The following is a 144179-nucleotide window of genomic DNA, read 5'->3' as shown; positions in this document are numbered from 1 at the left end:
TCTGTTGTGCAAAAATCTACCTAAATTAATAGGTAAATATTTGTACATTTTACCTGCAAGTGTACAAGGTCAACATAGTAGTTTATGGTGCAAGCACAGGATTATTCCCACGAGGATTGCTGAATTTCCGTTTAAAAATAATTTCCTTAAGTAAAATAGAGATTGAGTTGATAGTAATAAAAAGAGTAGAGCTTTGATATCCACCACTAATTATATTCAATTAATATGACAATATGCCAATGCTTTGATCATGTTATTTGCCAACCTAAGGGCATGGGTGTATACTCCTTAAGCTATGAATTTCCCTAAGCAACGAATTAGGCATGGGTATATACTCTAACTCTTTTCTTTCCAAAAGAATTTAGCATGGTATATACTAAGTTGTTCTTTAGAAAAGCATATGTTCTATGGAAATCGATAAACACACTAGGCCTAGGGCATGGGTGTATACTTCCAGTTCCCTATGTTGATTAACCCAAGAATCGCAGTGTGGATTCTTTTGTTACTTAAGATAAACCCAGGACTCGGTCATCCAAATTGTTCTAACTAACTAGTCCATACCACATGCACATGTTGATCAGGCACACACATATGAGGAATTCATGCAAGCAGGTATTAATCAAGTTAAATAGCACAACAAGATCATCACAAGGCGCCAATATTGAAATATTAATTTAACATAACTAGGGCTTCAATCTAGCCCTACTAAGTAAATTAGCTACACATAAAGTTAATGTTAAACATCTTTATAAAATAAAAGAAAAGAAAAGAGTAAACCCGAGACTTGAACTTGAAGAGCTCCTATTCTTCTCCTTCCTTCCTCTCTTAATTCTAGAGGCTTAAAGGTCTATTTATAGGCTTTAGAAGTCCTAGACAAAGTAGTAAACCTAGGGAATTCGTAGGGTTTTGAGGCCTATTACAAATTGGAATTGGAAAACCCTAATATGGAAATATTGTCAATCCAGCCGCCACTTGATAAGTCTCCTGCGCACGGGTGCGCTCGATCGCAGCCCGTGTGCGCTCGATCGCATGTCTGTGATCGTTCCTTCTTTTGGCATGCGCTCGATCGCTGTTGGCCTATTTGCTGCTATGCCCTCTCGGGTATTGCGCTCGATCGCAAGTACCCTGCGATTGATCGCAGTACCAGGGAGCTCCAATTGTCTTCATATCCTCTTTTAAGCTCAAATTACCTAGTTTTGCTTCTTTTTCTTCCAAAAGCCTGTAAAAATATGAAAAACACAAAAAGGAATTAAAATAGCCTAATTAAGTAAAACCAAAGGAATAAAACATACAAGTTGAGGGCTGAAAATATGAATATTTTAGCACTTATCAAGTTCATCTTTTTAAGTTTGCTTATGAATGAAAATCATAATCTTGAAGTGATGCTTTAATTTTTGAAATAACATGAACTATGCATGATGTTTGTGAGTAACATTTCTGGAAAACCCTCACGAGACTTCACTTGTCCACTAGGGAATTCCTAGGAGTTTAAAAGGCTTGTTGCATACGCTAAATGCAATCGTACATCCCACGAAAGATGAATTTATCTTTTGTTTTCTGTTTTTTCAATCTTGTTTTTAACTTTGTATTGCTAAAGGACTAGCAATATGTAAGTTTGGGGGTGTGATAAGTGCTAAAATATTCATATTTTTAGTCCTTAACTTGCATATTTTAATCCTTTGGTTTTGGTTAATTAGGTCATTTTAATTCCTTTTTATGTTTTTCAACTTTTGTAGGCTTTTGGAAGAAAATGAAGTAAATCTAGATGATTTGGGCTTAAAAGAGAGAAGATGGAAAATTGGGAGCTCTCTGACACTGCGATCGATCATAGGGTACCTGCGATCGAGCGCAGTACCCGAGAAGACAAAGCACAATCCAGGCTAGGAGCGATCGAGCACAAGACAGAAGAGGATCAATCGCAGACCTGCGATCGAGCGCAGTACCTGAGAAGACAAAGCACAATCCAGGCCAAGAGCGTTCGAGCGCACACGGGTTGCGATCGTTCACACCTGTGCGCAAGAGACATATCAAGTGGCAGCCAGATTGTCATTCTTTCCATATTAGGGTTTTCCAACTCCCAATTGTAATATGTTTTGAAACCCTACGAAATCCTTAGGTTTACTACTTTGTCAAGGACTTCTAAAGCCTATAAATAGACCCTTAAACCTCTAGAATAGATATAGTTTGGGAGGAGAAGAAGAGGAGCTCTTGAAGTTCAAGTCTCGGGTTTGTTCTTTTCCTTTCTTTTCTTTTCTTTATGAAGATGTTTAACATCAATTTTATGTGTAGCTAATTTAATTAGTAGGGCTAGATTGAAGCCCTAGTTATGTTTAGTTAATATTTCAATATTGGCGCCCTTGTGATGATCTTGTTTTGCTATTTAACTTGATTAATGCCTACTTACATGAATTTCTCATATGTGTGTGCCTGAACAACATATGCATGTGGTATGGACTAGTTAGTTAAATCAATTTCGATGGCCGAGTCCTGGATTTAACATAAGTAACAAAAGAACCCACACCGCGATTCTTGGGTTAAGCAGCATGGGGAACCGGGAGTATATGCCATGCCCTAGGCCTCATGTGGTTGTTTATTTCCATAGAACATATGCTTTCCTAAGGAACAACTTAGTATACATCATGCTAAATCCCTTAGAAAAGAAAAGAGTTAGAGTATACGCCATGCCTAACTCGTTGCTTAGGGAAATCTATAGCCTTAGGAGTATACGCCATGCCCTTAGGTTGACAAACATTAGATATGCATAACATGATCAAAGTATTGGCATATTGTTATATTAGCTAAATATAATCAGTGGTGGATATCAAAGCCCTACCTTTTATTATCATCACTTCAGCAATCCTCGTGATGATAATAAAAGGTAGGGCTTTGATATCCACCACTAATTATATTTAGCTAATACAACAATATGCCAATGCTTTGATCATGTTATGCATATCTAATGTTTGTCAACCTAAGGGCATGGCATATACTCCTAAGGCTATAGATTTCCCTAAGCAACGAGTTAGGCCTGGCGTATACTCTAACTCTTTTCTTTTCTAAGGGATTTAGCATGGTGTATACTAAGTTGTTCCTTAGGAAAACATATCTTCTATGGAAATCGACAAACACATGAGGCCTAGGGCATGGCATATACTCCCAGTTTCCCATGTTGATTAACCCATGAATCGCGGTGTGGATTCTTTTGTTACTTATGTTAAACCCAGGACTCGGCCATCCAAATTGATTTAACTAACTAGTCCATACCACATGCATAAGTTGATCAGGCACACACATATGAGGAATTCATGCAAGTAGGCGTTAATCAAGTTAAATAGCACAACAAGATCATTACAATGGCGCCAATATTGAAATATTAACTAAACATAATTAGGGCTTCAATCTATCCCTACTAATTAAATTAGCTACTCATAAAATTGATGTTAAACATCTTCATGAAATAAAAGAACAGAAAAGAAAAGAATAAACCCGAGACTTGAACTTCAAGAGCTCCTCTTCTTCTCCTTACAAAGTATATATATATTCTAGAGGCTTAAGGGTCTATTTATAGGTTTTAGAAGTCCTTGACAAAGTAGTAAACCTAGGGATTTTGTAGGGTTTTGAGACCTATTACAATTGGGAGTTGGAAAATGCTATTATGGAAAGAGGGACATTCTGGCCGCCACCTAATGTGTCTCCTGCACAAGGGTGCGATCAATCGCAGCCCATGTGCGCTCGATCGCAGGTCTGCGATCGATCCTTCTTTTGGCATGCGCTCGATCGCTCTTGGCCTGATTTGTGCTGTGTCCTCTCGGGTACTGCGCTCGATCGCAGTATCAGGGAGCTCCAATTTTCTTCACCTTCTCTCTTTGAGCCCAAATCATCTAGATTTACTTCATTTTCTTCCAAAAGCCTAGAAAAGTATGAAAAACACCAAAAGGAATTAAAATGACCTAATAAACCAAAACCAAAGGATTAAAACATGCAAGTGAAGGGCTGAAAATATGAATATTTTAGCACTTATCACACCCCCGAACTTACATATTGCTAGTCCCTTAGCAATACAAAACTAAAAACAAGAATGGAAAAACAGAAAACAAAAGATAAATCCGTCTTTCGTGGGATGTACGATTGCATTTAGCATATGCAATAAGCCTTTCAAACCTCTAGGAATTCCCTAGAGGACGAGTGAAGTCTCGTGAGGGTTTTCCAGAATTGTTACCTACAAATATCATGCAAGAGTTTATGTTATTCCAAAAATTAAAGCATCACCTCAAGATCATGGTTTTCATTCATAAGCAAACTTAAAAAGATGAACTCCATCTTCACAATGAATTGGAATCTCAAAGTGCAATTACTTACAGAGGACATGCTAAATCATCACAAGTTTGAAATTTGTGTACAGTGAACTAGTACAAAATTATGAGACTTCCAAATCTTTCCAATATGCAATGTCTCCTTATCTCATAATTCACTGAAATTCCTATTAGAATGACACATTGGCATATTTCTTTGTGTAGAGACACCCCTAAGGACCTACTAACTTGAGTCAAAAAGGCTACAAAACCAACTAACCATGACATTGATCAAATCCAAATTTTTCACCTTTTGACGTGAACACTCAATGCTTTGAGGCAAGAGGTCCAGTTACTTAGTGAAAAGCGATCAATGATCATTTATTTATTCTTCATCTCTATTCTAGAGGCTTAAGGGTCTATTTATAGGTTTTAGAAGTCCTTAACAAAGTAGTAAACCTAGGGATTTCATAGGGTTTTGAGACCTATTACAATTGGGAGTTGGAAAATCCTAATATGAAAAGAGGTACATTCTGGCCGCCACCTAATGTGTCTCCTGTGCATGGGTGCGATCGATCGCAGCCCGTGTGCGCTCGATCGCAGGTCTACGATAGATCCTTTTTCTGGCATGTGCTCGATCGCTCCTGGCTTGATTTGTGTTGTGTCCTCTCGGGTACTGCACTCGATCGTAGGTACCCTGCGATCTATCGCAGTATCAAGGAGCTCCAATTTTCTCCATCTTCTCTCTTTGAGCCCAAATCATCTAGATTTACTTCATTTTATTCCAAAAGCCTAGAAAAGTATGAAAAACACAAAAATGAATTAAAATGACCTAATTAACCAAAACCAAAGGATTAAAACATGCAAGTTAAGGGCTGAAAATATGAATATTTTAGCACTTATCAGTACTCAAAATAGACGTGCAGTCATGGAAAATAACAGCAACCATTATGTGAGTTAAAACTCACCTGGGTTGTATAAATTCTCCGAATACTCCTCCGAACGATCTGGGTTCCCCAAATCTGTGGAAAACCTTCTATTAGTCCTAATTCCACTAAAACAACTCTATAACAAGAACATTGGAGCTATCGGACGGCCGACCAAAATATCGTTTCCTGGAATGCTTCAGAGTGTACATCCGAGCTCAATGCTGTACGTCTGCTTCGAAGGATTTCAGGTAGAACCTTATTTTGTCCATTCGTCCTCCTATCCTCCCAAATCGATTTCTAAGGCTATCAAAAGGCTTTCTAAGACTACATATCTCAAAATAATGTCTCCATGCAAAACAAAACACGCTAAATCAAGATCAACTACTAAACCGCAAAGATTAAAGCATAGCCTAGCTAGAAACTTAAAACCAATAACTGAGCAAGCAATTAAACAGCATAACATTAAGAAACGAGTTGAGTTTCAGGATATTACCTCCTTAAAGCAAAACTTCAAGAACCTCCTTCCTTCTCCACCCAAAACACACTCTCATAGAGTTCTGGGGGCCTGTGGGCGTAAATGAGCATGTGAGAGTATGGGGACAAGGGGTATTTATAGCAGAGGGTGCTACCAACTTCTTTGAAAAGTAGCGGATGTTCGGTATAATTGGGGTGCACGTCCGGTACTATTTCCACAACGGTCCAAAGGTTGTAGCGTACGTCCCGGTATTATCCAATGGTTATCCAAAAAGCAGCGTACGTTCGGTGGTCCCCCATCGTACGTCTTTGTACTTTTTACAGGTGTATGTATGGTGGTCCCCCCGCGTACGTCCTCTACTACAGACAAGAGTGTACATTCGTCAACCCTAGCATATGTCCGGTTCGAAAGTCCAAATTCCCAAAATGCCCCTCTAGCGGTCCTTAGTGACCGAAAACCCAAATTAACCCTCTAACTAAGCTACCTAAGCTTAGTTAATTTATTTGGGTCACTACATTCTCCCCTCCTTAAAAAGTTTCGTCCTCGAAATTTTTAGATAAAATACCAAAAGAATGGCATTCAAAGAGAAGTAGAATGTTACCTTTTGTTCGTATTATCGTCGATATCGTGCTTAGTAGGTTCCTGGGCTATCTCTTCCCATCCATTAACTGGCACTTCATCATCCTCGAACATCTGCTGAAAATCGCCTCACAAGTCATCTAACGGGTCATACTCGATGTTACAAACACTATACCAATTGTCATCAAGCTCTACTCCTAAATCCATCAGCTCACAAAATGAGTTCCACATGCTGTCCGGGTCAATAAATATGGATACCACGATCCTATATAGAAAAGCAAACTCTTTCTTAATCAACTATTCCATTATCCAAAATATAAATAGGTACAATATCCAAGTATAATCTTAAAGAAAAGAGTCATACACAATCACTCAAACAAATGCGGATAACGACTCCGCATGTCTTGCTCTGCCTCCCATGATGCTTCCTCGACACCATGGTTACGCCATAGTACCTTAACGGTAGGAATCATTTTGGTAAGTAACACTTGCTCCTTCTTATCCACAATCTTCATTGGCTCCTCGACATAGGTCAATCCCTCCTGGATTCCTAACGGCTTGTATTCCACAACTACCTCGGTGTTAGCGATGTACTTCCTCAGCATTAAGACATGAAAAACATCATGTGTCCCGACCAAATCTAGGGGTAAGGCGACTCTATGCGCCAACTTCCCTACTCTCTGGGTGATCTCAAACGGTCCAATAAATCGAGGGCTGAGCTTCCCCTTCTTCCCAAATCGCATCAATCCCCCCATGGGTGATATCTTGAGGAATACACGATCCCCCACTTCGAATTCCTCTTTTGCCAATTTTGAGCTGCACTCATCCTTTCCCTAACGATGAGCACGTTGTCGTGAGTATCCTGAATCAACTCTGGCCCCAACGTCTACCTTTCACCGACGTTGTCCCAATACAAGGGTGACTGACACTTACATTCATAAAGTGCTTCATAAGGTGGCATCCCAATAGTCGCCTAGTGGCTGTTGTTGTAGGTAAACTCAATCAAAGGTAGGTACTAGACCCAACTACCCTTGAAATCCAACATGCAAGCTCGTAGCATGTCTTCTAGAATTTGGTTAGTCCATTTCGACTGACCATCTGTCTGGGGTGAAAAGTGATACTAAACTTCATTTCCATTCCCATCTCCTTCTGTAGACTTTGCCAAAACCTGGAAGTAAACCGAGAGTCTCTATCCGATACAATTGCCGATGGTACTCCGTGTAATCAGAATATATTCTGAACATGTAGTCTAGCCAACTTATCCATCGGATCCTTAACCTTCATGGGAATGAAGTGAGCACTCTTTGTGAGACGATCGACTACTACCCAAATAGAATCTTTTCCAGTGGGTGTCTTGGGTAACCCTAAAATAAAATTCATAGTGATCTCATCCCACTTCCACTTAGGTATAAGCAAGGGTTTGAGCGTCCTTGCCGGCCTCTGATGCTCTGCTTTAACCTGTTGGTAGGTTGAGCACTGCTCCACAAATCTTGCGATATCCCACTTCATATTGTTCTACCAATATGATCCTTCACGTCCCTATACATTTTAGTGCCACCAGGATGTACAGTGTCGGGGAATGATGAGCCTCGCTCATTATCTCCTTCCTTCATCCGTTGCCTTCTGGCACACATACTTGCTTGAAGGGTGATTAACCCATCGTCCATAAGACATAATTCCTTCGCCTTCCCTTCTTCAAGCAACTGATTGATCTTGGCACACTCAGGGTCCTCCAATTGAGCAGCTTTGATTCTTGCAAGTAGCTCTGAATGAACCACCAGATTTTCCAAGTGTGCAGGCACTCCTTCGCCTATTACTTCCAATCCCATCCTAGCGAATTCCTTGATCAACTGAGGTTGAGAAATTCCAAGAGCGGCAAGCTCCACCGTTGATTTCCTGCTCAACACGTCACTACTACGTTAGCCTTGCCAGGGTGATAATTGATTTTACAATCATAATCCTTGATTAGTTCCAACCACCTTCTCTACCTCATGTTAAGCTTCTTCTGGGTAAAGAAGTTCTTCAAGCTCTTATGCTCCGTGTAGATCTCACACTTCTCGCCATATAAGTAGTGCCTCCAGATCTTTAAAGCAAACACAGCTGCTGCCAACTCCAAGTCATGCGTAGGATAGTTCTGCTCGTAAGTCTTCAGTTGGCGTGAAGCGTAGGCAATAACATTGCCGTTCTACATAAGCACGCACCCTAATCCCTTCTTAGAGGCATCGCTATACACTACGAAATTACCAAATCCCGTAGGTAATGCCAACAGTGGAGCAGTTATCAAGCGCTCCTTCAGCTCTTAAAAAATCTTCTCACACTCGTATGTCCAAACATAGCGGGCATTCTTCTTAGTCAAAGCAGTAAGTGGTCCCGATAACTTCGAGAAACCCTCGATGAAGCGTCAGTAATAATGAGCAAGTCCTAAGAAACTTCGAATCTCGAATACGCTGGTTGGCCTAGTCCACTCCACCATTGCCATTACCTTCTCTGGTTCAACTACTACACCTCCTCCGGAAATCACATGTCCGAGGAAAGAACCCTTGTCCAACCAAAACTCGCACTTCTTGAGTTTAGCATAGAGCTGCTCCCTTCGAAGCCTCTCTAATGCCTTCTGTAAATGCTCATCGTGCTCCTTCGACGTCTTCGAGATAGATCAGGATGTCATCAATGAAGACCATGGTGAATTTGTCCAGATAGTCATGAAAGACTCTGTTTAAAGTGTTCATGAAGACAACTGGTGCGTTAGTTAGTCTGAAAGACATAACTAAAAACTTATAATGTCTGTAACAAGTCCTGAAGGCCATTTTAGGAATGTCCTCTTCCTTCACCCTCACTTGGTGATAGCCTGCGCGCAAACCAATCTTAGAAAACACGCGCACTCCCTATAGCTGATCCATCAAATCGTCAATCCTTGGCAAAGGATACTTGTTCTTGATCGTCACCTTGTTCATCTCACTGTAGTCGATGCACATCCGAACAACACCGGTGCTCCCCACGGTGATGTACTTGGGAAAATAAATCCTTTATCCAAAAGCTTTTGGAGCTGTTCCTTTAGCTCTTTCAACTCCAACGGTGCCATCCTATATGGTGCCTTTAATATAGGATTAGTACCTGGCATACACTCAATTCCAAATTCAACCTCTCTCTGTGGTGGCAAGCCAGAGTAGTTTATTGAAAAGACATCTGGATAGTTTCGCACCCCAGGGATGTCTTGCAGGTCCTTTTCTTCCTTCGCTGGGGTGATAATGAACGCCAAAAATGCCTGCCCTCCTCCAAGGATAAGCTTTCTAGCCCGAACGACAAAAATAGTTGGAGGTAAAGACCTCACTCACGATCCAATGTACATCACTTCTCCTTCTCCCCACGGAATAAGCGTAACTTGCTTTCGAGTGCAATCGATAATCGCTCGATGCTTTGCCAGCCAATCCATTTTGAGAATAACGTCGTAACTAATCATAGGAAGAACAAATAAGTTTGCGGGAAGTACTCTTCCGTAGATGCTAACAGGGCATCCACAAATTGCACGCTTACAGAGTACGGTTTTTCCTATGGGAGTAGTTACAGCAAGACCAGGTTCCAAGGTCCGTATTACAAGTCTAGACAGTCTTACAAACATAATAAATACGAAAGAGTGGGTAGCCCCTGAATCAAACAAAACAGCTTCAAATCCAAGTATAGGGACAATACATGTCACTACTTCCGATCCTCCATCTGATTCTCCTTAAACAAGCACGTAAACTCAGGCTGGCACCAAAGGCTTTTGGGCACCTCCTTTGCCCATGCAGTCCTTGCTCAAGTGACCAAACTGGCCGCACAGGTAGCAAGTCCTGGTTGCCATTCTATATGGTCCCCAATGAACCTTGTTACACTTCCCCCACAGCTCTAGTATCTGACTCTTCTATGGCGGAACTTGAGGGTTACTAGAGGTACGTCCTTGTGACCTCTGGGGTGGAAAGCTCCCCACTACCATCCTCTTTGCTTGCTCGGCTCCTCTTGCCGAAGTACCACGTCCTTGAGCCCTCCTCTTATGATCCACGTACTCAGTCGCATTCTCCTTTAGGCTTTTCTTATAGATCGAAGCCTGATTCGCCAACTAAGAGACATCACGGATGTCGAAGCAACTCATCATAATCCAAATACGAGAGTTCAAACCTCGTTCGAACTTCTTTGCCTTCTTCTCCTCATTCGGAATAAGGAACATGCTGAATCGCGACAATTCTAGAAACTTCGTGGCGTGCTCAATCACCATCATTCCTCCCTGAACCAAGTCCAAAAATTCTCACGCCTTTGCCTCTGTACGACTCTGGGAAAGAAGTGCCAATTAAACTCATGCTTGAAGATATCCCAAGTAATGGCATCCTCTGAACCCAAATCAGCGACAAGCACCACCTTCTAGTCTTGCCACCAGTGCTTAGCTTCCCCAGTCAGCTTATAAGTAGCATAAGCCACCTTCTGCTCATTGGTGCATCCAGTAGTGGCTAACAATTTACCCATATCGTTCAACCAATTCTCTGCACTGATGTGATCGTCTCTCCCATCGAAGCTCTCCAAGTGATGACTACAAAAGTCCTTCAAGGAACAACCAATCCCTTCAACTGGCTGCCTTCCGACCCTATCTCGATCTAAGGCCGACACTAGCTGGCCAATAGCATCCATCACCTGACTTCCCGGAGGTGCTGCTTCGTGCACCGAAATGTCCACAAGCTCGAGGTGAACATTGTCCACAGGGCTTCCAATTTCTAGCACATTAGGTCCGATCGCTAGGTTCCTTCGAGGCATCATTCTCTACAACGAAGAGCAAAGTTAGAACCGACTCGTCTAGAATCGAATGACCAACCTAGAGGTTAAGTCCTAACAGCTTATCTAGCCTAACTCTGGTGTGATCATAGCCTAAGTGCTCTCTTCCCTTTATCCAATAGACTTTTAGAGCATAAGGCTCTTATACCAACTGTAACGACCCCTATGGGAGAGTCCATTAAATAGTAATTGATTCCATGGTTCGTCTCCCAGCCCTATCCCTCGTGGGACAAGACTCGGGGATTTCAACCTTTCATAGACGCGAGACCTCAGCCGAAGACTTTCTAAACTACAGGAATAAAGAGCATTGTATACACAACCACACATTCATACCTTATAATATAAAGTCAATCATCAAATGTACCGGTCATCAGACCATCATCAAATAAGGTTACAACCCATAATATAATTGTCTTAACAAAAGATCAACAGATCAAATCCTAAGTTTAAGCAAAGCTAAAGAGATAACAATCTCGATCATGTCTGCTCAGGTGGTTCCTCCATCAGTCCACATAGAATGTAACCAAACTGGATCCATGTCCTCAACAATTACTAGAATCAGATCCTGTGCAATCACCCACATCTGCTTCGAAGGTATCTTCGTCTAAGCTAGCTAAACCGCACAATTATTTGTAATGGAGGGGGAAAAACATAAAATAATGAGTGAATGTTAGCGCATATAATGCCCACGCCAACTTTTGTAATCAACTCTAATTTTGATAAAATATGCAACAGTTTCATCATGATAGTTTTCCATAGGTGTGACATAGATATCTGATATATGCATATGATATAGAGTAACAATCATAGTTTAACAGCATGGTCTACTCGAGATATTACCCTTTCTCAACAGGGTTGGCACTATCCCGAGGAACCTATAATACAATGCTGGTGCCCTGACCATTGTACGCTATCATACATAACAGTAGCGGCACGACCGAGTCCGACCTCGGGTGGCTCACACCATTAATGATGTCCGTCCTATAGTGACCGCCCATTAAGGCTGGTCCGGCCATGAAACAACCATTGGATCCAAGGCTCATATAACACAAATATTTGACCATAAAGCTAACATGTATTGTAAGCTCATGGCCATTATACTGCACGTACCGGTATACCATGTTTGTAACACCACACCTCAATGACACACAATATTGTCCGCTTTTGGTTCCCTCAAACCAGACTTTCCAGGAGGTCACCCATCCTGGTACTACTCTAGCAGAAGCATGCTTAACTGCGGAGTTCTGATGGGATCATAACCATCACGGCTTTAAAACGCATTGTTGTCATTAAGGGTGTAGTATACATTTAAGTACATCCCCATCTCCATACCTAGGCAATGTGGGACGTCACAATCACCCCCTCTTAGGACCCAGCGTCCCCGCTAACAACCCTCATGGGATTAGCCTATTCTGGGCGTCTGTCCCAACGAGTGCCCACTAGCGACCTTCATGGGCTTGTGCATGCTCCCCCCTTCTCAGGTTAGGCAATGACTCTGATACCATTTGTAACACCCTACCTCAATGACACACAATATTGTCCGCTTTTGGCTCCCCCAAACTAGACTTCCTAGGAGGTCACCCATCCTGGTACTACTCCAGTAGAAGCACTGTTGTGCAAATGTCTACCTAAATTAATAGGTAAATAATTGTACGTTTTACCTGTAAGTGCACAAGGTCAACATAGTAGTATACGGTGCAAGTACAGGATCATTCCCACAAGGATTGTTGAATTTTGATTTAAAAATAAATTCCTTAAGTAAAACAAAGATTGATTGAGTTGATAATGATAAAAAGGTAGGGCTTTGATATCCACCACTAATTATATTCAGCTAATATAACAATATGCCAGTGCTTTAATCATGTTATGCATATCTAATGTTTGTCAACCTAAGGGCATGGGTATATACTCCTTAAGCTACAGATTTCCCTAAGCAACGAGTTAGGCATGGGTGTATACTCTAACTCTTTTCTTTCCTAAAGGATTTAGCATGGTATATACTAAGTTGTTCTTTAGAAAAGCATATGTTCTATGAAAATCGACAAACACACGAGGCCTAGGGCATGGGTGTATACTCCCAATTCCCCATGTTGATTAACCCAAGAATCGCGGTGTGGATTCTTTTGTTACTTAAACCCAGGACTCGGTCATCCAAATTGATTTAACTAACTAGTCCATACCACATGCATATGTTGATCAGGCACACATATATGAGGAATTCATGCAATCAGGTATTAATTAAGTTAAATAGCACAACAAGATCATCACAAAGGCATCAATATTGAAATTTTAATTAAACATAACTAGGGCTTCAATCTAGCCCTATTAAATAAATTAGCTACACATAGAGTTGCTGTTAAACATCTTCATAAAAGAAAAGAAAAGAGAAGAATAAACCCGAGACTTGAACTTCAAGAGCTCCTCTTCTCCTCCTTACAAATCATCTCTATTCTAGAGGCTTAAGGGTCTATTTATAGGTTTTAGAAGTCCTTGACAAAGTAGTAAACCTAGGGATTTCATAGGGTTTTGAGACTTATTACAATTGAGATTTGGAAAACCCTAATATGGTAAGAGGAACATTCTGGCCGCCACTTGATGTGTCTCCTGCACATGGGTGCGATCGATCGCAACCTGTGTGCGCTCGATCGCTCCTGGCCTTAATTGTATTTAATCCTCTCGGTTACTGCACTCGATCGCAAGTACCCTACGATCGATCGCAGTGTCAGGGAGCTCCAATTTTCTCCATCTTTTCTCTTTGAGCCCAAATCATCTAGATCTACTTCATTTTCTTCCAAAAGCCTGCAAAAGTATGAAAAACACAAAAAGGAATTAAAATGGCCTAATTAACTAAAACCAAAGGATTAAAACATGCAAGTTAAGGGCTGAAAATATGAATATTTTAGAACTTATCACACCCCCAAACTTACATATTCCTAGTCCGTTAACAATACAAAACTGAAAACAGGAATGGAAAAACAAAAAACAAAAGAGATAAATCCATCTGTCGCAACAAGCCTTTTAAACCCCTAGGAATTCCCTAGTGAACGAGTGAAGTCTCGTGAGGGTTTTCCAGAAATGTTACCCACAAACATCATACATAGTTCATGTTATTTCAAAAAATTAAAGCATCACTTCAAGATCGTGGTTGTCATTCATAAGCAAACTTAAAAAGATGAACTCCATCTTCACAATGAATTGGATTCTCAAAGTGCAATTACTTACAAAGGACTTGCTAAATCATCACAAGTTTGAAAATTGTGTACAGTGAACTAGTACAAAATTATGAGGTTTCCAATTCTTTCCAATATGCAATGTCTCCTATCTCAGAATTCACTGAAATTCCTATTAGAATGACACACTCGAGTCAAAAAGGCTACAAAACCAACTAACCATGACATTGATCAAATCCAAATTTTTCACCTATTGATGTGAACACTCAATGCTTTGAGACAAGAGGTCCAGTTACTCAGTGAAAAGCCATCAATTATCATTTATTTGTTCTTTTTTTTTTTTTTTTCATCACTATATATGCCATAGTGTTATCTAATAAGTCATCCAATTTCATCCAAGAGGCAGAAACACACATATCAGATCTCATGTCATACCTCACAAATTATGTGCTAATGTGCTTGTGTGATCAGATCAAACATGTGATTTTTCAACTTTCCTCAACAAGTAACCAAACTAACAGATTTACTCATCTGATCATGTGTTCAAAATTTTAAGTTAATTGATGAATTCAAGCCACAATTCTTTCTAGATCAACTTTAAAATTTTTGAGCAAACAAGAACATGCATAATTTTTTTTTTTTAAATAAAATAAAAATAGACAAACAACACACAAAACAAAAATCATGAAATTGGTACAAAGTGTGTGTGAACATGTGTGCCCATACCCCCAAACTTAAATGATACATTATCCCCAATGTGTCTAAATTAAGGAAAGAATGTACCCGGGATAGGGACGACATGATCTTGAAAAGCTTGGCTCATAGCACACCCCCAAACTTGAAGTGAAGCACACTTGTCCCTGCAAAATAAGAAAACACACAAACAAGTAAAAAGAAACAAAACTAAAGATAAATAAAAAGATTTTTAACTTAAAACACACTAAACAAAACAAAATAAAAAGATAACTATGGGATGCCGCCCAAGTGCGCTCGATCGCACACATGGTGCGTTCGATCACACTAACAGAATGCGTTGAACCCACAAATGGAGACCTACTCTCAATCGCATGCTGGTTACGATTGAACGCAGTAATAGAATGGAAAACAAGACAACACACTAAAAACACAAAAAACACCAAAATAAAATAAAAACAAAACATAGGTGAAACAAAACAAAACAAAAGGATATGCTATGGGGTGCCTCCCATGAGAACTAAGTTTTACGTCTTCAGCCAGACGATGTTCCCATCTCAGTGTTGTCCAGAAGTAGATGCTCCAGATGGTGGTGGCAAACGGCTTAGGATGGTTTGCATGAATTCTTCCAAGGCAGCTAAGCGTTGATCCATTAGTGCCTTATCTTCCCGAGCCTCCCTTCTTTGATCAGCCAGCTCTCTCCGAAGGCCCACCATTTCTTCACAAAGGGAGTGGTATTGGGTGGCGCAAAAGTCAAACAAGGCCTCCTCCTCATCTTCTGCTACCGGCTCAACTGCCGATTCATCTTCTGCCATTGGCTCGGCCTCATTCGCCTCTTCCCCAACTTCTGGAGGTGCCCGGGGCATATGGGAGCAGCTCTTCTTCCATAGGCGAATGCCATATATTGGAGTGGTGGTGACTGGCTCATCAGCTGCGGTGTCCTTAATGCCATTTTTCCGAAGAATGTATGTGATCAAGTAGGGGAAAGGCAACCCCCATGAGTGTGTGGACTCTGCTCCCCCAATGTGCACTTCATTCCAAAATTTATGGATTTGGTTCCAAATGATGTCGGGAATGGAGTACCAAGCATCCTTGTGGAAGGCGTAAAGAGTTTGGAGAAATTGATCACGCCTTTGAGTTTTGTGCCCCAAGGGGAAGGCATTTCGGTGCAAAACGGAGTCCACAAACCATAGCCTTTGAGGTAGCTTGGACCGGCTGCCGGCATTATGGTGGGCATCCGCATAGTGCCCTTAGTACATATCCTCAATGATTTCCGCCACATAGTATCGAGGTGGTTGCTCGGCAAGATGTGCAGTTTCTGGAGGATGCTCATCATTGCATTGCAGGGCTGCGGCTATGTCGGCCCTAGTCACATGAATAATTTGGCCTTGCACCTTTGAAGAGAGAGCAACCAAATTGTCGCAGTCATGGGAGAGGTTGGCATAAAATTTGATGACCAACTTCCGGCAGGCGGTGGAGGTGACTGCTTTGAAGAGCTTCTTGAGTCCCCTTCGCTTAAACTTGGCGACCGCCCATTGAGTCGCCTCATGGTTTTGGAAGTCTTCGTGAATGGCAAAGGTAGTCTCAAATAGCACCCGCTCCTCAAAAGTGGGTGGGGGAGAAATAGCTTGGGCCTCGGACCCCCAGGAGGAAGAAGCACTGGTTTTAGGCAAGTTGAGCTTGATTGGGGACTTTTGTCGAACAGGTGGTGTGCACGTCTGATGACCACAAAAACAAACTACGGCCAAAGATCCCCAAAACTCCCTGCAATTACAGGAAAATCCCAACATAGAGGCAATGTGGGTGGATGAACACCCACAGTTGCAAGAAAAATAAGAGAAAATCGGATGTTGGGTGAGTGTTCGGAGATAGTGTGTTAATGGGATGTATGAAAGGGTTGTGGTGGAAAAATGGTGGTATGGTGGCCGGAGAAGTGACTTATATGGTGGTGGTGTAATGGATTTGGTGAAAACTAGGAGAAAAATGGGAGGAGGACGAGTGCCGAAGGTGGGGTGTGTGGGAGAACCTGTACGGCCCCGGGAGAATAGCTGTGGGGTCAGGGGAAAAGTGACCTAAAATAGGTTGCAGGCCCTGCTGTCTGAGTGCGCTCGATCGCACACTGGTGCGCTCGATTGCATTCGGCCAGAAGTGTGCATGTGTGGGTCAGGTGCACTCGATTGCACCTAAGGTGCATTCGATCACACTGACAGAAAGTATCTTAGCCACCCTTCGGTTACTGAGCTCGATCGCATACATGTTGCGATCGATCGTAGTAACAAAATGTCAAAAATTATTATTATTTTTATTTATTTTTTTATTTCTTATTTTTTTCAAAACAATACAAAAGAAAAGTAAAGTAAAGGTTAATAATGAAAATGAAAGATAAAGGATAATTGAGACATATGTGAAGTAAAGAAAGTAAGACGAAGAAAACAAGAGGGAAAATGTTACCGCCTTCAGTGGCTTCAGTACCACTGTTTTGAGTAGATGCACTTGAGGTTCTTGACTGCTCAAACGCATCTACTTGTGACTATAATGTTCCTAGTGTGAAGAGCTGCACTTGAGCTCTTCAGAATTTGGCTCAAGTGCCCTTGTAGGAGTAGGACCTCTTAGAATTGTGGCTGCCTTCAGCTACTGGTGACTCCCTGGGTTAGGTATTGTTTGAGCTGGAAATTCTCCCTGCTTCCTCTCACTCAGCTCCTTTGCCATCTGACCCATTTGCACTTCCAGTTTTTGAATGGCTTGATCAGTCTTTATAGTGACTTGTTTTTGATCAGCCATGAATTGCTACTGTGAAGTCACCAGGTTGTGTATCATATTCTCCAGTTGGTTCATCTTTGACTCTTGAGTTGGTTGGCTTGCTTGTTGGGGCCCTTTCTGCTGTCCTTGATTATTGCTTCAAGAGAAATTTGGATGGTTGTGCCATCCTGGATTGCAAGTATTGGAGTATGGGTTGTTCTTGTGGGGATAATTGTTTTGTCCCACAAAATTCACATCTTCTTGCGCTGCAAAAGGACACGTCTCAGTGGTGTAATCTAAATGGGAACAGATAGCACATACCTGGATTGGTTTGTCCTGTTGCATAGATGAGATTTTCTAAACAGTCATGGCATTGACAATCATATCCAATTTCTTTTCTACCGCAGCCAACTGATTGGTTGATCCCCCACTGAGGTTTACTTCATACATGCCCTTGCTTTTGATTCCTCTTCTTCCCCTTGAACAGAATTGCTGTGAATGCTCACTTAATGTCTCAAAAAGTTCCACAGCTTCCTCACTACTCTTCTCCATAAGTGTTCCTCCACAAGCTGAATCAACCATCCCTTTGTTTGTATCATCTAATCCTTCATAGAAAATTTGTACCTGCTCATCTTGAGGGATGTTGTGACGTGGGCACTTTAGAAGCAAGGAATTGAAGTGATCTCAAGGCTCAAAGAACAAATCCCTGTCTCGTTGTTGGAACATTTGAAGTTCCCTTTTAAGTTGTTTTGTCTTCTGGGTCGGGAAAAACCTCTTCAGAAACTTTGTGGTCAATTCTTCCCAAGTATGAATGGAATCTGCAGGCAAGGAATTGTACCACAGTTTAGCGTTATCTTTCAAGGAAAAAGGAAAGAGAACTAACTTGAGTCTCTCTGGAGTTAGGCCTTGGACATGCTGCAACTTGCATAAATGAAAGAATTCTTTAAGATGCAAGTTGGGATCCTCAGTAGATGTGCCTCTGAAGTGAGTCAGTGCATTGAGGATTTGAGGAGAGATATAATAGCTGCCATCCACCTCTGGTTGATATGCTATGCATGAGGGTTGATGGAGGTTTGCTGGAACGTATGCCTGCTTCATTGGTCTCCTCACCCGTGGTAGATTTGCCTCTAATGGTCTTGGTCCAATTGGATTCTCTTGCAAGTCTTCCATATCAATTTCTTCTTCTTCTTCTTTGTCTCTAAGTCATTGTCGAATTGTCCGCTCAATTTCAGGATCAAGTGGAAGAACGGTTGAGGCTTAAGATCGACGACCTTGCATTACCTGAATTACTTCTTCAGTTAGGCAGCTTCAGTGCTGCTGGTCCGAACGCTCCCTGGAACTGCGCTCGATCGTAGGTTGGTGCGTTCGATCGCAGTGCGCTCGATCGCACTTGGCTAACGATTGATCGCAGTGCGCTCGATCGCACTCTCCAGTTGGTTCAACTTTGACTTTTGAGTTGGTTGGCTGGCTTGTTGGGGACCCTTCTGCTGTCCTTCATTGTTGCTCCATGAGAAATTGGGATGGTTGCACCACCTTGGATTGTAGGTGTTGGAGTATGGATTGTTCTTGTGGGGATAATTATTTTGTCCCACATAATTCACCTCTTCTTGCTCTGCAAATGGAGATAAAGGAGATGTCTTAGTAGTGTGATCCAAATGGGAACATATAGCACATACCTGGACTTGTGTGTCCTGTTGAAGGGGTGAGATTTTTTTAGCAGTCATGGCTTTGACAATCATATCTAACTTCTTTTCTATAGCAGCCATTTGATTTGGAGATCCCCCATTGAAATTCACTTCATACATGCCTTTTCTTTTTACTCCTCGCCTTCCTCTAGAGCAGAATTGTTGGGAATGCTCACTTAACGTTTCAAAAAGCTCCATGGCTTCCTCACTACTCTTTTCCATAAGTGCTGCTCCACAAGGTGAATCAACCATCCCTTTGTTAGTATCATCTAAACCTTCCTAGAAAAAAATTTGTACCTGATCATCTTGAGGGATGTTGTGATGTGGGCACTTGAGAAGCAGTGAATTGAAGTGATCCCATGCTTCAAAGAACAGATCTCCATCTCTTTGTTGGAACATTTGAAGTTCCCTCTTAAGCTGTCTTGTCTTTTGAGCTGGGAAAAACTTCTTCAGAAACTTGGTGGCTAATTCTTCCTGAGTATGGATGGAATCTTCAGGCAAAGAATTATACCACAGTTTAGCATTATCTTTCAAAGAGAAAGGAAAGAGGACTAACCTGAGTCTCTCTAGAGTTAGGCCTTGGATGTGCTGTAATTTGCATAGATCAAAGAACTCTTTAAGATGCAAGTTGGGATCCTCAGTAGCTGTGCCCCAAAAGTGAGTCAAGGCATTGAGGATTTGAGGAGAAATATAATAGTTGCCTTCCACCTCTGGTTGATATGCTATGCATGATGGTTGATTGAGGTTCGTTGGGACGAATGCCTGCTTCATTCGTCTCCGTACCAGTGGTGGATTTGCCTCTAGTGGTCTTGGCACTATTGGTGGAGCCTCTTGCAAATCTTCCATTGTGTTTTCAATCTCTTCCTCTTCTTCTTTGTCTCTAGGTCTTTGTCGAATAATTTCAGGATCGAGTGGAATGACGGTTGAAGCTTGAGATCGACGACCTTGCATCAATTGAATTGCTTCTTCAGTCAAAGCAGCTTCAGTGCTGCTTGTCCGGATGCTCCCTGGAACTGCGTGATAAGTGCCAAATATTACATATTTGGACCCATTTATATACATTAGTTAATCCTTTAGCTGTGTCGTTATTTAATATTTTGTGTTAGTTTCGTGTTTTAAGTGTTTTGTAGGTCATTAACGAAAAACTACAGCTTTAAAGGGAAAAATGCAAAGTTTGGAAGAAAGCATACTTTGAGAAGCCCTAGATGAGGTGGTTAAGTTTAAACAAATCCAAGAAAAGGTTAAATAGGATTAAAGATCAGATTGGATTAAAGTTCAGATTTGATAAAATTTTGGATGGGATTCAAATTCAGATTCTGCACACATCTGAGTATGTTGATCATAATTTTCTACTCAAATATCGGATTGAAGTGATTCAAATGGCATTAGAAAGCTAACTCAAAATACTACAATTCATTTTGAAATATGATTTTCCTAATTAGGACGGTTACTATGCCAAAATCACCCCTCAATTAAAGGACACAAATCTGGACGAATCCTATTCCGATTTCAGACTTCTATTTTGACTGGGAGACAGACCTCCGAATTATAGGACTTCTAAGACTTCCCTAAGCCTATAAATAGACTTCTTTGCGTTCAAGAAAAGATATATAGAATTTCAGAAAGCAAAATTCTACAGTTTTTCTCTTTTTAGTTTAGGTTTTCTTTAGATTTAGGTTTTATTTTTATGTGGAGTGATTCTTGGATATCTTTTGTGATTCAAAGATACACTTGATGATTGAAGATAATTTCACATAATTGATTGCTTGATTTTATTTGCCTAAATAATTGGATATCCCTTGTAATTTGTTCTACGGATACATTTGGTGTTTCAATTAAGATTTGATATCTTTTGTGATTTATGGATACATCTGATGATTTAATTGATATTGGATTCATTTTGTGATTTGTGCAATGAATGGATACTTGTGATGGTTTTGATTAATTGTTTGAAGCACAGTAAAAAATATCTAAGATTTTAATTGTGAGAACTTTAGATTAATATTAATAGACATAGAAGTATGTTGTTATGATTCGGTGAGTGTGAATTTCCAAACCTTGGTATTTTATCTCTTTGTTTATTTTAATTAGTTTATGTTTGTCTTTTAATTTTAAAATTCAAAATTCAAAACCTTTTTGGAACTAGGTTAGGATTTAATTAGTTTAGATTTAAATTGCTCTTTCAAAAATATAATTCTCAGTGGGTTCGACCTCGCACTTGCAATCTTTTAAACTACAATCGATTCGTGCACTTGCGAGTTAAATAAATTTGCACAACAAATTTTTGGCGCCGTTGCCGGAGAATTGTTTAATTTTTTAAACCAATTTATTTCTAAATTAATTTTATTCTTCTACTAGTTATAATTAGGATTTTATTTTTCTGCAATTTGTTTTGTTTTATTCGTGTTACTAAAAAAAAAAGAAAAGATTTTTCTTGTTTTTTTTTTTTTTTTTTGGAGTGTTTTACAGTTCTGCCGCAGCACCATCCGCACACCCCTGCTAGTGCGATCAATCGCAGCCCTACTACGATCAAGCGCACTCGAGGCCAAGACAGCAAGCTCAAGCGCACCTGTGCTCATTAACTGCCGCATCTTCACTCAAGTACAATTGAGCACACTTACAGCAAAGGCAGTAATTGCAGCAATTCCGTAGATCTTTGCCAAAAATTTATTTTTGGTCCTTTTTGTGAGTTTTTTAAATTTTAGTTTTATTTGTTTAGGTAGTTAGTCTTTTTTTTTTTTTTTTAGTTTTTTTTTTTTTTAAAAAAAAAAGTTAATGTTTTATGTGGGATATTTGCATGCTAAAAAGTGAGGGGGAAGCATGAATTTTCATTTTAATTATTTTAATGCCTCTCCTAGTTATAGGACACTAGCTCCTGCCTAGGAAATCTGAGTGTGATAGGCGGGAATACTTTTATTTGTTTTTGTTTCTAACAGCAATTAATCTTTTGATGTTTGTTTCTATGAAAATATTGTTGTTAGTTTTGTTGACAGTTGTTTTGTTGTTTAAGTTTGGGGGATGCCCTAGCCTTGTTCACACTCAGATTTCCTTACTTCCGGTAATGTATTTCTATACTACACATTGAGGGCAATGTGTAATTCAAGTTTGGGGGTATGGAAAAACACTTTGTCTGTTTATTTTTGTTCTTATTTGTTTATTTTTATTTGTCTTTTTGTGTTAAAAAATTTGAAAAAAATAAAAGAAAATTATGCTATGTTTTTATCAAGTTTGAGTTAAACTGTAACTGTGGATTGCATTTCATTAGCTTACTTAAAGGGTTGAACACATCATTATGTCATTTGGAGTCTGAGTTCTTTGACTTATTTTTTGGTAAAAGAGATTTCACTTGTTTTGAGATAAATTTTTATGAACACATTAGCATGTTTTCTGTGAGGTATGATGTGTGAGCTTAAGCTTGTTCTCTTTGAGATTTGTTGGACGACTTATTGATGAATAACCATTGGCTTGCAAGATATAAAAATAAATAAATAAAAAAGTGAAGGAAAAAGAAAAGTATTTTATCTCTTAGTTTATTTTAATTAGTTTATGTTTGTCTTTTAATTTCAAAAATCAAAATTCAAAACCTTTTTGGAACTAGGTTAGGATTTAATTAGTTTAAATTTAAGTTGCTCTTTCAAAAATACAATTCTCAGTGGGTTCAACCACGCACTTGCTATCCATTAAACTATAATCAATTCGTGCACTTGCGAGTTAAATAAATTTGCACAACACTGCACTCGATCGCAGTAACAGAATCACAAGTCTGCAAACCTGAAATAGAAAACAAAAAAAGTTAAGAAAAACAAAAAGATCTTTGATTTTTGATAAAAACAAAATTTAAAATTGAAAATTAAAATAACGCAATAAAAGGAAAATAATTCTAGACAAAATTTGCCGCAATCCCCAGCAATGGCGCCCAAAACTTGTTGTCACAATTACCTACCTAAATTAATAGGCAAATAATTGGATATTTTACCCGCAAGTGCATGAGGTCAACACAGTAGTATAGGGTGCAAGTACGGGGTCATTCCCACAAGGATTGCTGAATTTTATCTAAAATAAATCGCACAAGTAAAATGAAACAAAGATTGGATTTTCATTTGATGATAATAAAAAGGTAAGGCTTTGATATCCACCACTAATTATATTTAGATAAGATGTCAATATGTCAATGTTTTAAACATGTTATGTATATCTAATGTTTGTCAACCTAAGGGCATAGGTGTATACTCTTTAAGTTATTGATTTCCCTAAGCAACAAGTTAGGCATAGGCGTATACTCTAATTCTTTTCTTTCTTAAAGGGATTTAGCATGGGTGTATACTAAGTTGTTCTTTAAGAAAACATATTTTTTGTGGAAATCGACAAACACATGAGGCCTAGGGCATGAGTGTATACTCCTGGTTCCCCATGTTGATTAACCCAAGAATCCGGTGTAGATATCTTTTGTTACTTATGTTAAACCCAGGACTCGGTCATCCAAATTGATTTAACTAACTAGTCCATACCACATACATATGTTGATCAGGCACATACATATGAAGAATTGATGAAAGCAGGCATTAATCAAGTTAAATATCACAACATGATTCTCACGAAGGCGCCAATATTGAATATTAACTAAACATAACTAGGGCTTCAATCTAGTCTTACTAAATAAATTAGTTACGCATAAGTTTGATGTTAAACATCTTCATAAAATAAAATAAAATAAAATAATGAAAAGAATAAACCTGAAACTTGAACTTAAAGAGCTCCAATTCTTCTCCTTGGAAAATATGTCTATTCTAAAGACTTAAGGGTCTATTTATAGGCCTTTAGGAATACTCTAAAAACCCTAAAAAGTGTAGGGTTTGTGAGCCCTAGTTCGCATAAATTTACAAAACCCTAAAAGTTGCAATTTCCATATTAAGATTGGTGGCTGTCTTGGCCATCGCGCACGGGTGCGCTCGATCGCAGGTCCGCAATCGATCCTCCGTGTGCTGGCGCTCGATCGCAGTTGCCTTGAGTGTTGTGGTCCTCACCTGTAATGCACTCGATCACAGCTCGCCTGCGATAGATCGCACTACCAGAGCCTTTCAATTTCCAAAATAGCTCTTTTTAAGCCCAAAACTTCTGAGATTGCTTCTTTTTCTTCCAATGACCTACAAAATCAAGGAAAACACATAAAAGAGCTAAAATGACATAGTTAACTAAAACTACAGGATTGAAACATGTAAGTTAAGGGTTAAAAATATGAATATTTTAGCACTTAGTACTTTAAACATATTAGGCCAATAAAACCCAGATTGTAATACCTTAAGAGTTGTTCTCTTAGCCAGAAAGTGTCCTCCACAAGTGTTGTGCAAATTTATTTAACTCGCAAGTGCACGAATCGATTGTAGTTTAATGGATTGCAAGTGCGAGGTCGATCCCACAGAGAATTGTATTTTTGAAAGAACAATTTATATCTAAACTAATTAAATCCTAATCTAGTTCCAAAAGGGTTTTGACTTTTGAGTTTTGAAAATTAAAGGATAAACATAAACTAAATAAAATAAGTAAATCTAAGGATAAAGGTACTAAGGATTGGGAATTTACACTCACCAAATTATAACAACATACATTATATTCATCAATATTAATCTGAAGTTCTCACAAATTAAATCATATATATGTTTTACTATGCTTCAAAGAATTAATCAAAACCATCCCATGTATCCATTCATTGACCAAATCACAAAAGGAATCCAAATTCAATTGAAACACCAGATGTATCCGTAGAACAAATCACAAGGGATATCCAATTTTTATGAGTTAAAAGCTAAGCAATCAATCATATGAAATTATCTCAAATCATCACATGTATCCTTGAATCACAAGAGATATCCAAGAATTACTCCACACAATTGATTAGAAGTAAAACAATTGAAATATAAAACCCAATAAAATCAGAATAATAAAAACTTACATAAAAGTATTGATGTTCTTCATCGGTGAGGCTTTATCCCCAACCTTAGTTGGGAATTTAGCTCCACATAAAAATAAAATCTAAACCTAAACCTAAACCTAAAGAAAAAAACTAAACAAAAGAATTTTGCTCTCTGGGATTGTGTATCTTTTCTTGAATGCAAAGAAGTCTATTTATAAGCTTAGGGAAGTCCTAGAAGCCCAAGTAAACCTAGATAATTCGGAGGTCTGTCTCCCAGTTAAAATAGAAGTCTGAAATCGGAATAGGATTCGTCCAGATTTGTGTCTCTTAATTGCGGGGCGATTTTGACATAGAAACCGTCCGAATTATGAAAATTCTATTTCACAACAAATTGTAGTATTTTGAGTTATCTTTCCAACGCCACTTGAATCACCTCAATCGGATATGTGAACGAAAAGTTATGGTCAAAATACTGAGACGTGTAGAATCTGAATTTGAATCCAATTCGAAATTTTATCCAATCTTATCCTTAATCCGATTTACCCATTTTTTGGATTTGGTTAAACTTAACCACATCATCTAGGTCTTCTCAAAGTATGCTTTCTTCCAAACTTCGCATTTTTCCCTTTAAAGCTGTAGTTTTTCTTCAATGATCTACAAAATACTAAAAACACAAAACTAACACAAAATATTAAATAACGACACAGCTAAAGGATTAACTAATGTAAATAAAGGGGTCCAAATATGCAATATTTGGCACTTATCAGCAAACTAATGGCATTGCTGCAATATGCTCAAGTGCTCCTCCTCTGAGACACGCCTTCTGATGATTTGATTAGGGCAGAATTTGAACAGACAAGGGTCATCCCAATGGTAATGTCTAGATATGGCCATCAACCTCTTCCTTTCTTAACTAGACATACCTAGAGGAAAAACCTTGGCAGTTGTATAATTAATAATATCGGCATACCATGGAAATTGGACTTCAACTGCAAACAATTGTTCATTTTGGAAATTTTCATTCAATGGAAGCTCATCTCCTTCTTCATGAAATAGCCTGGATAGGTGATCTGCCACCACATTCTCACTGCCCTTCTTATCTCTAATCTCAAGGTCAAATTCTTGCAGTAATATTACCCATCTGATCAATCTAGGCTTTGCATCTTTGTTAGCAAACAAATATCTCAAAGCAGCATGGTCAATGAATACTATAACCTTAGAACCAATCAGGTATGATCTAAACTTCTCCAAAGCAAATATGACAGCTAATAATTCTTACTCAGTAGTAGAATAATTTAGCTGAGCATCATTCAATGTTCTAGAAGCATAACAAATAGCATAAGGTACCTTATTCATTCTCTGACCGAGAACAGCTCCCAAGGCAAAATCACTGGCATCACACATGAGCTCAAATGAAGGTTCCAATCAGGTGCCATCATTATTGGTGCAGATGTGAGCAACTCTTTCAATATGTTGAAAGCATTCGTGCATTCTTTAGTCCATTCAAACTTGGCATCCTTGGCTATCAATGAACAGAGGGGTCAAGAGATCTTGGAGAAATCTTTGATGAACCTTCTATAGAACCCGGCATGTCCAAGAAAACTTCTTACACCCTTCACTATCATAGGAGGAGGGAGTTTGGAGATGATGTCAATCTTGGCCTTATCCACCTCGATACCCTTGTTCGAAATGGAATGACCCAACACAATGCCTTGTTGAACCATGAAGTGGCATTTTTCCTAATGAAGCACTAAATTGCATTCTTCACATCTCTTGAGGACACTTTTCTGATGATTGAGGCTTTCATCAAAATTAGAACCAAAAACACTAAAATTATCCATAAATACCTCAATGAATTTCTCCACCATATTTGAGAAAATACTCATCATGCATCTTTGAAAGGTGGTTGGTGCATTGCATAATCTAAATGACATCCTTCTATAGGCGAATGTGCCAAAAGGACATGTGAAGGTGGTCTTCTCTTGGTCCTCTGGTGCTATTGCAATCTGGTTGTAGCCACTGTACCCATCCAAGAAGCAGTAGTATCTATGGCCAGCTAACCTCTCTAGCATCTGATCAATGAAGGGTAAAGGGAAGTGATCTTTTCCTGTCACCTTGTTCAGCCTTCTGTAGTCAATGCATACCCTCCAACTAGTGGTTATTCTTGTAGGTATCAACTCATTATCTTCATTCTTCACCACTGTGATCCCACTCTTCTTTGGAACTACTTGAACTAGACTTACCTATTTACTGTCTGAGATGGGGTAGATAATGCCAACATCCAACAGTTTCAATACCTCTGCCTTGACTACCTCCTTCATGTGTGGGTTGAGTCTTCGTTGTGCATCCATGGTTAGCTTTGCTTCGTCTTCAAGGAAGATTTGATGCATGCACTTGGCTGGACTTATTCCCTTGATGTCAGCAATGGTCCATCCTAAAGCAGTTTTATGCTCTCTAAGAACTCTCAATAGCTTCTCTTCTTCCCTAAAACTAAGATTGGCAGCAACTATCACAGGTAGTGTCTAGTTCTCTCCCAAGTAGGCATGCTCTAGAAGCTGCTTCAATTCCAAAGTTGGTGCCTGGACAATAGAAAGGACAAGAGTAGTATTAGTAGGCACAGGAGTCTCAAAGGGAGGGGTGTACTTACCTGGATGCTTTCAAGAGGCCTCAAGAAGGTGTACGGCTTCAATGATGTTATTAGTAACATCTTCAGATTCTGGCTCAATGTCCTGCCTTGTGAAACTATGGGTGAGGGTGGCCTCCAATGGATCACTATATTAGACCTGGAAAACTTGATCAACAACACTTTGGATCATACGAACATTAAAGCATTCTAAATCGTCTTGAGGTAATTTCAATGCATCAAATATTTTGAATTCTATCTTCTCACCATTCACCTTCATACTCACAATACCCTTTTTCACACAAATTTTTGTATCAATAGTTCTCATAAAGGGTCTTCCTAAGATGATAGGCAAACGCAATGGCATAGGTGATTCTTCCATATCTAATACAATGAAATCAGCAAGTAAAATAAATTTACCTACCTTTACCAAGACATCCTCAAGTATGCCTCTTGGTCTTTTGATGCTTCTGTCTGCCAATTGCAAGGTGATTGAAGTTGGTTGAAGCTCCCCCAAACCCAGTGTCTCATGTATGGTGTATGGCAGCAAATTAACCCCTGCTCCTAGATCCAGTAGTGCTCTTTCAAAAAGATGGTCTCCTATCCTGCAAAGAATGGTAAAACTACCTAGATCTTTTAGCTTTGGTGGTAGTTTTCTTAGTAACACCACACTTACCTCCTTTGTTAAAGCCACTGTCTCATGCTTCTGAAACTTCCTGTACCTCCAATGTATCGAGACACCGATTGATGTTTGACCTCCGCCACCTCCAAAGGCACTTCTTTTGTAGGAATTTTCTATTTTCTTTGTCACCATGAACTCTTCGGGTTGCAAGCAACCTTGGAATTCTGGTGTATCAAGTTTGAATCTACTCACCCACTTATTGGCATGAGCTTGCGCAAGGTGCTAACGTCTGTGCGTTACGCGCTCCGCAAACAGGTTTCTAGATCCATTTCCATTGTGACCACCCATGTTGGATATTCCAGTAGTGAGGTCTTCAATTTGATCCCTCATAGCCTTGAATTGATCCTCCACCTGTTGCCAACGTTTAGCGATAGATTTGCCTTTCGCCTCCATGAATCGTAGTATTAGTTGGCGACGACAATTGTTCGGCCCACCACCCATGTGCCGCAAAGGAATCGTCGGTTGCTCCTTACGTGCTGTCTCCGTGCGCACGTAGACCTCGTTCATGGCTACCACACGGTTGCTCCTCTCCATTCATGAAAAGTAACCTAGCTTTGATACCAAATAATGCAGCATAGGATAGTGGTGAACAAGAAAACAGCAAGTAAAAGGGATAAATATTCCTAAGATTGTGAGATTATCACAAGAATCAAAGAAATCTTCTCAAAACAATAGAGGATATCTATGATTTAAGGGAAAATAATGAAGAAATTCAACTCTGAGTATTCTTATTGAGAAAACCAAATAAATAATCAAAACTGCATTCTTAGGGCTCTAAGCATCTATTTATAGCCCCAAGACTCCTAGTCCTAAAATAACAATGAAATAAAGTCAATTTAGAAGTCTACGAAAAACAATTAAACCAAATAAAAGACTAACAAAGAAACCTAATTCAATTAAAGACTGAAAGATAAGATAGAATAAAAGACTAACAAAGAAACCTAATTCAATTAAAGACTGAAAGATAAGATAGAATAAAAGACTAACAAAGAAACCTAATAAAAGACTGAAAGATAAGATAAACCATCCTCATCTACATCTACGGAAAATTAACATAAGTGCCCTGTGTGCACTCGATCGCAGACACACAGGTGATCAATTGCAGTACCAGAGAAGGGTGTGCTCGATCATGCACTCGAACACAGTCGTAGGGGGATATCAATCACAGTAACAGGAATGAGCATCGCAATACCAGGGGCCGGACACTCGATCGCAATCAATGTGCGATCGATCATAGTCAATGTGCTATCGATCGCAGTTCCAGAGACCCGTATTGTAGCGCGAGTCTGGGATTGCGTCACCACCTTTCGGGGTGTCTTCACACTACCATTTGTTCGGGTCTTCTTCATATACTCCCAAGCATTCTGGTTTACATCAAATAGCCTTTATGAAAGGCATACAGTGCAGTGAGAAAGTGGTCCTGTCTTTGAGTCTGTTGGGACACACATTACAGTGCAGGATGAAATCCACTAACCAAAGTTGTGGAGGAAGCTTGGCCATAGTGGCTACATTGCGGTACTTATCTGCATACTGTCCCTCACATATGTCTTCAACAATATTGAAACAGTGAGTGTGGAGGGACAAAACGCACAATCCCAACCACAGAACAAAGCACAATCTGTATACACAGACTGTGCTTGTTAACACAGAGAAATGTAGGGGAAAAGTGGGGGAAAAATGGACTTACGAGTTTTTTAGGTCACAAATTGGACAAAGTGAGCTAAACAAAGAGTGTGTGCGTGGGGTCAGCGGAGGTGTGTACGGTGGTAGGTGGTTGAGCAAAGGTGGCCGGTGAACGTGCTGGGTGGAGCTGGTGGAGTGCCGTGAGTGTAGAGGTGTAGCAGAGGCTAGCTATAGCGCTTGGAAAGATTGAGGGTAGAGCTAGGAAAGTGACCTAAAAATAGGTCACATGAGCCTCTGGTCGAGTGTACTCGATCGCACTATAAGGTGTGCTCGATCGCACTCGTGCAGAGGGTATGTGCGTGCGTGGATGCGCTCATGCGCGCAGGGTCACACAGGCGAGAATCCGCTCGAGCACACAACAAGGTGCGCTCGATCGCACTCGTGCAAGTGTGTCTGTGTAAGTGATAGGCAGCTACGTTCGAGCCTACTTGGGGTAAGCTCAATCGCAGGCCTGTGTGAAGGTTAACATTACTAAAAACAACGAAAAGAAAGACTAAAAATAAACAAGAAACTAAAAAAAATAAAAATACAATAAAAACAGACAAAAAATAGATTTAAAATAACAACAAAGAATGAACATGGAACAACAATGCAAAAGGATAAAACCTGGATAGAGATCATGGACCCTGGCCTGATGAAGGACTCGAGTGCATAGGGTCTGCGCTCGAACCAATGAAGCTGACTCATTTAGTCAAAATATATGGGATCCGCCAAGCCAACAGAATCCTCATCCTTGATGCGCTTAGTGCTTTATGACCCTTGAGTTTAAACTTGAAGCACCAATCTTTTCTTCTCTTGGACCAAAGAGAATGAATTTTACCTACAAAAAGGTAATTCCAATTGTCTATAGGTCGGGGTGGACCACTTTGAGTCTTCTCAAACAGTTTCTCATCCGAAGGGAATCATGAATTGGAATAATAAAAGGAGAATACTCAGAGAGTTTTTCTATCTTGATGTCCTCAATTTGCTCATTTGATAGCTCTAACAGATTTCTCTTCTGGCCTTTTGGTATTTCAAGAATAGGAGCTGATGTTGAAGAAGTTTCAGTGCTCTCTTCTTTTTCCCAATGTGGTTCTTGTGGAACCTCAATTTGCTCCTCCTTCCTTTCTTCCACTTGATTTTCAACCATTTCTTCACTCCTCAATGTGGTGATAGCTTGCTCTTGATAGTAAGTGCACTCATCCTCTTCGTAGTGTCCATTGTAATTGGCCACCGATTGATCTTGGAGCGCTTCTTCTTTGAGGGTCTTTAATATTTGCTTGAAGTGAACCTCTATCTTGGCCATGGTGGGTTGCAGCTATTGATTATGGGCCTTACTGTGGCTAAGAAAAGCTGACATCTTTTTCTTAAAGTATTTAGCATGAGTGTCTACTAAGTTGTTCTTTAAGTTGTTCTGTGGAAATCGACAAACACATGAGGCCTAGGGCATGGGTGTCTACTCCTGGTGTTAAGTGCTAAAATATTCATATTTTTAGCCCTTAACTTACATGTTTTTATCCTTTCATTTTAGTTAATTAGGCATTTTAGTTCTTTTATGTGTTTTCTTTGGTTTTGTAGGTCATTGGAAGAAAAAGAAGCAATCTCAAAAGTTTTGGACTTAAAAAGAGCTATTTTGGATTTTGGAAGGCTCTGGTAGAGCGATCGATCACAGGAGAGCTTAAGGAGTAGACACCAATGCCCTTAAGTTGACAAACATTAGATATTCATAACATGATCAAAACATTGGCATATTGATATATTAGCTAAATATAATTAGTGGTGGATATCAAATCCCTACCTTTTTATTATTATGAACTCAAAACCAATATTTGTTTTATTTTACTTTTGGAATTGATTTTAAGCAAAATTTAGCAATCCTCGTGGGAATGACCCCGTACTTGCACCCTATACTACTGTGTTGACCTCGTGCACTTGCAGGTAAAACATCTAATTATTGCCTATTAATTTAGGTAAGTAATTGAGACAACAAGTTTTTGGCGCTGTTGCTGGGGATTGCGGCGAATTTTGTTTAAAATTATTTTCCTTTGGTTGTGTTATCTTAATTTTCAATTTTGTTTTTAACAAAAATATTTTCTGTTGATTCTTAACTTTTTCTGTTTTCTGTTTCAGGTTTGCAGACTAGCATTCTGTTATTGTGATCGAACGTCAGCCAAGTGCGATCGAGCGCATTGCGATCGAGCGCAATTCTAGGGAGCATTCGGACCAACGGCACTGAAGCTACTTTGACTGAAGAAGCAATGCAATTGATGCAAGGTCGTCAATCTCAAGATTCAACCGTCATTCCACTCAATCTTGAAATTGAGCGGACAATTCGACAAAGTCCTAGAGACAAAGAAGAAGAGGAAGAAATTGAGAACACATTGCAAGATTTGCAAGAAAATCCACCAATAGTGCCAAGACCACTAGAGGCAAATCCACCACCGGTGCAGAGACCGATGAAGCAGGTGTTCGTTCCAACGAACCTCCATCAACCCTCATGCATAGCATATCAACCGAAGGTGGAAGGCAGCTATTATATTTTTCCTCAAATCCTTAATGCACTGACTCACTTTAGGGGCACACCTACTGAGGATCCTAATTTGCATCTTAAGGAGTTCTTTGATCTATACAAGTTGCAGCACATCCAAGGCTTAAGTCTAGAGAGACTCAGGTTAGTCCTCTTTCCCTTCTCTTTGAAAGAATGCTAAACAGTGGTATAATTCTTTGCCTGTAGATTCTATCCATACTTGGGAAGAATTAGCCGCTAAGTTTCTGAAGAAGTTTTTCCCAGCCCAAAAGACAAGACAACTTAAAAGAAAACTTCAAATGTTCCAACAAAGAGATGGAGATCTTTTCTTTGAGGCATGGGATCACTTCAATTCACTGCTTCTCAAGTGCCCACATTACAACATCCCTCAAGATGATCAGGCACAAATTTTCTATAAAGCTTTAGATGATACTAACAAAGGGATGGTTGATTCAGCTTGTGGAGGAGCACTTATGGAAAGGAGTAGTGAGGAAGCAATGGTTTTGAAACATTAAGTGAGCATTCCCAACAATTCTGCTCTAGAGGAAGGCGAGGAGTAAAGAGCAAGGGTATATATGAAGTGAACTTCAATGGGGGATCTCCTAATCAGATGGCTGCTGTGTAAAAGAAGCTAGATATAATTGTCAAAGCCATGACTACTCAGAAAATCTCACCTCTTCAAAAGGACACACCAATCCAGGTATGTGCTATATGTTCTCATTTAGATCACATTACTGAAATGTGTCCTTTATCTCCATTTGCAGAGCAAGAAGAGGTGAATTATGTGGAATAAAACAATTACCCCCACAAGAACAATCCGTACTCCAACACCTACAATTCAAGATGGCGTAACCATCCCAATTTCTCTTGGAGTAACAATCAAGGACAGCAGAAGGGTCCCCAACAAGCAAGCCAACCAACTCAAGAGTCAAAGTTGAACCAACCGGAGAATATGATACACAAGCTGGTGACTTCATAACACCAATTTATGGCTGATCAAAAACAATTCAATACAAAGACTGATCAAGCCATCCAAAGACTGGAAGTGCAAATGGGGCAGATGGCAAAGGAGTTGAGTGAAAAGAAGCAGGGAGAATTTCCAGCCCAAACAATACCCAATCTAGGGAGTCATCAGCAGCTGCAAGCAATCATAGTTCGAATGGCAAGGTCATAGGAACTGAAGAGCCACCTCAAGCATCTCCAGATGAAGCATCAACGTCCAAGGTAAACAAAATGGAGAAGGTGAATGCACCACCCTTTTCTCAAAGGTTAGTCAAACCAAAGAAAGATAAGCAACTCATGGATATCTTTGAGACTTTGAGGAAAGTAGAAATCAATATTCTTTTGTTAGATGCAATCAAATAGATTCCTTCTTATGCTAAACTTTTAAAGGATTGTTGCACTAACAAAAGGAGGTTTCAGGAGCATGAGACAGTGGCCCTTACAGAAGAGGTAAGTGCAGTTTTGTTGAGAAAATTACCACCAAAGCTAACAGATCCGGGTAGTTTTACCATTCCTTGTAGGATAGGAGACCATCTTTTTGAGCATGCACTGCTGGATCTAGGAGCAGGGGTCAATTTGCTGCCTTACATGGTATATGAAAAGTTGGGTTTGGGGAAGCTTCAACCAACCTCTGTCACCTTGCAATTGGCAAATAGAAGCATCAAAAGACCAAGAGGTATACTTAAGGATGTGTTAGTAAAGGTAGGTACATTTATTTTACCTGCTGACTTCATTGTGTTAGATGTGGAAGAATCTTCTATGCCATCACCCTTGTCTATCATCTTAGGAAGACCCTTTATGAGAACTGCTGATACTACAATAGGTGTGAAAAAGGGTACTGTAAGTATGAAGGTCAATGGTGAGACAATAGAGTTCAAAATATTTGATGCAATGAAATTACCTCATGATGATTTAGAGTGCTTTGATGTTTGCATGATCCAAGGTGTTAGTGAGACAGTTTTACAGGATCCACAGAAAGATCCAGTAAAAACCCCCCTCACTCACAAGTTCACAAGGCGGAACATTGGGCTAGTCTATGCAGCTGTTACTAATGACATCAGTAGAGCAAGGCACCCTCTTCAAGCCAAGAGAAAGCAGCAGTTGCATATATGGGACGAATTGAGGTATGAAGCAAATGTGGACACCAAGCTCCACAAGAAAAGACCTAAGGACCATCATCACATAAAGCATGTCAAGAAGGCATCCTATGTGGAACTGAAATTGTTGACCTATAAAGAAAGTCTTATCCCTGCACCACCAAGGGCACTTGAGCCACATTCTGGAGAGCTCAAGTGCAGCTCTCCACACTAGTAGCATTGAAGCTACTAGTAGAAGCGTTTGAGCAGTCCAGGAGCTCAAGCGCATCTACTTAGAATAGTGGTACTGAGGCCACTGAAGGCGGTACATTTTTCCATCTTTATTTCCCATCATATCAATTTCTTTACTTTACATGTGTTCTCACTTATCCTTTGTGTTTCCTTTTTATTTCAGAACATTGTTGTACATTAAGCATTAAAAAAAAAAAAACACTTTTTACATTATGTTACTACAATCGATCGCAACCTGTATGCGATCGGGCGCAATAATCAATTTTTGGCATGGTACACTTTGTTAGTGCTATTGATCGCACCTTGTGTGCGTTCGAGCGCACATCACCCACACACGCACACCCTTGGCCGGGTGCAATCGAGCGCACTATGCGTGCGATCGAGCGCACTCGACAATGGCATATTTTTCTTTTCCTTTTTTTTTTTTTTTCTTTTTCTTTTTCTTGTTTGTCAGGTTGTGCAATGTTTGGTTCCCTTAAGCTTTCTAATTGACCCATGTAACAAGTGTTAAGTCAATGACTCCCAAACCAGATGGTTTTAAGGCATTAGGTGTAGAGACACCCCTAGGACTTACTAATTCGAGTCAAAAAGGCTACGAAACCAAACTAACCATGACATTAACCAAATCAAAATTCTTCACCTTTTGACATGAACACTCAATGCTTTGAGGCAAGAGGTCCAATTACTTAGTGAAAAGCTTATCAATGATTTTTTTTTTTTATCGCATATATATATGCCAAAGACATAGAAACACACACATTAGACTTCATGTCATACCCCACAAATTATATGCTAATGTGCTTATGTAAGATCAAATCAAACATGTGAATTCTCAACTGTCCTAAGCAAGTAACCAAACTGAAAAGCTCAATTATCAAATCATGTGTTCAAAATTTTAAGCTTACCAATGATATCAAATCACAATTCTTTCAGATCTACCAAAATCTTAAGGCAAACATGAACATATATATATATATTTCTTTTTCTTTTCAAAAAAATAAAATAAAACTGGGATAATTTTTTTTTTTCACAAACAACAAAAACTAAAAAAATAAAATATAACTGGGACAAAGTGTGTGTAAAGTGACAAAGTGTGTGTAAAGTGTCTCCCATACCCCCAAACTTAAATTACACATTGTCCCCAATGTGTCTATAACATGAAAAGAATTTACCCAGGATATGGACGAATTTGTCTGGAATAGCATGGCTCATAGCACACCCCCAAACTTGAACTGAAGCACACTTGTCCCTGCAAAATAAAACACTAAAACAAATAAAAGGGAACAAAAACAAAACTAAAGACAAACATAAAAATAAATTGAAAAACAAATAGAAAAATAATAGGATAAACTATGGGGTGCCTCCCATGAGCGCTAAATTTAACGTCTTCAGCCAGACTACGGCACTTTAAACTTGAAGCACCAGTCTTTTCTTCTCTTGCACCAAAGGGAATGAATTCTTCCTATTGCAAGATGCTTCCGAATGTCTATAGATCAGGGAGGACCACTTTGAGTTTTCTTAAATAGTTTCTCATCCAGTAGGAAATCATGAACTGGAATAAAGTAGGAAGAAAATTCATGGAGCTTCTCTATATTGATGTCCTCATTTTGCTCATGTGGTAGCTCTAACAGACTTCTCTTCTGGCCTCTTGATGTTTTAGGAATAAGAGCTAATGTTGAAAAAATCTTGGTGCTTTCTTCTTTTTCCTGATGTGGCTTCTGTGGAACTTCAGTTTGCTCCTCCTTTCCCTCTTTAACTTGATTTTCAACCACCTCTTCACTCCTTAGTGTGACAGCTTACACAAGATAGTAGGTGCACTCTTCCACCATGTATTGTCTACTGGGGTTTTCTATCAGCTGTCTTTGACACTCTTCTTCTTGATATTGTTGAGGCCAATTGATGGGAGATGCACTCAGCTCCCTGGCCAATTGTCCTATTTGTACTTCCAGTCTTTGAATGGCTTGATCGGTTCTTTGAAACACTTGATCGGCCCTTGTATTGTTTTGTTTTTGATCAGTCATAAATTGCTGTTGCGAAGTCACCAGGGTGTTTATCGTACTTTCCAATCTATTTAGCTTTGACTCTTGCTCTTGATTTGTAGATGAATACAAAAGAAAAAGTTTCAGTAGAATGATCAGAATGAGAACATATAGCACATACCTAGAGTTGGGTGGCTAGCTGAATGGGAGAGATGTTTTGAGTAGTCATGGAGTTTACAATCATATTTAATGTCTTCTGCATCACAGCCATTTGATTTTTGTAGTTGTGGAGCCAATTGAGAGAAATATGAATGATTTCTAGGAGCTTGAGCTTGCCATAGGAAATTTGACTGTTGGCTCCAAGTTGGGTTGCAAGAATCAAGATAGCTGTCGTTCCCCGGTCTAGAGAACGATGTGTTCTTATGCCCATTAATTTTGTTAGAAATTTGTCTCATTATAAGACATTCTCTAACATGGTGATAAGGGTCATGGCATAATGAACATGGTCCATGGGGTGTCGAAATGCCTCCCCACAAGTGTGAAATAAAAAATAAAATAAAAACAAAAATAAAACCAAAATTTAAAAATAAAACTTACGAAGATGCAGACTCAACTGACCCTGCATGAAATAAAAGAAAAAAAAAATCAGATCTATAATTGGTGTAGTAACTGTGCTGCTGTCTGGATGTACGATCGATCGCACCGTGAGGTGCGCTCGACTGTACTGGTGTGCTCGATCGCACCTCTGGAGGCAGAACAGTAACTGCAGAAAAACTTAGAAAAAGAGAAAAAAAAATTAAAACAAAAATAAACTAAGGATAGTAATTCCAAACAAAATCAAACATTCCTTGGCAACGGCACCAAAAACTTGTTGTGCCAAATACCCACCTAAATTAATAGGCAAATACTTGGTATGTTTTACTCGCAAATGCACAAGATCAAACGATAGTATAGTAGCAAGTACAAGATCGATCCCACGGAGATTGTTGATTTTGTTTTAGAATTGATAAAAATATCAAATTGTCACTAAATTGATATTGTGAAAAAGAAATAAAAAGATATAAAGATAAATGAAAAACTAAAGGTAGGGCTTTGATATCCACCACTAATCATACTTAGATAATATAACAATATGCCAATAATTGAATCATATTATGAATACTTAGGGTTTGTTTGGCAAAAGCCTGTGGCCCAAACACTGTTCAGTGTCTGACCCGTTGACCCTTTTTCCCCCTCAAAATTTGTCATCTTTTTACCATATTGCCCTCTTATTGAAATTTTTCCACCGAGCCTAACGTATCAAGCTCAGTGTCTCCCCAACCCCCCCCCCAGCGCCCAAGACTATCACACGCGTCCCCCCTTCGCACGCCCGATTTTCTCCCCCCCATCAAGCTCAGCGTCTCCCCAACCCACCCCCCCAACACCATCACACGCGTCCCCCCCTGCACACGCTAGATTTTCTCCCCCCCCCCCCCCCCGCGCTAGCCAGGTATCAGCCCAGGTGTATCAGGTTCCCCCTACCACGTATCAGACCAAGCGTATCAGGTCCCCCCCCCCCTAATGCCTGGACCTAGTCAGCTGACTTCATGTATATTAGAGGCTTCGCCTCACAAAAATCCCGAGCACCCATCCACGTTGTTTTCTACCGATGTAGCCAGACGCTAGTCTCGGTGGACAAGACCTCCAGCCACGGCTCCACGCACATGATCACGATCGAAGGTATTGCATATAGATTTTTGGCTATCTTGTGTAGAATTTAATTTTGTTAGTTTGTTTTTCTCCGATATATAGCATGTAGTCTTCTTATGTATTATTCGCCAGTTGGGTTCTGGTAGCTATTATTTTGAGCATAAATTAGATTATTTTCTCATATTCAGATTCTTGATTTGTGTAAATCTAGATAGCTATATGAAGTTTTTGCATTAATGAGAGATGGAAGAAGACGCTACTTACATTGACAGCATTGCTTAACAATTTTTTTGGACTTGGTACTCCATTCAAACATATTTAAATTGGAGGTGAGCTGCTCACCCATAATATAGTCAAACGATGCAGAACAATACATGTTGAATTTGATTTTCTAAGTACTACTTATCCTTTTAATAATAAAACATTGAAGAACCAAGTTAACTCATGCAAATACATCTCTTTTTTGAATATAAGTCATGGAAATACATCTGACATGTCAAAATTAGAAAAAAGTTAAAGTTTAATGAATCATCTCAACTGTGAAGGAAAACAATTCAAGAGCCTCTAGTAAGTGTACATATAGGATCTTGACTAGACATATTGATACTGAAGAATAAATCATTTTCCACATCCATTTAAATGAAAAAGGTCAAACTAAATATTGAAAGCCAGGTTGGTTTACAAACTATTGCAATGTTAAAGGCTCATAATTCCTTAAGGACCAAATATAAACCTAGCCAAAGTTGAAGGGTTAAAAAATTGCCCCACCCCCCCCCCCCCCCCACCTTGCCCAACCAAAAAAAAAAAATTCAGGGGAATATGTCAATACCAACGATTACTCACAAGGTCGGCCTTAAATGTATGAGTAATGGTTTTAGAGAAAGAAATGTAGGAGAAAATGTCCAAGTAATTCATCCTTCAAATTTGAGAAGCAGTTTTTCATCATAAGCCCCACATGTTAGAACCAAAAAGCTCTATTGCATGTGATTTTTAACACAAATATTTACTTGTAAAAGTGCATTTGCAACAGTCATGCTTTTTTCATTTTTTGCTTTTTTTTTTGGAGGCTATATAATTATCTTGGGTTTTGCATGTATGCATGTATGTTGGTTTTGTTATATAAGTAGATTTTATCGCTTTCTCTTCTTGGGCTTATTTTGTACTTCTAATCAAAATATGTTGCTTCTCGAGATGTTGGAAATTCATATGCTTAGTTGCAAATGGATAAAAAAGAAAAAGAAAAAATGACGCTTTGTTTGCTTGCCATGAAAAAATTGGCCATAATTATGCTAAATATGTGTATCTGTGTGTTGTTTTTGGTATTAGGGTATTTCATCAATTATGCTAAATATGCCTCCACTTTCTGGTTAGTCGGCATTAATGTTGGCCTCGTTTAATTTTCAGTTCGGCGGGTATTACTTGCGACAACGACAATCCAACAACTTCAAGGTAGGTTACTTATTTTATACCAAAGCTTGCTTCAATTCTAAATTATTTGTGCCTAACTATTTTCCTGCTTATTGTAAATATGTCGTATCACAATTCACGTAATTGTATATATTAGTTTGAGTGTCTACGTAAAAGTTTAGTTTTGTGTTGACTGTGGTTGGTAGATAAGTATCATACATGATTTGTGCACGTTGTTATGCTGTTTTCTATACATATTCGTAGATGTCGTTCTTTAGCACTCCCCGTAAGTCTCCTCAAAAGGCTGGGATGGAAACCCCATCCCCACCAGAATTTCCTATCCCACAGGCAAATATGAAATGGGAACAAGAGCACAAGGATATCCTGGTGCATATTCTTTGCAACTGCCAAGATGAAGGAGTTCGCCCGCCCTTTGGGAAGGATCTGGCGGGCATCATGAAAAAGTTAAACAAACGACTTAAGGATGGCACCGCCTACACACAAAAATAGGTTGAGGGCAAAATTAAGCATCTTAGAGAGCAGTGGGTGAACTTCTCGGAACTTGTCCGAGATAAGGCAGGTACCGGCTGTGGGTGGGATGATGATTTGGGAACTGTCACGGGAACTCCGGAACAATGGGAACACCTCCGACTGGTATGCCACTAATATTATGTTTAACATTTCCTTAATTATGCGAGTTGACGTACTTATTGACCGTTTATGTTTTATCTTGTGTCTTTTTCGTTTACTTGCTCTTCCTTCTCAGACAAAGAGCCTGAACAAGTACTACAAGTTCCGAAATGGTCCCCCGGCGAACTTCAAGCACCTATGCTACATCTTTGAGGGCTCAACATCCACTGGAAAGTGGAGGTATGCCATCACACAATCACCCCCGGGCAGCGATTGTGAAGATAATGACATCCATCTCAACAACCCTGTAGCAATCATAAACCTAACGGAGCCCCAATGTGCGTCAGCTCACAAAGCAAAAGGAAAAGGAAAAGGGAAGTTGAAGAGGGAAGGTTCTCACTTGCAGGGATTGCACTCTACCAAGCATTCATCCAAGGGTGAGCAAATTTACTCAGAGATGCACAGCTCCTTCGATGTCTTGAGATCGGATTATTTACAAAGGTGCAAGCTTAGCGATGGCCATTCACCCGGCGATGGTATGTCTTATAAGCCCCCTCCCAGCCAATATCCTGAGGAAGACATCATGGACCGTATCAATGTGTTGGCAGCTGAAATGTCATTGTCCACAAAAAAATATGTCAAAGCATGCAGGGCGCTCAATGATCTGACTTGGGCAAGGATACTGTTGAAAATGAATGACGACGGTGTACGTCATTGGCTAGACGATATTGATCTAGACAAAGACAATTGAAGCTTATGTTTTATGTTAATATTTTCTGTTGTATTTTATGGTTGTTTCCATTGACTATTTTCCTATTCTAACTGCTTAAGTTAGTTTGATTGCATTATGTCAGGCACAGCTTGATACTATATTATGGATGCTTATTATGGAGTAGGGGAACATTTTTAACACTAATGCTTAATGTTATGAACCTAGTTTTACTTTCCAATTTTAATTATCCGGGGATTGCGGCGAATTTTGTTTAAATTTATTTTCCTTTAGTTTTGTTATTTCAATTTTCACTTTTTAATTTAGTGTTAGCAAAAATCAAAAAGAATTTCTCATTTTCCTTAACTTTTCTATTTTCTGTGCAGGTTGCGGATTGACATTCTGTTATTGCGATCAATCGTCAGCAAAGTGCGATCGAGCACACTGCGATGGAGCGCACAAACCGGTGATCGAGAGCAGTTCCAGGGAGCATCCAGACCAGGCAGTGCTGAAGCTGCCAAGTTCATGCAAGGTCGTCGATCTCAAGCCTCAATCATTGTTCCCCTCGATCCTGAAATTGAGCGAACAATTCGACAACGACCTAGAGACAAAGAAGGAGAAGAAGAAGTTGAAATGGAAGATTTGCAAGAAAATCCAATTGGGCCAAGACCCCTAGAAGCAAATCCACCACGAGTGAGGAGACCAATGAAGCAAGCATACATGCCAACAAACCTCCATCAACCCTCATGCATAGCATATCAACTAGAGGTGGACAACAGCTATTATATCTCTCCCCAAATCCTCAATGCATTGACTCACTTCAGAGGCACAACTATTGAGGATCCCAACTTGCATCTTAAGGAATTCTTTGACTTATGCAAGTTGTAGCATGTTCAAGGCCTAACTCCAGAGAGACTCAGGTTAGTCCTCTTTCCTTTTTCCTTGAAAGATAGTGCTAAACTGTGGTACAATTCCTTGCCTGCAAAGTCCATTCATACTTGGGAAGAATTGACCACCAAGTTTCTGAAGAGGTTTTTCCCAGCCCAGAAGACAAAGCAACTTAAAAGGGAACTTCAAATGTTCCAACAACGAGACGGAGACTTGTTCTTTGAAGCATGGTATCACTTCAATTCCTTACTTCTAAAGTGTCCACATCACAACATCCCTCAAGATGATCAGGTACAAATTTTTTATGAAGGTTTAGATGATACTAATAAAGGGATGGTTGATACAGCTTGTGGAGGTATGCTGATGGAGAAGAGCAGTGAGGAAGCCATAGGGATCTTTGAAGGGTTGAGTGAACACACTCAACAATTCCCATCCAAAAGGAGGCAAGATGTAAGGAGCAAAGGCAAGAGTGACGAAAATAACGAAATGCAAAATCAAATGTCTGCTGTGGAACAGAAGTTGGACATGATTGTCAAAGCCATGACTGCTCAGAAAATTTCACCTCTGCAACAGGACACACCAGCTCAAAAGCTAGAAAAGGATGACCTAAAGGATCTTGTACGACAACTGGTGACTTCACAACAGCAGTTTATGGCTTATCAAAAACAAGTCAACACAAAGACTGAGCAAGCCTTACAAAAACTAGAAGTACAAATGGGTCAGATGGCAAAGGAGCTGAGTGAGAAGAAGCAGGAAGAATTTCCAGCCCAAACAATACCCAATCCAGGGGATCATCAGCAGCTGGAATCAGCCACAGTTCTCAGAAATGGCAAGGTCATTGGAACTGAAGAGCCACCTCAAGAAACTCCATAAGGACCATCAACTTCCAAGGTGAACAAAATGGAGAAGGTAAATGCACCCCCCTTTCCTCAAAGGCTAGTCAAACCAAAGAAAGAAGAGCAGCTCAGGGATATCTTTGAAACTTTGAGGAAAGTAGAAATCAATATTCCTTTATTAGATGCAATTAAACAGATTCCGTCATATGCTAAATTCTTAAAGGATTGTTGCACTAACAAAAGGAAGTTTCAGGAGTATGAGACAGTGGCCTTAACAGAAGAGGTGAGTGCAGTCTTGTTAAGGAAATTACCACCAAAGCTAACAGATCCAGGTAGTTTTACCATTCCTTGCAGGATAGGAGACCACTCTTTTGAAAAGGCGCTACTGGATCTAGGAGAAGGGGTGAATTTGCTGCCTTACACTGTATATGAAAAGCTGGGATTAGGGGAGCTTCACTAACCTCTATCACCTTGCAATTGGCCGACAGAACCATCAAACGACCAAGAGGTATACTGGAAGATGTTTTGGTCAAGGTAGGTACATTTATTCTACCTGCTGATTTCATTGTGTTGGATGTGGAAGAATCTCCTATGCCATCTCCTTTACCTATTATCTTAGGAAGACCCTTTATGAGAACTGCTGATACTACAATAGGTGTGAAAAAGGGTATTGTGAGCATGAAGGTAAACGGTGAGACAATAGAGTTCAAAATATTCGATGCATTGAAATTACCTCAAAAAGATTTAGAATGTTTTGATGTTTGTATGATCCAAGATGTTGGTAAGACAGTTTTGCAGGACCCACATAAAGATCCATTGGAGGCCACCCTCACCCATAGTTTCACAAGGCAGGACATTGAGCCAAAACCTGAAGATATTACTAATGACATCATTGAAACAGCGCATCACCTTGAGGCCTCTCTTAAATACTCAGGTAAGTATACTCATCCCTTTGAAATTCTTGAGCCCACTAACACCTCTCATGTTCCCTCTGTTGTACAAGCACCCAAGCTGGAATTGAAGCAATACCGGAGCACTTAAAATATGCATACTTGGGAGAAAACAAGACAATACCAGTCATCATTGCTGCAAATCTGAGTTGTGGGGAAGAAGAAAAGCTGTTGAGAATTCTAAGAGAACATAAAACCACCTTGGGGTGGACCATTGCTGACATCAAAGGAATAAGTCCAGCTAAGTGCATTCATCAAATCTTCCTTGAAGACGAAGCAAAGCCAACCAAGGATGCACAAAGAAGACTCAACCCACACATGAAGGAGGTAGTCAAGGCAGAGGTATTAAAACTACTAGATGTGGGCATCATCTATCCCATCTCAGACAGCAAATGGGTTAGCCCAGTTCAAGTAGTGCCAAAAAAAAGTGGGATCACAATGGTGAAGAATGAAGATGATGAATTGATACCCACAAGAGTAACCACTAGGTGGAGGGTATGCATCGATTACAGAAGATTGAACAAGGTAACAAGAAAAGACCACTTTCCATTACCGTTCATTGACCAAATGCTAGAGAGATTAGCTGGCCATAGCCACTATTGTTTTTTGGATGGATATAGTGGTTATAATCAGATTGCAATAGTATCAGAGGATCAGGAGAAGACCACCTTCACATGTCCTTTTGGCACATTCGCCTAAAGAAGGATGCCATTTGGTTTATGCAATGCCCCAGCTACATTCCAGAGATGCATGATGAGCATTTTTTCAAACATGGTGGAGAAAACCATTGAGGTATTTATGGATGACTTTAGCGTTTTTGGATCTAGATTTGATGAATGCCTCTACCATTTGAAGAATGTTCTCAAGCGATGTGAAGAATGCAATCTAGTGCTCAATTAGGAAAAATGTCATTTCATGGTTCAACAAGGCATCGTATTGGGTCATGCTATTTCAAGCAAGGGCATTGAGGTGGACAAGGCCAAAATAGATATCATCTCCAAACTTTCCCCACCTCTGACAGTCAAGGGGGTAAGGAGTTTTCTTGGACATGCCGGATTCTATAGAAGGTTTATCAAGGATTTCTCCAAGATCTCTAGACCCCTCTGTGCATTGCTTGGGAAGGAAGCCAAGTTTGACTGGACCAAAGAATGCATGACGGCCTTCAACACACTAAAATTGCTGCTCACTTCTACACCAATTATGCGAGCACCTGATTGGAGCTTACCCTTTGAGCTCATGTGTGATGCCAGTGACTTTGCCGTGGGGGCCGTTTTGGGTCAAAGGATCAAGAAGGTACCTCATGCCATTTATTATGCTTCTAGAACATTAAATGATGCCCAGATAAATTATTCTACTACTGAGAAAGAATTATTAGCTGTCATATTTGCTTTGGAGAAGTTTAGGTCATACCTAATTGGTTCTAAGGTTATTGTATTCACTGATCATGCTGGGTTGAGATATTTGTTTACCAAGAAAGATGCCAAACCAAGATTGATCAGATAGGTATTATTACTACAAGAGTTTGACCTTGAGATTAGAGACAAGAGGGGGAGTGATAATGTGGTGGCAGATCACTTATCCAGATTACTCCATGAGGAGGAAGGAGATGAGCTCCCACTAAATGAAAATTTTTCAGATGAGCAGTTGTTTGCAGTTGATATCCAACTCCCATGGTATGCAGATATAGTGAATTACATCACTGCCAAGGTCTTTCCTACAGATATGTCTAACCAAGAAAGGAAGAGGTTAATATCTACATCTAGACAATACCATTAGGACGACCTCTATTTATTCAAATTATGTCCTGATCAAATCATTAGAAGATGTGTCCCAGAAGATGAGCACTTGAGTATTTTGCAGCACTGTCACCAGTTTGCTTGTGGTGGACACTTTGGGGCCAAGAGAACAGCGCTTAAGGTATTACAATTTGGTTTTTATTGGCCTAATATGTTTAAAGATGCTTTCGTGTTTTGCAGCTCTTGTAATAAATGCCAAAGGGCAGGTAACATCTCATTTAGAAATCAAATGCCATTGCAAAATATTCAAGTTGTAGAACTCTTCGATGTTTGGGGTATTGACTTCATGGGACCATTTCCTAATTCATTTGGTTATTCATATATTCTTGTGGGTGTGGATTATGTGTCTAAATGGGTCGAGGCTATCCCCTCAAAGACTAATGATCACAAAGTGGTTGTGAAGTTTTTGCAGGAAAACATCTTTGATAGATTTGGAACACCTAGGGCAATCATTAGTGATGGGGGAAGCCACTTTAACAACTATGCTTTTACTTCTATGATGAAGAAATATGGCATCACTCATAAGGTTGGCACCCCATATCATCCCCAAACCAGTGGCCAAGTGGAGATCAGCAACAGAGAAATCAAAGGCATCCTTGAAAGGACCGTAAACCCCAATAGGAAGGATTGGGTAACTACGCTTGAACAATGCACTATGGGCTTACAGGACTGCTTACAAGACACCTATCGGCATGTCTCCATATCGATTGGTTTTTGGGAAAGCATGTCATCTACCAGTGGAATTGGAACACAAAGCGTGTTGGGCCATCAAGAAGTTTAACTTCGCTATGAAGCAAGCTGGCGACACGAGGAAGCTCCAACTAAATGAACTGGAGGAATTAAGGCGTGATGCATATAAGAATGCCAAGCTCTACAAGGACAAAACCAAAGCATACCATGACAAACAACTAATCAGGAAGGAGTTTCAAGTAGGACATAAGGTTTTGATCTATAATTCAAGATTGAAACTCTTCCCTGGAAAGCTTAAATCAAGATAGTCTGGGCTCTGCATTGTTACACAAATATTCCCTCATGGAGCCTTGGAAATTCACGACCCCCAAACCGACCAATCATTCAAGGTCAATGGACACAAAGTCAAGCCATATCTTGAAGTAAAATTGGTACCAAGAGATGAAGATTTGGCACTCCACTCCATCCAAAATGGAGCATCTACTTCTGGGTAACATTAAGAGAGGACCACAGTCTGACTGAAGACGTAAAACTTTGTGCTCATGGGAGGCACCCCATAGCATATCCTTTTGTTTTATTGTTTGTTTTATTTTATTTTGTTTCTGTTTGTTTGTGTTTTATTTTATTTTGGTGTTTTTTGTGTTTCAAGTCTTTTCTCACATTTTTACATTCTATTACTGCGATCGATCGTACCTTGCATGCGATCGAACCCAGATTTCCATTTGTCATTTCATCTCATTCTGTTAGTGCGATCGAACGCACCATGCGTGCAATCGAGCGCACTTGGCAGCATCCCATAGTTTTTTTTTTTTTTAAATTTTGCTCTGTTCAAATTTTATTTCGTTTTAGTTTTGTTCATTTTTACTTGTTTGTGTGTTTTATTATTTTGCAGGGACAAGTGTGCTTCCATTCAAGTTTGGGGTGTGTGCTATGAGCCATGCTTTCCAAGACTATGTCCACCATCTCCCGGGTACATACTTTCCTTTACTTAGACACATTGGGGACAATGTGTCATTTAAGTTTGGGGGTATGGGCACACATACATGTTCACACACACTTTGTCCCAATTTCATGTTATTTATTTTCTGTGTTGTTCGTTTATTTGAAAAATAAAAAATAAAAAAAATTTATGCATGTTCATGTTTGCTCTAAAATTTTAAATTGATCTAAAAAGAATTGTGATTTGAATTCATCAGTGAGCCTAAAATTTTGAACACATGATCTGATGAGTAAATCTGTTAGTTTGGTTACTTGTAGAGGACAGTTGAAAAATCACATGTTTGATCTAAGCACTCAAGCACATTAGCACATAATTTGTGAGGAATGACATGAGGTCTAATATGTGTGTTTCTGCTTCTTGGATGAAATTGGATGACTTATTAAATGACACTATGGCATATATAGTGATGAAAAAAAAAAAAGAAGAAGAAGAATAATAAATAAATGATCGTTGATGGCTTTTCACTGAGTAACTGAACCTCTTGCCTCAAAGCATTGAGTGTTCATGTCAAAATGTGAAAATTTTGGATTTGATCAATATCATGGTTAGTTGGTTTTGTAACCTTTTTGACTTGAGTTAATAGGTCCTTAGAGGTGTCTTTATACCTAATGCCCTAAAACCATCTGGTTTGGGAGTCATTGACTTAACACTCGCTACAAGGATCAAATAGAAAGCTTAAGGAAACCAACATTGCACAACCTGACCAAAGAAAAAAGAAAAAGAAAAAGAAAAAGAAATATGCCAGTGTGTCATTCTAATAGGAATTTCAGTGAATTCTGAGATAAGGAGACATTGCATATTGGAAAGATTTGGAAGTCTCATAATTTTGTACTAGTTCACTGTACATAAATTTCAAACTTATAATGATTTAGCATGTCCTTTGTAAGTAATTACACTTTGAGATTCCAATTCATTGTGAAGATGGAGTTCATCTTTTTAAGTTTGCTTATAAATGAAAACCATGATCTTGAAGTGATGCTTTAATTTTTGGAATAACATGAACTCTTGCATGATGTTTGTAGGTAACATTTCTGAAAAACCCTCACGAGACTTCACTCATCCACTAGGGAATTCCTAGGGGTTTAAAAGGCTTGTTACATACACTAAATGTAATCGTACATCCCACAAAAGATGGATTTATCTTTTGTTTTCTGTTTTTCCATTCCTGTTTAGTTTTGTATTGCTAAGGGACTAGCAATATGTAAGTTTGGGGGTGTGATAAGTGCTAAAATATTCATATTTTTAGCCCTTATCTTACATGTTTTAATCCTTTGGTTGTAGTTAATTAGGCCATTTTAATTCATTTTTGTGTTTTTTATGTTTTTACAGGCTTTTGGAAGAAAGTGAAGTAAAATTGGGTGACTTGGGCTCAAAAAGAGAAGATGAGAAAAATTGGAGCTCCCTGGTACTGCGATCAATCGCAGGGTACCTGCGATCGAGCGCAATACCAGAGAAGATACTGCACTAGCCAGGCCAGGAGCGATTGAGCGCAAGCCAAAAGTAGGATCAATCGCAGACCTGCGATCGAGCGCACACGGGCTGCGATCGATCGCACCCGTGCGCAGGAGGCATCCCAAATGGCGGCTAGAATGTCCCTATTTCCATATTAGGGTTTTTCAAACTCCAAATTGTAATATGATTGAAACCCTACGAAATCCCTAGGGTTTATTACTTTTCCAAGGACTTCTAAAGCCTATAAATAGACTCCTAAGCCTTTAGAATAGACAGGCTTGGAGAAGGGAGAAGAATAGGAGCTCTCAAGTCAAGTCTCGGGTTTATTCTTTCCTTTCTTTTATTTTATTTTATGAAGATGTTTAACATCAACTCTATGTGTAACTAATTTACTTAGTAGGACTAGATTGAAGCCCTAGTTATGTTAAATTAATATTTCAATATTGGCACCTTGTGATGATCATGTTGTGCTATTTAACTTGATTAATACCTGCTTGCATGAATTCCTCATATGTGTATGCCTGATCAACATGTGCATGTGGTACGGACTCGTTAGTTAGATCAATTTGGATGACCGAGTCCTAGGTTTAACTTAAGTAACAAAAGAATCCACACCGCGATTCTTGGGTTAATCAACATGGGGAACCGGGAGTATACACCCATGCCCTAGGCCTCGTGTGTTTGTCGATTTCCATAGAACATATGCTTTTCTAAAGAACAACTTAGTATTTACCATGCTAAATCCTTTAGGAAAGAAAAGAATTAGAGTATACACCCATGCCTAACTCGCTGCTTAGGGAAATCAATAGCTTAAGGAGTATACACCCATGCCCTTAGGTTGGCAAAAATTAAAGATGCATAACTTGATCAAAGCATTGGCATATTGATATATTAGTTTAATATAATTAGTGGTGGATATCAAAGCCCTACCCTTTGTTATCATCACTTCAACAATCAATCTTTAATTTGCTTTTGCTTAAGGAATCTATTTTTAAACATAAATTCAACAATCCTCGTGGGAATGATCCTGTACTTGCACCCTATACTATGTTGACCTTATGCACTAACAGGTAAAACATACAATTATTTACCTATTAATTTAGGTAGATTTTTGCACAACAACGTCTTACTTAAACTTAGACCTAGAAAGTTACAATTTTGTTTTTGATAAGTAATAACAGTGGCGGAGCTAGACAAATCATATTGAAGGGGCTGCATAAATTTTTTTTTTGGTTGTTTTTCTCCACCCATTCTCAGCCATCAACAGAGGGCCAATCACCCAAAATCACAATTAAACCCACACCAATTTGAACCCAAAATCAACAACTTCAAATCCTATCATAATACTCAATTTTGGTACAATATAGCACCAACAACCGAAAATCACTAGAACAAACCACAATAATTTGAACCCAAAATCAACAAAATCACAACACATCAAAAATTTCCAAACAAAAACACTCATCCAATGGGTATAACGAAATTTAAACTACAATGGAAATCCTCAAATTAAACCCTAAATTTTTGAACTCTCACAACACACCAAAAAGCAACCGAATCGAATGAAACAATAGTTACTTATTGTTTCTGAGAAAAAAAGCAACCAATCCGAAAGGAATTCAAAAAAGAACGACATAGAGGGAGAAAAAAGAAAAGGAAATTCAGGCTCTTACCTTGTGATTTTGCTCTAATTTTCCTTAGCTCGAAACAGAGCATAGAAAGAAGCCAAACAAGAAGAAGGAAAATTTTTGAAAAATCCAATCCCTCCCTCCTTTGCTGCTATGTCAGAGATAAAGCACAAACTCTGGAGAGAGAGAGAGCGACAGACGCCCAGAGCATGCTTCGTTTCAGTGTTTCCAAGAAAGGGAGAGCAAAAGAATGAAGATAGGGAGTTGGCTGTGAAGGCATGACTGGGGGGTGAAACGGGTGGGGGATAAAACACGCTCGCAAGTTTTCGCAAGGGTCAGTGCTGACTCGTGAAGGAGAAGACAGGGAGCTGGAGGAAATGAAGGGACCTAGAGGAAATGGCCGGCCGCTGGGATTTTTTTGGAGAAACAAATGAAGGGTATTAGGGTAATTGTACATCAAGGAAAGAAGCCACAATTTTTTTAAATAGTGTCTAGGCTGAGACATTGCTTTTGCCAAACACCACCTTAATGTTTGCCAACCTAAGGGTATGGGTGTCTACTCCTTAATCTATTGATTTCCCTAAGCAACGAATTAGGCATTGGTGTCTACTCTAATTCTTTTCTTTCTCAAGGGATTTAGCATATGTGTCTATTAAGTTGTTCTTTAAGAAAGTATAAATCTGTGGAAATTGTCAAACGTGAGGCTTAGGGCATGGGTGTCTACTCCCGGTTCCCTATGTTGATTAATCCAAGAACCCAGTGTTGATTTCTTTTGTTACTCTTATTAAACCCAAGACTCAATCATCCAAATTGATTTAATCAACTAGTCCATACCACATGCATATGTTGATCAGACAAACACATATGAGGAATTCAAGAAAATAGGAATTAATCATGTTAAGCAACACAATATGATTATCTCAAAGGCGTCAATATTGAAATATTAAATAAGTATAATCAGGGCTTCAACTAGCCCTCCTAAAGAGTTAGTTACACATAATGAAAATAAAACTAAAAAAAAAAAGGAAAGAAAGAACCGAAAACCACTCCTAGAAGTAGCCTCCAAATTCCTCCCCCAAAGTTGTGTCTATTCAAGGATGATTATTTTCAAGGTTTAGACGTCTATTTATAGGGCTTTCGAAGTCCTTGTTACACTAGTAAACCAAGAAAATTTGTAGGGTTTTGTCCTATTACAAGTGGGACTTGGAATACCCTAATATGGAAGGAAAGGGCATTCTGGCCGCAGCTCATTGTTCTCCAGCACAAGGTTGCGATCGATCGCAGCACTGCGATCGATCGTATGTGTGAGGTGCTCGATCGCAGATGTTGTTGCTTGAGCAAACGAGTGCATGCCTTGCGCTCATCTCATCCTTTTGCTTGTAGTGCGCTCGATCGCAGGTTTCCTACGATCGATCGCACTAGCACAGCCTTCAGCTTTTTCCAAATTTGCTCTTTAAGCTCAATACTTCTTGATTTTCTTCCTTTTCTTTCAAAGGCCTACAAAGACACAAAAAATTCAGAAAAATGAATAAAATGGCATAAACTAACAATACTAAGGAATTAACACATATAAGTTTAAGGGTTAAAATATGAATATTTTCGCACTTAATAGGGGCGCTTTGAACTTGTGGGGGAGCGAGTGGTCAATCACCTACTTGGTAAGGCATTTCTGTCCCAGTGAAAAGTTTGCTCACCACCGCAGCTTTGTGTTTTTCCTTCTTCTCCATGGCCTCAAGTTTCATCTTCAGTTCCGCTAAGGCTTTGTCTACCTCATTTTGCGGGGTGGCTGTTGATCGATTTTGGTCTCTGGTTATTGGTTGATCCCTTCCAAGTTCTGCCCTTTTTTGGGAGTTTTTGCCTCTATGGGCATTTTCCCAAGGATTGCGCTCCATGTGACCATTTTCACCTTAGTTATTGTTACACTGGTGGTGACGACTCTCATCCTAGTGACTGTGGCCATCAAAATGATGACTGTGATTTCCTTGCTCCTCTGAATTCCCATTCCAGTTGACTTTAGACTTTGATTGCGCTGGGAAGCGGAGGCGCAGCTCCTCATTTTGCTGAACTAGGAGTGCTACTTGGGCTTCGAGGGATGCGATACGCTCCTTATCCCCTGCGTTCGGGGGTGCTAACAGTGGCCGTTGATTGGCCTGGGCTACTGATTCTTCACGACGGGCTTGGCTTCTAGATCTTGTGTTCACCATAACTGTGGATTTTATTTTGCAAGAACGAAAAAGAAATCATTCCCACAGACGGTGCCAAACTGTTGTTACAGTTTTTGGCATGATGAACTTCGAGAGGTCGCCTGGTGCTCTTGTCTTGATGCTTTCTCCTCGATCCTGTAAAACACGGACACACATTAAGAGGATGAGCCGGGTGGCGGCCGGTGATCCTTCTCTGATGACTAAGTCAGTTTGTTTCGTAGTTGTTGTGCCAAATACTACCTAAATTAATATATAATATTTAGTACAACAAGTTTTTGGCGCCATTGCCGGGGATTGTTTGATTTGTTTGGAATTTTTTTTCCTAAGTTTATTTCTGTTTTAATTTTTCTATTTTTCTAAAGTTTTTTCACAGTTATTGTTCTGCCTCCGGAGGTGCGCTCAAGCGCCCATCCAAGGCGATCGAGCGCACCAGTGCGATTGAGCACACCTCACGGTGCGATAGATCACACATCCGAACAGTAGCACAGTTACTGTACTAATTATAGATCTAATTTTTTTTTCTTTTGTTTCATGCAAGGTCATTCGAATCTGCATATTAGTAAGTTTTCTTTTTAAATTTCGTTTTAATTTTCCTTTTTATTTCAACTTTTTGTTATTTTATTTTTGATTTCATACATGTTGGGAGGCATTCAGACACCCCATGGATGATGGTCATTATGCCATGACCCTTATCACCATGTTAGAGAATGTCTTACAATGAGACAAATTTCTAACAAAATTTTTGGGCATAAGAACACATCATTCTCTAGACCGGAGAACGACCGCTATTTTGATTCTCGTAATCCGTCATGGAGCCAACAGTCCAATCTCTCATGCCAAGCTCAAGCTTCCGGAATTCATGCTCCACAATCTCATGGACTGCAATATCAATCATATCAGCAATTCTATGATCATGCATGTTCCTCTCAATCAGCTCCACAACAGCAATATTAGGCTGAACCACCTCCTCTTGAATTTTCTGAAAATACCTTAGTTATGATCAGTTCAGCAATTGAGAAAATGAAGAACTCTCATTTGAAATTAGTTAAAAGGACGGAGGCCCACTGTTCACAAAGAACAGATTTTCTCAAAAAGGAAGAGCCCCAAAGTCAGTCAGTTACCACTCTTCATGGACATTATATGGAGGAAGAGAGTATTTTCTATCATGAAGAGGAGCCATCTCCACAATTCTATGATCATTCCTATTCTTGTCTTAGCCCTAGTCTGTGGCAATCCATTTTCAAGATAGAAGCTCATGAAGAGGAGCCATCTCCCATCAATTGGCCTCAACAATACCAATAAGAACAACCTTCTCCAAAAAGGTCTGCCTTAGAAGAAATGAGTCCTGCCTTAGAAGAAGCACATGCCAGCTTAGAAGAAATAATATTAGCTTCTCTTAGCCAAATGGAGGAAAGAAATCAATCATTTGACAGGAGGAAGAACTTCCGCATGCAATCATTTGAAAGGATGGAGGCTCATCTCAAGCAAGTATCAGATATCCTCAAAGAAGAAGAGTGTCAAGGTCAGTTGGTGGCCAATCCTAATGAGCACTACATGAAGGAAGAGTGCACCTACTATCATGAGCAAGCTGTTACATTGAGGTGTGAAGAGGTGGTTGAAAATCAAGTGGAAGAGGGGAAGGAGGAGCAAACCGAAGTTCCACAGGAACCATAAGAGAGCACTGAGACTTCTTCAACATTAGCTCTTATTCCTGAAACACCAAGAGGCCAGGAGAGAAGTCTGTTAGAGCTACCACATGAGCAAATTGAGGACATCAAGATAGAAAAGCTCCTTGAGTTTTCTTCTTACTTTATTCCAGTTCATGATTCCCCATTAGATGAGAAACTATTTGAGAAAACTCAAGTTGATCCTCCCCGATCTATAGACATGTGGAATCACCTTGCAACAAAAAAGATTCATTCCCTTTGGTGAAAGAGAAGGAAAGATTGGTGCTTCAAGTTTAAAGTGCCACAATCTGGCTGAAGACGTTAAACTTAGTGCTCATGGGAGGCACCCCACAGTATATCCTTTTTATTTTCTTGTTTATTTGTTTTTAGTTTATTTTTATTTTTATTTTTAGTTCTTTTTGTTTTCCATTGTTATTTTAGTATTTTGTTTTGCAGGGACAAGTGTGCTTCAATTCAAGTTTGGGGATATGCTATGAGCCATGCTATTCCAGACAGTTTCGTCCATCTCCCGGGTAAGATCATTCCATGTTATACACACATTGGGGACAATGTGTAATTTAAGTTTGGGGGTATGGAAGACACTTTACACACACATTATCCCTATATATATATATATCTTAAAAATTTTGATTCTCATTGGTGAGCTTAAAATTTTGAACACATGATCTGATGATAAGATTTTTCAGTTTGGTTACTTGCTTTTGGCAATTGAGAATTCACATATTTGATCTAATCTTACACAAGCACATTAGCACATAATTTGTGGGGTATGACATGAAAGTCTGATGTGTGTGTTTCTATGTCTTGGGTGAAACTGGATGACTTATTAGATGGATACTTCGGCATATATATATGTGATAAAAAGAAAAAAAAAAATTATTGATAAGCTTTTCACTAAGTAAATGAACCTCTTGCCTCAAAGCATTGAGTGTTCACGTCAAAAGGTAAAGAATTTTGATTTGGTTAAAGTCATGGTTAGTTGGTTTCGTAGCCTTTTTGACTCGAGTTAGTAAGTCTTTAGTGGTGTTTTACACCTAATGCCCTAAAACCACCTGGTTTGGGAGTAATTGACTTAACACTCGTTACATGGGTCAACTAGAAAGCTTAAGGGAACCAAACATTGCACAACCTGATAAAGAAGAAGAAGAAGGAAAAAAAAAAAAAAAAAAAAGGAAGAGAAGAAAAATATGTCATTGTTAAAAAGATAGAGTTTATCTTTTTAAGCTTGTAAATGAATGAAAATCATAGTTTTGAGTGACACTTGAGTTTTGGATAACATGAATTTGTGCATAATGTTTGTGGGTAACATTTCTGGAAAACCCTTAGGAGACTTCACTCGACCTTTAGGGAATTCCTAGGGGTTTAAAAGGCTTACTGCATATGCTAAATGCAATCGTACATCCCACGAAAAATGGATTTATCTTTTTGTTTTCTGTTTTTCATTTTGTTTTTAGTTTTGTATTGCTAAGAGACTAGCAATATATAAGTTTGGGGGTGTGATAAGTGCCAAAATATTCATATTTTAGCCTGTAACTTATATTTGTTAATTCTCTAGTTTTGTTAGTTTGTGCTATTTTATTTTCTTTTTGTGTTTTTTGTGTTTTTGTAGGTAATGGAAGAAAAGAAAGCATTTCCGGAAAAGTTTCAAGCTTAAAGGACAAATTGGGAAGACTTAGAAGATATGGTTAAGCTTAACCAATCATAATAGAGTACTTATATGATGCGGTTAAGTTTAATCAAATAAAGGAAATGATTAAATCGGAATTTCTTAAATTGGAGTCAAAATCGGATTGGATTCAAATTTGGATTTTGTACACATTTCGGTATTTTGATCATAACTTTCAACTCAAATATCCAATTGAGGTGATTCAAGCTGCATTAGAAAGATAACTCAAAATGATACAAATCATTGTGAAATATCATTTTCCTAATTCGGACTGCCACTATGCCAAAATCACCCCGCTAGATAGGAACACAATCTTGGACGAATCCTATTTCGATTTGGACTTAGGTTTTCTTTATCCTAATTGGACTAGTCATTAAATCTCCGAATTTCTTAGGATTACTAGGGCTTCTAAGACTCTCCTAGGCCCTATAAATAGACCTCTAAGCCTCACAATTCAATACATAATTTGAAGGAGACAACTTTGAGGAGAGGAATTGGAGGCTACTTCTATGAGCGATTTTCGATTCTTTCTTTACCTTTTTCCTTTTAGTTTTATTTTAATTATGTATAACTAACTCTTAAGGAGGGATAGATTGAAGCCCTAATTATGTTTATTTAATATTTCAATATTGACGCCTTCGTGATAATCATATTGTGTTGCTTTATCTTGATTAATTTTTGTTTTCTTGAATTCCTCATATGTGTGTGATTGGCCATGATATGTATGTGATATGGATTAGTTAATTAAAACAATTTAAATGACCGAGTCCTGGGTTTAATAAGAGTAACAAAAGAATTCCTCACCAGGTTCTTAGGTTAATCAATATGGAAAACCGGGAGTATACACCCATACCCTAGGTTCCATGTATTTGTCGATTTCCATTAATTTATGTTTTCTTAAAGAACAACTTAGTATACACCCATGCTAAATCCTTTAAGAAAGAAAAGTGTTAGAGTATACACCCATGCCTAATTCGTTGCTTAGGAATATCAATAGCTTAAGGAGTAAACACTCATACCCTTAGGTTGGCAAACATTAAGTATTCATAATATGATTGGATCATTGGCATATTGTTATATTATCTAAATATGATTAGTAGTGAATATCAAAGCCCTACATTTACCTTATATTTATCTTTATTTCTTTTCCTTAGTATCAATATTAATCTCGTGACAATTTTTGGTATTTTAATTACTTCTAAAACAAAATCAATAATCTCCGTGGGATCGATTTCGTACTTGCTGCACTATATTATCGTTTGATCTTGTGCACTTGCTCGTAAAACATACTAAATATTATCTATTAGTTTAGGTAGTATCCCTGACAACAGTGCCAACAACTTGTTGTGCTAAATACTACATGAATTAATAGATAATATTTAATACGTTTTACTCGCAAGTGCACAAGATCAAACGATAGTATAGTGCAACAAGTACGAGATCGATCACACAGAGATTGTTGATTTTGTTTTAGAAGTAATTAAAATACCAAAGATTGTCATGAAATTGATATTGATACTAAGGAAAAGAAATAAAGATAAAGATAAGGTAAAGGTAGGGCTTTGTTATCCACCACTAATCATACTTAGATAATATTACAATATGCCAATGATCCAATCATATTATGAATGCTTAATGTTTGCCAACATAAGGGTATGGGTGTCTACTCCTTAAGCTATTGATTTCCCTAAGCAACGAAGTAGACATGGGTGTATACTCTTAACTTTTTTCTTTCTTAAATGATTTAGCATGGGTGTATACTAAGTTGTTCTTTAAGAAAGCATAAATCTATGGAAATTGACAAACACACGGAACCTAGGGCATGACTCGTGAGTGTATACTCCCGGTTTTCCATGTTGATTAACCCAAAAACCCGGTGTGGAATTCTTTTGTTACTCTTATTAAACTCAAGACTCGGTCATCCAAATTGAGTTAATTAACTAAACCATACCACATGCATATAATGGCCAATCATACACATATGAGGAATTCAAAAAAACAGGAACTAATCAAGTTAAGCAATACAATATGATTATTACAAATGCGTCAATATTGAAATATTAAATAAATATAATTAGGGCTTCAATCTAGCTATCCTTAAGAGTTAGTTACACATAATTAAAATAAAACTAAAAAGAAAAAGGTAAAGAAAGAACCGAAAATCGCTCGTAAAAGTAGCCTCCAACTCATCTCCCCTAAGTTGTCTCCTCCAAATTCTGTATTGAATTGTGAGGCTTAGAGATCTATTTATAAAACTTAGGAGAGTCCTAGAAGCCCTATTAATTCTAGGAAATGTGGAGATTTAAGTCCTAGTCCAATTAGGATAAAGAAAACCTAAGTCCAAATCGGAATAAGATTTGTCCAGAATTGAGTTCCTATCTTGCATGGTGATTTTGGCATAGTGGCAGTCCGAATTAGGAAAATGCTATTTCACAATTAGTTGTATAATTTTGAGTTATCTTTCCAATACTGCTAGAATAACCTCAATCAGATATTTGAGCTGAAAGTTATAGTTAAAATATCGAGACGTGTACAGAATCCAAATTTGAATCAAATCCGATTTTGACTCCAATTTGAGAAATTTCGATTTAATCATTTCCTTTATTTGATTAAACTTTTTTTTTTTTGAAGTGCTTTATTTGATTAAACTTAACCACATCATATAGGTCCTCTATTATGATTGGTTAAGCTTAACCATATCTTCTATGTCTTCCCAATTTACCCTTTAAGCTTGGAACTTTTCTGAAAACGCTTTCTTTTCTTCCATTACCTACAAAAAAAAACAGAAAACACAAAAATAAAATAAAATAGCACAAATTAACAAATTTAAGGAATTAACAAATATAAGTTAAGAACTAAAATATGAATATTTTGACACTTATTAGTAGTATATCTAGTAAGTTGTATCAAAGAGAGTTATGTACCTGTCCCCCTGAGGTCCAGTCCTTTTTATAGGATAGAAGAGTGCCCATCATAATTGTGACTGGGCGGAGGATTTGGGATGCAATCCTAATAGGAGGAGAATCAGCCGAGTCATTCTCTGGTCATTATGGTTTGTACGTAACTGCTACTGCGGTTAAGGTGAATGATGAGAATGGCACACAGTTGTTGGGGCGAATGATTGTTGGCTCCATGTCTGTGACGTTGGTGATATTGTCGGAGGCGGGTTAAGCTGGGCCGTAATGGAGTGACGATGTTTGTGAGCCCACGTCCGTTGCGCTAGGTTTTGGCCCGGTTGGCTTCCGTGTTGGGCTTTATTTCCCGTCATTGGGTTTTTTGGGCCCGTCAATCCTGATGTTCTTTTATGTGTACCAGAACTTATTGAACCAGAGGAGAGTTGCCCTAGGCAGCACCTTCCCCAACCTGTGTGGCACTTACGTCGTCACCATATCCTCTTCCACCTCCATTTTCTTTTCCTCCTCCCTTCGTCGTCGCTACCTGTGCGACTTTTTCTTGGCTTTGCTTAAACTCCGTTAAAGCTAATTTTTTTTTTTTCGTTAACTAGTTGCTGATTACGTGGCCCTTTTTAGGCCTAAGAATATTTTTAAGACATCCTAATTGTGAACCAGCTCCTTGAAATGGAGAGAATCTGATTCCCGCTATATCGGCCCATAGCCCGAGGTTCCTTGTCCAATTCGTGCATACAAAGATTGAGATTCTCTCCAATTACTTAAAATTTGAGATTCTCATGTTATAAAATTGTGGCCCTTTATTTTAAATCTAATAGTCAATAAAATCATTTAAATTTTGGTAAAAAGAAAATCAGCTTAAAATTAAAATTTAATGCCTAGGTTATATAAAAGCTGGCATTTTATAGACAATTGTAGTTAAATGAAGAGCCGAGTTTTTTGGTACGACGAGATTTTACAATTTTGAGTAGTCGAAGGAGACAAAGCCCGAGCCCCTTCCCCTAGGGTTTTTTCCAGGCAATCTTCGTTTTCCATTTCATTGTTAGTTGCAGACCTTTTTCCCTTTAGTAAACCATGCCTACTGTCAGCGTGGGAAGGGATCGTCTGTTTGCAGCCCTAGGCAAAACCTACAGTGAGCTCTCAAGCCTTACTCAACCGTGCCTACGCACAATCTTTGTTTTCTGATATCACATTGTTTTGTTTTTGTTGATTCTCACAGCGCAGGAAGAGTTCGAGGACCTTTGCTTCAGGTTTGGAATCGAGCTCGACGACGTGGTAAGCGTTTCACACGCTTTGCCTCCTTTTTTTTTCTTCTTCCTGTTTTTGTTATTAATTTTGAAATGTGAAATAATATATATATCTTTTTGACTGTTTCAGACTACTGAGAAAGCGATTATTAGAAAGGAAAAGCATTTGGAAGAAGAAGCAGCTGACGAAGATGAAGAAGTTATCTACAAAATTGAAGTCCCTGCCAATAGGTATTTTACTATTTAATGCACAAAATGAAGAATTTATTTATGAAATCGAAGAATTTCTTTTTTTTTTCTTTAAATATTAAGGTTTTTGGAACATGGGCGAAACTTAGATACATTTTTTCTTTACTATTTAGTAGGTATAAGTTTAGTAGAATATTAAATTTGAAAAATTCCAATTGGAATAACTCAAACGTATAATTTTGCTGAACTTGGGTCTAAAAAGCTCACATTTTTAGGTTTACTTAATTAATTGGATTGGTTTTTCCGCTTAGGTGCAACAACTTTTTTATTTATTTATTTTTACATGTGGTTTTGCTTGTAATTTGAATTGATTTTAATTTGATTCACAAGTTAATGCTACACCTTCTTCTTTTATTTCCTCAATTTTTTTCCCTGGGTTTACTTAATTTGGGTTAGTTTTTCTTTTTAGTTACTATAATTTTTGTTTCTTCATATCTCGGTTCTGCCTAAAATTTGAATTTTTCCATTGGATGTGTTATTTTGCTTCTTATCTGCCATATTTTATTTGTATTATTTATGTGGGGTATGATAAAAATATGAGTGTCTCGACTGAGTTAGTTAATTTCCTTTTCTGTTTATACATATCTGTGGGTTTTTCTTAAAACACTTGTCTCTAAAATTTTGATATTGTTTTTGCTTCTCACATTTTTTTTTTGCCCCTTTATATCAGGGATTTGCTTAAAATTTGAAGTTTCTCAAATGAATTAGTTTCACAATATTTCATCTTCTTATTGGTTATTTCTTTTTTGAGTGAACTCAATTGGGTTACCGCAAAATCTAGAAAGACCTATTCAATTGAGAGTAACTTCTACGTAATTGTTGATAAGTTGCTTGCAAGATTTTTATTTTATGATAATAATTGAAAAACACAAGAGTGATTACAATCATTTAACTCTTTGATACACACAGATATGATTTGCTTTGCCTCGAAGGGATTGCTCAAGCTCTTCGAGTCTTCAATGGGAAGCAGGAGATACCGACATATAAAGTGGCTAACATTAGCAGAGAATCAATGATTAAAATGCATGTGAAACCAGAGGTTGTTATATCAGAAATTCACAAGCTCCTTATAGGTCTTTATTTTCTTTTGATTGCCACATTGATTTTATGGTGTATGAACTCTTAAGTTTTTTTTTTTTCCCTTGCAGACGTCTTCAATTCGTCCCTATGTTGTTTGTGCTGTTTTGAGGGGTATAACATTTGATGAAGGAAGTTATAACAGCTTTATTGATCTCCAAGATAAGCTCCATCAGAACATTTGTCGGTAATGAATTCTGACTCACTGCTTCATTCATCATTATTAACTTGGCATACTCAGTGTCTGCCATGTCTATCTGATTGTACAACTGTGAATTGAAATGTTTCTGAACCATTAAAAGTTGAAGAATTTTGGTGGACTCTTGATTGTATTTGTCCACTAATTCTAGAAAGGGAAGGATTGATTTGTATGGTGTATGTGCGGTTTATTTGTGGAAAATCTTAAGTGGTTCTATTTTTTAGTCTTGATTTTGACCTAAAATTTGAAAGACTTTTTTTTTTTTGCTTCCATACTCTGTAGTAACATGCCAGCCCTACAGTATGATTAGCCATAGTAGACCTTGATCATCATAAAATAGAGCCTATTTATTGTCCAGTTATAAGAAAATGGAATTAAAAGAAAAACACAATATATCTTGTTAGGTTTTAATTGAGATTGGGATATTGTGGCATACTGATAGAAGTACGGTGGTCCGCCCTTATTGTGGTGATTTCATCTATTAGTTTTAAACATAGATTGACTAAACCATTTGACTAGACTGCGTAATTGTGAGGAATTATTGGAATGAGAGTTATTCATTGCCTCAAATCCTTCAGATTGACTTAAAGTTTGGGGCCACCTTATGAAAAAGATGCTAAAGGCTTGAATCCTACCCATATCTCCTTCTTAGGACCTTTTTTTGACTGAAACCCTAATCCTCGTGGAATTAAATGTGAGGGTTTGGAGATCTATATCATTCATGTTTGTGTGCAGATATGGTAGGAGGGACAGGTTAGTTTTAGAGGTCTGGGGCGAAATAATTTTTTTTTTTGATTGATAAGGACAGTGAAATATTTCATGGAAAGATTTAACATATCGAAGAGAGGCTTAGTATCTTAAAAAGTTGTTTTTTCAGATTGAGGGAACAGAGAAAGAAATTAGCTTGGAGAGAGAGATGAATTGTTATGATTTGAGGGAAATGTTTGGATTTGCTTCTTGCTTGATGTTACATGCTATGGAGACAGGGTTCTGCAAATAAAACTGGCCAAACATTTGTGTTTTTGTTTTTGGACGGTTTGCTAAAATTTGCAAAAAAAAAGAAGAAAAAAAAAAGAAAGCAGCAGGTGATGGATGCTATTGTTGCTAAAGACTAACATCTTACTTTGAATTTATGTAATAGGTGACTACTTGGATAATCATGCGCATCTAGTTGATTTGAACAGGCTTTAAAGTGTCATTCTATGAATATAAATTTTTGGTTTGGGCATTTGCAGAGTTTGCAGTTGATAGGCTTTTGGCTTAACAATGTTGTGCTAGTTTCAAAAACTTGGGAATTCTTTGGTGTGTATTCTTTGAGGCTGAAAGTGTTTCATGAAAGCATCTTCCATTGTAGTGATTGTGGTTTGAGTCAAGTCATACTGAATTCAGCATTTTAGTAGATAGCAAATCACCTGGTCTATCGGTTTGAACCACTTTTAGTTACAAAATCAAAATGTGCTTGAGTGACCATTTTGATGAGAGGTCAGGATGGGTTGAATAATTGTCTTATATGAAGAGTTTTTTGCTTAAATATATGTTATCCATGTGATGCTATCACAGCTGAATTGCGTTTGTCTTTTTAAATTTCTGTTAGAATTTTACCTGACAAATATTAACAATATTCCTTCATCACTTGATTCTGAGGCTAAGTCATACCATCCTGTTAGTGTTGTTATTATGAGCTGAAATAAAAATTTGAATACTCGATAGTTTTGCCTGCTATGATCTGGCTGAGTTCACACTATTTTGTGTCCAAATCAAAATAAGTACGTCCATAGTGAACTTTCATAGGATGACAATTTTTCAGTCGTTAAAATGCTAAAAGTTTGTTCTGTTGGTATAAATCGTATTGGTTTCCTGTTGCTGCATAGTTAAGTTATTTCATTTGTCATTCGTAACAAAAATGGGGTCTGTTTCTATGGATCATTTTTTCAAATACACGAAATTATCCACATGTATCTTCTTGTGCTTGTTCCATGTAATATCATACTATTTGTTACATATATTTAGAAATATGATAAATAAGGAGGTGCAGTTTTGCAACCTTATGCTAAAACATGTTGATTTCTTCGTCTTGGTTTTATGTTTACTTTTTTACGTACTGTTTATCATCTAAGTTGTGAATTGGAAGGTTCTCTAAGGATTTTATGTAATTTATCAGCTCTCAAGTTTACATTCAATATTTGTTTTAGGCGAAGAACCCTAGTTGCTATTGGGACTCATGACTTGGATACATTACATCGCCCTTTCACATATGAGGTGGGTTTTGTTAGTACTCATTTTTCTTATCATATTGTGTTTTATATTTTCTTGGGGTTTTGGATCATGTGGTATTGGACTAAGAGAGAGACTGTACTGAATGTATGGGGGCAGTTGGTTATTTCATTTAAAGTTCTTATATTTTGTAAGGAAGATGGATAGGACTGTAAACAAACCGACTTGTTCATGAACAACTTGAATTCGACTCCTATAAAATTGACTCAAGTTCAGTTTGTTTAATGAGCTTAAAGAAAAATTTGGACTTGTTTGTTAAACGAGCTCAGCTTGTGCAAATTCAATCCAATTTGCAATTGAATTCGTAGAAGTTCGTATAATTTCATTTTTATTAATTTTATATATATATATAAAAAAAAAAAAAAAATTACCTATGAGGAGTGTTGTAAGAGTTCACAGAGCTGAGAGTTGAGATTTCAGAGGTAGAGCTGAGAGCTGTGTTGGCGCGTGGGGGTGCGTGGGTGCTGGTTGGCGTTAGTTGTTGGCTGTGTTATGGCTGGGCCGAGGAGGTGGACGGTGGAGTCCAAGGAGTTTGAGGTGTTGATCAAGGTAGGAGCATCAGGGGTGAGGATTTTTGAGAGGAGCAAAAGGTTCAAAAGGTCCATTTTCCTGAGAAAAGATGAACTAGCTTGGTTGGTGCGTATAGTGGATGATTTGGTGGCAGTGGACAACTCTGAAGTTTTTTGGGATCAATCCAGAGCTGGATATCCTAGAATAATTGCTCAAAAATGTTCAAATAGGCATGGATGCTTCTTGATAGTGGAGGAATTTGATGGAAGGAGGTGTGGCTCGATCATCATCCCTGAAGGACGTCGTGGGTTTGGATGGAATTGTTTCATCAAGGAAATGAAAGTGGCCAAGTCAGTTCTCTGGGAAAAGCTAGTGGTCAGTGAGCATAGGGAGCTAAGGGGAGAAAAGGGAGATAACGAGGTTAAGAACCAGAGAAGCTATGCGGAAATAGTGAGATTGCAGACGAAGGAATCCCAGGAAGGAGACAAATACGGCCATGTTCAAAGTCGGCGAGGACCTATGGAACAGAAGGCACAGGACTATGGCAAGAATTCAGTATGTCTGAAGAAGGTCCAAGTTTCGGCGAAGGCTCAGGGAGTTTCTGGGGGGGATCCGACGAAGTTTTTCTGGCCGGCCAAGTCTGTGCAAAATCCGGGAGAGAAGGGACTGTCTGTTACGAAGGATGAAGGTTGCGTGGAGGTCTCATCTTCAGCTCCGGCGAGAGGTACAGCAAGGCCGGCGGAACAGATGGTGTCGTTGTCAGCTTCTGAGCGTACGAAGGGATGGGAGGGGATGGGGTACCATGCTGGGCAGGTAGGCATCGAGCTCCTCAACGTGAAAGAACTGCTGAAACGTCTGAAGAGGGAATGTGACGTGGGGATGACCAGGATCGATAAGGTGGTTAAACAGATGGAGTTCAATGGGCTTGGGCCAGATAATATGAAATTAGATGGACTGGGGAAGACAGAAGTGAAGGGGAAGAAGAAAGTTGGACCGGGAGGAACAAACAGATTAAAGGTCAAGAAGAAAATGGTTTTTAAGCCCAAAGGAGTCGTGGGCTCAGGCTATAGCCCATTTAAAGCTGGTCTGAGTGTTGTGGCCTCCTCGGAGGCCCTTAAGGAAAATCCGAAAGACTCGCATCCTCCCATGGCTCCTCCGGCGAATTTGGCCGTTAGAGTTTTATCAGGAGGAGGGGGGAATGGGTCAGCGTCAGGAAGGACTCCCAGGGAGTTAAGCGGCACGTCTGCGTGGGCTACTGGTATTATCCTGGCCGAAGAGAGAACCAGAAACTTGGAGCCCGGTAGTCCGGTGAAGAAGACCCAGCCTACCGATAAAGAGACAACCTTGTTGACTTATAGGAGGAGAAAGAATGGGCCGCAGAGAGGGGACGAGAATTGGGTGGGTTCGATAGAAGCCGCAACCTCGTCGTCTGGGCAGCTTATGGGGCTCCTAGGACCGTCGCCGGAACAGTCCCAGAGGGTGCCGGAGACGCTCCTGTCGGAGGAGGAACAACAGAAGGCGCCGGTGAGGCCTATGGAGACCGGCGAGACTGGGGAGGGCTCGATTTGGGCCACTCGTCAGCTTCTGAAGGGGAGTCCCTCTTGCCGGAAGGCTGGTTTCGCCGGCACAAACCCTCTCGCCGTGGGAGAATGGGCTCAGCAGGCTCGTCGGGGGGAGGATTTGAGTTTGGGTCCATCGATTCAATTTGGGCAGGAAAGGCTGGATCGAACAACGGTATTGGAGCTTTTTGTGTCTGATTCAGGTATGGATGGGGACAAAATTGCTGAAACAGCAGGCTTGGAGGATTTAGGATCAGACACAATTTCATCCAACTGGGTAGTTGGAAATTGCATCAAATTTTGCCCAAAAATTGGTGTTTCTGATGAGGGGAAAAAGGAGGACTTGGAGGCTTTATTCAAAGCTATTGAAGATTCTAGAAGGCAGCACGACTCGGACTTGGGAGGTGTTTCTGCCTGTGTTCCTACATTCAAAGGACTTCATGAGATTGAGGAAGGTGATGGGGCAGTTATGGTAGATCATGAAGCTTAATATAGTAGTTTGGAATGTGAGAGGGTTGAATGCCCTCAAAAAAAGGTTGCGCATTAGGGGGTCTTTTGAAGGAATGGAAAGTAGATATAGTGTGTTTGATTGAGACGAAGATGGAGACTATCTCCAGAGAGGTGATTCATAGTCTTTGGGGAGGTCAGCACGTGGGGTGGAAGCATAAAGGTTCTAATGGTGCGTCGGGGGGGATGCTATTGATGTGGGATAGGAGGGTAGTGGAGTGTAAGGAGGAGTGTGTGGGACATTACACTTTGGCGTGCTCTTTTCAAAATGTAGAGGATAGATGGGTTTGGGCGTTTGGGGGAGTATATGGGCCGAATGAGGACTTGGAGAGAAGGGCTCTTTGGGAAGAGTTGGCTGGTTTGATGAGGGTGTGGGAGGTCCCTTGGTGTTTGGGCGGGGATTTTAACATTGTACGTTTTCCTAGTGAGCGCTCCATTGATTCCTATTATTCCTCGGGCATGATGGATTTCTCGGACTTCATTTCAGAGAATAATTTGGTGGATATTCCGATGTTGGGGGGTCAATTTACGTGGTCCAATAATCAAGAAAATGAGAGTTGGTCGAGGATTGACCGATTCTTGCTTTCCTCGGATTGGGAAGATCATTACCCAGCAGCTTCTCAAAAGAGACCTCAACGCCTACTCTCGGATCACTTTCCTTTATTGCTGGACTGTGGGACTCCTTGGGGAGGTAAGAAGGGTTTTAAATTTGAAAATATGTGGCTTAAGGCAGAGGGTTTTGTTGATAAGGTTGCTTCTTGGTGGGGGTCGTATTCGGTTGAGGGTTTGCCTAGTTTTGTGCTGGCTAGTAAACTAAAATCCCTTAAAGTGGACTTGAAAAAGTGGAATGAGGAGGTCTTTGGGGATATTGGGAGGAAAAAAAAGGAGTTTTTGGGAGGTATCCAGGAGTTGGATGAGTTGGCAGAATCGAGAGGTTTAGATCATGAGGAGAAAATCCGGAAGGTGGACAAATTGAAAGACTTGGAGAATACATTGTTATGTGAAGAAATTCATTGGCGCCAAAAATCGAGAGCTTTGTGGCTCAAGGAGGGGGATCGGAATACTCGTTTTTTCCACAAGATGGCTAATTCTCATAGAAGGCACAATCGTGTGGAAGTGCTTAGTATTAATGGCATTTTATCAGGTGATCCAGTTGAGGTAAAAGATCACATAGTGCAGTATTACCAAAGCCTTTATTCGGAACAAAGCACTTGGCGCCCTAGAATGGATAACCAGCCGTTTTTGTCCATTGATGAGGAGGATAACAGGTGGATAGAAAGAGATTTCGAGGAAAATGAGGTTTGGGAGGTGGTAAAAGGCATGGATGGTGATAAGGCTCCGGGTCCAGATGGCTTTTCCATGGCTTTTTTTCAAGCTTGTTGGGGTGTTATTAAACAAGACGTTATGGCAGTGTTTGCAGAGTTCTATCGTAGACGTCAATTGGTGAAGAGCTTGAATGCAACTTTCATTTCCTTGATTCCGAAGAAGGCGGATGCGGTGGAGATGAAGGACTTTCGGCCCATTAGCCTGGTGGGAGGGGTGTACAAAATTGTGTCTAAGGTTCTTGCCAATAGGATGAGAACTGTTTTGGGTAAGGTCATCTCCTACTCTCAAAATGCTTTTATTGGGGGTCGGCAAATCCTAGATTCCGTTCTTATTGCAAATGAATGTGTGGATAGTCGCATGAAATCAGGGGTGCCAGGTGTTCTTTGTAAACTGGACTTGGAAAAGGCCTATGACCATGTTAATTGGGACTTTGTATTGTATTTGCTGCATAGGTGTGGATTTGGCGAGAGGTGGAGGGCTTGGATAGAGGTGTGTATTAAGACGGTAAGATTCTCCATTCTTGTGAATGGTTCTCCGGAAGGGTTCTTTAACAGTTCAAGGGGACTCCGACAAGGGGATCCTCTCTCACCGTTATTGTTTGTGCTTGTTATGGAGGCCTTGAGTAAGATGGTGAATGCGACGGTTGACCAAGGCTTTTTGACGGGTTTCTCGGTGGGAAATAGGGTCTTGTCGGAGTTGATGGTCTCCCACTCCTTATTTGCGGATGATACTTTGATTTTTTGCGAAGATTCTATCGAGCAAATCCGGTATATTCGTCTCATTCTCTTATGTTTTGAAGCTGTTTCTGGCTTGAGAGTGAATCTGGGAAAGTCAAAGATTGTGGCCATTGGTGAGGTGGAGAACATTGGGGTTTTAGCTAACATCCTTGGGTGTAGTGTTGCCGATTTGCCTATGAAGTATTTGGGTCTCCCTCTTGGGGCTTCGTACAAGGATACGGCTATGTGGAATGAAGTGATCGAAAAGATGGAGCGTCAGATGGCAGGTTGGAAGAGAATGTATCTTTCTAAAGGAGGTCGCTTAACCCTCATTAAGAGCACTTTGGCCAATCTTCCGACTTACTTTTTGTCTCTGTTTCCGATTCCTGTAAGTGTAGCTAAAAGGATGGAGAAAGTCCAAAGAGATTTCTTATGGGGAGGATTAGGGGATGAGCCCAAGATGCATCTTGTAAGTTGGAACCAAGTCTGCAGCCCTCTACGATATGGTGGTCTTGGCATTCGGAAGTTGCACCAGTTTAACCAAGCTCTTTTGGGGAAATGGCTTTGGAGATATGCAAATGAAAATGGGGCTCTTTGGTTCAAGGTGATCAAGGCTAAGTATGAAGACCAAGAAGGTGGGTGGTGCACGAAGGATGTTTCGGGCTCTCATGGTGTGGGTCTATGGAAGCATATTCGTAAAGGGTGGAATTCCTTTGCTAAAGGTATTCGGTTTGAGGTGGGGGAGGGTTCGAAAGTACGTTTTTGGCATGATATTTGGTGTGGGGACAATTCTTTGAAGCAAGCTTTCCCGTCCTTATTCAGTATCGCCAGACACAAAGATGCTTGGGTGAAGGATAATTTTATTGGGAGGAATGGGATTATTGAGTGGAATGTCATTTTCGTTCGATCGGTCCAAGATTGGGAGTTGGAGTTGGTTTCTCCTTTCTTTGATTGGTTGTATTCTTGCAAGGTTTCTCTTGGCAGTGTAGATCGTATTTGCTGGGCTTCGTCTAGGAAGGGCAAGTTTGAGGTTAAATCGTTCTATAAGGCTCTGTCCATCTCTAATCAAGAGGAGTTTCCTTGGAAGAGCATCTGGCATACTAAGGTGCCTCAGCGGGTGGCTTTTTTTGGGTGGACTGCGGCCCTCGGAAAAATTTTGACTCATGACACGCTGCGCAAGAGGAACATAGTGGTAGTGGAGTGGTGTTGTATGTGCAAAAAAACGGAGAGTCAGTTGATCATCTTCTTCTCCACTGTGAGCTCGCAAGTGCTCTTTGGCACATGATTTTTCAGCGGTTTGGGTTGCATTGGGTCATGCCGTGCCGGGTGAGGGACTTGTTTGCTAGTTGGTGGTCGGGAGGACGATCTCGAAGCGCGGTTGTGTGGAAGATGATCCCTTTGTGTCTTATGTGGTGTATTTGGAATGAAAGAAATGCTAGATGTTTTGAAAATTCCACTAGGACCTTAGAGGAATTGACTCATTTTTTCTTCTTTACTCTTTACTCTTGGACGGCCGCTTGGTTAGCTCCTTTAGTGATTAGTTTCTCTGAGTTTCTTTTTCATTTTTCTCCTTCTTAGGCGCCATCTGTTATACTTCCCGTGTATATGGGTTGCGCCCCTCTGCGCTCTTTTTATATCATCATTACTTATCAAAAAAAAAAAAAATTTATAGTGTTGTTTTTTAACTATGTAATGAGAACACCAAAGTACTTTAAAAGATAAGATGAAATCTTTTTCTTAATGCAGTAGATATAACTTTAATCCTTATGAACATGAGCTTGACATATATATATATATAAGGATTAAAGTTATATCTGTATATATATTCACCAAGCTCATGCTCGTAGTAGTAGATGTATATATATGTATATATGTATGTACGTAGTAAATGTCTATTTATCTGTGTATGAATGTACAAATGTATACTATCAAATTTATCTACATTGACTTGAGATTAAGATATTATATAGATTATTATTTATCAAAAAAAAGATATTATATAGATTATTACTTATAAAGAAAGATATTATATAGATTATCTATTTTGTGATAAAAAAATATGTATGATTTGTTGTAAATTCAAGGTTGGTGAATAAAATTATTCTAAGTTTATAAATAAAAATTAGCTTATCTAATTAATTTGAACAATATAAGCTTAACAACAGTTAAGTAACTAATAATTAACATAGATTTATGAAGAGGAATAAAACTTTTAAGTGATGGTATTTATTTTATATGAGAAAAAAAATATTTTTTTAGCATATTGTGAAGAAGTTAAAGCTTGTTCGAAAAATAAATAAACTAAGCTTGAACATGTAATGTAACTAGTTGAGGAATTGGAGCTTGGCTCATACTCGAAACAAAATTAAATAAATCAATCTTGAACTTTTAATATTCTGGTGACTCATTTCAATTACAAACGTAAAGGGGGAAGGTACAACCTAAGTTTAAGGAGTTTTTGTGGACCCACCACCCCTTTGGCCCTCCAATACTTAAAAGCTGCACGTGAAGCAGACATAAAACCATCTACTTCCTGTATGAAGTATTATGAGTGCCCTGAACTTTAGTTTTGATTTAAGAAATTTTTTGTTTGAATTAATGTATTGATCATAGTTTTGGTGTGTCCTATCCTATGTTAGTAAAACGTGGCTTTTATATTGTTTTTCCAAGTCTTGGAGATGTTTTTTTCCTTCTCTTTTCATTGATTGGTTATTGAGAGTTAACTTTTAGTTTTTGAGCATACAAGCATGTCTCCTTTGTTAAGCTCTCTCTCTCTCTCTCTTTCTCTGGTTGTATGAAATGAAGTAAGGCACATTATTGCTTAAGTAACTTACAATTATCTCTTTTCTTTTTTTTTTTTTTTTTTTTCCATCTGCGCTCTTTAATGCATTATTACTTATCAAAACAATTATCTCTTTTCAGAAAAAAAAGGAAAAAAAGAACTCACAATTATCTCTTTATTTTCAGGCATTGCCACCTTCAAATATAAATTTTGTGCCACTGAAGCAGGTATATTTTTATATTTTTAATTCAATTCCTTACTAAATCCTTAGTGCAAAACTATTGTTACTTTGTCATTATAAGTGTAACCTGATAAAGTCATGAGAAACTATATTATATACTGGAGAGACAAAATGACCACTTAGGCTTATGATTAAAAGTATTTCAGATGCTTGGAGGGCCTACCTTCAAGACACTGTTGAAGAAGGGATGATTTTTTCCGAAATAAATGAAAGTTCGATTTATGTAACAAGGAAAAGGTTCCCTTTTGTTATTCAAAGTTTAAAACCAATCTTGTTCCCATTGATGTATTGTACTTGATGTCTAAGCTATCCTTTCATTTGATATGATAGCCATATTAAAGGTGTCGAATCATGTGGCTGACAGCTTCTAGAGGCAGACAATTTATGCCTCAAATGGGTGCCCTTTTTTACCCCTCTTCTGCTCTCTTATTTCTGGTTACCTTCGCACCCCCTTCTCATTCTTCCCTGCCTTGTTTCTAGCCAATAAGATTTAGTCTTTAACATTTAGCAATCTAATTCTTCATGTTACGTGGTTATGGTTCACCTTTTTTTTTTTTTTTTTTGTTGATAAGTAATCAAATTCATTAAAAAGTGGAAGGGTGCTCTTTATCAAGGTAATTCTCCTGCCCTTAGACAAATACATATTCTTCCAACCAGCCAAAGAGCACTCTATCTTCTCAATAATGGTGTCCCAAATATATTTGGCCTTAAAAGAAGCGTAGCAAAGGACCTAGATACTTCATAGGCAAAGAAGAGACTGTGTAGCCCAAATACTAGCCAAACCATCAACATTTGTGACATTGCCAAAATGGACCATTTCTAATTTAGCCATATTTTTTCATCAAACTTGAGACAACTTCAAAACACAAGAACAATCAATGTAGGTAGCAGCGATGATCAAAGTTTGCCTCGCAGAATATCAATGTGTCGTCAACAAACAATAGAGGGGAGATGTTAAGTGCACCAGCATTCCTAGTCTCCATAGAAAAGCCTAATAGAAAGCGTTGGTTCTCTGTAGCAACACTCCTTTTACTCAAAGCCTCCATAACGATGACAAATGGTAAGGGAGGCAAAGGGTCTCCCTATTTTAGGCCACGAAAGCTGCTAAAAAATCTTGTCAGAGTGTCATTCACCAAAACAGAAAAATGCACCAAAGAAATATAATGTGATCTGATTTCGCCATTTCTGCCCAAAGCCGCACCTTAACATACAACAAAAATTTTCAATTGACATGGTCATAAGCTTCTTCAATATCCAATTTGCAAACTTGAGTTGGGGGAGGTCATCTTCTCTCGCTTTAACTTGAGTTGGGTTATGCCTAGAAGCGTCATGGAGATGTTTGCCAGTTGGTGGGCGGGAGGTAGAACTAGTAGTGCTGTGGTTTGGAAGATGGCTCCCTTGTGTCTCCTATGGTGTCTTTGGAAGGAAAGGAATGCGAGATGCTTCGAGGATTTGTCGAGGAACCTAGAGGATCTTATTCATTTCTTTTTGTACACTTTATTCACATGGACAGCAGGATGGCTTGCTCCTTTAGTGATTGATTTTTCTGATTTTCTCTTTATGTTCTCTTCTTCTTTCTCCCCTTCTTAGTCGCTCTCTTGTATACTTCCTGTGTACTAGGGTTGCGCCCCTCTGCGCTCTTAATGCATTATTACTTATCAAAAATTTGCAAACATACTTGCTCCCCAAATCTGATCCTACTATTAAGGCATTCGTTAGTTATGAGAACTAAATCTAGAATTTGCCTACCTCTAATGAAAGCATTATGGGGCTTGGATGTGATCTTCTCCGCAACCATTTTAAACATGATTGCTAGAAATTTGGTAACAATTGTGTAGATTCCACCCACTAGGCAATTGAATGAAAGTACTTAATATCTACAACCCTTGATTTCATTGGAATAAGAGGAATGAAAGTAGCATTAAAACATTTTTCAAACTTTCCTCTGGCGTGAAACTCATGGAAAACATTCAAAGTATCAACTTTTAATGTGAGCATGTTGGCAGGCATCTTGGGTTGTGGTTCAGCTTCTACACCTTTGAAGTACTTGGGTCTCCCGTTGGGGGCCCCGTTCAAGGTCAAGGCAAGTTGGGAGGACATGTTGGAGAAGTATGCCAGAAGACTGGCCCCGTGGAAACGCTTGTATTTGTCTAGGGGGGGGGGAGGATTACTCTCATCAAAAGCACCCTATCCAATCTTCCCACTTATTTTTTTGTCTCTGTTTCCTATCCCTGCATCCGTGGCGAAGCGTATGGAGAAGATACAACGTGATTTCTTATGGGGTGGGATTAATGATGAGTATAAGTTCCATCTGGTCAGCTGGAACAGGATTTGCTCTCCGATCTCTGAGGGAGGTTTAGGGATCCGGAATTTGCGTGTGATGAATAAAGCTTTGTTGGGAAAATGGTTGTGGAGATTTGCTCATGAGAAAGAGGCTTGGTGGAGGAAGATCTTGGTTGCTAAGTATGGTGCAGTTTGGGGCGGTTGGCGTTCTAGGGCTCCCAGTGGTCCGCATGGGGTGGGGTTATGGAAACATGTTTGCAGGGGGTGGAGGTCTTTCCGGGGTCACTTTAGATTTGTCCCTGGTCTTGGGTCCAACATCAGGTTTTGGGAGGATATCTGGTGCGGTGACATGTCTCTCAAGGATGCCTTTCCTGGACTCTTCACTATTGCCACCAATAAGGATGCGTCTATTGCAAATAACAGGGAGTGTCTAAATGGCTTTGTGCAGTGGAATGTGGCCTTCATTCACAGGGTTCATGATTGGGAAGTGGAGGTCTTGGCCTCTTTCTACACGCTATTGTATTCGCATTCGATGAGTGGGGTAGGGGAGGATAGGATGTGGTGGATATCTTCTTGGAAAGGCATATTTGAGGTAAGATCCTATTTCAGGATCCTTGCTGCTACAAATCTCATCCCTTTCCCTTGAAAAAGTATTTGGCGCACTAAGGTTCCTTCAAGAGTGGCTTTCTTTGCTTGGACGGCCGTGCTTGGGAAGACTCAACATTGGATAATGTTCGGAAGTGAGGTATTGTAGTGGTAAATCGTTGTTGCATGTGTGAAACGGATGGGGAGTCAGTTGATCATCTCTTTCTACATTGTGGGGTTGCGCGTATTTTGTGGAATGCCGTTTTCTCTCGATTTGGAATGTGTTGGGTGATGCCTGGTTATGTAAGGGAGTTGTATGCTTCTTGGTGGGCGGGAGGCAAGTCTCATAGTGCTGTTGTGTGGAAGATAGTCCCTCTTTGCCTCATGTGGTGCATCTGGAGTGAGAGAAATGCTAGATGTTTCGAGAACTCATATAGGAACATAGAGGACCTTGTCCACTTTTTATTGTATACTCTTTTCACTTGGATTGCTGGTTGGCTAGTGCCCCTAGTGATTAGCTTTCCTGACTTTCTTTTTATGTTCTCTTCTTCTTTGTCTTCTTCTTAGTCGCTCTCTTGTATACTCTCTGTGTACTAGGGTTGCGCTCCTCTGCGCTCTTTAATACATCTTTTTACTTATCCAAAAAAAAAAGTATCTACTTTTAAGAACATCCTAACAAGTTTGGAAGAACGCCATAGTGAAACCATTAGGGCCATGGGCCTTCTTGCTGCTATTAGCATTCATCACCTCAGAGACCTCTTCCTACTCAAACTCTCTCTCCAGCCAAATGGCCTATACCTCTCATCAATGGAGTCAAAAAAGAAAGGCTATCCAATTTAGGTTGCCAACGGAATTGTTCGGTAAACAAACCATTATAGAACTGCGTTGTGTTTTCCAATCTCAAAATGATTGGACAACATTGTACCATTAACTGATAGAGATTCAACTATTTCTTTTTAATACATCTTTTTTACTTATCAAAAAAAAAAAAAAGAGATTCAACTATTTCTTCTATTCATTTTTGCCACTCGATGGAAGAACTTTGTGCAATGGTCACCCTCTTGTAGCCCTCATTACCCTTAATTTATTTCTCAACTCATCTCCTCCAAAAGAGTAGCCTTCCCCATATCATTCACATTTTTCTCCTTAACTTATTCCCAGCACATAATGCTCTCTTTTCTCTAGACAATCGAGAACTCACAATATTTCCAAAAGAAGCTTTTTTTGTCTCTCAACATTGTTAAACACCTCCTCATTCCAAACTCTTAAATTAACTTTCAAAGCCTTAAGTTTGCAAACCAAAACAAAACTTGGGAACCTTGAAAGCAGCAAGAAGTTCGCCTTTGTTTCATCCTATCCACAAAACTCATATATTATAGCTACATATTCTCAAATAAGTACTTTCTACCTCCGTGAAAGCCTCCTCAATAAAGAAGAATAGGAGAATGGTCCAAGCAAATTCTTGGTAGCCTCTTCCAAGACAATTTAGGAAACTGGGCTTCCCAATCAACAGGGATGAGAAATCAATCAATTCTAGACCAGGAGGGGGGATATTGATTGTTTGGTCACGTAAAAGAACGCCCTACAAGAGGGATATCCATGAGACCATACTAAAAAATGGAATCTGAGAACTCCACCATAGTTGGCAAAAGTGGGCTTCACCCGACCTCTCACTAGGAAAATGAGTGACATTGAAATCTCCTTCAATGCACCATGCAAAATCCCAGCAACAAAGCAAGCTAGTCAATTCATCCCTTAAATACCTTCTATCACAATCAGAATTAGAATTTAGAGCCATAGACATCCACAAAAGCCCAAGAAATTGATCTTCAACATTTCTAAAAGAACAAGCAACAATAAACTCCCCTACGCACTCTTCGATTTTCTCCACCACCCTCCTACCACATAATCAAAATCCCATCAGAGGCCCCTTTTGAATCCAAAAACATAAGTCCACGTGTTGGCAACCCCAAACTATGCATCATGCAATTTGTTCTTTCTCTAGTTTAGTTGTAAGATGGGCTTGGACTACGATGAAGACAGTGATGTGAAAGGAGACAAGACTATAGGATCCTTTTTATTGAGCGCTTTTATGTTATTCCTTTTGGGTCAATTTTATTATTGATGGTGCAAAAGGATGATTATTTACACCTAATTTACAAGTCTCACGGGGCTTCTGATCTGAAGGACTTTCGTCCAATCAGCCTTGTGGGGGGGACGTTATAGATTATTGCTAAGGTTTTAGCCAATAGAATGAGGAGAGTTATGGATAGGGTCATTTCCAATCCGTAGAATGCTTTCGTCAAAGGCAGACATATTTTGGATTCGGTTCTTATTGCCAATGAATGCCTAGACAGCCGAATCAGATCTGGGGATCCCGACCTCGTGTGTAAGTTGGATATGGAAAAGGCTTATGACCACATGAACTGGAAGTTTTTACTCTTTGTTAAGAAGGTGCGGCTTTGTTGAGAAATGGTGCTTATGGATTGAGCATTGTATCTCATCTGTGCGGTTCTCGGTTTTGATCAATGGTTCTTCTTTTGGTTTCTTTGAGAGTTCGTGTGGAATGAGACAAGGTGATCCCCTCTCGCCTTTTTTGTTCATCATGGTTATGGAGGCGTTCAACAAAATGATTAATGTCTCTATAAACAGGGGTTTCATCAATGGTTTTTATGTGGGTGCCAGAGAGTTTGATCGGGTTGTCGTTTCTCACCTCCTCTTCGCTGATGATACGCTGGTTTTTTGTAGGGCTGCTCCTGACCAAATTAGATTTATTAAAGCCCTTCTTATTGGTTTCGAGGCTGTCTCTGGGTTAAAAGTAAATCGGGTCAAATCTGTTTTGGTCCCTGTCGGAGGTACGTGTGAGGCGGGCGAGTTGGCTAGCATTCTGAGATGTGGTACCAGCTCTTTGCCTTTGAAGTATTTGGGTCTTCCTCTAGGGGCTTCGTTCAAGCGTTTGGCTATATGGGAAGACATCTTGGAGAAGATTGCTAGAAGGTTGGCCCCTTGGAAACGTTCGTATTTGTCCAAGAGGGCTAGGCTCACCCTCATTAAGAGCACCTTATCCAACCTTACTACATACTTTCTGTCTCTTTTTCCTATCCCTGTCTCTGTGGCGAATCGCTTGAGAAGATTCAACGGGATTTGTTATGGGGTGGGCTCAACGACGAGCCTGAGATCCACTTGGTAAGTTGGCATGAGGTTTGTACTCCGATTTCTGAGGGAGGTCTAGGGATTCGGAGTTTGCGGCTTTTTAATCAAGCTCTTTTGGGGAAATGGTTGTGGAAATTTTCTAATGAAGAAGAAGCTTGGTGGAGAAGAATTTTGGTGGCAAAGTATGGGGTGTTGTGGGGCGGTTGGCGCTCTAAAGTTCCTCGTGGTTCGCATGGGGTGGGGTTATGGAAACACATTTATAGGGGTTAGAGGTCGTTTCACTGTCACTTTAGATTTGATCCTGGCTTGGGGGCGAAAGTCAAATTTTGGGAGGATTTTTGGTGCGGCGAGATGTCCCTCAAGGATGCTTTTCCCGGTCTTTTCAATATTGCTAGCAATAAGGCTGCTTCCATTGTGGATATCAGGGAGGGCATAAATGGTATGGTTCATTGGAATGTTACCTTTACTCGTAGAATTCATGATTGGGAGGAGATGGCCTTAGCTGCCCTTTTCTCGCTCTTGTATTCGCTCTCGTTGCGTGGGGAAGGGGAGGACCGGATGTGGTGGATCCCATCTAGAAAAGGGAAGTTTGAGGTTTGTTCCTTTTATAGTAAGCTTGTCCTTAAAGAGTCCATCCACTTCCCTTGGAAAAGTATTTGGCGCACCAAGGTTCCTTCGAGAGGCCTTTTTTGCTTGGTTGGCCGCCTTTGGGAAATCTCTTACCTTGGATAATGTTCAGAAGAGAGGTATTGTTGTGATTAATCGATGTTGTATGTGTGGATCAAAAGGGGAGTCTGTGGATCATCTCTTTCTTCACTGTGGGGTTGTGCGCATTTTGTAGGATGTTATCTTCTCTCGTTTCAACATGTGTTGGGTTATGCCTAGAAGCGTCAAGGAGATGTTTGCTAGTTGGTGGTCAGGTGGTAAATCCCGAAGTGCTGTGGTGTGGAAGATGGCTCCCCTGTGTCTTATGTGGTGCTTATGGAAGGAAAGGAACGCTAGATGCTTCGAGGATTTGTCGAGAAACCTTGAGAACCTTGTTCATTTCTTTTTGTACATGCTTTTTACTTGGACTGCAGGCTGGCTAGCACCTCTAGTGATTAATTTTCCTGATTTTCTTTTTATGTTCTCTGCTTCTTTCTCTCCAACTTAGTCGCTCTCTTGTATACTTCTTGTGTACTTGGGTTGTGCCCCTCTGCGCTCGTTAATGCATCTTTACTTATCAAAAAAAGAAAAAAAAGAAAAAAGAAGGAGATTAAATGATCTATCATATTGTATGATATGCGCAAAGTCAATATCATTACATATCATATTTTTACTTATCAAACCCCAAAAAAAAAAGATATTTCATTTAAGCTCCAACTGTAGGTTGCAGGGTGATTTTGATTTGGGAGGCATCTCTGCCTATGTTCCAGCCCCAACAGGATTAAAGCTCAAGGATTGTGAGAGGGGCATGTTGGTGGATCATGAAGCTTAACATAGTAGCATGGAATGTGAGAGGGTTGAATGCCCTCAAAAAAAGGTTACGTATTAGGGGTCTTTTGAAAGAGTCGAAAGTTGATGTAGTGTGTTTGATTGAGACAAAGATGGAGGTTATTTCCCGAGAGGTGGTTCATAGTCTTTGGGGAGGTCAACATGTGGGGTGGAAGTTTAAAGGGTCGAATGGCTTGTCGGGGGGGATGTTATTGATGTGGCATAGGAGGGTGGTGGAGTGCAAGGAGGAGTGTGTGGGGCATTTCTCCTTGGCATGCTCTTTTCGAAATGTGGAGGACAACTGGGAGTGGGCTTTTGGGGGGGTGTATGGTCCAAATGAGGATGGGGAGAGAAGGGCCCTTTGGGAAGAGTTGGCTAGTTTGATGAATGTGTGGGAGGTTCCTTGGTGCCTTGGAGGGGACTTTAATATCGTTCGGTTCCCTAGTGAGCGTTCCAGTGTTTCTTACTATTCCACTGGCATGATGGATTTCTCGGATGTCATATCAGAGAACAACTTGGTGGACATGCCCATGATGGGGGGTCAATTTACGTGGTCTAATAATCAAGAAAATGAGAGCTGGTCTAGAATTGACTGATTCTTGATTTCCTTGGATTGGGAAGATCACTACCCTGCAGTGTCACAAAGAAGACTTTAGCGCTTGATTTCCGATCACTTCCCTTTATTATTGGACTATGGTGCCCCTTGTGGAGGTAATAAGTGCTTTAAATTTGAAAATATGTGGCTTAAAGCTGAAGGTTTTGTTGATATGGTTAGTTCTTGGTGGGGGTCTTATTCGTTTGAGGGTTTAGCTAGTTTTGTGCTATCTAAGAAATTGAAATCTCTCAAATTGGATTTGAAAAAGTCGAATGAGGAGGTGTTTGGGGACATTGGGAGGAAGAAAAAGGAGTTGTTGGGAGGTATTCAGGAGTTGGATGAGTTGGCAGAGGTAAGAGGATTAGCCCAGGAGGAGAAGGTTCGAAAGGCGGATATGGTGAAAGATTTGGAGAACACCTTGCTGTGTGAAGAAATTCATTGGCGCCAAAAATCGAGAGCTTTGTGGCTCAAGGAGGGGGACCGCAATACTCGTTTCTTTCACAAGATGGCTAACTCTCATCGCAGGTTCAATTGTGTGGAAGTGCTTCGTATTAATGGCGTACTATCTGATGATCCAGCTAAGGTAAAAGATCACATTGTGAGGTATTATCAAAGCTTATACTCGGAACAAAGCACGTGGCGGCCTAGAATGGACAACCAGCCTTTTTTGTCCATAGATGAGAAGGATAATAGGTAGTTAGAATGGACAACCAGCCTTTTATCCTATTGCTTCCATACCTTGTATCTTTGGACTGTAGCGTTTGTCTTTCCAGTGTCGTTTAGCTTTGATGATTTCCTTGTACGTTTTTCCCCTTCTAGTTAGGTGATCTTCTTTGTATACTCCCAGTGTACTTTGGGGCGCCTTCTTTTAATAAAGTCTGCTGATTACTTATCAAAAAAAAAAAATAGGTAGTTAGAAAGAGATTTTGAGGAAAAGGAAGTTTGGGAGGTGGTTAAAGGCATGGATGGGGATAAGGCTCCGGGTCTGGATAGCTTCTCCATGGCTTTCTTTCAAGCCTGCTGGGGTGTTGTCAAACATGATGTTATGGCGGTTTTTGCCGAGTTCCATCGTAGACGACAGTTGGTGAAGAGCTTGAATGCAACTTTTATTTCCTTGATCCCAAAAAAGGCGGATGTGGTGGAGATGAAGGACTTTCGGCCCATTAGCTTGGTGGGAGGGGTGTACAAAATTGTTTCTAAGGTTCTTGCAAACAGGATGAGAATTGTGTTGGGTAAGATCATATCATACTCTCAAAATGCTTTTATTGGGGGTCGCCAAATCCTAGATTCTGTTCTTATTGCAAATGAAAGTGTGGATAGTCACATGAAGTCAGGGGTGCCAGGTGTTCTTTGCAAATTAGACTTGGAGAAGGCCTATGACCATGTGAATTGGGACTTTGTGTTGTATTTGCTGCATAGGTGTGGTTTTGGCGAGAGGTGGAGGGCGTGGATAGAGTGGTGTATTACGTCGGTAAGATTTTCTATTCTTGTGAATGGTTCTTCGGAAGGCTTGTTCAACAGCTCGAGGGGAATTCGGGAAGGGGACCCTCTTTCTCCATTACTTTTTGTGCTTGTTATGGAGGCTTTGAGTAAGATGGTGAATGCGACGGTTGACCAAGGCTTTTTGACTGGTTTCTCGGTGGGAAATAGGGTATTATCGGAGTTAGTGGTCTCCCACTCTTTATTTGCTGATGACACTTTGATTTTTTGTGAAGCTTCTATCGAGCAAATCCGGTATGTACGTCTCATTCTCTTATGTTTTGAAGCTGTTTCGGGTTTGAGAGTGAATCTTGGAAAGTCTAAAATTGTGGCTATTGGTGAGGTGGAGAACATAGGGGTTTTAGCTAATATCCTTGGGTGTAGTGTTGCCAATTTGCCGATGAAGTATTTGGGTCTCCCTCTTGGGGCGGGGTATAAGGATAAGGTTATGTGGAATGATGTGATTGAAAAAATAGAGCGTCAGATGGCAGGTTGGAAGAGAATGTATCTCTCTAAAGGAGGTCGGTTAACTCTCATTAAGAGTACGCTCTCTAATCTTCCGACTTACTTTTTGTCTCTGTTTCAGATTCCTATGAGTGTAGCTAAAAGACTTGAGTAAGTTCAAAGAGATTTCTTATGGGGAGGGATGGGAGACGAGCCTAAGTTGCATCTTGTAAATTGGAATTAAGTCTATCGTCCCCTTCGGTATGGTGGGCTTGGCATTCGTAAGTTGCACCATTTTAATCAAGCTCTCCTGGGTAAATGGCTTTGGAGATATGCGAATGAGAGTGAGGCTCTGTGGTATAAGGTTATCAAAGCTAAATATGAAGATCAGGAGGGTGGGTGGTGCACAAAGGAGGCTTCAGGTTCCCATGGTGTGGGCTTATGGAAGCACATTTGTCAAGGTTGGAATTTATTCGCCAAAGGTATTCGTTATGAGGTGGGGGTGGGTTCGAAAGTTCGTTTTTGGCATCATATTTGGTGTGGGGACTCCTCTTTGAAGCATGCTTTCCCATCTTTGTTTAGCATCGCCAGACACAAAGAAGCTTGGGTGAAGGATAACTTTATTTGGAGGAATGGGATTGTCGAGTGGAATGTCATTTTTGTGCGGCCAGTACAGGATTGGGAGATGGATTTGATTTCTTCTTTCCTTTGGTCGGTTGTACTCGTGCAAGATATCCATAGGTTCTATGGATCGTATTCGATGGTCATCGTCTAAGAAAGGCAAGTTCGAGGTTAAGTCTCTCTTCAAGGTCTTGTCCAAATTTGACCATGAGGTGTTTCCTTGGAAGAGCATTTGGCGTATTAACGTGCCTTTGTGAGTGGCTTTTTTCGGGTGGACCGTGGCCTTAGGCAAAATTTTGACTCACGATACCCTGCGGAAGAGGAACCTAGTGGTAGTGGAGTGGTGGTGTATGTGCAAGAAGAATGGAGAGTCAGTCGATCATCTTCTTCTCCATTGCGAGATCGCAAGTGTTCTTTGGCATACTATTTTTGATCGGTTTGGGTTGCATTGGGTCATGTCTTGCAAGGTGAGGGGCTTGTTTGATTGTTGGTGGTCGGGAGGCCATTTTCGAAGTGCGGTAGTGTGGAAGATGATCCCTCTGTGTCTTATGTGGTGTATTTGGAATGAAAGGAATGCTAGATGCTTTGAGGACTCCACTAGGACTATAGAGAAATTGACTCATTTTTTTTCTTTACTTTGTATTCCTAGACGGCCGCTTGGCTAGCTCCTATAAGGATTAGCTTCTCTGATTTCCTTTTTCATTTTTCTCCCTCTTAGGCGCTCTCTTTTATACTTCCCGTGTATGTGGATTGCGCCCTTCTGCGCTCTTTTATATCATAATTACTTATCCAAAAAAAAAGCTCCAACTGTAGGTTGTAGCCATCATAATTGTAAAGCCCATCACAATGTGGAAATTCTGAAAAGAAAAGAAAAGCGTAAATATTTTCATAAGTCGCAAATGTACCGTTGACCACTTTAGTTATATCCTAATAAGTAATAACATATATCATTGTAGTCCTCAACAAAAATTGTAAATTGACTAGTTCAACATACTTGAAGGGGGCGAACAATACTATAAAAATAATAAAAATGAAGTTATATGAGTTTATATGTCAAGCCAAGTTATACGTTTGGCTCGTTTAATAAGTGAACTTGAATTTCTGTTCAAGTTTGGTTTGTTTAATAAATGAACCGAACTAGAGTTGAGTTCGAGCTTTTTATTAACAACTTTGTTCATTTACAACCCTACCTGCAACATGTAACATACCAACAATATACCTGGGATTTGTCGAATCCCTAGGCACTCCATGGCCATTGGCCCTCTGAGCCAATGACACTGACACTAAGGCCTTGGGTCGGGTGGAAGCCGCCGTAAGCTACTCCGGATGAGCCACCACCTCAACAATTGACCTCTTAACAGCCTCCCTTGCCTACTCATGCACCATAGGCGCTAGAGGTGTTGTAGAATACATCTTCAGGTGAAACGAAGAGAACCAACCAAGGAGTATCTCGGAACAAGGAGCTAATGACAATTATCAAAGGAAATCTGAAACGTTTCTAGAACCTTCCGTAACTCGAACACAAAACCTACCCTTCCCCAACCATCTTTGCCTTCCAGTATAACCACAAAGCCCCTTCGACCACCATCTTTGTCGCGACAGGCAAATATCTACTGAATTTGTTTGCATGCTGGGCAATAAAGGCCGCCCTACAGGATTTCAAAAACTCCTCGAGGCCTTTCCTAGAAGTATGTCTTCCATGGTAGCCAACAACCAGCTCTCACTCACTCTACCCAAGGATACAAAATGCATGATGCCCTACTCCTTTCGAAAACACGTAATATTGAAACCCCCTCTTTCCATTGCGAACTTAAAAGACTTAGCTTCCACAAAGTGCCACCTAGAGAAGCCCATCACAATAGACTAGAAAGAAAATATAGTCAGATAGCTAATGGACGTTGGGACATGCCTACATGCGCCGAGAGAGGGGAATCTCAAAGTTATGACTTTGATTTACAATATTGTGCAATAAATTAGTCAGCTAGAAAAATTGTTTTCTACCATCTATTGATGTATCATATACTCTTCATTTGATTTCCACCTTCTCTTATTGATCTTAAAATTTTCTGCCATACTATTAGTTTCTGTAGATGGCAATGGTTTCACAGAATTTGCTTTTCACATGTTATTTGTTCTTTATTTTAATGAGAAAAAAGCTTGGCGTTGCAAAGTAAATGTGCAATGATAAAACTGATTGCTTGTAACTTTGTTTTTGCAATTTAGGTGAAGAACTTCAGAGCTGATGAGCTAATGGAGTTTTATAAAGTAAGTCTTAGATTGAGATTTTTTTGTTACTTAACCTTGACTTTGCAATTCATAATGTTATAAATAATTGTGTGTATATTTTTTTTTGTTGGTATAAATACCTTTCACCCTTTGTGGTTTAACAACTTTATTTTTTCCCACCTTAGCTTAAATTCGTATTGTAGACTTTGCTTAAAACGGAGATGGTACTTCCGTCCATCTTCCATCCATAAAATTAACAAAAATCCATGTCAAACAAACAGAAATTGCCATGTGGCCATATGCCTCATTAAAATTTAAAACTAAAAACATTAAAAAAATATTAATTTTGTTTTTTTTTTTATTTTTAACTTTTTGATAAGAAAAAGAAGGGGGTGGCTCATGCCACCGCCCTTCTGACAACATGGGGTGGATGGCTCCCCCCATGGCCGGTTTGAGCGACCCCCACCCCCATGGCTAGTCTTGGGCGTAGTTTGGCCAACCCCAGACTGCTCCAAGTGATATGATATTGTCCGCTTTGGGCCAAGCCCGCACGGTTTTTATTATTGGGTTTACCCCAAAATGTCTCATACCATTTAGATAGAGTATATTCCATATAAACACATCATCTTTTTCCACACCCAGGCAATGTGGGATGTCACACCATGAGGGTGGTTTGACCGTAGGGGTTGATTGAAACCACCCCCACGACCCTTTGGGATGGTTTTGGTACCCCCATACTGGCTAAGCCCATTTTGTCTAAAAGGGTGGCTTAAGCCACCTTTTTTTAATGAGGCATGTGGCCACTTGGTAATTTTTGATTGGTTTGATGTGGATTTCTGTTAATTTTGGGATGGAAGATGGACAGATGAACCATTTCTGTGTTTAGCCATAAGCGAGTTACGATTTATGATACGAATTGAAACTGAGGTGGAAAAAAATAAAGTCATTAAACTACAGGGGGTAAAAGGTACTTAGCCCTTTATTTTATTTATTATTATTTTTTAAATATATAATTTTTACATAGCACACACAAAGATTGTGATATTGGCGATTGTACATGCATGATTAGGATCTCATTCTTGAATTATAGAATTTAGGACGTTTCTTTACATCAAAGCGTTTGAAAAATGCACCTATTAAAATTGTGGCAAAAAAAAAAAGCTCTCTTCTCTCTCTTCTTTTCCTTCCCGGAGAAGGTGTGGGAGGAATAGTTTTTTGTTTCAGGCGGGCTGCTGGTGGTGGTGAGATGGGTTTATCAAGAAGTTGGTCGGTGGAATCCAAAGATTTTTAGATGATGGTAATGGATGGCGATACTAGTTTGATATTCAAGGAGAGAAGCAAGGGTTTAGTGAGGTTCGTAAGGCTAGGAAGTAGTGAAGCAGTATGGCTGTTGCACATTTTTGAGGAGTTGATTTCAGTGAAGGATTCTAGAGTCTTTAGAGATCAATCTAAACCAGGGTACCCTCAAGTGCTAGCCCAGAAATGTTCTAATAGGTATGGCAGTTTTTTGGTGATTGAAGAATGTGAGGGAAGGGAGAAGTGTAAGGCAGTCATGGTGCCGGAAGGAAAAAATCAGATAGGTTGGAACAAACTTGAGTCTGAACTGCAAATAGCCGTAAGGTTCCTTGAACCTTATTTGAATCAAAGAAACGATGCAGGGAAGAAGAGGAGAAGCTATACTGAGGTGTTACAATCCACACTGCGCCCGAATGAGGAATTATTTGGGCCATCGTTTGAACCTGTCGCTAGGGTGCCCAAATGGCTGTCGGAAGGAAATGCAGGTCCAAGTGAGTTACAGACGAAGAAGTGCAGACAAGTTTCTGTTCCAGTTAGCTCCGGTCCAGTGACCATCCTCAAGTCTCCCGTGGATTGTCCGGCGATATCAGGTCTAGTAACCATTCTCAAGTCTATGGTGGGATGTCCGGCGACATCAAAGGGCAAGGAGAAGGATATGGATAATTTGGTGGAAGAAGAAGAGAAACAGAGGTACGCCAAAGATTTTCCGACGATTCTGTCATTGGTGCAATATAGTTCTCCGGCCAACCCAGCTCCAGCGACAACTGTTTTGTTGGGTAGCAAAGCTTTGTCTCATGCGATGGCGGTTACGAAGGACTGTACTGGAAGGAAGGAATGTTCTGATAATGGATACGTGGTATTTGGAGGTAGCGAATACGACAATCTAAGAAATTCGTTGGAGAAATTACAACTGGAGATTAGATGTTGCTTGGAGAGATTGGCATTGGGCAAACGGGCTTCATACGTCAATGGGCCTTCAGAGCTTGGGCCTGCGCAAACCGATACTACAATATTGGAAGAAGTGAACGTTCAGCCCAACCAGAAGATGGGCGTGAATCATGCAATAGGGGCTGGGCTCAGAAGATTTGGTAAGAAATACAGGAGACTAAGGCCGAGAAGAGTGAAACAGATTCAAAGGACGAGAAAGATGACCAAACCAGGTGACCCAGGAGCTTCCTCGTCTGTCGCCGGGCATCGTTTTATGATAGGTCAACCTCAGGTAGGTTCATCGGCAAGATCTAAGTTGGGTATATTGAGAAAAGCTCCGATCAATGTGGGTATGGGGCTGACCGGCATGTTGAATGGTGTGTTATACCTAGGCCAGCGACATAGGGTGCTGGTGAAGCCTTTGGAGGAAGTGGGTGAGGTGGGGGGCGGCGATAGGGGCTCAAAGCTTCTGGAAACTCCAGCGGCAGGCACTTCGGCAGTCTCTGAGTATCGGGAGGTGCCGAAAGGGCTGTTCCTGGGTATTTAGGCAGCGAGGGGGATAATGTTGGGGTTGTAGAATCATCGAGAGCAAAGATTGCCGCTAGCCTATCATCTTTGATAGCATGCGAGATTGAAACTAGAATAGTGGATTTTTCTTCGACTGGGGCAGAGGTGGAGGATGGGAAATATGATGGGAGATTGTGTGGATGTTCCTTTAGAAAACCAAGAGGACAGGAATAGTGAATCCCCTAAAGCCAGCATGGAGGTGTCTATTGTTCCTCATTTGATGGAGAATTCTATTATTCTCAAGGAGTCCAGGTTGACAGGTCTGGAATTGGAAGAATATGAGGTGGAAGAGCACAATCCACTGGCGTGCTGTCCAGCTAAGTGGTTTTTGGCAAAAAAGGGGTCTAATTCTGTTGATAAATTTCTGAAGCTTGTGGAGGAGTTTAGTCATTATGTGGGGATCTCGTGTGATGCGTATGAAAGGAAGCTTTTAGAGCTGTTCGTGACTATTATTGCGAGTAATGAAGGAATGGGAATGGGAATGGGAATGGCCTCAAATACGGGGAAGAAAGGTATGAGAGAACTCAATAACCTTGCGTGCTCCATTAATTATGACAGGAATGCTGGTAGGGGGAGGGCTAAGGAAAGAACTCATAGAGATCTGTCATGAAGCCCAGGATTGTTTCTTGGAATGTGAGGGGTTTGAATGAGGGCAATAAGTGCTTGAGGGTGAGGAATATGCTTAGGCAATGGAAGGTAGACATTGTGTGCTTACAGGAGACGAAGATGGATTCGATTTCCAGCAGTTTTGTGAATAATTTGTGGGGTTGTGCTAACGTCGATTGGTGCTTTGTTGCTTCGGATGGTGCTTCTGGTGGCATTTTGGTGATGTGGGATAGAAGGGTGGTTTTGAAGATCGAGGTCTATGTGGGGGAGTTCGTTGCAGCTTGTTTATTCAAGAATGTAGAGGATGATTTTACATGGGCTTTTGCGAGAGTTTATGGACCAAATTTGGATTACTTGAGATGTTTTCTATGGGAAGAGCTGGCTGGCCTTTCTAGTTGGTGGGAGGTGCCATGGGTTATTGGAGGTGATTTTAATGTTACGCACTTTCCTAGTGAAAGGTCGGGGGGAGCGCGGTTCACTAACGCAATGTCAGAGTTGTCGGACTTCATCTCCGAACAGGGGCTTATGGACATTCCACTTGCAGGAGGGACTTTTACTTGGTCCAATGCTCATTCTCGGTCTAGAATTGATCGTTTTTTAATCTTTCTAGAATGGGAAGCCAAATATCCTAGCCTGTTTCAGAAGAGGTTGCTTAGATTGTGCTCGGATCATTTTCTCATCTTGCTTGATTGTGACGGTATGATCGGGGGTAAGAGGCCTTTCAAATTGAGAATATGTGGTTAAAAGCTGATGGTTTTGTGGAAAAGGTGCAAGCTCGGTGGTCTTCTTACAATTTTTTTGGCACTTCGAGTTTCATTTTGGCACCAAAGCTTAAGATGTTAAAGATGGATATCATAAGATGGAATGAGAATGAATTTGGAAATGTGAATGTTATTTGCAAAGAGAAAGCAGAAGAATTGAAGGCCATGGATAGATTGGAGAAAGAGAGGATTGGATGAAGAAGAGAAGAATAGAAAAAGGGTGATTGTTAGGGAATTGGAGATTGCTCTTTTACAAGAAGAAATTAGTTGGAGACAAAAATCTAGGATCCGTTGGCTCAAGGATGATGATAAGTGCACTAAGTTCTTTCATCAGATTGCCAACTCTAATAGAAGATGCAACTCCATTGATTCCTTGTCCATTAATGGTGTCCCTTCTTCTAATCAAGACAACATTAGGGATCATGCGGTACATTTTTACAAGTCTTTATTCGTTGAACAATGCAATTGGAGGCCTAGGTTGGACAACCTTACCTTTGATTGTTTGGGAGCGGGAGAGGCTGATCGGCTAGAATGTTCTTTTGAGGAAAAGGAAGTGTTGGCGGTAGTGAAAGGTATGGATAGAGACAAGGCGCCGGGGCCAGACGGTTTCTCAATGGCGTTCTTCCAAGATTGTTGGGAAGTGATCAAGGAAGACATTATGGAGAATTTCATACTCGGGGTAAGTTCGAAAAAAGCTTTAATGCTACTTTTATTTCTGTTATTCCAAAGATTCCTGGAGCTTCCGAGCTTAAGGAGTTTCGCCCTATTAGCCTTACTAGTGGGATGTATAAGATTATTGCCATAGTTCTTGCTAATAGAACGAGGAGGGTGTTGGATAGGGTGATATCAAAGCCTCAGAATGCATTCATTAGAGGAAGACAAATCACGGATTCGGTTCTTATAGCAAGTGAATGCCTGGATAGTCGTATCAGTTATGGGGAATCGGGTTCGCTTTGTAAATTGGATGTAGAGAAGGCTTATGATCATATTGACTGGAAATTTCTTTTGTATTTATTGAGGAGATGTGGATTTGGGGAGAAGTGGTGCTCTTTGAGCAATGTATCTCGACCGCTCGCTTCTCCGTTTTGATCAATGGTACTCCTGCTGGTTTCTTTAGTAGCTCCCAGGGGTGTGGCAGGGAGATCCATTGTCTCCATTTCTGTTTGTCATGGTTATGTAGGCGTTTAGTAGGATGGTTGCTGCTGCCACTGAGAATGGTTTCATTTCGGGCTTTTCCGTGGGAAACAGGCCATCGGAGAGGGTCAACATTTCTCATCTCTTGTTTGCAGATGACACGTTGGTATTTTGTAGGGTGAATCTTGATCAAATTCGTTCTCTTAAAGCCCTTTTGGTTTGTTTCGAAGCTATTTTGGGTCTAAAGGTGAATATGGATAAATCGGCTTTGGTCCCTGTAGGTGATGTGGATAATATGGAAGAATTGGGCAGTGTTTTGGGTTGTGAGACGGAGTCGTTGCCTTTGAAATACCTGGGACTCCCCTTGGGTGCTCGCTTTAAGGCAAAATCTATCTGGGATGACATTTTGGAAAAGATTGATCGGAGGTTGGTGAGCTAGAAAAGAATGTATCTTTCCAAAGGAGGTAGGGTCACTCTTATAAAGAGCACTCTCTCTAATCTTCCTACTTATTTCCTTTCCCTCTTCCCTATTCCTGTCTCGGTGGCTAAGCGTATAGAGAAGTTCCAATGTGATTTTCTATGGGGAGGTTTAAATGATGAATTCAAATATCATTTGGTTAAATGGGATAAGATTTGCTCTCCTATTTCCGAAGGAGGTTTAGGGATCAGGAAATTGAGATTGTTCAACCAAGCTTTGTTAGGGAAGTGGCTATGGCGTAATGGGCATGAGAGAAGGGCTTGGTGGCGAATGGTCGTGGATGCCAAATATGGATCCGAATGGGGGGGTTGGCATTCTATCAATATATCGGGGTCTCATGGGGTGGGCCTTTGGAGGTATATTAGTAGGGGGTGGCGGATGTTGTCTAGCCATACAAGATTTGATCTAGGAGATGGTTCCAAAATCAAATTTTGGGATGACGTTTGGTGCGGAGAAGCGTGTCATAAGGTTGTTTTTCCAGGCCTTTACACCATTGCTAATGCTAAAGACGCATCTATTGCTGGCAACTTGGATCTCATGGGGGGAGCTCTTCAATGGAATGTTAGCTTTTCTCGGTTGATTCATGATTGGGAATTAGAAGTGCTAGCCTCATTCTATACTTTGTTATACTCTCATAAAATGAATAGGGAAGGCGAGGATAAAATGTGGTGGATTCCGTCCAGTAAAGGGAAGTTCAATGTTCGCTCCTACTATAATGCCTTGGCTAGTATTGAGGCTAGTCATTTCCCTTGAAAGAGTATTTGGCGCACCAAGGCACCCTCGAGAGTGGCCTTCTTTACTTGGACGGCGGTGCTAGGGAAGATTCTCACAATCGATAATCTTCAGAAAAGGAATCTCATTGTGATCAATAGATGTGGTTTGTGCAAATTGGATGGGGAAACGATTGATCATCTTCTCCATTGTGAGATTGCTCGCTCTCTATGGGATGCTATTTTTAGCCGATTTGGATTATCATGGGTCATGCCTCAAAAGGTGGTGGAGTTGTTCGCTTGTTGGTCGTCGGGAGGGCGTTCACAAAGTGCCGTTGTGTGGAAAATGGCTCCCCTTTGCATAGTATGATGTTTATGATTAGAAATGAATGCGAGATGCTTTGAGGATTCTGAGAGATCTTTGGAGGACCTCAAGGCATTTTTCTTCTACACGCTTTTCACTTGGACAGCAGCTTGGCTTGCTCCTTTAGTGATTAGTTATTTTGACTTCCTTGTTCTTTTTTCTTCTCCTAATTAGGCGTTTTCTCTTGTATATTCCTTGTGTACTTGGGTTTTGGGTTGCGTCCCTTTGCGCTATTGATATATAATCTTTACTTATCAAAAAAAAAAAAATTGTGGCATATTATCGATGTAGTCAAAAATATTTTTTTTCTCGAAAAAGCTTGTTCTTCACTTTTGTAGAAACACTTTTTCTTTAGAAAACCAAAAGACAATTGTTTGCTCAAAGCTTTTTTACAACATAGAGAGCAAGAACCTGATAAAAATATACTCAATTCTCAAATTTAACATGCCACCTTTTTAATATGTAGCATTTTCAAGCGTTTCAATGTAAAGAAACAGCCTAAATTTTGTAATTTGAGAATTTACAATTTCTTTGTAAAGGATTCTGATCTGTGCATGCATCCCTTGTGCACAGTTCTCAGGAGCTTGTATATTTTATTTTTATATTAGTCATGCAGATATTAAAAAAAATTAGTCATGCAGATATTAGTGTATGATCTCTTAATTTATGTTTCACTGCAGTCAGATTTGAAACTCAAGAAGTTTTTGCACATAATTGAGAACTCACCAGTGTACCCTGTTATATATGACCATAACAGGTATGATGGTCTGTTGATGTTTATGCAATTATAAGGATTCTTAGCTCTTTTACCAGCCAATTTATTTAAATTGTTGTTATGTCTTATTTCTTCTATCAATTTCCTTTTTTTTTTTTTTTTTGGGAAGTATGGAGCTTCTTTGCTTTGAAGATGTTGAGCTCACACTGTTCATTTTAGTCTGAGTGTATGCTTGAATAACGCCATTGTCTCTATTGAGTTTTGACAGAAAAAGATCTTTTAGCCTTTGTACATCTGTTCTTAGTTTCTTTTAGAAAACTGTATTGGGAACACAAAAGGCTCATTTGGCAACACTTTTTAGGATAGCTTTTGGCTTTTTTAGCAAATAAATAGAAGTATTAACAAACAACTCCAATTACAAGATACTCACAAACTGCTTTCACCTTTATGTCACATCACAACTAAAAAGCAAAAAACACCCTCTAAAATATTTTACCTAAAGAGTCCAAATTTTTTATGTCTTCTTGATGTTCTAATATGTTTATTTCCTTTTTTTTCTTCCCCTGAAAATTCTATTTGTTTAATGCAGAACTGTTTTGTCTTTACCCCCCATTATCAATAGTGCACACTCAGCAATCACTCTAAAGACAAAGAATGTATTCATTGAATGCACTGCCACTGATCTAACAAAAGCCAAGATTGTTTTGAACACAGTGGTGGGTACTCTAGAAGTTCAACATGTTGTGGATGCTATTTCTTATTTGTAGTAGATAAATAAATGAATGGTTTTCCTCTATTCTTCTAGGTGACAACCTTTTCAGAATATTGTGAAAGAAAGTTTGAAATTGAACCAGTTGAAGTGATATATTCTGATGGGAAGTCGTATACTTATCCTGAATTATCTGTCTACAATATGGGGGTTTCTCTATCTTATATTACGGGTGCAATTGGAGTCCCCTTGGAGGCTGAGGAGGTATTACAATTTCTGTTATATTATGTCTCATTCTTGATTCATGAAACCTAAATGTGTCATTCAAGATGGTGGTCATGGTTGTTGTTTTTGTTTGGGTGTATGTGTATGCGCGTATTTATTTATTTTGTTAAAATTTATGGGTGGGGCTGGTGGCGTTTTATTGTTTCACTCCTGTTCTTTATGCTGTCTTTATTTGTTTGGTCTTGATATGTTTTGCCAATTATCAGATTATATCTGTATATTTTCTGTTTGATTCTTGTATATGTATATGTTCCTAACTTGGATTGGGCTATTGTATATGTTCCTAACTTTCCCTCCGGAAATCTGGTAGATCTGATTTGTTTTCTAGACTGTAGTAGCAACTAGGTCCTTGGCTCTGTTGTATACTCTTTTGTGTGTGAGGGCTTTGCCCTTTTTTTTTTTTTTCAATAAAATTGTAATTATTCATCAAAAAAAAAAAAAGAATCCTCTCATCCTGGTAGTCTTGATTCAATTTGAGTTGTCCTACTGCTTCATAGTTGCTGGGCTCCTTTGAAGGTATTCTCTACTTGCTTATGGGAATTATGTTCATCCAATTATAACTCTAGTAAAAGGAAAAGTTTTGATGAGGTTTAACCATTAATTTTATGGATGGTGCCAAGGCAAGCCAAGTATCAACTTACTCGAGCACTATTCAGTCAGAAATTTATAGAGCTTGAGCTTGCCTTAAGCCAGATCTGTTTGTGCTATACATGTAGTGTAGTGGTTGAGCCTATCCCAAATTGAGCTTGAGGACAGCTTCTTGAGCTTAATCTATATAAAAAGTTTCACGTTATGGTTCAGAAGTCAAGCAGTCAATAGCCAATAAATAGTGTACTTAATTTCTTATCAGTTTGATTGCTGAGAACAATATATGCCCTGGTGGACTCACATTGCATGCCTAATGGGCAAAGAAAGAAATAAGAGGTCTTTTCATAGGGTTCAAACTAACAATACTGAAGCATAGTGTAAGTGCGAGAGTGGCAGCGTCTGCATATTATTTGGCAGGGTGTGAAGGTTAGAAAAATCATTGGTAGATAATGCTGTGTCAACAAAAAAGATAATGTTTCTATTTGATGTAAGTTTAAGGTGTCAAAAGTTTGAAATTAGGAGTAGAATAAGTGGAAAACTGAATCTGGTTGTGAATTGTAATTTCTGGAATATGTGAAGATATTGAAAGAAGGAAGATGTGCGCTAAGTGAGAAGAAAAAAAGGAAGTAGAGGAAAGAACCACAGGGCAATAATGCCTTCAACAAACCATAACAGTTAAAATTGACTATTCAAAGTCAATTTTTGTTCTTAAAAAGTCAGATTCTATGTGGGTACTAAGAGATATAGACTTGGACTAATAAACCAAGCTTATGGCAGTATATCCAGTCCCAGTAACACTAACTTGGTTCACTGTCTCTGATCTTTCTTTTTATATTCTTCTCAGTAATTTGTTTCCTATAACTGCAAGTTTTTACAACTGATCAACATATAATTAATAACAAAATTCTTCCTTTGAAATGGCTAACTATGTTTGGTAGCCGGGAAGAAGTAGAAGGGTTGGAGAGGGGAGGAGAAGGGAAAGGATTCCAGAGAGAGGTGTCCACCTCTCCTGCATGTTGTTTGGTTGACAGGGGAAGGAATGATGTAAGGGGAAATGCTTGATGAGGATACAACCAAAATTTATTCCCTCATATCCCGCTTTTCTTTTTTCAGAAAAGAAGCTCTACTTGGGGACACCCTATGCTTTTAATGATATCTTGATTATTTATCAAAAAAAGAAAAGAAAAGCTCTCCCCCCTCTGCTTTCCAATCCGTCCAATTGTAGATGGATTGGAAATGGTGGGGTCCATGGGATTTATCCTCTCCATTCACATTCCCCCTAATCAAACTGAGGGACTCTTTCCCGCCTCTCTCTCTTCTTCCTCCCACCCTATTAGGCCCCCACTCTCCCTTCAAACAAACATAGAATTAGATTAGCGGTCTTATACACGGGCTATCACGTTGCAATGTAGACCCTTTATATTTGTTTATTTTAGTGAAAATAACTGAAGCATATGTAAGGGCTTGGCTGCTTTTTTTTCTTTTCTTTTTTGGCATTGGCTTCTCACTTTCTTGACCTATCCTTCAGGTCACGAGTTTGTTAAATCGGATGCAATTGCATGCTGAGCAGTCTGTATCAGGTGATAGATCCACTATTAATGTATCTGTACCCCCTACTAGAAGTGATGTTCTTCATCCATGTGATGTTATGGAGGTATTGATAGTACTAAACCTGGTCATTTTACTAATTTGCCTTTCTTCACCGAACATGTTTGGATTGTCACTTGTATTTTTATTGACAACGAATGTTTTTTATTGCTTAGGATGTTGCTATTGCTTATGGCTACAACAATATTAAGGATATTGCAGTTGCTAAGGGTTACAATATTTCGAAGGGAAGGGCTGTGTCTTTGAAGCCATTGCGCTTGGAAGAGTTTAGTCATCTTATCAGATTGGAGGTATAGAGCAGAGAATCCTCATGTATATTCAAGCGAAAAAAATCAGACTGTTGTGACTTTTTCTTGATTATTACTTCTATTTCTTTAAGTTTTGCTCTTTTCTATTTTCCTGTTAGATGGCAATGTGCGGGTTTACAGAAGTCTTGTCATTTATTTTGTGCTCGCTTGGTGATAATTTTGCAATGATAAATCATGAAGATGACGGATCAACTGCAGTGATTATTGAAAATCCTCGTTCCTCTGAAAATGAGGTTTGTATCCTGAATCTTGTGTGCTTTAGTTATACTCACTGTAGGATTTTTTTTCCCCTCTTATCGGTAATTTTATGGAAGGGTTTGAACCTTGTATATGATTGTTGTAACTCCTATCAATTTGTTTCTTCGTTTTCAACTGTTTTCTTTTCATATGTTTCTTTACTCAGTTTACGTTCTCTTGAGTTTGTCCTTAAGTCTCTCTCTGTGACATGTTCACTTTCTCTTACTTCTTTTTGAAAGGTTCTCCTTTCCTGTCCTTACAATTATTCTTTTTATTCTCTTTGTTTTGAATGAACACTTAAAACTCATTTCATGAACTCGTGCATTTCTTTTAGAACCCTGCTATATTTTTGTCATATTTCTTCCCTTTTCCCTTTTTGTTTTTTTGTTTTTGTTTTTGTTTTTACTGTTTGTGTAGCTTATTGTTGATTGGTTAGATGTTCCTTCTTGAGTTCTACATCCGACCTTCGTTTACTATATTGAAGCACAAAATTCATAAAGATTGATTCTTTTTTCGATAAATTTTTTTTATCTTTACACCATCTTTTGTTAAAGGCACCATTGGATGTGATTTTCCAATGGATTTTCATCTTTCATTAATGGTAATTTTTTGATATAGAGAGTAATAGCTCTGCTTGGTCACAGTTCAAGAGTTCTTGTTTAGGCAGTTCTTATCATCCATGCATAATGTTTTGATCTAAGATTTCAATTGTTCCATGTTTCAGCAGTAGTATATTGTTCCACGAACCTTTCGTGCTATTTATGCATTCCATATGTACAAGCTAATTGGGGCTCGTAGCTAACCTTTCCACACAACTCTTCAAATTAGAGCTTTTGTTAAATATTTTATTTAGAAACGTTTTTCTTTGTGTGTGGCATGGTTTTCTATGCCCAACCAATACAATATTATGATTCATCACATGCACGACATTGACATGTGTGCCAAGTACTTCTTTGTGCAGAATTGAATAAGGAGTTGTTCATGCCAACTTAGGCTCCTTTTGTTTCGGAGTAAAATGATTTTTGGAAAATATTTTCCATATTTTCGGGTGTTTGGTGCGATGAAAAATAATAGTCTAATGGAAAATATTTTTGGTTTGACCGAAAAGCCTCTTTAATTTTTGAAAAATGGTTTTCATTTTTTAAAACCGTAAACCATTGTTTGAGTTTGAGTATCTCATTCTCAAATCGACAAACCTAGCTGGGATGTCATTGGAACCCCGCTAGGACTTTACTCAACCATTGGAACCCGGTCAGGACCACATTGGGACCTGATTGAGACCCTGTCGGGTCCATGTTGGGACACGATCGGGACCACGCCGATACTTTGTTGAGACTTGATCGGGACACTGTTGGGACCCGGTTAAGACACCGCCGGGACCCGACCGAGACATTGGTAGGACCTGGTTAAGGCCCAGTTGGGACCTGACCTGGATCCCGTCAGGACCCCGTAGGGACTCAGTCGGGACTCACTGAGACATTGCTGGGACCCAATTAGGACGATTAGAACTTGTTGGGACAGTGCCGGGACCCTGCCGGGACACCGCCAAGACCCTGTTGGGACCATGCAGAGACTCAACTGAGACATCACTAGGACTCGGTCGGGATCTGACCAGGTGATTGCCGGGACCCCGCTTGGACATGGTCAGGACTAGTGAGACCCGACCAGGCCACCGTCCGGACCTAGTAGGGACATTTTTGTAATTTAAAGTTTAATTTGATTGAATATATATATATATATAAATTGTGATTTTCGGAATGCGCCAATCACCGGAAAATGTTTCGAATAAATCTTAGTAATGAATGGTGTGTAAGCAGAATTGAGTTGTTTGGTTAGCAAGATGGTCTGTGTCATTGCTATTGAAGTTGCTCTCCTGATTTGCAACCCCATGAATTTCCATTTTGTCATTGAAGTGCATGTATCTGTTTTTTTTTTTTTTAAAACCAATTTAAGTTTAGTACCTTGAAGTGTGTCTAGGCTTAATATTTTGTCTACCTACATTTCTAAGGTGCGTGTTTGCTCCCTCTTAGTTTATGTGATTGTAGCTGGCTGTTCTTATTTTTATCTTATGTCATTCTCTTGAAATCTCTAATGTGCACACTAAACATAAAAAAAAGAACACATGATGCATATTTTAGAAAAGAACTTTGAAGGAGATTAAGTCTTTATTTTTCAACACTTTGTATCTTTGGACAACTGCTATGTTTCTCTTGTGTGATTAGTTACCATGCTTTTCTTATTCTTTTTGCCTCTGTTAGTTAGTTGGCTTCTCTTATATACTTTCTATGTGCATGGGGATGCTTTACGCATTTAATGAAATCTCGATTACTTATAAAAAAAAAATTATTCTTTTTTTTTTCTGAAGATTACTTATAAAAAAAAAAAATTATTATTATTATTTTTTTCTCCGTTTACTTTTCTGAAGTTTTGACGCATTTCTCCATTTCCACAGACCGCTCGTACCAATCTTATGTCTGGTATATTGAAAACTGTTGGACAGAACAAAGCCCATCCAAAGCCCATAAAGGTACAACATAGTTCTTCAATAGACCATTTATTTTTTTGTGGGTGAGTCTGCCTGTCTCTCTGTTATTAGATAATAATATTTATCTTCTATTAGGTTTACTATGTCTAAGGTGTGCATAGTATTTAATTCAGTTTGGTCATTATTATTAGTTGCAGTGCTCTCGTGGAGGTTTATGTTGTTTCATTGTGTCATAAACAGAACAACCCAAGTATAGAGAGGGTATGCAAGAGAGACAGACACTCACTTAGGTGGAGAAAAAAGAACACAAGTCAAAAAATTCCAGAAATTAGAAAAGCTGGAATTACTTGTAGCAGTCATCCACCCATAAAGGGTTTTGAACACGATAATTTTAAACTCTACCTCTGTTCTCACGCTCTTTAAAGTTTCGGGAGTTGTGTTCTCGCCAAATGCACCACATCTCACAAGGGGGGGAGTGGGGGCAAGTTTCAAGCTTCCAAATTGCAGTGACTACCAAACTGGCTTTTTAACTCGCCAATAACTCCTCCACCCATTGGGGCATTACCCGCTTTTAGGTCTAATCATTTATTTATTTATTTCTTATTGCATTAGAGTGGCGAACATGCTTAGATAGCTTATAGTGTTGCAATTACCCCACAAAGTTAAAAAACTATCATATCGAACTTCCAATTTTTTGCAATGTGACCTATCCTTAAGTTTTTCCGTTAAATATTGTCAAAATTACCAAAATACCCTCATTTGTTTTTGAAAAATAAAATGCAAAGATTCAGGCGTTGATCAAGATTTAATGAAATCTTCAAAAATACCCATGCTTGAATTTTTGCAATTTTTTTTTTTTTGTTTTTATTTAGGTATTTGGAAATTTTAATAGGATTTAACAGAAAAACCTAACAGATGGATGTCATTGCAAAAAATCATAAGCTTGATATACTAAATTGAGAATTTTTGAACTTTGTGGGAGTGATTGAAAATGATGGAAGTTCGGGGGGGGGGGGGGGGGGGGGGGTGTGGAGGGTTAAGTGAAGTTTCCCCATCTTTTATTAGTTAATACCTTCAATTAATAGATTAGTATTAAATTATTTCTAGTGATTTTTCTTGCAGATTTAAGTCTATGATGTCTTTTGATAGTTATCTTTTACTTTTGGTCTCTATTTTATGGATTTGTTGTGAAGGAGAGATGGAACTCGTGGGAAAAATTTTTCAATAAGCTCTATCTTTGCACACTATTTTTTTTTTTTTTTTTTTTGATAAGTAAAAACCAGTCCTATTAATAGCATAAGGCGCCACCAGGAGTATACAATAGGATTACCTAACTAGAAAAAGAAAAACGTACAAGGAAATCATCATAGTTAATCGACACTGGGAAGATATACGCAACAGTCCAAAGATACAAAGCATGAAAACAAGAGAATAATATATCCTCCAAGGACCTCTCCAAGTCCTCAAAGCACCTATTATTTCTCTCCCTCCATAAACACCAAAAAAGGCAAGTAGGCACCATCTTCCTAACCGTAGCACTCCCTCTCCTCCCCAAAGACCCCCAATAGGCGAGTAAATCGAAAACCCGTCTCGGCATCATCCAAGACAACCCAAAACGACCAAAAAAGGCACTTCACAAAGCATAAGCTACCTCACAATGAAGAAGATCCAACGTCTCCTCACTTCTCTTGCACATACAACATATGTTCATCATAATCACATGTTGCTTCCTAAGGTTATCTAGGGTCAGAATTTTGCCCAAGGCTGCTGACCACACAAAGAAGATTGCCCTCGGAGGAGCCTGTGTTCGCCACACACTCTTCCAAGAATACTGGAATCTCCTCCCTTCGGTACATGCCAAGGATAAAAAGAGGAGCTTGACCTTGAAAATGCCTCTTTTTGAGGAGATCCACCACAATCTATCTTCACACCTTCGTCTCACTCTGGCAGAATGCAACACCTGGAAAAAAGAGACAAATACATCCACCTCCCAATCATGAGCCTATCTACAAAAGCTTACATTCCACTGTTTAGAACCACCCAACACCTCCAAATTAGCCGCAACTGAAGCATCCTTCGCACAAGCAATACTAAATAAACCTGGAAAAGCTATCTTGAGAGCCATATCTCCACACCACAAATCATGCCAAAAGCTAACCCTAGTCCCATCCCCCACCACAAATCTCGTAAAGCCTTTGAAAGTATCCCACCCTTTCCTAATATTCTTCCATAACCCCACCCCAAAAGCTCCTCCAGGCTCCAAAGAAGAACACCTTCCCCATAAACTTCCAAACTTCGAATCTACCACAACTCTCCACCAAGCATCTCTTTCCAAACCATAACGCCACAATCATTTCCCTAGAAGAGCGCAATTGAACATCATTAAGTTTCTAATGCCCAACCCTCCCTCCTTAATCGGAGTGCAAACCTTCAACCACTTCACCAAGTGGTACTTGAACTCTTCACCTAACCCACCCCATAAGAAATTGCGCTATAACTTCTCAATGCGCTTAGCAACACTCACCGGTATAGGGAAAAGAGACATAATATGTAGGCAAGTTGCACACTATTTATGCATTTTGAACAATGATATATGTTGTCAGTATTTATAGTTATAGGCTTAATTTTTTGTATTTTATCATGCATCTAATATTTTCCCTGCATTTACCTGTTGTAATTTTATGAGAGTTCCCTCTTTTATAATTTTGCCTCTAGATTTTTGAAGTGGGTGACGTAGTGCTCTTGGATGAGACAAAAGATGTGGGTGCAACAAATCGTCGCCAACTTGCTGCTCTATATTGTGGTGCTACTGCAGGATATGAGGTACATTCATCTCATTGTACTCAATTTGGTTGTCATGTTGAATATCAAGTTGTGAGAAAGAGTTAATCTCACACGATTCTATTTTTTATAACTTGTCATAGTTTGTTTCCATATATTGTTTGACAACTTGCATTAGTTGTAATTTATAGATTATAATTTGTAGTATTGTTGATCGTCAGGTTTGACTTTGTTTGAACACAAATTTTGAGTGTTGAAACGGAGTATTGGTCAAGCCACTTTCCAAAATCAAGACATGATTTAGCCAACAATCTACTCTGATGCTAGAAAAATCTCAAAAGTTTGTAGATATGCCTAGACCCATTTTACTCCTGTTGCTATTGTCAAACCCTTCAAATCACTAGATCATGCCTACTTGCGATAATCAACTCAAGACGACAAATTTAGTTGCAAATGCAAAACAAACCCTCTTCCCAAAGAACAAAAAAAAAAAGAAAAAAAAGAGAGAGATGACAAGATGAGAATGACAAGGCATTAGGACATTGGATGAATAGTGTAATCTATAGTAAGATAAAAAGTTAAGCCTTGCAGTCTTCGTTGTCTTGACCCCTTCTCTTTTACTAGTTCATTACTTGTCAAAAAAGAAGGATAAAGGAAAAAAAAAGTGTATTGAGTGATAAGTACACATTCTTCTGTTTTATTCAAACAGCAGCCCGTCAATACAAATAGAATTATCTTATCAGAAAAAAAAAAAAAAAAAGAAAAAGAAAAAAAGAAAAGAAAAGAAGGAATAGGTACTGTAAGCTTTCCTTTATGTCTTTATTTATAACCCTTCTAGTCTTCAGAGTACACACTTTGATGCTGCTGCCAGATTTTCTGTGGTGGATTGGAATATGGTGTGTTCACCTTTTTGATATGTGGGTTTGGGGTGAGAAAATTGAGAACTTCTAAAGCACTGCTGGTAAGTGGTTGTGGCATTATGGTGAAGAAGGGAATCATTTATGGAGATGTGTTACCAATGTATAACACGAGTAACTGTGGGTTAAGTGGACTTTAGATTTGGAGAGGTTGGCATATATATGGTGTGCTTTTGGCATGACGAGTGGTGTGAACATAGTGTCCTGAAAGCAAAACTTTCTGATTTAGTAATTAGAACTGGAAAGCTTTTGTGCTTTCTTATTTGGCTCTATTGAGGATAGGAGGATCCCTTTTTAGAATCTCAAATTTATTCAGTCTATCACAGTTAGGAATCAGAATAGAGGATTCACTTTATAATTTCTAATATTAAATTATGCTAGTTGGTGAAGGGCTTCAACGGTAGCTGAAACATGGTAATAAATTTAGAGGTTTTTTTTTTTTATAATTTTTTTTTTAAGTTGTCCTAAAGAGATGGAATGAGAAGGTGTGGCAATGTAGAAAGGAAGAAGAAGGTCCTTTTGGAGGAGCTACGTGTTCTCGGTATCATTGAAGAGGGAGGGCATTAGGACCTTAGGTGTTGAGGAGAGTATGAAGAAGGTGGAAATTGTTTGCTAAGTAGAAAGATCCACTCTCATGGAGGCAGCGAGTTGGAGGCAAAAATTTAGTATCTTATGGCTTAGGGAAGGTGACAAGTGCGCAAAGTCTTTTCACAAAATGGCTAACTCCAACAGAAGAAGGAATTCCATTGACTCCTTATTGATTGATGGCACTGTTTCTACCAACCAATTGGAGATCGGTGTGCACATTGTCTAGTTTTATAGTTGGAGGCTTGTGGATGACGGTCTTTCCTTTGATTCTATTGATGAGATTGCGGCTAGTTGGTTGGAGATATATTTTGATGAAAGGGAGGTGTAGGAGGTTGTGAAATCAATGGATGGTGATAAGACACCGATCCCTAATGGTTATTTTATCTCATTCTTCCAAGCTTGTTGGATTGTTTTGAAAGAGGACATCATGAAGGTTTTTTGTGATTCCCAAAAAAAAGGTTTTTTTTTGTGATTTCCATGCTAGTGGTAAGTTCAAGAGAAGCCTTATGCTACGTTTCTTGCCTTCATTCAAAAGATTCTAGGGGCTGTCAACCCTAAGGATTTTTGCCCGATCAGTCTAGTGGGTGCATCTACAAGATTATTGGTGAACATTTTTTTTTTTTTTTTGATAAGTAATGTGAAAATTACTGAAAAAGCACATAGGGGTGCAACCCTAGTGCAAATATATATACAAGAGAACCCCTACAGAATATACAAAAAGCACATATTCAAGAACTCTTCTACAGTTGGGACATCAATACGGTGGTGAGCCAACACCCACAAGTATGGCATGGAGATCATATTCTTCCTCACCCCATCCACCGAACACTCCTTATCCTCAAAAGTTTGTGCATTCCCCTCCCACCATATACACCAAGTGACGCACAAAGGAACCATCTCCAAATAACTTCAGAGAGATCCCTACCCCCCACCTGATTCTAGCAAGCAAGCAAGTCGAGGAAACTTTTTGGCATAACCCACTCAATACCAAACAAAGTAAAGATATAGTGCCATAGCTGAGTGGCCACTTCACAATGGATCAATAAGTGATCTACGGATTCCCCATTCTTCTTACACATACAACACCACTCCACTACTACAATACTCCTCTTTCGCAAATTGTCATGTGTCAAAATTTTGTCGAGAGCCACAGTCCACCCAAAAAATGCCACTCGCGGCAGCACCTTAGAGGGCCAAATACTCTTCCATGGAAACACCTCATAAGATGGAATGGACAAGGCCTTATAGAACGACTTCACCTCAAACATACCTTTTTTAGGGCCTGTTTGGGATAGCATTTGAAGAATCTAAAAGTGCTTTTAACATTTAAAAAGCACGTTTGAAGAAAAAAATATTCGTTTGGTAAAAAGATTAAAAGCGCTTTTAAGGGTCTAAGAAGCCTAAAAATGGCCAAAAAGCACTTTTGGCAAAAGCTTAAAAATGAAGCTTTTGCCCGGAAGCTTTTTTTGACTTAAAAGCTCTATTTTTCAAGCTCAATCCCAAATAGGCTCTTAGATGGGGGCGAACGAATCCGATCTACATTACCATGAGAGATCTTACAACAGTACAGCAGTTCAAAGAAAGATGATATCACATCCAGCTCCCAATCCTGGACGGAACACACAAAGATGAAATTTCACTCAACAACTCCATTCCTCAACATAAAATTATCCTTCACCCACGCTTCTTTGTACCTTGCAATACTAAACAAGGAAGAGAAAGCATGCTTCAACGGCCAATTATCACACCACGTATCATGCCAAAAGAGAACCTTTGATCCTAGCCTCACCTCAAACCTCACACCTTTTGCAAAAGTATCCCATCCTCGTCTAATATGCTTCCACAAACCCACACCATAAGGCCCCGACACCACCTTCGAACACCACCTACCATCCTGATCTTCATACTTAGCTTTGATTATCTTATACCAAAGCGCCTCACTCTCTGTTGCATATCTCCACAGCCATTTCCTCAAAAGAGCTTGGTTGAACTTATGCACATTTCGAATGCCAAGACCGCCGGCCCTTAAAGGACGGCAAATTTGGTTCCAGTTAACAAGATGCAGTTTTTGTTTATCTCCCATTCCTCCCCACAGAAAATCTCTTTGAATCTTCCCAATCCTATTGGCCACACTCAGAGGAACCGGAAACAAGGATAAGTAATAAGTTGGAAGATTAGACAACGTACTCTTTATATACTACATTACTTATCAAAAAAAAAAAAAGGGTTAACCGACCTCCCTTTGATAGGTACAATTTCTTTCAACCTACCAACCGACGTTCCATCTGCTCCGTCACACCATTCCACATAGACGTAGCCTTGTATGTAGCCCCTAATGGCAAGCCCAAATACTTCATGGGCAAGGCCGTAACACTACACCCAAGAATATCAGCCAAAGTCCCAATGTTTCCCACTTCTCCTATAGCAACTAGTTCTGATTTACCAAGATTAACTGTCAGCCCCGAAACAGCCTCAAAGCATAAAAGGATAAGGCGCACATAACGGATTTGCTCAGGATATGCTTCACAGAAAATCAAAGTATCATCCGCAAATAAAGAATGAGAAACCACCAAATCTGAAAAGACCCTTTCTCCCACAGAGAAATCTAATGATAAACCTTGCTCTATTGTTGCATTCACCATCCTACTCAAAGCCTCCATAACCAGCACAAACAGTAACAGTGAAAGCGGGTCCCCTTGCCGTATTCCCCGCGAACTATTAAAGAAACCCTCCGGAGTTCCATTTACCAAGATGTAGAATCTAACCGACAAAATACGCCACTCTATCCACTCCCTCCATCTCTCTCCGAAACCACACTGTTTCAGTAAATACAACAGAAACGCCACTTTGTGTAGGGTGTTTTTTGTGTAGGGTGTTTTGATTTCGGGGGTTCTTGGGTGGATCTTTTTAGGTTCCTTGTGGGTGCTCCTTGGGAGCTTAGGGTTTTATTCGGTGTATAGCCGCACTCTTTTATACTCCCTGTGTAATCGTGTGCGCCCTGTTGGGTTTTTGATATATACATATTTACCTATCAAAAAAAAAAAATACAACAGAAACTCCCAGTTAACATGGTCATAAGCTTTTTCCAAATCCAGCTTGCAAGTAACACCTGGTGCACCTGATCGCATACGACTATCCAAACATTCATTAGCAATGAGCACCGAGTCTAAAATTTGCCGACCACCAATGAAGGCATTTTGAGAGTTAGAGATGATCTTTCCTAATACATTTTTCATTCTAGTGGCTAGAACCTTGGAAAGAATTTTATACATCCCCCCCCCTCCCCCCCCCCACCAAGCTAATAGGCCAAAAATCCTTCGTCTCCACCGCATCCGCCTTTTTCGGAACCAAGGACACCAAAGTTACATTCAAACTCTTCACTAACTGCCGTCTTTGGTGGAATTCAGAAAAAAACAGCCATAACATCATGTTTCACAACAACCCAACAAAATTGAAAAAAAGCCATGGTGAACCCGTCCGGTCCCGGTGCCTTGTCACTCTCCATGCCTTTTACCACCTCCCAAACCTCCTTTTCCTCAAAATCTCTTTCTAACCAATTTTTCTCCTCATCAATGGACGAAAAAGTTTGATTGTCCATTCTAGGTCTCCAAGTACTTCGCTCCGAATATAAACTTCGATAGAATTGCACAATATGCTCTTTTATCTTGGTCGGATTATGGGACAAAGCATCATTGATACGTAATGCTTCCACACAATTATACCTATGATGGGAATTGGCCACCTTATGAAAAAACCGAGTGTTACTATCCCCCTCCTTCAGCCATAATGCTCTCGATTTTCGTCGCCAATGAATTTCCTTGCACAACAAGGTATTCTCCAGTTCTCTCGACATATCAGCCATTTTAGTCTTTTCTTCCTCTACTAGTCCCCTAATCTCTGTCAAAACATCTAGCTCCTGGATACCTTCCAACAACTCCTTTTTTTTCCTCCCAATATCACCAAATACCTCCTCGTTCCATTTTTTTCAAATCCAGTTTAAGGGATTTCAACTTATTAGCCAAAACAAAACTCGGTAAGCCATCAAACGTATACGAATCCCACCAAAACTTAACCTTGTCAACAAAGCCTTAATGCTTTAACCACATATTCTCAAATTTAAAGTACTTCCTATGACATAGCGGAAGACTAAGGTAACTAATCAAAGAGCAGCATCTTTGATTCTATAAGGAGAAGCGTCTTCGTCTTCTACCCAAAAAGATAAAAACAAGCCCACAGGCTAAAAGAAAGATAAAACTCCGCAGAGTATTTGAGAGATAATTCTTTGATTTGATGATAATTCAATTAGTTCTTACATAATAAGCTAGCCTATTTGTAGAAGAGAAATACTTGTAGAGAAAGTAAACCTACTTCTAGTAGAGAAAGTAAAAGCTAATCCTAATTGAGAAAGTCAATCTAATCCTAATAGGAAAGTAAACATAATCCTAGTAACAATAGTAAACCTAATCCTAATAAGGAAAGGAAAATAATCAAAGTAAATCTAACCTTATTAAGGAAAGGAAATAAAGTCCTAATAAAATAAAAATAAATCCTAATATAAAATTGACAATAAAAGGGAATCGTGACAATCTTTCCTTTCGTACTTCCATTGTCTGAGAATGGATAAAATTCTGATCAAGCGACGCTGCTCCAATATTATTTTTGATATTTTCCTTATTTTCGTTTTTATCGAAAATATAGATAAGTATCGTCCTACATCATCCTACCACCCCTAGAATCCCCACAATCTAGCAACAAAGGAAAGGGATCGGAAAGTAGTCGTTGGAGCCTGCTTTGTGACACTGTCAGATAGTGATCCTCCCAATTCGGTTAGAGTAAGAACCAGTCAATTCTTGACCCTACCAACGGAATATCCACCAAACCTTGTTCGGATATAAAATCCGAGAAATCCATCATGCCTGTAGAATAGTTTGATTCACTAGAACGCTCACTAGGAAAACGAGCTGTATTAAAATCCCCACCAATACACCATGGGACCTCCCACACACTCATCAAACCAACCAACTCGTCCCAAAGGATCCTCCCCTCCACATCATTATTTGGGCCATACACCCCGCCAAATGCCCATTCAAAATGGTCCTCCACATTTTGAAAAGAACAAGCCAATGTGTAACACCCCATACATTCCTCCTTTTTCTCAACCACCCTCCTATCCCACATCAACAAAATGCCCCCCGACGCCCCATTGGCCCCCTTATAAATCCAATCCACATATTGTCCTCCCCATAAACTTCGTACCATCTCCCGAGAAATTAAATCCATCTTAGTCTCGATCAGACATACTATCCGCTTTCCATTCTTTTAAGAGACCCCTAATCCGCAATCTTTTCTTGAAGGCATTCAATCCTCGCACATTCCATGCAATGATTTTTGGCTTCATAAACCACCATGTCGACCCCTTCATCTTCCCTTACCTCATTGGACTTCCGATAGGCCCCTATCATAATTTACGAAGCAATCTAATATCTTTAGCTCCCTACTTCCTCTGGGAGCACGAGCACTGGTGGAAATACCCCCCAAATCTATAACTGGATGCTTTCTAGCATCTTCAATATCCTTAAGTAACATCTCCATTTTATCCTCTTCCCCCTCACATGTCACTCCCACTTTGGGATAAAAATCTATACAACTATCAATTACCCAGCTATTGGAAACCTTGTCTAAAATTATCTCCTCCAAACCTGCTTCCCCATCCTCAAAATCACCCACCACCAAATTCCCCTCAGTTTCCACCACACATGGACCTAATCCAACCTCAGAAGAGGACCCTACCCCCTCAGAGAAGTCTGTCAGATGCTTCTGCACCACCCTAGAGGGCTGTCGCACCTCACCATTCTTTGCGGCTTCATCAGACTCTGTTGGAGAATGAGCGATCTCCGACGTATTATTCTGGCTTCTCTCCGAGCTATCCTCCACCACCAGATTTTGATCCAAACCCATCCTGGAATGCTGCCCCTCCGGAATTTCACCCATATCGGCTTCCTCAGGTGCTGTCAAAAGCGTGGAGAACACCTACCTCGCTTCCGGCGAACAACTCAGGCGAGCATGCTTCTCGCTGCTCCGACGACTCACTGGGCTCTGTTGCTTCTGCCCCATAGCCTGACCGGTCTCGTCAGATCCTACCGAAGCCTGCTCATCTTCCATCGAACTTCCCCGACAACTCACCGGAACTTTTCTATTGTTGTTTCCCATGGCATGTGCGACTTTGACTGGCTCAATCAATCTGTCTACCCCTTGGAAAACCTCCGACGCACTACTCCGGTTGTCCTCCAGTGATTTTTCAGTTGCTGATTGGCCAAGTCGCACCCTCTGCTTCACCCGCCATCTTTCCCCTATTTTAGGCTTCCTTCGATAGTATGTTCTCTTGTAATATTTGATGGGCTGCCTATAAGAAGGCCCACTATCACTAGACCGCTCCTGGATCCAAAGAATTGTATCATGCTTCTCTACAGGGCCCACTTGATTTGTAGCCCCACCCTTCTCACTTATAAAATCCACACAACCATCTAGGTCCATCACTTGATTGGGTTGAAAGTGGCCTGGCCCATCCTCCTTCCCCTTATTCCCCCAGTCCATCTCCAGCTTATAAACAGCTGGCTATTTCCTTTTGAAAGGAAATCAAAATCTCCTTCAAACCACGCGTAAAATCTTCCTTAGAATGAGGCTCCAGAATCTTCATTTGCTACATGGCGTCCCGAACATGATCGCCGTGGACTGTGCACCTTCCATAGCAAGTTTTGAAGTCCCCTCACAACCTGCTTTGGTTCCATCATCGACCATGAAATCCGGCGAACCTACCAACTCCTCTACATACGATCCCCCAGGTTGTACCTTCGCCAGTGGCTTCACCTTATGGACCCCACTCGTCTGACCTAACGGTTTCTTCCCCTCCACCACATCGGCAAACGTCCGCCCAAGAACCACCGCTTGTGTTTGTACTGGCGTCTTCTTCACATTTGCATCCCTCACTTGATGCAGATGCTTCACTAGCCGCCTCTTTTGCGAGATACAATGTCTCCAACCCTACCCTTCACGCCCCTCCAGGATTACAACAAAGTTGCGTCTCCCTCCATGGCCATATTCAGTTCTCTCCGTGAATTTCCCATGCTTGTTCAACCTTTTCTGTAGAAACATAACTGAGTCACCCATGCGATGATCTCTGCATGCACCAATTCCCGTCGCTTCTGACACCAACTCGTCCATCATCTTGAGTAACCATACCAATGTCGTTACTCCCATGATGACCGTACTTAAGTTCAATCTTCCCCATTTCGTCAACTTGATATTTGGACTCCCATCGCCTGAACGTAAGTCGTACTATTTTGATTCCACGTAAAAATATCCCACATAACCCATCGTAAAATAACAATTAGAGGAGAAGCCTCCGACGAGGACCAAAAGTTTCTCACGCGCCACCCACTCCCTCACTTATTGGTGAACATACTTAGGATGGTGTTGGAGAAGATTATTTCTAATTCACAAAATGCATTCATTTGAGGTTGGCAGATTCTAGATCTAGTTCTTAATGCCAATGAATGCTTTAATAGCAGGTTGAGATCTAGAGAATTGGGGGCTATTTGTAAAATGGACTTGGAAAAAGCTTGTGATCATGTTAATTAAGATTTCTTGCTATACACGTTGAGAAGGTGTGGGTTTGGAAGGAAATGGTGCTCATGGATAGCTAATTGTATTTCCTCGGTTTGTTTCTCAGTTTTGGTGAACGACTGTCCCAAAGGGTTCTTTAGCAACTCTCGTGGCTTGAGACAATGGGACCCTTTGTCATAGTGATGCCGGCGTTGGGTAGGAAAATTTCAGCTGTAGTGAGTGGAGGTTTTTTCGATCTTCTTTCGGGATAAGGAATGATATTTCCCATCTTCTATTTGCTGATAATATCTACTTTTTTGTGAGGCCGATCCAAATCATCTTCACAATATTTTTCCTTCCCCTCAAACTACCACCCTATTGACAATGTTCTCCTCGAACTATCAAAAATTGACAATGTTCCCCCCAAACAAAAAATACTAAAACTTCTAGAAAAAACCTAAAACTATATATATATATATATATATATAATCCAAGGGGTGGCCAAATTTAAAAATAAAACAAATTCCTCTATATAAGAAAAGAATTTACAGAATTTTTTTTTTTTTTTTTTGTAATTTTTTTAAAAATGAAAATTTGCATTGAAAAAAATTAAAATTTACATTTAAAAAAATCGTTTTTAAAAATTATAGAAAAATTCTTTTTTTTTTATAAATAATAAATCATTTTTGTTTTTTTTTTAAAAAAAAATTATTTTATTATTTTTTTCAAATTTATAGGGCTATTTTTGTCTTATTGAGAAATCTATAAGGGCATTTTTAACTCTTTGCTAGCCTTGGGAGGAACATTGACAATGATAATGGTTGGGTTGGCTGGAATTCTGGGTTGTGGGTTTGTGTCGATGCCCTTTAAGTATCTTGGTCTTCCGTTGGTGGCATCCTTTGAAGTCAAGCATGTATGGGACAGTGTTACTAAGAAGATAGAACTTTGATTGGCTAGTTGGAGAAGTTTGTATTTGTCTAAGGGTGGTAGGATTACCTTTATCAAGAGCACCCTATCCAACTTACCTGCGTACTTCATGTCTCTATTTCCTCATATTGCGAGTGTTGCAAACCGTATTGAGAAGCTCCAACGTGATTTCTTATGGGGGGCTTGGTGAATTTTTCAAATATCACCCAACAAGGTTTTGTATGCCGATCTCTGAGGGAGGGTTGAGCATTAGGAACCTGCTGAAGTTCAATTATGCTCTCTTAGGTAAATGGTTTTGGCGCTATGGGCTAGAGAGAGGCTTGGTGGAGAGTGGTGGTGAACTCTAAATATGGAGTGCATGGGGAGGGTGGTGTTCTAGTGAGTCTGTCGAAGCGTATGAGTGGGCTTGTGGAAGAATATTAGGAGGGGTTGCGAGAAGTTTTGTAGTCATACCAAATTTTAGGTGGCAGATGGCTCCTAAAGTTAGATTCTAGCATGATTTTTGGTGTGGGGATACAACCCTTAAGGAAGTCTTTCTAGCTTTTTTTGGTATTGCTTACGCAAAAGATGCTTTTGTTGCGAGTCACGTGGAATTTTTTGGTGTCATTCAATGGAACGTGAGTTTTGTTAGAGTGGCTCATGATTGGGAGGTGGAAGCCTTTTCCTCGTTCTTCAGTGTTGTACTTAGCGAGAATGAGATAGGATGGGGCCTACCATAGCTTGTCCTTTCCAAAAGAGGGTTGTTTCGTGTTATGGGTTGCCATAATGGTTTGTTTCTCTTTCCCTTGGAAAAGTGTTTGGCAAACTAAGGTCATAGCTAACTCGAATAGAAGGAAGAACTCTATAGGGTCTATTGTTGATAGGTAGTAGACTCTCTACGAATCAGGCAGTGATCAACAAGCACAGTGGCCAGTTCTATCAACAATTATATATCGAGCAGGGTAGTTGGAGGCCATTGGTGGATAGTCTTTCCTTTTATTCCATTTTGAAGACTGAGGCTAGTTGGTTTGAGAGTGATTTTGAGGAGATGAGGAAGGGTAGTGACAACTATAAATGGTGACAAGGCGTCGAGCCCTGATGGTTTCTCTATGGCATTCTTTCAAGCTTGCTCGGATGTTTTAAGAGTGGAGTTAATATAGGTTTTCAATGACTTCCATGCTAGAGGTAAGTTTGAAAGGAGCCTTCATGCTTTGTTTATTACTCTCATTCCAAAGATTACAGGGGCTTTGATCTCATGAATTTCTGCGCAATTAGTCTGGTGGGGGCTATCTACAAAATTATTGCTAAGATTATAGCAAACAGGCTTATGCGGGTGATGGAGAAGATGATCCCTAAGTCGTAGAATGCTTTCATAAGAGTTAGGCAGATTCTAGATCCTGTTCTTATTGCTAATGAATGTCTTGATAGTAGATTAAGTTCTAGTGAGCCAGGTGTTATTTTGAAAATGGATCTTGAAAAGGCTTATGATCATGTGAATTAGGACTTTCTAATTTATACGCTGAGGAGGTGTGGCTTTGGGGAGAAATAGTGTTCTTGGATAGCTCATGTATATCCTCAATGCGTTTCTCGGTTTTGGTGAATGGCACTCCAACAGGGTTCTTCAGTAGTTCCCGTGGTTTTAGACAAGGGGATACCTTATCCCCCTTATTGTTTGTTCTTGTGGAGGCTCTAGGTAGAATGATACCTGCTACTGTTAGTGGGGGGCTGTTGGGTGGTTTCTCATTGGGCAGTGTTGTTTTCTCTCATCTTCTGTTTGCTGATGATACCTTGATCTTTTATGGTCCTTTTCCAGCACATTTGCTTCATTGGCAGAGCTTATTCCTTTGCCTTGAAGGTACTATAGGCTTAAAGGTTAACTTGGCTAAGTTAGAATTGGTTTTTGGACCGCTGACTGGCTAGCACCCCTAGTGATTAGCTTCTCTGACTTCCTTTTTATGTTCTCTTCTTCTTTTTCTCCCTCTTAGTCGCTCTCTTGTATACTCCCTGTGTACTAGGGTTGCGCCCCTCTGCGCTTTGTTAATATATCTTTACTTATCAAAAAAAAGAATTGGTTCTTGTGGGGAATGTTGCATAGGTTGGAAGGCTTGCTGGAATCCTAGGTTCTTGAGTTTCCTCTCTTTGCTTTTTGTGTCCTTTTGTATACTTTATGTATGTTTGGGGCGCCTAGGCTTTATATAAAGCTTTCTTGATATTACCTATAAAAATAAAATAAATAAATAAACATATTTGGGACGACGTTATTGAGAAGATAAAGCTCCGGTTCGCTAGTTGGAAAAGGATATATTTGTCAAAGGGTGGCAGGGTTATCCTTATTAAGAGTACCCTCGCCAATTTGCCTACGTACTTCATGTCTCTCTTCCCCCTCTCGGAGAGTGTTGCTAACTGTATTGATGAGAAGCTCTGATGTGATTTTTTGTGGGGTGGGCTAGGTAAAGAGTTCAAATATCAGTTGGTGAGTTGATCCAAGGTTTGTTCACCAATCTTTGAGGGGGGGTTGGGTATTAGGAATTTGATGGTGTTCAATCGTGCCTCTTAGGTAAATGGTTGTGGCGCTATGGGCTTGAGAGAGAGGCTTGGTGGAGAGTAGCGCTGGACTCTAAATATGATAGTTCATTGGTTGGGTGGTGTTCTCTAAAGCCTGTTGAGATGTTTGGGGTGGGGTTATGTTAGAATTATCAGGAAATGGATGGGAGAAATTTTCGTGTCTTACTACATTTGAGGTAGGAGATGGATCGAGGATTAGCTTTTGGCATGATCGTTGGTGTGGGAATGTGGCTCTAAAGGTAGCTTTTCTAGTTTTATTTGGTATTGCTCGAGCTAAGGATGCCTTTGTTGTGGCTTACTTGGAGTTTTTGGGTGGTTTCAACTTGTGGAATTTGAGTTTTGTTAGAATTGGCACATGATTGGGAGGTGGATGTCTTTGCATCATTTCTCCAGGTATTGCACTTAGTTGGATTGAGAAGAGGAATTGAAGATTAGTTGTGATGGGTCCCCTCCAAAGGAGGATTGCTTAAAGTCAATACCTTCTATTGCTCACTGGCTTGTATTAAAGGTTGTTGTTTCCCTTGGAAGAGTGTGTGGCGGACTCATGTTCCTTTGAGGGCAGCCTTTTCTACGTGGTTGATGGCTCTAGGTAAGATCCTTAACTTGGATAATCTTAGGAGCGGCACATCATCGTGATGAACATGTCTCATGTGCATGAGGAATGAGGAGTCTATAGACTACCTTCTTCATTGTGACGTGGCTTTTGCCATTAGGATTGCCTTTTTCAGTTGTTTTGGGTTGTCCTGGGTCATGCCTTGACATGTAGACGATTTGTATGCCTATTGGTGGACTTCTGGTAGTCCGCGGAGTGTTGTAGTGTGAAAAATGGTGCCTGCGTGCCTTTTTTGGTGTTTATGGAGGGAAATGAATGATAGAAGTTTTGAGGACTCGTAGAGGAGGTTGGAGGAGATTTTAGCTTTATTCTACAAAACTTTGTATCTGTGGACAGTTGTGTATGTGTCTCCTCTAACGATTAGTTATAGTGATTTCTTTGTTCATTTTGCTACTTCTAGTTGGGTGTTTCCTTTTGTATGCTACTTGTGTACTTAAGGCTTCTTACGCTTTTAATGATATTTGTCAATTTCTTATTTTTTTTTTTTTTAAAAAAAAAAAATGGCTCCACTGAGAGTGGCCTTTTTTGGTTGGTCGGCGGTTCTTAGAAAAATTCTTACCATGAACAATCTTTGGATGCGGTGCGTCAATATGGTTGATTGGAGTTGTATGTGTATAATGTATGGGAATCTATGGATCTTCTTTTGCTTCATTGTTAGGTTGCTTGTGCCATTTGAAATGTTTTCTTCGGTCGATTTGGGTTGTCTTGGGTTATGCTTAGATGAGAAGTCAATTTGTATGCTTATTGGTGGAGTGTTGGCAATACTCGGAGTGTTGTGTGAAAGATGGTGTCTTTGTGCCTTTTGTGGTGTCTATGAAAGGAAATGAATGATAGAAGTTTTGAGGACCGTGAGAAGACTTTGGAGGAGATGAAGTCTTTATTTTTCAACACATTGTATGTAACAACCTAAGGAAAAATGCTAGCTATATCTGCGCTATCACCTCAAAATAACTAGTCAATTGGAGCTTCCCTAAAATTCCTTATAAAGTTCAGTTTCTCCTTGTAACTAGGTAATGTAGAACTTAGCACTCATGATTATCTTTATAAACTACTGACTCTATGTGGGCTACTCTTTATCTTCCCAATATGGGATTGAGGTGCTACAAACTTTTCCTATTAAACTATTGACGTCCTCATCAAACCATGGTGTAGGACGATATTTACCTTTATTTTCGGTAAAAACGAAAATAAAGAAAATATCAAAAATAATATTGGAGCAGCGCTACTTGATCAAAATTTTACTCGCTTTCAGACAATGGAAGTACAAAAGGAAAGATTGTCACGATTCCCGCTGATTGTCAATTTTATATTAGGATTTTATTTTATTTTATTAGGATTTTATTTCCTTTCCTTGATAGGATTAGATTTGCTTTAATTATTTTCCTTTCCTTATTAGGATTAGGTTTACTATTGTTATTAGGATTATGTTTACTTTCTTACTAGGATTAGATTTACTTTTTCTACTAGGATTAGATTTACTTTCTCTACTAGAAGTAGGTTTACTTTCTCTACAAGTACTTCTCTTCTATAAATAGGCTTACTTATTTTGTAAAACGGAACTCATTAAATTATTATCAAATCAGAGAATTATTTCTCAAATACTCTGCAGAGTTTTATCTTTCTTTTAGCCTGGGGGCTTGTTTTTATCTTTTTGGGTAGAAGACGAAGATGCTTCTCCTTGCAGAATCAAAGACGCTGCTCTTTGATTAGTTACCTTAGTCTTCCGCTACGTTAGTTGGTATCAGAGCAGGCTTTATCTTGATCATAGCCAATCAGTGCAACGGTGACAAACTTCTCCAACAACGCCGCTTGTAGGGGAGGGACTCTTTCAAGAGCCAAATTCATGGGGTATTCGAACCCGGCATTATCCGGATTCGATGGCCAACTTATACTACAACAACGTCTATAATGATGCCGTTCGTGAGAGAGAAGTTGTTTCAAGATCCGACTACCAGCAATACATTAAGCGATCAGAGGCTCCTTGGAGAACCAAATTCCAAGAGTTCAAGTAGACTATGCACGCTATGCAACAGGAGATGCGCCAGATGCGGGAGATGTTGGAACGCATGCATATGGGTTCCCATTGGAATCATAGGGACAATGATGCTAAAGATGACTATGGGATCCGAGTCAAACCCGTTCACTATCCTTATGTTGACAGATTTCTTGACAATCACGTAAGCCATAGTCGACATGTCCGTAACCGTATTCATAAATTTACAAATAGGCACTCTGTCTATGAAGAGAATATTAATTATGGTGAAAATGATGTTGAGGCTGTTAATTTGGAGATGTCGGAAAATATCAAAAATAATATTGGAGCAGCGCCGCTGATCAGAATTTTACTTGCTTTCAGACAATGGAAATACAAAAGAAAAGACTGTCACGATTCCCGCTAATTGTCAATTTTATATTAGGACTTTATTTCCTTTCCTTAATAGGGTTAGATTTACTTTAATTATTTTCCTTTCCTTATTAGAATTAGGTTTACTATTGTTATTAGGATTATGTTTACTTTCCTACTAGGATTAGATTTACTTTCTCTACTAAGATTAGATTTACTTTCTCTACTAGAAGTAGGTTTACTTTCTCTACAAATATTTCTCTTCTATAAATAGGCTTGTCTATTTTGTAAAACGGAACTCATTGAATTATTATCAAATCATGGCCATGCACTGTTCCACATGGCCTAGAGTTACTAAATGGCTCTGATATCATTTATAATAACTTAGGAAAGAGTGGTAGCCATATTTGCTCTGTCACCCTAAAATGACTAGTTAATTTGGAGCTTCTCTACAATTCTTTATAAAGCCAAGTTTCTCATAGTAACTAGGTGATGCGAGACTTAGCACTCATGGGGATCTTTGTAAACCACCAACTTTTTGTGGGCTACTCCTCGTCTTCCCAATATGGAATCAAGGTGTTACATTGTATTTTTGGACAACTGATTTTGTTTTTTCTTTGGTGATTAGTTATTATGGATTTTTCTTTTTTTCTTTTTTTGCCTTTACTAGCTAGATAGCTTCTCTTCTATACTTTCTGTGTACCTAGGAGCATCTTACACTTTTAATAATATCTCGATTACTTATTCAAATTTAATTTTTTTTTTTATTTATTTTTTTTTTTTAAGTTTTTGGTTATGAGGCATTAAAAAGTTCCTAAGATAATCAATTCCCTTAAAGGAGTTTTGGGGGAATCAAAATCTCTAGGAAAGCTACTTTTATGTTTGGATATGTTAGGAAGATTAACAGTTGGAGGAGTCATCTGGAAAGACTATATAGCATGTTGGGACACCACTCAACCCAAAAACGAAAGCTTATCGGTTTGGATCTAATTGTGCTCTATCAACCACTCACACTTGTGATATTTTACCAATGTTGGACTTAATCTTTTTACAAACTTGTATGTTCAACATTCTCTCTCTCATGTGAGTCCACCACATCGCTATTCCCTTGAACAAAAGCTTTATTAATCTAATGGGTTGTCTTTGGGACCACTTGTGTGCATACCACCATCGGTTTTGATGCCACATGTTAGGGAGATTTGTTAAAGTAAAGATTAAGAGCATCTCCAACAGCCCTTCTAACTTAGCTTTTTAGTTAAATTTAGAATTTTCCTTCCTCCAGCGGCACATGTAAAGTAGCAATTTTCTCTACATGTGCTACAGTGAACTTTCATATTTGAAAGTTTATTGTAGCACCTGTTAGCAATATTTTATGATTCCCAAACATCTCTTTTTCTTATTTTATTATTCTTTCTCTCCCCTTCTTTTCCTTCTTTCACTGGTTCTCTCCCCTAAAGTTCTTATATTTCTCCATGATCACCCGCAAAATCCTACCGAAAGTACTGGAAAATCTCAAAGAAATCCACTTCCTTGTATTTGGGATTCTATTTGTCCATGATCAGACAAAAACCATTGCTGCAGTGATGAAATCCATTCCGGTACCAAGTGTGCGCTGCAAAATCAAAACCCATTCCTGTACAAAATCGACGAACATGGAAAAATCGAGGAAGTCGAAACCCATTCGTGCAGATACTTGGAAAAATCGAAGATTATTCTGCAAAATCAAAACCCATTCTTTCAGGGAGTAGTATAGGATCAAAGAAAATGAAAAAATCTACGAAACTGGAACCCATTCTATGCAAAGAATAACCCAAAACTCACAAACAACAAAAACCCACGAACGAAAGCTCCAAAGAGGGAGAGACTTCTTGGTGAAAGTGGGTTGGATTTCTTAAAAAGATCATCGCAAGAGCAATTACTGGCGTTTCAGAGAGAAGAGGAAGAGAAGAGGAATTTTGCTATGTGGGTGAGAGAGATGGGGAAGAAAATGGAAAGATAAAAAAAATAATAAAATAATATTGAAAAATGATATTTAATTAGAAGAAACGGTTAAAATAGATGTTCTGCTAGAGCGCATAATGAAAAACTAGTAGTTAAAATGAAAAAAGTTGTATTTTGAGTAGCTAAACTAAAAGACCTTGTTGGAGATGCTCTAAGTAATTAAATTTACCTCTTCCTATCAGTTTAAGTTTTTAAGACAATTGGTAATTTAACATGGTATCAAAGCAGAGGTCCTAGTTCGAACCCTGACTCCGTCAAATCACCCTCCATTTAAATTAAATATTTCACGTGTTGGGTCTCACCTATTAAAAAGGAGTTTGAGCACACCCGTGAGGAAGAGTGTTAAGGTAATGATTAAGTAATTAAATTTACCTCTTTCTATCAGTTTAAGCTTTTAGGATAAGTGGTAATTTAAAAAGATTAATACCTTAATGAGTCTTCTAGGGAGACTATAATTATAGCATGTTAGGACACAACTTAATCTAAAAGCTTAAGTAATGAGTTTGACTCTAATTATGATATATTAACTATTCACACTTATAATATCTTTCCAATGTGAGACTCAACTTTTTTAGACTCACATGTATATTCAACAAGATAATTGCGTTGAATAGGGGAAAAAAAAAAAGAAAAAAAAAAAAAGGATAGTTGCTTTAGTGAGGATTTTCGCTATATGGATGATAGAATCAAAAGCAATGTTATTTTGGTGACTTGGTGTCGCATGCGAGTGTGGTGGCGAGCTTCTCGATCACCTGTTGCTTCTTTACTTTGGGCCTAATATGCCTCAAAAAGTGGTCTATGCGTACTAGTTAAAGAGGATTGTTTGGGCAGAATGAAAGCAGTTGCATTTGGAAAATTGACCCTCTTTGGCTTATATAGACGCAGCCAAGAGGAATAATTGCTCTTTCAATTGTGCCAAGATGCCTACTTTTAAGTTTTAAATCTTTATTCCGGCCATCCTTATATGAGTAGTCTATTGCGTCTATCAATGCTTCATCTTTTTTCTTCTTTATTTTTGCCTTTTGTAGATTCTGTAGATATTTAAACCTAGTTCTCTAATTATATGGGGGAATTTTATTTATAAAGGATGTACACATGAGGTTTCTCCTCTTTTTAAAAACATTTTACATTATTCAACAGTCTTTTGGATGGATAAACACAAGTTACACAGAATTAAACATGGGACCTATTACTTATGGGATGAGGAAATGTCATTTGATCCAAGGACTGTTTGCTTATGCCAAAAAAAAAAAAAAACAGAATATTTATCAAAAAATTCTCTTGAAAAAAGGAAAATGATCATTCATGTGTTACTTGGTTCCATCTTCTTACCTTTCATCTTATGATTTGCAGATAATTCATGGCCTGGTGGAAAGAATCATGCAAGTGATTGGGCTTGTTCCACCTGATGACATTACAACATACTATCTAAAGCCTTCAAATGTAAGGATTTCTCTTCCCCTCCTGCCCACTGCAGTTTATTTGCTATGTATTAGTACTTGGTGATGACATACCTCTGTCTTGATATCTCTTGAAGGAACCTGAGTTTCTTCGGGGCACACAAGCTAGCATCGTTTACAAAGGGAAGCAAGTAGGAACTTCTGGAATTGTGCACCCTGAGGTAATTATTATTCCTTAAATACTCGTTTCAAGGATTATATAATATGTTTTAATTGCTATGTAATTCTGCCTTGACTAGTAGCTTAAGAGCATGCTTTGAGAGTTGTGGATGTGCTCTTGGTTTGTTAAATCTTGAACACGTGCACTGTATTGTAGTTTCATGATAAAGTGTTTGCCCCTTCTCACATGAATTTATTGAAATGTGATTGCCATGTGATCATGTACAGTTCGATTGCTTTGTGTCTGGTAAAACTTATTGCACCCATTTCCACAGTGGACTTGCCTGTGCGGGTGAATGTTCTGCTTGAATATTACCTTTGACATTAGTTCAGCAGTAGCTGCGTGATGTATGACTTTATTGGCAATATGTCCTCAATATATCTATGAAGGTTATAATCATCTCTTTTGGTTCCCCCCACCCAAGCAGTCTGCATGATCAGTTTCAACTGGCTTTATGGAGAAATTTTAAACAGAACCAATGTAATCAGTTTGAAAAATTTCCCAACTGAAACGGACAAATACCCTAGAAACCAAATTAATTGATTTGAAGAAGTTTCAAATTGGTTTTAGTCAGTTTTGTTTCCTGATGAACTCTTAAGATTTGAAGAATTTTTCCCAATTTAGTTATGTAATGGGGGAACTTGGATTTATGTTGGTTAGATTTGTGGGTGCATGTGCTTTGTTATATATAAATCTGACATATAGCATTGCAACCTATGAACTTTTCTATCTACTATACAGGGGGATTCAATTCTATTGTCTTTAGTCTTGTAAGCGTATAAACTGTACGCTGAACCTATCTCATTGGTTTTTCATTTTACTCAACTGGGGACGGAAGTGATCTATGATGTACACAAACTGAAACTGACAATTCAGTTTTGTTCGGTCAATTTATTCAGTTCAATCGGTCTTCTGAACACCCTTAGCCTTGCCCTCTCACCCACTTCTTTCCTTTAAAATTTGTAATATTTCTCTTTGCAGGCATGCAAGTCGTGTTGTACGATGCATTGCATGTTTTTACATTTGCATCAGGACATTATCTTGTGCTACTTGAATTAAAGATTTCATGCATGTGTTGTATCAAGTCAAGTTTGGGACATCTTTAGATGGACAATCAACTTATTTGATAATATGTTATGTGGCTTCAGGTCTTGAGCAAATTTGACATTCCGGATCCTTGCTCCTATTTTGAACTCAACATTCAGTGCTTTTTGTAGGATTTGGTTCATAACAGAAGACGTAAGTTTCTTCGATCGTTTCTTCCATATGTTCTAAAACAAATTTGAACGGTTATCATTTTTCCTTTTTCTGAATTATTTAGTAAATTTGATTGTTTGCATTGATTTGTGTTATTCAATAACCACAGGCACATCATTGGCCTTTCTTCCAATGCTAACTCATTTAGCAGCTCTAACTGCTACATCAACATCATTGGCATCCGTAAGCAAAATACTCGCTGCTGTTGACTTTGGAGCCATGCTAGTTGTATGGAATAATATGATTTCAGTTGCCCAAGATGGGGTGATATAGTATAATTTAGATTGGCAGGCATATCAAAAGGATATTCTGTTTTTGTTTTTTGGTCTTTGAATTTCCGCCAAACGTATATGATTTTGGTAGATGTTTTTGTTGAGTGAAGCTTCTATTTTCCAGATTCCAGATAAAGGGCATGGAAAATCAGGGAGGATTGCTTGAATTGTTGTAATTATGCAATATCTTCAAAATTTGGGTATTAGAATATAGAAGTTGCAGGGCACGATGTGTTCAGATGTAGACCCTGTTGTGTGGTTGAAAGAAACCAAAGTAAAAGCTTCAATTATTTCCTCCCCTTGTTGCATAATTTATTTATTTATTTTTCTAATAATGTAAACTTAAGAAACAAACAGAGCACCAATGCACGAAAGCGTGGAGATTTTGGGCGTGATGCTCCAGGAGTCTCCTTTTAAAATGATATTTTGTCCAAACTAAGATTTAGCACCTGGGGGCTGGGGTACATGGTTAGAAAGGGTAGATTTCATTTCGCTAACAGAAAAGTTGGCAGAGCATATTTTACTCTCCAAACTTTAAAAAATTAGATATGTTACGTACTGGGTCACCAATAATGAAAAGCCCCTAGATCTAGAGGTAAGAGTGATTGAGAGAAATTATAATAGATTTTTATTATTATTATCAATTTTGTACCATATGATCACTCAAAAGCATATTAACACCAAGAGCATTATAAGCATTATTCTTAAACTCATAAACTCCCCATTTTAGATGTACCAACACTTTGAACATCATAAATAATAACGCTACTACATTAAACATTGGATCCAAATGATCTTAAACTATAATAAATGCCACAATACATTCCTAACTCAAAAGTGTCTGAGGTTTTTGTTAGGTTTTAGTTTGGCCTAATTTAATGAAATACTTTGTAATTATTCTATTTTTAAAACTTTGTGAAGTAGGAGTTAGGTTTTTAGGGGTTTTGAAAGTGTTCCCTGTTTTCTCACCAAAACCCTAGTCAGGACGAGCTCGAGACGGCACTTAACAAAGTGCTCTCTGTTTTATTGTCATGAACCCCGCCAAGACGGGCATGTAACGGGACTGAACTTGAAAGTTACTGTTTTCTTGTCAGAAGTTGCGTCAGGATGGGCATATAATAGGAGGTTACTGTTTCCTCGTTAAAATGTGCATCAGGATGGGGATGTAACGGGAGGCTATTATTTTCTCGTCAAAAGTCACGTCAAAATGGGCATGTAATTTGAACAATGTTGGACTCCTTGTTTTCTCTTCAAATGGAGCGTCATGACGGGACATGTGATGGGGATGAGACACTTGTTTTTCCCATCATGACGACGCTCCTTTCTAGTTAGACGTGGATTTTCCAGATTTGAAAATCTGTGAAGATTTGTTCATCTTGTCTTAACGAGAAATGAGTCTCATTAGAACATGAAGAGTAAAATGTCTTCCTTGATTTTTCTGTCATTGTTCACTGCAAACTTTTTGGGAGAATTTTCTCTGTGCAAGTCTCAAAAGTTCTCTTCGAACTTTGCATCTTGGGAGTTGTTTGTTCAAGAGAGGACGTGATAAAACTTCGGACTATCCTTTGATCTTGATTGATTGTTGTTCGTTTTCATTCTAGTACAAAAATATTGTTGTTTGGTCACTTGGTGAAATAAGTCTACTGAATGGTTTGTGATGCACTCCATGAAGATGGCCTGGATGGTGACAAGCTAGGAGCTTATTGTTCTTACAAAGTCTAGAGGTCCTCCAGGGTTATGAGTATCGTCTAGTCTGTAATTCTGAATCTTTATATAGTGATTTCCCGGGTTTGGCTGCCCCAGAATTGTTTTTAACCTTTGATTGGTTCAAAGAGTTTTTCACTTCGTAAACAAACTTTGTGTTGTGTTTTTATGGTGTTTTTTTTTTTTTTTTTTTCTATGTGCATGCTTTATTTTATCACATGGCTTAGTTCCATAATGTTTATTTGTTGATTAGAGGTAGAACACGATCCTCGTATTCTTTCAATTTTAATCCTCAAGACATAATACATACAGATCATAATCTAACAACATAAGAAGCTATAAATTTAAAGTAACTGTGCTTAAATTTGAGAGTCCAACTTTTTAAAATTATACATCATACTAAACTATAAGCACCAGTTACAAATACACTGCATCTAGAGCAAAATCTCAAGGGCCTGTAAAAAGATTTATAGGTGAAAGGGATGAGTTCTATAACTCAGTAAATCATATGTTAGAAGACATTTACTTGAAGAATTTATGTATTACTAGTCATAATAATTCATGCAAAACAATTCTTTGGAAATTGCAATCAATGAAGTGTAAGCATAACTATAAATCATTTGAGACTTGCAAATCAATTTAGGCTTACAAATTAATCAAAGATTTCCTTTTGTTTTTCATGAACTTTATTTTCGTATGGAACAAGTTTACCTCTTGGGCCACTATTGCATTTCTTAAACCATGAGTGGCGCACGTTGGCTTGTCCTGAATGATCCTATAGACTCATCATGTCCTCAAAAGGGAGACCCAAGTCTACGATGGGGATCTTCCCTGATCGGAGGACCATGACCGTGGAAAAATAAAAAGCTTGACTCTAGGATGATAAAAATAAAAAGCTTAAAACCTCTCATTCTTACTACTTTTCAATATGAAAAAGGAAAAAAAAAATGAAAAGGTCATCTTATTCAAAACCTCAATTATGAACCTCCTTCTCTCCTACTTCACTCCTCGGAACATTTCATTCTTATACTTATAGAGAGAGAGAGAGGCGCTTTCACATCTTTTTAACTCAAAATGATTGGGAAGAAGAAAGGTTTTTTTTTTTTTTTAAGCGTACTCCAGGGAACAAATCCAATGGAGACAGTGTTGGGTAGCTCAGAGGATTAGACCACGTGACTACGAACTATAGTGTCGAGGGTTTGAATCTGTCCTCACCCACAACCAGCCAAAAAGGGAAGGGCCTTTCCCCCAGGGATAGGAAAATCATGATCAGGATAGCGGGCCCAAAGCTATGGAACTTGGGTGTGGGTCTTTTGTCGAAATGTAATGGCCTTACTGTCCAGACTGTCATCATGGGTGTACATTCAGGAGAAGGCCACCAGGCCGATAGCCCACACCTTCATGTATTTGTCCTTAACTATGGTTTCCCATGCTATCTATAAACTATATGAGTCAAGTGATCCAGTACAGGCCATAGACATGTCATTATGGTGATATGGGATTAAACTTATAGACAATGTACACATGCAAGCAAAATACCATGTCAACTTTAAGTATTCTAAGTGTGACCTTCTTGTTAACAACATTTGTGAGAGTTTCAATTCCTACATTCTTAAACCTCGTGACAAACCCATATTAACAATGCTTAAGATAATAAGGAAAAAACTAATGACGAGGTACCAGGGCTGGAAAGTTATGTCCTAAGATGGTCAAGAAAATGGAGGAATTAGGCTAGAGGCATCAGATTGTGTTGCATTATATGCTGGGGAGGCAATGTTTGAGGTTACTTGTCCTACTAGGAAACAGTTTGTGGTGGACTAGAGAAGTATGTTATGTGGTTGTAGGCAATGGGAGATGATCGGCATCCCATGAGATAAGAGCCGAATGTTGCACATTCAAGCTCCTTGACTCACATATGTTAATTCCTTAGCATTGTTATTTGTTTGATTTTGTGTTGTTTTAGTGTTTTCAGGTTTTTAATAAAGACACAAGAAATACAATTGATTTTGAACTTAAAGAACACTTTGAGAAGACCTAGCACACGTCTCAGTATTTTTACCATAACTTTTTGCTCGACTATTGGATTGAGGTGAACCTAAAGGGAGTGAAAAACTACTCAAAATACTACTATTCATTGTGAAATACAAATTTCCTCATTCAGACGTTTGCTATGCCAAAATCGTCCCGCAAGATAAGAGCGCAAATCAGCCAATGTGCATAGGAGTGCTTGAGCGCACCACAAGTGCGTCACATGTGGGTTCGAGCGCACCCCCGCCTACGTACATAGATGGGCTCAAGCACACTTGTGCTGAAAAGTCCAGAAAATGTTGAAATTGATATGGAAAGCTTTTTTAGGTCTCCTAATCCGATTGGGAGATTGAATTACGATTTTTCTAGGATTCTTAGGGCTTCTAGGGTTTGTTTTACTCCCTATAAATAGGCCTCTAAGCCTTGAAGAGATGTGTGTTTAGGTTTAGAGAGAAAATATCTTCTTGGAGGCTTGGAGAGTTGAAAAGAAGAGGAGCATGGCAGGAGACCATCTTAACACCAGGATGAGCAACTAATTTGTAATAGGACATTGGTGTAGCCCTTTCCAAGTAACCATGGTTTAATTGTATTTTAATTTAGGTTTTTCTATATAAGTGATGGTTGTATAATTGTGAAAATTGATCTTAATGTTTATATTCAATCATTATGAAATTCTTATTGTCTTATAAAGTCTTTTATATTGATTGAACTCAATCTTTCATATTTTATGTGATTATATGAATGATTGTTATACGACGGTTTTAACTGACGCATGATCAAGAGAGTTAGATAGGCCATGCCTAGGGAGATGGATTGTACTACACCCTACCTTAGTGTAATTTAAGTAGATAGTTCGTGCCAATCGAAAATGGGTTATACTATTCCCTTGATTGTGTGTAGCCTATTAATGAATTAGATCATCCATACTTAGGGAAGATGGATCGTACCGCATCTTAGTAATTAGGTAGACGGTTTGTGCCAACCGAAGATGGATTATACTTATTTCTTAATGATGGTATTTTCTTGACTACTCGAGCGAGACGAGCCCTATATCATGCATAATATGAATTTTCCTTATTAATTTATGATTGACCATTGTTATGTGGTTAGTGGTGAAATTATGAATTTTCCTTATTAATTTATGATTGACCATTGTTATGTGGTTAGTGGTGAAATCAACCCCCTATTCTATCTCTAATACTATTTATCTTTACTTTTACTTTTATGCATTTAGTTTAAAAACAAAACAAATCAATCATCTTTTAAATTGAGTTATATTTAATCTTGAAAAGCTTGATAATAACACCCACGCAGTCCTTGAGGTTCAACACCCTCTATATAGTCCTATCTCATAAGAATTCGTTCTATTGCGAGTGGTTATTTTTATTATTGATATTTTTAGACACAAAAAGACCATCAATTTTTGGCGCCGTCGTGAGGCCTGCAAACAGTTACGTTATTAAGTTTTAAAGATTAAATTTTGCTTAATTATTTCCTGTTTTCCTTTTTTTATTATTATTTTATTTTATGTTTCTTTATATTTTTCGTTTTGGTGTTTTTTGGATTTTTTCTGTTCCAGGTCCGTAGCTCTGCTGCCCTTCTAGCACCCTTGCGCTCCTGCCCAGCCAGCTAGTGCTCAAGCCCAACATCAACAGTGCGCTCGAGCGCACCATTTAGTGCGATCAAGCACACCTACGCACCCTACCAGACTCCAACAAGTTGCACGCGAGCGCATCAACCCTACCCCCCAACATCTGTCGGCAGTGCGCTCAAGCGCACCCTCATGTGAGATCAAGCACACCTACGGCACAGTGCTTGATTCAAGCTCTGAATTTCCAACACACCTGTGTTTGTGATTTTTTTTTTTTCATTTTTATTTTCTTTTGTTATTTTCTTTTATTTTATTTTTGTTAGTTTAGTTCATGTGGGGAGGCATTTCAACACCCCATGTACCATGTTCATATTGCTATAGTTCTTATCACCATGTTAGATATTGTCCTAACACTGGACAGTTTTCTAACCATTCTTATGAGCATATTGTTAGGTTCTAGGTTGGCCTAATTCAATGACTTATCTTGTAATGTTCTTGTTGTTGCTATCTTTGTTTGAGTGTTTAAAACTTTTGGTAATAGTGTTTAGGTTCTCATAGCATGGTTGAAGAAGTCTCTGTTTTTCCCATCAGAAGGCCCGTTAAAATGAGACATGTAACCGGGAGTTACTGGTTTCCGTCAGGAGTGCCATCAGGACGAGGCATGTAATGGGGAGTTACTGTTTTCTCGTCATGAGCTGCGTCAGAACGAGGATGTGACAGGAGTGAAGTTCAAGCTACTCTTTTCTCGTTAGGAACCCCGTTAGAACAAGACATGTAACGAGACCATAGCCGAAGCTGCTGTTTTCTTGTCAAAGGCTGCATTAAGACAAGGAAAGTAACGGAGAGGAGACATTTGTTCTTCACGTCAGGACGGGACCGCCTTTACATCATACAGAGAAAGTGTCCTGTTAAGACGTGATGACAAAAATGTTTCATTATAAAAGGATTTCTGTCATTGTTCATTCTTCAGACTTTGGAAATATTTTTTTGAGCTCCTTTCACTGAAGTCTCGATTTTTCTCCATGGGAGCTGTGTCTCAGTGGTGTCGTTTTATTCAAGAGGAGACGTGTTATAGCTTGGAGCGGCTCTTTTCTCTTGATTGGCGTGTTTCCTTGTTCGTTCGTCTACTTAAAGATTGCTACTTGGATGCTTGGTGAAGGAAGTCTACCGAATGATCGGTAAGGAAAGTCACTGCTTGAAGATAGTCACGATGGAGACAAGCTAAAAAGCTTGTTATTCTTACTAAGTTTAGAGGTCCTCAAGTGAGTGAGTATCGTCTATTTTGTAACTATGAATCTTTATTTAGTGATTTCTTGGGCTTGGCTACTCAGAGTGGTTTTTACCTTGAGGTGCTCAAGGGTTTTCCACTTCGTAAACAAATCTTGTGTTATGGTTGTGTTGTTCTATTTAGGGTAAATATATCATAAGTCCTTGAGTTAACGCACCAAAATTTTTATCTCCCTAAGTTTTCTTCTTTTTCGAAAATTTACTCCATGGGTCAATCGAAATGCCAAGAAAATCTCTATAGTCAAAATTTTTTAACTGGCGTTAGATTGGTTGAAACGCACTGTTTTACCACGTCAACATATTACTTTTTTATTAATTTAATTTAAAAATTAATTCTAAAAATAAAAATTAATTAATTAATTAAAAAAAATTGACCCACCCCTGGCCACCCCTAGATGGTTCGCAGGCCACCCCAAACCACCTAAGGGTGGCTTATGAGCCACCCCATGGGTGGTTTGTGGGCCACCCCTAAACCCTAGGGGTGGCTCGTAGCCACCCTTTGGGTGGTTTGGGGTGGCTTGCAAGGGGTGGCCGCAAGCCACCCCATAGGTGGTTTTGGGTGACCCGTAGGCCACCCCTAAACCACATGGATGGCTTGCAGCCACCCCAAAGCATCGATGGGGCGGCCGAGAGCCACGCCATGGGTGGTTTGGGGTGGCCTAAACCCTAAGCGTGGCTCGCAACCACCCATAGGGTGGCCGTGAGTCACCCCTAGGGCTTAGGGGTGGCCTGCAGGCCACCCTTTAGGTGGCAGGCCGCCCCAAACAACTGATAGGGTGGCCGCGAGCCACCCCTAGGTGGTTTGGGGTGGCCAGAAGCCATTCAAAGGGTGGGCAAACCACGCCTGGGGTGGCTTCCGGCCACCCCATAATGGTTGGGGGTGGTTAGGAGTGGCTTCTGGCCACCCTTTCAATTCTTTTTAAAAAAATTTTAAATTAAATTAATAAAAACTTATTATGATGACATGGCAAAATGGTGCGTTTCAACCAATCTAACAGTAGTTAAAAAATTTTGATGGTAGGGATTTTCTTGGCATTTTGATTGACCCAGTGAGTAAATTTTCGAAAAAAAAAAAAAAAAAAAAAAACTCAAGGAGAATTTAATTTTGGCGCATTGACCCAAGGACTTAAAATATATTTATTTCCACTGTGCATCTTTTGTATTTGATTATATGGCTTAGTCTCTTATTTTGAAATATTTGGTTGCTAGAGGTAGAACATGATCCTAGTAAAATTTCAATTGGTATCAGAGCGGGTTCACTTAGTTTAGACTCACGTCTAGAGCGTGTTCATTGACCTCGTCGTTATGGAGCCAAATACTCCTTTTTTCTAATGCTCCTCCCATCTTCAATGGGAATAATTATGCTCATTGGAAGGTTCGTATGAAAGCATACTTGAAATGGCTAAATGACAATATATGGCTCACGGTCGAAAAGGAATTTGATTGGCCGGATGGTGATTTTGACAAATGGAGTAACGGAGACACGATGAAGAGCAACTGGAATAATCATGGGTTAAGTTGCATTTTCAACTGCATGTTGTCAGATGAGTTTTGACGGATTACTCTTTGTGAGACCTCGAAAGAGGCATGGGATATTCTTGAGAAGACCCATGAAGGATCAAAAGGAGTGAGGAAGGCCAAACTTCAAATATTGACCTCTCGATTTAAGACCGTGAACATGAAGGAAGATGAAACATTTGGTGAATTCTACACCAAATTAAGTGAGATTATGAACTCCATGAGAGGGCTTTGTGAGAAAGTGTCTGAAGTTAAAGTGATTGAAAAAAATTCTTCGATCACTACCTTCTCATTTTGATCCTAAAATTACTGTTGTTGAGGAAAGTAAGGATGTGGAATCATTGGATGTTGATGAATTGGTAGGTTCTCTCATCACCTATGAGAGCAGGAGATTCTCTCCCAAAGCCAAAAGCATAGCAATAAAAACCACCAAGATGGAAAAGGAAATGGTTCATGAAAAATCAAGTGATGATGAGTCATCTGACTCAAAACCTATAGCCATGCTTACTAGAAATTTCCAGAAATATTTGAAGAATAATAAACAAACTAGAATAAGATCTTCGAAGTGGCCTGACAAAGGAGAATCTCAAGAGGGTCTAAGAGATAAATCCCACCAAGACAAGAAAACTAAGTTTCCTCAATGCTATGAGAGTCAAGGATTTGGTCACATTAGGACTGATTGTGGGAACCTGAAGAATGCTAGAACAAATGCCTTGAATGCATCCTTGAGTGATGAATCTGAGTCAAATGACTCTGATGATCAAAAAGGGAAGAAAGTTGTCTGCATGGCATTTCCTGCTACCATTCAAGGTTTTAGTGACTCCCTTTCAGCTGAGTGAGATGGCAAATCTTATGATCATACAAACATGGCGAATCTACTAGATACTACAAAAGATGTCTTACTTCTTGATCCTTATAGAAAAAGCCGGGGTCTATGCATTGCAGTAAAAGGTGAAACACCTAAGGGATTGATACCGTTTCGAATAAATGACTTGGACAATTGGGGAGAAATGGGTGTGTGCTCAAGAATCAGGGAAGAAGGGTTTAACTTCTGTATAAAGTGACAATTCCCTGCATAACATCTTGACACATGAGGTTTGAATTGCATATCCTCTGTTTTTGAAATAATCACTCACTTCACTGTTTATGCCTTAACTGGATTGACTTTCCAAATTTCTTATTGTGAGAATTGAATCTATGAATGTGTCTGTTGCAACTTATGTGATCAGAGGGTTAATTGACTACTGAACCTATTGTTTATCTTTTGAGAAGTTGTTTTTGAGGGATGTGCCCTCAAAGTTTTTTTTAACAAAGAAGCTTGAGTAGGCCGTCTTAACGGAGGATATCTCATCTTAACAGGAATTGGTGTGTGTGTTCCGTCTTAACAAGATCATTCCACATCATGACATGATAAGGTACTCTGTTTGTCATAACGGGAGAAATACTTCGTTAAGACAAGAATTCAACTGTCAAATCACTTTCTGCCTTCCCGTCTTAACGGAGTACACCCCGGTTATAACAGAAACTAGATCTACTTTTTACGGAGTCCTTTCTCTATTACTCATTTTGTTTCGCTTTTCCTCTTTTCTTATGATCAAAAGTCTACTCCGTCATTTCCTTTCTCGGCTATATCTCATCACTTGGTACAACTTCAAAGGTATATTTTCATTTTCTTCTTACTTGCAGTTTCATTGTGTGTGGGTTGGGGTTTTTCTATGGGGTTCGAAATCGATGGTTTCTCTTGTTGTCTTTTTCTGCATTTGTATTTTGAGGATGTAGTCACTTGATTAACTGATGAGTTTCATGAATATCATTTTCCTTCGTTAATCTGGGTTTCTGAGCTCTCTTGTTGTGGGAATCGTCTATTTCTTGATATTTAGAACTCCTTTTGAGTCCTATGTCATCTTTTTACTTGTTCCCTTGGATTGGGTTGTGTTTTTCTTGAATCTTTTGTTTAAAGGGCTGGATCTTGAATCCTAGTTTTGTTTTGTGTTTTTCTTGAATCTTTTGTTTAAAGGGCTGGATCTTGAATCCTAGTTTTGTTTTGTGTAACAAATTGAGTTTTTGTTTTTGTCTGTTTAGGATCCTCTGTTCTGAGGAGGAATCTTGTTTCTTATTGTCTTGACATTTCCTACTTCCCTGAGGACTGTGATCTTTAAATTCTGTCTTGAGTGTTCGGTTGGGAGGAAAAAGAGATTCTTGAAGTATCACTTGTTTGTTTACAGATACGTCTTCTTCTAAAAAGAAAGTCACTTACGAGAGTTGAAAGGGATGCATCATGACAACCAGATATGATTGTTCAAACGGTTAAAAAGGCTTGAGTGGCCATTAGTCCTACTCCTCCCCTGTCAAAAACAGCTATTACTGATGGAGAAGATGGTTTTGCATGGAGGTTTCAGACAAGTTCTGATCAAGTTCATTTTCTGTCAAAAACGTTTTCAGGACAGAAGGTTATTGTGGAACGTCCTATCATCATGGAGGATTTTTCTTCAAAAGAGTGATGAATGCCAAATGTTGCATATTTGAGCCCCTTAATTTGCATATGTGTAATTCCTTAGCATTGTTATTTGCTTGATGTTGTTTTGTTTTATAATTTTCAGGTTTCGAAGGAAAAATGCAACTAATTCCATTAATTCTGGGGCTTAAGACACTTCGAAGAGCATTAGCAGCAAATTTGGATTGAGCGATGATTCGCACCTAACGAGTCATACTAAAAAGACCATATCTAAAGTTTTGAAACTCGAATTGGAGCGAGTTTACGGCATTGGAAAGCTAACTCAAAGATCTACAAAGTAATGTTTCATGAGAGTTTGCTAATTATGATGTTTACTAGGTCAAAAAAGCCTCCATTCACAGGCTGTCCAAGCGGTGAAATCCCTGGCCGAATGGTGAAGTCTCCGTCCAAACGGACTTGCACTCAAGTGCACCATTTAGGGGATCGAGCGCACTCGGGTGAAGTACCCATCCGAACGGTGAAAAAGCCTATCCGAACGGACACGTCAAAGTTGCAATTTCCGTAGCTTCAAGACCTAGCCACTGTTTTTAGGGTTAAAAATCCTAGAAACCCCTATAAATAGACTGTTAAGCCTCAAGAAAGTAGGCTGGAGACCAAGAACGAAATTTTCACACCAGTTCTCTCTTTAGCTAAGTTTTTCTTTAGGTTGGTTTTATTTTTCATAATCATATGTAACCAATTCTGAACTAAGGTTGAAGATGAAGCCTCACCTATGAAGAGCAACATTGTTTTCATGTAAGTTAATATTATCCGATTTTATTGAGTTTTAATATTTCAATTGTTCTACTTCAAATTCAATTAGTGGAATGATTCTTGGATATCTCTTGTGATTTACAGATACATTTGATGATTTGAGATAGTTTCATTTAATTGATTGCTTGGGTTTTTATTTATCAAAATATTGGATATTCATTGTGTTTCGTTCTATGGATAAATTTGATGATTTGGTTTAAATTGGATATCTTTTGTGATTTACAGATACATCTGATTATTTAATTTAAACGAGATATCTTTTGTGATTTGTGTAAAGAACGGATTCATTGAATGATTTAATTATTTTTTAAAGCATAGTAGAATATACATAGGATTTGATGAGTGCAGATTCCATAACCTTAGTACTTCATCTTTTGGATAATTTTATCTTATTTAGTTTATGTTTTATTTTCAAAGCTCAAAATTCAAATCTTTTTAGGAATTAGGTTAAGATTTAATTAGTTTAGATATAAATTTTGTCTTCATAAACACAATTCCCTGTAGGATCGACCTCGAACTTGTAACCCTTTATTGCAAATGATTCATGCACTTGCGAGTAAATTAAAATTTTCACAACAAAGAGCTCTGTTTCATCCTTGAGTTTTTGAGAGCAGAAAATGGCTTCCGTTCATGGTGCTTCAACCATGCTGTTTTTCCTAAAATGGTTCAGGAATTTTACTCAAATGTGCAAGAGCACTGTTCTTCCTCCTCAACCCTCACCACATTTGTTAGAGGAAGAGAAATTACTCTTGATCCAAAGACCTTGGCCAAGATTCTAAAAATTCCTCATATCTCCAGAAGTCAATTTCCTTACGCTCCTGAGGATGCTCCCTCCTGTGAGGAAATTGATGAACTGTTTGGTCTCGTACCTTGGCCTCGCTCATGGAAGGCATTTCCAGTCAAGTCCATCAAGCTCCCTAAGAGAATGCTCACCTTCATGATCATGAGCAATCTAATGCATCTCATTCAACACTCGGCACTTTCAATTGACTGTGCTTAGTTCTTATATGCCTTACTCAAGAATCACAAAATCGATCTGGCCACGGTGATTATTGACGGCATTGCATACGTCAGTAAGGTAAAGGCATTGAATCTAGGTCTTGGTTATGGTGGGGTGATCAGCAAAGTACTGTCTCATTTCTTAGTGCCTCGACGTCAGAATGAGGATGTTGCAAGTGAACCTTCTGCCTTTGACTGGGTGACAATCTCCAAATCTGAGAAAAGGATAAACCCTTCCCCATCCTTTGATTCTACCTCGTGTGGATCTAGATCTCTCCATGAGTTGGAAAAGCTTCTTGAAGAGCACAAGGTTTTTGTCAAAACCCAAGTAGATGAACTCAAACAAGAATTTGCTAGGATTAAACAGAGTCTTGATGAGATAAAGTCTCAAGAGTTCAGAATTGAAAATACTCTGCAGTCTCTCCTCGAATGAAGATGAATGAAGCTTTCCCTTTGACCACTTATTACAAAAAGGGGGAGAATTTTGGGTTAAGAATGACAAACTACTTTTTAATTTTGGGGATGTTTTTATGATGCTTATGACCTGTTAGTTTGAGACAATATGTGTTGGTGTTTTTATTTGTTTACTTTTAGTTTAACCTTATGATTGTGATTATCTTTCTAAATGTATATGGTTTATTATGTTGTATTTTTTTTTTTTTTTACTGGTTTTGAATTTGGCGTAGTAATGTGTTTTGTGTGACATGTTTTAGACCCAGGAAAGTGTTTGATGTGTTTCGATAAGTGCAATAATGGTTTGTGGTGAAGTGTCCTGAGAAATTAGCTCCACAAAACTATAAAAAATAAAGGGTTAATAACTTTTTTAGTATCTGGGTTTTGAGGTTTTTTAATTTTCCTCCTTAGGTTTTAAAGCATGACAAAACTAATACCTCAGATTTTGGAAAATACCAAATCACCACCTCCAGTTTGAAAATTTCTATGGTTTAGGGATGGCCAACCATAGAACCACCCTCACGGGGTGGCCAGCCATCCCTAGTTTGACCTACCTCCAAGGCCCATGGAGGTGGTTTCGGCCACCCCCTTTTTGGCCGGGGGTGGTTCGGCCACCTCCAGACCGGCCTTGGAGGTGGCTCAGCCACCCTTAAGGTCAATCTGGGGGTGGCCGGCCACCCTCCAGGGGTGATTCGACCACCCCCATAGAATTTTTTCAAACCGGAGTTTTTGGAGACCGTGAGAGATATCAAAAGAAAGAGACTGTGCGAAGCAAAATGAGTTTCAACAAGTAATTACCTTTGATGATCCATTCATGTAATCTACTGTAAGCATTCTTACTTACTGAGAGTGATATTGATATTCAATAATACAGATCTTTGTAATTTTATTAAATGTCTGGCCTTTTGATATAATTGCTTCAATAATGATTTATATTATCGTCAATCAATTAACTCATTACTTTACAGTTTTTGTAGTGTTTGCAGGAATGGAAAGTCAAGGTAATTATGTAGATGTGATTAGAGCTTCATATTTGAGATGTACAAAGATTCTAGGTTGGTGAAGTTTGTCTAGAGTTTAGACAATGGAGTGGATTTGTATAAATGCCTTGTTCGGCACAATTTTGGATATTTTGTGTAAAGAATAGTATTTTTAAAAGTATTGTTTTGTATTCATAAATTTCAGATTTTCTGCTATTTAAGATTATTTCAGCGTAACATGTTGTGCAAATTATCTACCTACATGAATAGATGAATAATTGTACGTTTTACCTGCAAGTGCACAAGGTCAACATAGTAGTATATGGTGCAAGTACAGGATCATTCCCACGAGAATTGCTGAATTTATGTTTTAAAAATAAATTCCTTCAGTGAAAACAAAGATTGATTGTTAAAGTGATGATAATAAAAGGTAGGGCTTTGATATCCACCACTAATTATATCTAGCTAATATAACAATATGTCAATGCTTTGATCATGTTATGCATACTTAATGTTTGTCAACCTAAAGGTATGGGTGTCTACTCCTTAAGCTATTGATTTTCCTAAGCAACGAATTAGGCATGGGTGTCTACTCTAATTATTTTCTTTCTTAAAGGATTTAGTATGGGTGTCTACTAAGTTGTTCTTTAAGAAAGCATGAATCTGTGGAAATAGACAAACGCATGAGGCCTAGGGCATGGGTGTCTACTCCCGGTTCCCCATGTTGATTAACCCAAGAACCCAGTGTGGATTTCTTTTGTTACTTACATTAAACCCAGGACTCGATCATCCAAATTGATTTAATTAACTAGTCCATACCACATGCATATGTTGATCAGGCACACACATATGAGGAATTCATGAAAGCAGGAATTAACCAAGTTAAATAGCATAACATAACCATCACAAAGGCGCCAATATTAAAATATTAACTAAACATAACTAGGGCTTCAATCTAGTCCTACTAAATAAATTAGTTACACATAAAATTAATGTTAAACATCTTAATAAAAGAAAAGAAAAGAATAAACCCGAGACTTGAATTTCAAGAGCTCCTCTTCTTCTCCTTCTCAAGCGTTTTCTTTTTATTCTAAAGGCTTAAAAGTCTATTTATAGGCTTTAGAAGTCCTTAGAAAAGTAGTAAACCCTAGGGATTTCGTAGGGTTTTAATCCTATTACAATTGGGAGTTGGAAAACCCTAATATGGAAATAGGGACATCTTAGCCACCACCTTGGTTTGTCTCCTGCGCACGGGTGTGCTTGATCGTAGCCCGTGTGCGCTCGATCGCAAGTCTGCGATTGATCCTTCTTCTGGCATGCGCTCGATCGTTCCTGGCTTGCTTTGTGCGATGTCCTCTCAGGTACTGTGCTCGATCACAGGTACCCTGCGATTGATCGCAGTATCAGGGAGTTCCAACTTTTCCCATATTCTCTCTTTATGCCCAAATCACCCAGTTTTACTTCATTTTCTTCCAAAAGCCTGTAAAAACATGAAAAACACAAATTAGAATTAAAATGGCCTAATTAACTAAAACTAAAGGATTAAAACATGCAAGTTAAGGGCTGAAAATATGAATATTTTAGCACTTATCACATCCTCAAACTTACATATTGCTAATCCCTTAGCAATATAAAAATAAAAACAAGAATGAAAAAACATAAAACAATAGATAAATTCATCTTTCGTGGGATGTACGATTGCATTTAGCACATGCAACAAGCCTTTTAAACCCCTAGGAATTCCCTAGTGGACAAGTAAAGTCTCGTGAGGGTTTTCCAGAAATGTTACTGTTGTGCAAAAATATACATAAATTAATAGGTAAATAATTGTACGTTTTACCTGCAAGTACACAAGGTCAACATGGTAGTATAGGGTGCAAGTACAGGATCATTCCCACGAGGATTGCTGAATTTATGTTTAAAAATAGATTTCTTAAGCAAAAGCAAGTTAAAGATTGATTGTTGATGTGATGATAACAAAGGGTAAGGCTTTGATATCCACCACTAATTATGTTAAACTAGTATATCAATATGCCAATGCTTTGATCAAGTTATGCATATTTAATGTTTGCCAACCTAAGGGTTAAACTCTAATTCCTTAAGCTATTGATTTCCCTAAGCAATGAATTAGGCATGGGTGTATACTCTAACTCTTTTCTTTCCTAAAGGATTTAGCATGGTGTATACTAAATTGTTCTTTGGAAAAGCATATGTTCTATGGAAATCGACAAACACACAGGGCCTAGGGCATGGGTGTATACTCCCGGTTCCTCATGTTGATTAACCCAAGAATCGCGGTGTGGATTCTTTTGTTACTTAAGTTAAACCCAGGACTCGGCCATCCAAATTGATCTAACTAACAAGTCCATACCACATGCACATGTTGATCAGGCATACACATATGAGGAATTCATGCAAGCAGGTATTAATCAAGTTAAATACCACAACATGATCATCACACGGCGCCAATATTGAAATATTAATTTAACATAACTAGGGCTTCAATCTAGCCCTACTAAATAAATTAGATATACATAGAGTTGATGTTAAATATCTTCATAAAATAAAAGAAAAGAAAAGAAAGAAAAAACCCGAGACTTCACTTGAGAGCTCCTTTCCTTCTCCCTTCTCCAAGCCTACCTATTCTAAAGGCTTAGGAGTCTATTTATAGGCTTTAGAAGTCCTTGGAAAAGTAGTAAACCCTAGGATTTTCGTAGGGTTTCAGTCTTATTACAATTTGGAGTTTGAAAAACCCTAATATGGAAATAGGGACATTGTAGCTGCCACTTGGAATGCCTCCTGCGCACGGGTGCGCTCGATCGCATGACTGCGATCGATCCTTCTTTTGCCTGCGCTCGATCGCTCCTGGCTTGGCTCGTGCAATATCTTCTTTGGTATTGCGCTTGATCGCAGGTACCCTGCGATTGATCGCAGTACTAGGGAGCTCCAATTTTCCCATATTCTCTTTTTGAGCCTAAATCACCCAGTTTTACTTCACTTTCTTCTAAAAGCCTGTAAAAACATCAAAAACACAAAAATGAATTAAAATGGCCTAATTAATTACAACCAAAGGATTAAAACATGTAAGATAAGGGCTGAAAATATGAATATTTTAGCGCTTATCACACCCCCAAACTTACATATTGCTAGTCCCTTAGCAATACAAAACAAAAAGCAGGAATGGAAAAACAAAAAATAAATGATAAATCCATCTTTCGTGAGATGTACGATTGCATTTAGCGTATGCAACAAACCTTTTAAACCCCTAGGAATTCCCTAGTGGACAAGTGAAGTCTCGTGATGGTTTTCCATAAATGTTACCCACAAACATCATGCACAGTTCATGTCATCCCCAAAAATTAAAGTATCACTTCAAGATCATGATTTTTATTCATTAGCAAGCTTAAAAAGATGAACTCCATCTTTACAATGAATTGGAATCTTAAAGTGCAATTACTTACAAAGGACATGCTAAAATATCACAAGTTTGAAAACAGTGTAAAGTGAATTAGCACAAAATTATGAGGCTTCCAAATCTTTCCAATATGTAAATGTCTCCAAATCTCAAAATTCACTAAAATTCCTATTAGAATGACACAAGGCATATTTCTTCTTCTTTTTTTCTTTTTTTTTTTTCTTTTTTGGTCAGGTTGTGCAATGTTGGTTCTCTTGAGCTTTCTAATTGACCCTTGTAGCGAGTGTTAAGTCAATAGCTCCCAAACCAGGTGGTTTTAGGGCATTAGGTGTAGAGACACCCCTGAGGACCTACTAACTCGAGTCAAAAAGGCTACAAAACCAACTAACCATGACAATGATCAAATCCAAATTTTTCACCTTTTGACGTGAACACTCAGTGCTTTGAAACAAGAGGTCCAGTTACTCAGTGAAAAGCCATCAATGATCATTTATTTCACTTTTTTTTTTTTAATATATATGCCAAGCGTCATCTAATAAGTCATCCAATTTCATCCAAGATGCAAAAACACACACATTAGACCTCATGTCATTCCTCACAAATTATGTGCTAATGTGCTTGTGTGATTATATCAAATATGTGATTTTTCAACTGGCCTAAGCAAGTAACCAAACTAACAGATTCACTCATCAGGTCATGTGTTCAAAATTTTAAGCTCACTGATGAATTCAAGCCACAATTCTTTCTAGATCAACCTAAAATTTTTGAGCAACAAGAACATGCATAACTTCTTCTTCTTTTTTTTTTTGTCTAAATTAAGGAAAGAGTGTACCCGGGAGATGGTCGACCATGTCTTGGAAAGCATGACTCACAGCACACCCCCAAACTTGGATTGAAGCACACTTGTCCCTGCAAAACAAGAAAACACACAAACAAGTAAAAAGAAACAAAACTAAAGATAAATAAAAAGATTAACTTAAAACACACTAAACAAAACAAAAAAAATAATAATAATAATAACTATGGGATGCTGCCCAAGTGCGCTCGATCGCATGCATGGTGCGCTCGATCGCACTTGCACGAGGCTGTGCAAGTGTGAGTGATGTGCGATCGATCGCACCTAAGGTGCATTCAATCGTACTAACAAAATGTACAACAGCCAAAAGTCGGTTACTGCGCTCCATCGTACTTAGGGTGCGCTCGATCGCAGTAACAAATGCAACGCAACCACAAGTGGAGACCTGCGCTCGATCGCACGCAGGTTACGATCTATCGCAGTAACAAAATGTAAAAACTTGACAAAAGAACTTGGAACACTAAAACACCAAAGTAAAATAAAGCACAAAGGAAAACCAAAAACAAAACACAAAGGATATGCTATGGGGTGCCTCCCATGAGCGCTAAGTTTTACGTCTTCAGCCAGACTGCGGCACTTTAAACTTGAAGCACCAGTCTTTTCTTCTCTTGCACCAAAGGGAGTGAATCTTTTCTGTTGCAAGATGCTTCCGAGTGTCTATAGATCGGGGAAGACCACTCTGAGTTTTCTCAAACAGTTGTTCATCCGGTGTGGAATTATGAACTGGAATAAAGTAAGAAGAAAACTCAGAGAGCTTTTCTATCTTGATGTCCTCAAATTGCTCATGTGGTAGCTCTAACAGACTTCTCTCTTGGCCTCTTGGTGTTTCAGGACTAAGAGCTAATGGTGAAAAAATCTCTGTGCTCTCTTCTTTTTCCTGATGTAGCTCATCTAGAACTTTGGTTTGCTCCCCATTCCCCTCTTCCACTTGATTTTCAGCGACCTCTTCACTCCTCAATGAGACAGCTTACTCATGATAGTAGGTGCACTCTTCCTCCAGGTATTGTCCATTGGGATTTTCCATCAACTGACTTTGACACTCTTCTTCTTGGTATTATTGACGCCAATTGATGGGAGATGCCCTCAGCTCCCTGGCCAATTTTTCCATTTGTACTTCCAGTCTTTGAATGGCTTGATCGGTCCTTGTATTGAATTGTTTTTGATCAGCCGTTGATTGCTGTTGTGAAGTCACAAATTGTCGTAAAAGACTCTTCAGGTCCTCCTCTTCTGGGTCTTGGGCTGGTTGAACTGTTTGTTGGAAATTGCTTTGCTGTCCTTGAGGGTTCCGAATTTTCCTACTGTTGCTCTATGAGGAATTGGGGTGGTTGTGCCACTCTGAATTGTAAGTTTTGGAGTAAGGATTGTTCTTGGGAGGATAAGTGTGTTGTCCCACATAATTGGCTTGCTCCTGATCTGCAGATGAATACAAAGGGCAGGTCTCAGTAGTGTGATCTAAATGAGAACATATGGCACATACCTGGAATTGGGTGGCTGGCTGATTGGGAGAGATGTTCCGCCTAGCCATGGAATTAACAAGTATATTTACTGTCTTCTGCAAGGCAGCCAGCTGATCTTGTAGTGGTGGATCTGATTGAGAGGAATATGAATGATTTCTAGGAGCTTGAGCTTGCCATGAAAGATTGGACTGTTGGCTCCATGTTGGGTTATAGGAATCAAAATAGTTGTCGTTCCCCGGTCTAGAGAACGATGTGTTCATATACTCATAATGTTTGTTAGAAATTTGTCTCATTCTAGGATATTCTCTAACATGATGATAAGGGTCATGGCATAAAGAACACGGTCCATGGGATGTTGGAATGCCTCCCCACATGTGTGGAATAACAAAATAAAATACCAAAAAGTTAAAATTAAAAAGGAAAAATAGAAACAAAATTTAAAAAGAAACCTTACTAAGATGCAGACTCAACTGACCCTGCATGAAATAAAAGAAAAAAAAAAATCAGGTCTATAGTTAGTGCAGTAACTGTGCTGCTCTCTGGATGTACAATCGATCGCACCGTAAGGTGCGCTCGATCGTACTGGTGCGCTCGATCGCACTGGTTGGGCGATCAATCGCACCTCCAAAAGCACAGAAACTGCGAAAAAGACTATAAAAACAGAAAAATGTAAAACAAAAATAAACTAAGGAAAATAATTCCAAACAAAATATCTTTTAAGGAAAAAGGAAAGAGGACTAACCGTAGTCTCTCTGGAGTTAGGCCTTGGACATGTTGCAACTTGCATAAGTCAAAGAATTCCTTAAGATGCAAGTTGGGATCCTCAGTAGCTGTGCCTCTGAAGTGGGTTAATGCATTGAGGATTTGGGGAGAGATATAATAGCTGTTGTCCACCTCCGATTGATATGCTATGCATGAGGGTTGATGGAGGTTTGTTGGCATGTATGCTTGCTTCATTGGTCTCCTCACCCGTGGTGGATTTGCTTCTAAGGGTCTTGGCCCAATTGGATTTTCTTGTAAATCTTCCATTTCAACTTCTTCTTCTTCTTTGTCTCTAGGTCGTTGTCGAATTGTCCGCTCAATTTCAGGATCGAGTGGAAGAATAGTTGAGGCTTGAGATCGACGACCTTGCATGAACTAGATTACTTCTTCAGTTAGGCAACTTCAGTACTGCCTGGTTCGGAAGCTCCCTGGAACTGCGCTCGATCGCAGGTTGGTGCGCTCGATCGCACTTGGCTGACGATTGATCGCAATCACAGAATGCCAATCCGCAACCTACAACAGAAAACAAAAAATTTAGGTAAAACGAGAAATTCTTTTTGTTTTTTTTTTCCTAACACTAAATTAAAAAGTGAGAATTAAAATAACAAAACGAAAGGAAAATAAATTTAAACAAAATTCGCCGCAATCCCTGACAACGGCGCCAAAAACTTGTTGTGCAAATTATCTACCTAAATGAATAGGTGAATAATTGTACGTTTTACCTGCAAGTGCATAAGGTCAACATAGTAGTATATGGTGCAAGTACAGGATCATTCCCACGAGGATTGCTGAATTTATGTTTTAAAAATAAATTCCTTAAGTAAAAACAAAGATTGATTATTAAAGTGATGATAATAAAAGGTAGGGCTTTGATATCCACCACTAATTATATCTAGCTAATATAACAATATGCCGATGCTTTGATCATATTATACATACTTAATGTTTGCCAACCTAAATGTATGTGTGTCTACTCTTTAAACTATTGATTTTCCTAAGCAACGAATTAGGCATGCGTGTCTACTCTAATTCTTTTCTTTCTTAAAGGATTTAGTATGGGTGTCTACTAAGTTGTTCTTTAAGAAAGCATGAATCTGTGGAAATCGACAAACACATGAGGCCTAGGGCATGGGTGTTTACTCCCGGTTCCCCATGTTGATTAACCCAAGAACCCGGTGTTGATTTCTTTTATTATTTACATTAAACCTAGGACTCGATCATCCAAATTGATTTAATTAACTAGTCCGTACCACATGCATATGTTGATCAGGCACACACATATGAGGAATTCATGAAAGCAGGAATTAACCAAGTTAAATAGCATAACATAACCATCACAAAGACGCCAATATTGAAATATTAACTAAACATAACTAGGGCTTCAATCTAGCCCTACTAAATAAATTATTTACACATAAAATTAATGTTAAACATCTTAATAAAAGAAAAGAAAAGAATAAACCCAAGACTTGAACTTCAAGAGCTCATCTTCTTCTCCTTCTCAAGCGTTTTCTTTTTATTCTAAAGGCTTAAAAGTCTATTTATAGGCTTTAGAAGTCCTTGGAAAAGTAGTAAACCCTAGGGATTTCGTAGGGTTTCAATCCTATTACAATTGGGAGTTGAAAAACCCTAATATGGAAATAGGGACATCTTAGCCGCCACCTTGGTTTGTCTCCTGCGCACGGGTGCGCTTGATCGCAGCCCGTGTGCGCTCGATCCTTCTTCTGGCATGCGCTCGATCATTCCTGGCTTGCTTTGTGCTATGTCCTCTCGGGTACTGCGCTCGATCGTGGGTACCCTGCGATTGATCGCAATATCAGGAAGTTCCAACTTTTCCCATCTTCTCTCTTTATGCC

General features: G+C 39.2%; 1 protein-coding gene across 1 annotated transcript; it reads left to right on the top strand.

The window, feature by feature from the left end:
* Positions 1–60150: 60150 nt before the first annotated feature.
* LOC132166376 (phenylalanine--tRNA ligase beta subunit, cytoplasmic) lies at positions 60151–122300 on the top strand. Its single transcript, XM_059577179.2, has 20 exons — positions 60151–60347; positions 60435–60490; positions 60593–60693; positions 61621–61750; positions 61860–61975; positions 64180–64246; positions 71847–71888; positions 84759–84800; positions 92285–92361; positions 92909–93035; positions 93125–93292; positions 95430–95555; positions 95665–95799; positions 95916–96050; positions 98507–98581; positions 101255–101362; positions 120210–120299; positions 120394–120477; positions 121625–121715; positions 121843–122300. The coding sequence occupies exons 1-19, from the start codon at positions 60290–60292 to the stop codon at positions 121691–121693; spliced, it is 1806 nt and encodes a 601-aa protein (XP_059433162.2). The 5' UTR covers positions 60151–60289; the 3' UTR covers positions 121694–121715; positions 121843–122300.
* The last annotated feature ends 21879 nt before the right edge of the window (positions 122301–144179 follow it).

Source organism: Corylus avellana, chromosome 11, assembly GCF_965113065.1.
Source record: "Corylus avellana chromosome 11, dhCorAvel1.hap1.2, whole genome shotgun sequence".
NCBI classification, from domain to species: domain Eukaryota; kingdom Viridiplantae; phylum Streptophyta; class Magnoliopsida; order Fagales; family Betulaceae; genus Corylus; species Corylus avellana.
Note: the sequence above shows the minus strand (reverse complement) of the source record. Positions and strands in the feature narration are given on the sequence as shown.

Coding starts and splice junctions, on each gene's coding strand:
- LOC132166376 (XM_059577179.2), top strand. CDS start 60,290: ATGCCTACTGTCAGCGTGGGAAGGGATCGTCTGTTTGCAGCCCTAGGC. Junction 60,348..60,434: donor AGCCCTAGGCAAAACCTACA/GTGAGCTCTCAA, acceptor TGATTCTCACAG/CGCAGGAAGAGTTCGAGGAC. Junction 71,889..84,758: donor ATTTTGTGCCACTGAAGCAG/GTATATTTTTAT, acceptor TTTGCAATTTAG/GTGAAGAACTTCAGAGCTGA.